We start from the raw sequence: 144,179 nt of genomic DNA on the forward strand, positions 1-144,179 counted from the left end.
ACTCGGACTCGGGACCTAATCCTGCATGTTTCGCAGGAGAACTTCTGTGAAGTTTGGAAGGTAGAGGACGAGGTATTGGCGGAAGTAAAGTGGTGAGGACGGGTTGTGCGTCGTGCTTGGATAGCTCAATGGTAGAGCACTTGCCCGCGAAAGGCAGAGGTCCCGAGATCGAGTCTCGGTCCGGCACACGGTTTAATCTGCCAGGAAGTTTCAAGTTACGAGCATTCCCTTTGGTACAGCCGTTGTATCAACTTTCAACATTTGTCCGTTTCCCTCTGAAATAATTTTGTAACAGCTAAACGCGCGAAACTTTTTCAAACGAACACCATGGGCTTTGATTAACGGTTAATGGATATCAGTGTTTTACAAGAGATTGCTGTTGACGAGGGAGACCAGCTTCCGTCCTTTATTGTTTGGTTTGAACTCTGCCGCTCTTACTAGAAGCGGTGCACGTCAGCATGCTTCTATACCCGCCACAGTCCACCTTATCAGGTCCCTGTTGCTTCTACTCTGAATATATCATGGAATCGTGATGGAATCGTGTTGGTATATGAATCAGACAGTGGAAGCTTTAACTTATAATCTACAAACTTTCGTGAAAAGAACATTTTCTTTCGTTCGACATATCTCATGTTAAGTTGTCTGAGCATATCAGAAACAGTTTCATGTTGACTAAATCAGCTGTGGCTGTTACAGCTCTGAATTTCTTCTATTTCCTCTTTTTCCTTCTATTTCCCCTTTACTTCTACTATTTTCCAAAAATCCTAACAGTGGAAAAATAGATTGCACGACACTTATTGCACGGGGTGTAAGTAAATTAACATGCGCTGCATCGCCATTTTTTTTTTTTTTTTTTTTTTTTACTAGCTATCGAATGCTCCTAAGAAATTAACGTGGTTAGTGTTGAAAATAATCATATTGTAGCCGAAAATGATTTAGTGACACCAGGCAAAATCTAAACTTGAATGTCTGGATTAGCTCTGTTCCTCCCTAATATGAGGCCAGTACCTTGATCACTGCAGTACCTCTCTTGGTTTTACTGTTTTGAATGCTCAACATCCCAAAAGCAGCTCCGGAGGCCACGTTATAATGCTCCTGCAATAACTGTATAGTGACGACTTTGAGCGTTGTTGTCTTTGAACTCTGTTAAAGTCGTCAGCATTCGGACCATGAATTCTAACGTTGAGCATTGAACGTGCCGAGTTTCTGACATCATAGCGTGGAAAAAGCACTTTGGGGAGTCTTCCCGAACGTGCAGACCAGTATCTAGCATATCAGATATTTCCAGCGTGCATCTGAACGTAGGCCCATGGGATGGAAGAGCGCCACCTATGTAACATGACGCCATCTTTCTTCAGTACAGGGTCGTAAGCCGCCACATTGGCTTTCAGTTAAAAATCCATATGTTTATATATATTCTTTCTAGGCACCTGTAAATAGAGGGTCTCTCGTAAACCCATCGTTAGTTGTACGACTTGTAATAAAGTTACGGAAACGTCATATTGGTGGTTAAAGATATATTGTAGCTTGCTTGTTTAAAAAAGTATGTTGTTTCACGGCAACGGCACATTGACTGTCTGTCAGAAGAAAAAAAAAGGGTCTGAGCACTATGGGACTTAACATCTGTGGTCATCAGTCCCCTAGAACTTAGGACTACCTAAACCTAACTAACCTAAGGACATCACACACATCCATTCCCGAGGCAGGATTCGAACCTGCGACCGTAGTGGTCGTGCGGTTCCAGACTGTAGAGCCTTTAACAGCTCGGCCACTCCGGCCGGCCGATTAACTTGAGATCCCCTTATTTTTCTTTATGACATATTTATGGATATTAAAGTTTTTATTTATGTATACTGCAGAGAGCACAGCATGGCTGGGATATAAATATGGGACATTCCACAAACTGTGATTTGCGAGCCAGACAGAGCCGACAACTGCCGCTGGAGCGCGCCACGATCGCGTATACCACGTTGGGGCGCATGGTTTCCGAGCGTTCAGCAGCACGTTGAACTCCGCACGCCCAACGTTGACGTTCGGAAGCACTGTCTGCGTGCCGATGTCGTATGGCGTGAGTCACCGGTGAGACCCGATGCATCGGCATTGGGCATCGGGTCACGGCGACCGCCGGCAGCCGAGTACGGCCTCAGTGGCGATGACTGGATAGGGAGGCGCGAGGGAGCAACGGCGGCGCGACGTGCGTGGCGGCGGCGGTGGCGCGTACAGTGCGTGACGCAGGCGCCGCGCTGCACCGGGGTCGACGCTCGCCGCGTAGCATCGGCAGGCGCGGCGCGTCCGCGGGCGTCCGCTACCTGCTGGCACCTCGCTGCCGAGACCGCTACCAGCTCTGCCCCTGTCTGCCGAACTGTAGGCGACTCCTAGTCGGTATTCGGCAAGCCGCTATAAGCTGTGACATTTGACGCCTGCCCTGTTCCGTCCCGAGGTGTTGTGCCGGAAGCGCCATTGCTAGGACTCCTCCGTATGCGCCCAAATCTGACCGAGCGACGTGGGTAACACGCTGGACTCACTTCAGGAGGACGACAGGTCAAATTTGCCTCCGGCCGTCCATCTTTAGGTTTTTCGTCATTTCCCTAAATCACTTAACCTTCGCAATATCATGCGGGTGGGGGTACTTCATGCCCACCGCTTGAAAGTACTGTAATCTAGTCAGTTTCTTTACATTGTAAAACTTTGAAAAAGTTATTTATTGTTTTTTATTAATTTATTATCTTTATTGCGCCATTTTCTGTATGCCGAGTGATCAGTGTTCGGAGTATACAATTCTTCACACTAAATAATAATCTCGTTGAATGCACTTCTACGAGTTCTTTCCTTCTTTTTAATCGTCTATAATCAGTACATGAGAAGGATGCCTGACGACGGCAGACACGTATATCGGTGTAATTATGATTTCATATTTAAAGATACTAAAAGTACAGTGAACATACAGAAGTAAAGGTGTCAGAAAACGTCGCAACGAAGAGACAGCCCCATAACCAAGAATAGGTAATCTTCTGTTTACAGGTTTATATAACTTCAAATATGTCAGTGCCTGAAGATAGCGAAACGGCCGTAATATAATTTTAAAAAAAGTTAATGCAAATTGTGACTTACTCCAGAACACTCATTTAAAATTTTTCATACCTAGTCACCATTATGAAATAGTACACAATACCGTGATAGATGAAAGTTCTTTTTCTGTTTTGAGATTAGATCTACTCAGGATGGACGCAGTTACACACACGCCTGGCAAATCTAGGTCGCTGCAGTGATAGTGAACGTTAATCTTGCACAAAACGTGGAATCATTCCGCTTTAATGCGTGGGCAATCTGCCGAATGTGAGAGGCAACGCTGGTGGCAAGCACTATGGGACTTAACATCTGAGGTCATCAGTCCCCTAGAACTTAGAACTACTTAAACCTAACTAATCTAAGGGCATCACACACATCCATGCCCGAGGCAGGATTCGATCCTGCGACCGTAGCGGTCGTGCGGTTCCGAACTGAAGCGCCTAGAACCGCTAGGCCACAGCGGCCGGCTTTTGCTTTTGTTGATCTTCATCTTATATCCTCCTTTCAAGACACTGACCATTCCGCTCAACTGCTCTTCCAGAACCTTTTCTGTCTCTGACAGAATTACAGTGTCATCGGCGAACCTCAAAGTTTTTATTTCATTCCTATGGTGCCGCGCGGGATTAGCCGAGCGGTCTGGGGCGCTGCAGTCATGGACTGTGCGGCTGATTCCGCCGGAGGTTAGAGTGTTCCCTCGGGCATGGGTGTGTGTGTTTGTTCTTAGGATAATTTAGGTTAAGTAGTGTGTAAGCTTAGGGACTGATGATCTTAGCTGTTAAGTCCCATAAGATTTCGCACACATCTGAACATTTTTTCTTCCCCATGGATTTAAATTCCTACTCCGAATGTTTCTTTTGTTTCCTTTACTGCTTGCTCAATATACAGATTGAGTAACATCGGGGATAGGCTACAACCCTGTCTCACTCCCTTCCCAACCACTGCTTCCCTTTCATGCCCCTCGACTCTTATATCTGCCATCTGGTTTCTGTACAAATCGTAAATAGCCTTTCGCTCCCTGTATTTTATCCCTGCCACCTTCATGATTTGAAAGGGAGTATTCCAGTCAACATTGTCAAAAGCTTTCTCTAAGTCTACAAATGCTAGGAACGTAGGTTTGCCTTTCCTTAGTCTATTTTCTAAGATAAGTCGTAGGGTCAGTATTGCCTCACGTGTTCCAACATTTCTACGGAATCCAAACTGATCGTCCCCGCTGTCGGCTTCTACCAGTTTTTCCAAGGACAGTAATTTAAACTACAAACATGAAAAAATATCATTTTTTTCCTTCCGAAACCCCGCATATGTTATGGATGTCGGTGGATTACAATGATCGTCTTTGCGTCAAATCCCAATAAACACAGTAGCTTACGTAACAGATAACTAGCGTCCTGCGAGACAAATAATGCAATATTTGTTAAGTCAGTGAGCGAAATACATGAATACTAAGAGTCTCCTCTTTGCGTGAACTCCCTGTGTTTCTCATCGCTGCTCCATCTCTCACCTTATCCAACCACAACACTAACTGGCGACAAAACTCGATATTTCTTCAGCTGTGACATAGGACGCGCTTAATAACGGTGGAAATAAGCTTCAGGTAGCCTTTGATCTTTTTAAAAGAAGTCACCGTCGTAGTACAGAAGGATGAGCCGTCCTGGCTGATTTAATGCCGTTGAGAGCTACTGAAGGCGAAGCCGTCCGTGCACAGACAGAAAGAATTCTTGATGAAGTATTTAGCTCTTCAACGATTGTGAGACCGCAAGATATTCGACCTTAAGAGGAGAGTATCACTGGTAGGTAACGTAAACAGAAGGATGAAATGTTTTCCGTCTTCGACGTGCTCGTATAGTTTAAATGCGTGTGTTCGCTAGCAAGTAACTTCCGCGGGTAACTTCCGCATGCGCGTGCTGAGGTGTCTACGTTAGAATGAAAACTTACAAGTTTGCTTCCACAAGTCGCTCGGGCAAGTTGCGAGTAATTTCAGTAACTTGCTGCAAGTACTAGCAGAAGTGTTTCTACTAGAGTCGCATCGTGAGGCAGGCAAGTGAACGTTCGCAGTGTCGTGCTTAAAATTCAGCAGCCGCCACCTTTATTGTATTATTATTATTGAAGAAAATCGTGACGAAGAACAAAAGGTTCAGAAAAAAGAAAAATGTTTGGGTGAAGGGATGGATAAAGAGGTGCACCTTCAATTTATCTAGAAACATAAATGAATGAACTAAAATCGGAGCACTTGGTTCACCTCAAAGACTTTCTGAGAATGTCGTATGCAAGTTTCGAATCTCTCTTGCCTGTCGTAGGCCTACAGTCAAATATTCGAAAACGGGATACAAAAATGCGGCAGACTATATCACCGAGAGACCGCCTTTTAATTACTGTTGTATTTTTGCAAACAGTATTTCTTACTTTGATTACAATCTACACTCCTGGAAATTGAAATAAGAACACCGTGAATTCATTGTCCCAGGAAGGGGAAACTTTATTGACACATTCCTGGGGTCAGATACATCACATGATCACACTGACAGAACCACAGGCACATAGACATAGGCAACAGAGCATGCACAATGTCGGCACTAGTACAGTGTATATCCACCTTTCGCAGCAATGCAGGCTGCTGTTCTCCCATGGAGACGATCGTAGAGATGCTGGATGTAGTCCTGTGGAACAGCTTGCCATGCCATTTCCACGGGGCGCCTCAGTTGGACCAGCGTTCGTGCTGGACGTGCAGACCGCGTGAGATGACGCTTCATCCAGTCCAAAACATGCTCAATGGGGGACAGATCCGGAGATCTTGCTGGCCAGGGTAGTTGACTTACACCTTCTAGAGCACTTTGGGTGGCACGGGATACATGCGGACGTGCATTGTCCTGTTGGAACAGCAAGTTCCCTTGCCGGTCTAGGAATGGTAGAACGATGGGTTCGATGACGGTTTGGATGTACCGTGTACTATTCAGTGTCCCCTCGACGATCACCAGTGGTGTACGGCCAGTGTAGGTGATCGCTCCCCACACCATGATGCCGGGTGTTGGCCCTGTGTGCCTCGGTCGTATGCAGTCCTGATTGTGGCGCTCACCTGCACGGCGCCAAACACGCATACGACCATCATTGGCACCAAGGCAGAAGCGACTCTCATCGCTGAAGACGACACGTCTCCATTCGTCCCTCCATTCACGCCTGTCGCGACACCACTGGAGGCGGGCTGCACGATGTTGGGGCGTGAGCGGAAGACGGCCTAACGGTGTGCGGGACCGTAGCCCAGCTTCATGGAGACGGTTGCGAATGGTCCTCGCCGATACCCCAGGAGCAACAGTGTCCCTAATTTGCTGGGAAGTGGCGGTGTGGTCCCCTACGGCACTGCGTAGGATCCTACGGTCTTGGCGTGCATCCGTGCGTCGCTGCGGTCCAGTCCCAGGTCGACGGGCACGTGCACCTTCCGCCGACCACTGGCGACAACATCGATGTACTGTGGAGACCTCACGCCCCACGTGTTGAGCAATTCGGCGGTACGTCCACCCGGCCTCCCGCATGCCCACTATACGCCCTTGCTCAAAGTCCGTCAACTGCACATACGGTTCACGTCCACGCTGTCGCGGCATGCTACCAGTGTTAAAGACTGCGATGGAGCTCCGTATGCCACGGCAAACTGGCTGACACTGACGGCGGCGGTGCACAAATGCTGCGCAGCTAGCGGCCAACACCGCGGATCCTGGTGTGTCCGCTGTGCCATGCGTGTGATCATTGCTTGTACAGCCCTCTCGCAGTGTCCGGAGCAAGTATGGTGGGTCTGACACACCGGTGTCAATGTGTTCTTTTTTCCATTTCCAGGAGTGTAGCTCAGTGCCCGCTGTTCGCTCGCGTAGAGCGTATAGTCTGCACAGGTTTTCTTTTGTTTTCCGTTAACCGAATTTTTATGTTGTTCCCAAACTGCGACATCTTCTAAACTTTTACGCAAATTAAGGCCATAGAAGAATGAACTTTTCCGAACGGACCTCTGACCAAAAAGCGATTCTGATAGATGGATTCGCAGGTTTTTGTTAATGGTACCTTTGGAGTTCTTGTGGTGATATTTCCATAGAAACTTGCATCCACTAACACATATTTCTTTAGAAGTAAATTCCAGGTTTCATAGATATAGCTTTAAAATGGTTTAATGAAACAAAATATTTTCAAAAAACACTGAAACACGAATTTCTTTTATTTCAAACCGAGAGACCGAATTAAAATTTTCTGAGATTCAGCTATAGTTTCATGATTTTCATACGTAGCTTCCGTAATGGCGTCTGTAACTGAGGTGCGTTCCACGCAGAGAGCTGTTACTGGATTCCTTTTGGCGGAAAACGAAGGCATTGCAGATATTCAAAAGCGCTTGCTGAATTTCTACGTACGCCTGGTAGTGAAAAAACGCACGGTTAGTTGCTGCGCGTGGTGTCTATCACCATCGCAACAAGGTCGCGCAAACCTGTCTCATCTCCCGTGTGCCGGCCGGAGGCACACAGCTGTTACTCCTGCAATGTTGGAACGTGTGGCCACTCTCATTCATGGTGATCGACGGATTACAATCAAACACCCCGCTGTTCAACAGTACGTCTGTGTTGATGGTGCTGACAAACTCTTCCAAGAGTTGGGCTACTCGAAGGTGTATGCCCGATGGGTTGCTCGCCGCCTAACAGAAGGCCATAAAGAGCAATGAAAGACCATCTCTTTGGCACAATGAAGGATGCACTCCGCGGATATCAGTACGTGGAGGATGAGGAGGTTATTGATGCAGTATGACGATGACTCTCACGTCGACCAGTAGACGGGTACCATGCGGTCAACAGGCCCTTTCAGTGTGCTGGCACAAGGGCGTCGCATTATGTTGAAAAATAGGGTTTTGTAGCCAAAAGAGTGGGGAATAATATGGTGTATTGGAATCCTGAACAAAATCAACCTGCTTTCAGAAAAAATTAATGAAGGCCCCTCGTATGTTTAGGCTTTCGAACGTTACTTTGGTTTCGGCCTATCTGTCTTTGCGCCCATCTCCTTTACGACGCTGACATTTTCGTGCCGGTATTGAAAGCACAAAAACTTCTACAATTTCGAGAAAAACTTCCAGCAACTGGCAGGTTTGGCAAGCAGATGCAGCCAGACGCAAGAAACTGTTTTCACTAACTTGTGGAAGCTAGTTCTGGAAGTTGTCGGAACTTGCGGAAGTCAACTTACTGAGGGTGTTTTTCTACGTCAGAGCACTTTCATAAGTAGCTTCTGCAAGCGACTTGTGGAAGTTAACTTGCTAAACAGCGGACACACGCCTTAATGCGCACACGCTAGGGTGTAAGACAGCTAGGTGAGCGAGGCCTAAATCGAATATGAGAGGTATTTTAACGACCACTGATCTGGTATATTGTCCGGCCTGACTGTGGTCTTCAGGTGGTTTTCCACTCTCGTTTAGGCAAATGCTGAGGTGGTCCCAAACCACCGCCACGGATAATACAATATCAGTCAGTTAAAATACGATGACACAATGAACGAACTTTACAGACAAATAGCGCTCACGAGCCCCCTCGTTTACGTTAACTGGCGACTGTGGTGGCAGGAAGGATATCCGGCCGCATAGTTAAAGTAAAATTAATCTGCGAAATAATGAAAACAGTGAACTCGAACGATAGACTAAACGCTATGAAAGACAGATATGTCTTTGCGCTAGTTGGCACGTGTTCCTCATGATGTGCGACTGCTGTTGTTTTGTGAGCATACCTGTTTATTTTAGGCGAAAGTGACAAGTGCGTGTAGAGTTTAATGTTTGTGTTGGTTCAAATGGCTCTGAGCACTATGGGACTTAACTTCTGAGGTCATCAGTCCCCTCGAACTTAGAACTACTTAAACCTAAGTAACCTAAGGACATCACACACAGCCACGCCCGAGGCAGGATTCGAACCTGCGACCGTAGCGGTCGCGCGTTTCTAGACTGTAGCGCCTAGAACGTCCCCTTCCAACGGAGTGATCATTGCGCCGCGCTCTCACTCCATGAGATATTGCGGAGAGCTACATGGTTTAAGCCACGACGTTAGCACATAAGAAACCGTATGCAGCATCTCCTCCCGCCCTTTCTCGCGAAATCTCAATGACGGTTGACCAAATATCAGGATACAATCAGACTCCAACACGAGTCCTACCTCATTGTGGTGTGATTTAAATTAATTGATATATGAAATTTAGGTCTGAAGTTGCGACGTTGTAACAAGTGGTGTCACCATAGCTGTGCACTGCGAAAGAAAATCTCGTAAAATATCCCAGACTCACTTTTAGTAGATGAGAGAAAATAGATAAACCTTATGATGGCGGTTTTAATGCTTCGGGTGTTATACGCAATCACCCCGTACTTGAATACAACACGCAGAACGTTCATACAACCGTGTCAAACTGTCAGAAAAGTCTTGCCTTGAAATTCTGTTCAACTCCCGCGCCACACTGACTTTCAACGTCAGTTATGTCGTCAAACCGTTGATCCTTCACGTGAATTTCTACGCTTTGTCGTTTGTAGTAGGTTCGTATGGATAACACCAAGTCTCGTCACCCGTGATGATTTTTTTCCAGGAAAGAATTATCCGTGTTTTGCATTTGAGTCAGGCACAGCATGCGTGCAGAACATCACTCTTCGTGTTAGGGAGCCAATACGTGCTTTTTCTCTTCTTCAAAAATGGTTCAAATGGCTCTGAGCACTATGGGACTTAACATCTTAGGTCATCTGTCTCCTAGAACTTAGAACTACTTAAACCTAATTAACCTAAGGACATCACACACATCCATGCCCGAGGCAGGATTCGAACCTGCGACCGTAGCGGTCGCGCGGTTCCAGACAGAAGCGCCTAGAACCGCTTGGCCACACCGGCCGGCTTTCTCTTCTTCAAAACATTTTGGAGAATGTCTTGTGCACTTGATTGGGAGGTGTTGCTCCTTTGCGATTTGCGACACAACAACATTGACACACTCCAGCCGCGCCGGATTAGCCGAGCGGTCTGAGGGTTGCAGTCATGGACTGTGCGGCTGGTCCCGGCGGTGGTTCGAGTCCTCCCTCGCGCATGGGTGTGTGTATTTGTCCTTCGGATAATTTAGGTTAAGTAGTTTGTAAGCTTAGGGACTGATGACCTCAGCAGCTAAGTCCCATAAGATTTCACACACATTTTTTTGAACACATTCCAGTCGCACGTCCACTACTTGACATTGCCTTGTCACAACTGGTTGGTCAAATGAACATCTGTTATTAGTTCAATCCGGCACCGTAGTTACTGCGCTGACGTCGCTTATACACCAGGAATAAAATGAATCTCGAAACTACTTGAATGGACGATGTCTCTGAGAATGTCCAAACCCGTTTTTCATTTTAGTGAGGGCCGGAGAAATGTTTTTCTTTCAAATAGATAAAATCGTAGTGCGCAGGAAAGGTTCGTACTTGACAACTGCAAACCACAGTGCTTTGGGGAACGGAGGTGGCTCGTCACGATACAAAGATGGTGGGCGGAGGGTAGGGGGGGGGGGGCGCAATACCAGGCTCTCATAGGTGAACTGCTGGTGGGAGCAACCGCCTCGCTGTCAAATACCCACTAATTTAAGTCAGACTACAGAGTGTGTTAGCGGCCTTGGCAGCTAAAGCGTGTGCACACAGCGTACAGAATGCTCGCTGTTGTCACAGTGGTTATGGATGTGTTGCCGCATCACTTGGCGTGGAAGGTGCGCTCGGAAGTGAAATCCGGGCCGCGAATAGGTGTCGAGGCTGGTGCGTGTCTGCCCTGCCAAAAACAGGCGCGGCGGTGGCCGGAGGTCGATGACCTCGGTCGCGTCACGCTGGCCCACTGCCTGGAGCGCCCTGGCGTCGGTGATAGAGGGGGAGGGGTGGGGGAGCCGAAGAAACAGCTGCGCGGCGCGGCAACGCGGGGTGGGTGTGGCTCTACGCTGACGCAGTCGTCGCCGCGGCTTTAACGCTTTACATGCGAGTCGCGCATTTTTATACGATAAACTTTTCAATATTCAGACACATTTTGAATGTGATAACATGCCAACTGCCCAGTACACTTCCTTTAATGTTCAACATTTTGACGTCATACTGGTTTTCACAAATGGAGTGATGTACATTTCTCATCTAAATTATTAAGTTTTGGAAAGAGACGTATAGTGTTGTTTAGGGTGGCGACTTACCAGAAACGCGGGAATATTGTGAAGTAGCGGATCAACTGAATTTGCTGGAAAAAATGGCTCAAGATCCAGGGAATTCTGAGAGGTTTTGGGGGAATTGAACTGTTGCTGAAAACAAAACAGGCTGAGATTCTGATTTGGAAATAATCGGCTGTGGAGTCGCATCAGGAAAGGTGATGTACGGAACTGAAGTATTGAAATGTTTGTTCTTCGATCACTGCTACCTCTGGGACATTCGTCGACCTCGAAAATCTTCGATATTGTGCGTTCTCGGGCTCCAGGTCCATTTCACGTAGCGTGAGTTTTAAGGGGCGCGGCGTGTGACGTAAGGTAAATTCGTCATTCAACATAAAAGTAAAAGTAGATTTTTTATAAAAGACATGGATAGTAATCCGGAGACCGCCCGGATAACCGCGCGCGCTAGTACACCGCTCCCGGGATTCGGGGAGGTGCGCGGACCCTGGAACAAATCCACTCGGCCGAGGAACGACGAGGGATGGTCCGCTGGCCAGCCTCTTTGTGGTTTTTACGCGGTTTCCCAACCCCAACAATATTATTAATCCTTTTTTAAAAATAAGAAATCACAAATAAGTATCATATTCTGTACATGTACGATTTCGTATTGTGAAAGGACGACCTATCTTAGTAATAAGGTGGCATGTCATTTGTAAATTGCAGCAAATAAATAAATAAATGAACAAACCACCAGGTAGGTGAATACCGGGCTGGTATCCAAGTGCCGAATCAGTGACACGATTCGCAAACATTTCGGAAAAACTCTCACTCTTTCACACGGGATAACCCCAGACGCAGACAGATTGGAGTGCATTGAGTCCGCCGGGGTGGAGTGGGGGGGGGGGGGGTGGCGACAGGAAGGACATCCGGCCACCTCTGATAAATCCAGATTAACATATCGGCCCCGTGAAGATACGGGATAAAACGAGGAAAGAAAGAATATAAGGAGGAGTCTGGAAGTGAACGAGCATGTTTTGTAGATAAGCAATGAATATGCAGGCTATGGTTCTTTTCAACTGGTTTCAGTGCGAAGCCGAATTTGAGGCACTTCAACAATGACTACAGCGTAGAGAGCGTCAGGTTTGAAACTTGATGTGTTGTTGTCAAATTGTAGTGATACTACATTCCAGTGACAGCAGCTTGTTCCTGTGAGGGTTTCCCATGTACTTGAGGTGACACGGAATGATGACAAAAATGGTTCAAATGGCTCTGAGCACTATGGGACTTAACAGCTGTGGTCATCAGTCCCCTAGAACTTAGAACTAGTTAAACCTAACTAACCTAAGGACATCACAAACATCCATGCCCGAGGCAGGATTCGAACCTGCGACCGTAGCAGTCGCACGGTTCCGGACTGCGCGCCTAGAACCGCGAGACCACCGCGGCCGGCGGAATGATGACAGGCAACGACAGTAACAGAGGAATCCCCCATATCTTACAAAATTGTTGTTGAAACCATAAATCCCGGATGAACTCGGAATATCCGCTAATCAGTGAAGCGGCAATTCAGAATAATGTAATTCTCATTTATGAAATGTAGTACAGTAAAGATTACTCCTACATACAATAAAAATCGTTTCACGGAAATTTGGAATTTCAACCTTGAAAAAACCTGGAGATCACACTTATTGTTCATGGTGTATATTCTCGTAAAAAACTAACAGGAAAAGTTGATAATATTGACACCCAAGGTTTTCGGGACAGTACAGTCTCACTTTGATCGCCATGTCCACATCTCTTGACTGGGATTGGGCAGCCTTGGTCTTGCCGTTTAGATCATAGTAAAGTGTTAGTGAAGTGACCAAGGTTCACATAAACTTCGTTAGAGGTACGAAAAAGGTTATATCTGTAGTTAATAACCGTTCACCCCGCAATATATTCATTGCATAGTCCTTTACCTATCAGGAACTACTAATGTGAATAACATTAAGTTGTATGTGAAAGTACACACGCAAAGTTTCATTCCGTGCACACTGTCATCTTGAATGTTTGACTATTAGTTATGCTACGAGACAATGAGGATATAATGGCATCACGTTGTAATAATATTAAAATACCACTCGTTTCGGGCCAATTCCCTTCATCTTCCAGAGTTTAGCATGCACAACTAGTGAAATATTGTTCTTCAATTTAAATTAAACTCAAATACAGCAAACTTATATACAGCTGTGCATTGCTTGGGAAGGGGTGTGATGTTTGAAGTTTCGCACTTCTTTACGTTAGTACGAGTTGTGCTGCTCCTTGCTTCCATAGTGCGATCTAGTCAACCTGTGTTGGTGGTCAGTAGCCTTCCGCTTTGGTGAATTTTATAAACTGAGTGACGGGAATGGTTTGTGATGGACGAATGCTACGTCTAGATGCGGCCTATGGAGGGAGTTCAGAGACGATATCTGAGCCCTCTGTTATACAGGCAGGTATATAGTGAACGTGGCGGCAAGTCGCGAGTTAACCAATTTTGAGCGTGGGGTGGTATTCGGTACAAGACACATTGGTCATGGGATATCGAAGATTATACAATAATTCGTCTTTCCAAGGTCAGCGGTGTCTAGGCCGGATCTTCGATGTCGCGGAGAGAACGTCTCCAGACGTGTGCGCCGCCGCACAGGACGGCGATAGATGTTCTCGGCGTCTTTCGCGGTCGCAAACTTGAATAAAATCTTCGCGGTTTACAAGCCGCATCACTTCGACTAAAATAGTCGAGGTTTGGACAGCTATCTCCGCCATCGTCATCGGTAACGATGGCGGAGGCTGCTATCGAAAGCTCTTGTGTTTTATTCGAAATGACACGTTTTGTAAACCGAGAAGATTTTATTGACGACCACAGGTGTTGGACGGGCGGACGTCGCTTCTGCAGAGCCATACCGGGCGCTAGACGCTCTGACAAGGGTCAGATAGCCGCCGCTTTGGAAGTGGACCGTCAGAGACCCATTTCTACCAGGAGTGTACGGTAGCAAATGCAACGCATAGGCTTCAGCATCCGACGAACGATATAACATCCAGTGGTTTCCCATGACTCAGTCATCCACAAGGGGAAGGCCTCAGACACGACCAAGCGTTTCGACTCCTGTTTGGCAGGTCGTTTTTGTACAACCTAAAAGTAAATAGTCTTAAGATATTTTCGCTCCATATTCCCTTGTTTACGAAAAAGCCATCATTAAGGTTCATAGCGCGCAGTCCACTTAGAATCGACGAGATCGATAGATAACTGAAAACTAACCATTTTTCGTCATCGGTTATGGGACCGGCAACACACACATTTGTCTAGGAATCGAAGGCAGAAATTGTTACCATTAGTGATTATGTAGCCACAAGGTAAGCTGTGTCGAACGAAAGCGCCACTGGCAGGGCTGGCGAACAGAGAACCTATGTTCGGTCCGCAAATGCATTCTAATTCTTTTTTCATTTGTATTTTCCTTCGTATCGAATTTGGTAGGAATAAGTGGGTTAGGCTGGCCGCGGTGGCCGTGCGGTTCTAGGCGCTGCAGTCTGGAACCGCGGGACTGCTACGGTCGCAGGTTCGAATCCTGCCTCGGGCATGGATGTGTGTGATGTCTTTAGGTTAGTTAGGTTTAAGTAGTTCTAAGTTCTAGGAGACAGATGACCTAAGATGTTAAGTCCCATAGTGCTCAGAGCCAATAAGTGGGTTAATAAGGGAAGCAAATCGATAATAAATAATAACAAAGTAGGTAAATAAATTTCGCGGGTAATTTGGATTATAAAGAATTAAAACGCTAAGTCTCGTTGTGTGAAGTTAGTTGTAATGTGATTCTCCAATGCTGCGTGTTGAATGATTTGTTCTCAGACCGGACTTGGTCATTATTGTGAAGCGAGTTGCGTAGATCGACACATCCACGTCTGATAATATGAAATTTTACGTGGATGATTATCTTGATGTTGGCTTCGTTGTGTTCTTTGGCGGCATGATAACATCCAGAGGTTTTCTTCTAGTACGGAGAAAATTAACTGATCAGACAATTGAGCAAATTAGGCAATCCTCGAAGTACTAAATGAAGTACAGTATCTGAATTTCTAAACGTTTGTATTATGCAACATTTCCCATATTACGATGGCATAGATTGAACAAACAAATCGAATAATACACTCCTGGAAATTGAAATAAGAACACCGTGAATTCATTGTCCCAGGAAGGGGAAACTTTATTGACACATTCCTGGGGTCAGATACATCACATGATCACACTGACAGAACCACAGGCACATAGACACAGGCAACAGAGCATGCACAATGTCGGCACTAGTACAGTGTATATCCACCTTTCGCAGCAATGCAGGCTGCTATTCTCCCATGGAGACGATCGTAGAGATGCTGGATGTAGTCCTGTGGAACGGCTTGCCATGCCATTTCCACCTGGCGCCTCAGTTGGACCAGCGTTCGTTCTGGACGTGCAGACCGCGTGAGACGACGCTTCATCCAGTCCCAAACATGCTCAATGGGGGACAGATCCGGAGATCTTGCTGGCCAGGGTAGTTGACTTACACCTTCTAGGGCACGTTGGGTGGCACGGGATACATGCGGACGTGCATTGTCCTGTTGGAACAGCAAGTTCCCTTGCCGGTCTAGGAATGGTAGAACGATGGGTTCGATGACGGTTTGGATGTACCGTGCACTATTCAGTGCCCCCTCGACGATCACCAGTGGTGTACGGCCAGTGTAGGAGATCGCTCCCCACACCATGATGCCAGGTGTTGGCCCTGTGTGCCTCGGTCGTATGCAGTCCTCATTGTGGCGCTCACCTGCACGGCGCCAAACACGCATACGACCATCATTGGCACCAAGGCAGAAGCGACTCTCATCGCTGAAGACGACACGTCTCCATTCGTCCCTCCATTCACGCCTGTCGCGACACCACTGGAGGCGGGCTGCACGATGTTGGGGGGTGAGCGGAAGACGGCCTAACGGTGTGCGGGACCGTAGCCCAGCTTCATGGAGACGGTTGCGAATGGTCCTCGCCGATACCCCAGGAGCAACAGTGTCCCTAATTTGCTGGGAAGTGGCGGTGCGGTCCCCTACGGCACTGCGTAGGATCCTACGGTCTTGGCGTGCATCCGTGCGTCGCTGCGGTCCGGTCCCAGGTCGACGGGCACGTGCACCTTCCGCCGACCACTGGCGACAACATCGATGTACTGTGGAGACCTCACGCCCCACGTGTTGAGCAATTCGGCGGTACGTCCACCCGGCCTCCCGCATGCCCACTATACGCCCTCGCTCAAAGTCCGTCAACTGCACATACGGTTCACGTCCACGCTGTCGCGGCATGCTACCAGTGTTAAAGACTGCTATGGAGCTCCGTATGCCACGCAAACTGGCTGACACTGACGGCGGCGGTGCACAAATGCTGCGCAGCTAGCGCCATTCGACGGCCAACACCGCGGTTCCTGGTGTGTCCGCTGTGCCGTGCGTGTGATCATTGCTTGTACAGCCCTCTCGCAGTGTCCGGAGCAAGTATGGTGGGTCTGACACACCGGTGTCAATGTGTTCTTTTTTCCATTTCCAGGAGTGTACATCTGCCTTATGCAATCTCGTAAAACGACTCGCCTTTCATCTACCCCATTTCTCGCCAAGTCTCTACACAATGAAATGAAATGAGCGTATGGCATCTTTGGCCGGGAGTCACCATCCGTGGAAGTTCGGCCGCCAGGTGCAAGTTTTATTTCAGTTGACGCCACATTGGGCGACTTGCGCGCCGGTGATGAGGATGAAATGATGATGGGGACAACACAACACCCAGTCCACGAGCAGATAAAACCTCCAACCCTGCCGGGAATCGAACCCGGGCCCGCTGCACCGGAGGCCATCACGTTACCACCCAGCTAAGCAGGCAGGCCTCTACACAATAAAGAGCAGAGATACTGTGCAAAGCAAAGTGTTTACATCTTTGTCAAAGACAATCACTGGTACATATTTAGCTGAATTAATAGAACAGAGTTTGCAAAATTTTATATAAAAATTTCAGAATTATTTTAAATACATGGAATATAAATAATTAGTCGCGAAATAATTTATTTTTCATGTACACAGTTTTCATATGAATTTTTCTTTAGGCAAGCAGACCTGTCGGTACCCTATGGTATCGTAGGATACCGATTGTATCATTGGCTTGATTATATTACTCAGTGAATGTAGACTCTTATGTTTGATAACTAAGTTAATACCACAAAAGCGTCTGATCTTCAGTGCGCTTTAAAATATTGGACTGGAGCGCTCCTGTTTTGATTCAGAGATACCTATTTGAGAAAAGTGTGTGTTCATTTTTATTGGGAGCCGCAGTCGGTGCCTGACCTCGATAGTTGTATTTGAAGTTTGCTTTTTCATGCCTCTAGAAAACTTGTTTATGTTTCTTACCTCAGTCTCTGCCAATCGTGTAGTCTGAATGCCTTGTGTGTGAAAACACGAGAGATTATAAGTTGTATAGGGCGTGCATCGGTCGTTGCCACACTGTAACACGAGCGTGCATCACGTGATGTAACTACTTAGCCAAGTAGCATGAGCCAACTGCAAGGACACTAGCTGCATGAGCACGTAAGTGGGCATGACGTATCCGCGTCATAATAGAACCGTCTTCTGGAACAATGCACGAAGCAGTCGCATGTGGAACGCGCCTAAGGCCGCATGACGGCAGGATGACTCGTGACCGCAATTGCCTTGCATGCGCAACTGTGTCATGTTTAGCTTTTGTTTTGCTGCGACCATTTAGCAAATTACAGCGAATTGAGTCACCGAGCGTGAGGAGCGCCGTTTCGCCGTTAAACAGGAATTTGTATGTCCACTACGCGTGTCTGCGATGATAAGTTTACTTGGCGTGCAACAACGCTGGTAATGAGACGAAATGCGTTTACAGATGCACCAAGTGGTTCCAAGTTGACAGAACGAGTCCACAATAGTTGTTTCAATGAAACTGACTATTACATGATATTTTCATGTATCCTGCACACATTTCATTTTCTTGACCTTAAAAATGCACTGCTGTGCATGACTTAAGGACGAAAGTAATTTTCTCATGATGTGTCACTGCCAAGTAACATTGCTCGATGGAACTTGCACCGCCGGTCGATGTGGACGAGCAGTTCTAGGCGCTTCAGTGCGGTACCGCGCTGCTGCTACGGTCGCAGGTTCGAATCCTGCCTCGGGCATGGTTCAAATGGCTCTGAGCACTATGGGACTTAACTTCTGAGGTCATCAGTCCCCTATAACTTAGAACTAGTTAAACCTAACTAACCTAAGGACATCACACACATCCATGCCCGAGGCAGGGTTCGAACCTGCGACCGTAGCGGTCTCGCGGTTCCAGACTGTAGCGCCTAGAACCGCTCGGCCACCACGGCCGGCGCCTCGGGCATGGATGTGTGTGATGGCCTTAGGTTAGTTAGGTTTAATTAGTTCTAAGTCTAGGGGACTGATGATCTCAGATGTTAAGTCCCATAGTGCTTAGAGCCATTTGTACCAGTTTTTAACTTCCACCTTACATAGAAAGAAAGGCTACAATGTAGTACAGATGGTAACTGTAAGAAATACAGAATGAGGCGAACAGAAATGGCACTTTTTTTCGAATACAGTAATTACGCAGAAATCAGCGCTCCCGTGGTGGCCACAAGGTTGATAGAACGTTCCATTGCTCCTCGAGCGCGGTTGACAACTGTTGGATGTGCTGCGTACGTTTCCCCAACGCATTCCACACCCGCTCGATGGGATTTAATACGGTGGGACGGGTAGCCAGTCCATTCACCGAATATCTTCTCGTTCCAGAGGGTCCTCCATCTCTGCGGTCGCGCATTGTCAACCGTAAAAGTGAAGTCAAGGTCGAATGAACTCCTGGAAAGAGCACAGAGGGATGTAGTATAGTGTCACAATAACGTTGACAGGAGAATGTACCCTGTTCAAAGATTTGGAAGTCAGTACGCCCACGCAACATTATACTTTCCCACTCCATAACACATGCATCACTAAAACGACCATGTTCGACAATGCTGGACATGTCCTCATACGGCGAGTGGCGGCAACACGTAACGCACCCAGGAACATTATCGTACATGATCGTTTTGGTAGCCCAGGAGTTACGGTGTGGTGAACCGCAATGCTGCATCGGCATACTGACCTCAAAACGTCTGAACTCAGTACACTTACCGGTCAATGCTATTACGACACTGAACTCCTTCCCCACTTCGTCTTTTCAGGAGTGCATTCGGTCTTGCTTCATTTTTATGCATGACAAATTGCGACCGCATCGAACGGTGCAGGTGGAGGAATTCTTGGAACGAGAGGATATTCGACGAATGAACTGTCCTGAAGGTTTACACACCGGTGTCTCTTGAGAGATAATGTGATGGAATAGCCAATTTTACGTTACGAAAATTTCAGATACGAGAAGATTTTGAAAAGGAAGGACCGATTATCCACAACTTATGATAGATATGCAGTGCAAGAGAACATTCCCTCACATTATTTTTGCTTTTTATCTATGTATCAGTATATGAGGACTTGTCTCGAAGAAACAATGACAGATCTTCGATGCACAAGCAATCAATGTTCCTCGCGCTGCTGTTGCATTTTCTCTGTATAATAGGTCGATGACTTGGCTGCGAAAATATACAAACCCGCCGCCAACGATATTAAAAAAAAGTCTGCTCTATCCCCCTCTCTCTCTCACTCATACACACACACGGCATAAACATCATAAATAGAAGTTAGTATCGGATATACTTCGTTAGGTTGGCAACAAATTGTAAAACATACCAAAGACGATGAAACACGTAATAGAGTCGCAATATTCACGCTGTGAAAAGCAGTGTACCACGAAATAGTTGTATCTAGTGACAAAAGAATAGTAGTCCACCACAAAAAAGGGTGAGAAACATGGTGAACAGTGTGTGAAAGACGAGAAAACAAAGATGTGATTATATGGCAGTGATAAAAGTGGTAGTGCGACATCCAGACCAGATGTGAAGAAACGCAGATCAGCAAATCGTAATTAATTACTTTTTTTACAAAAAATCGCGAAGTGAACTGTTTGATAATATATAACTAACAAAACTGTATCGTTATAGATCTCACTGATGATGCCTTAGAGCAGGAGAAGGCGAAACGCGTATGGGATAAATAATGTAACTAGCAGCAGGAAAAGAGGAAAAGGCAGTTTTATTTACAAAACAAGTATTTAGATGCTTGCTGCGGAGGATGGCCACCCAAACAAATTTGATATACGACGAGTTGCTAAATTTATCAATAGAAAAGGAATACTGTTTCTAAAATTCGCTGTGAACTGGGAGATATTTATGGACATTTAGCAATAAGCAAAGGAAAAGCAAAACAGTGGTGTCGTGCATTTAGAGGCAGTCGTACAAATGTAGACGATGGGGAGAAAAGTGCCAATCGTAGGGTTCAGATAGGACAGCCTATCTGTACCAGCCTGTCTCATGAGAGAAGCGTAGCTCGTCTCTTCTACGGGTGACTGAGTTACTGCTGTAGATGTTTTGCTATTCAGTCACCGTAATTTATGACATGGCGTGATTCATCTGTGCTGAGCGTAGCGCCGTTGCAGAAATTGAACACTGCTGTTCTGGCAAGAATTTCCTGTGACGCCATTGTATCATATGTTGCGCATCTAAGTGCGTAGTATGAGTCACATTGAAGAGTGCTTTTAATACACATTTTTATATGTGAATATGTAAATTAGTGGAAGGGGCAGAATAATTCCGGTGTCAGCAGATAACTTGTTGCTTCTAGCAGTTATCAGTACGGGCGCTTGTAGACTGGTGTCATTTCATGCGCGTAACTTACGAATAATGTGTTAGAAATACTACGTTTCTTAACAAGATTTTTGTCCTGCGGTTGTGACCTGTTATTCCTAGATAGTAACTGGAGAGGTCCTAAACTACGTTGTAGTTGCTAACAGCAGACGCATTTGCATCTATAATGTCTTAGGGAGTTAAACCATGAGGCACAGATTTCTGCCCTGCTGACATCTCATACGCATAATTAATTCGTTAGCAAATACGTCTGGTAACAAAAATGATTCTTTGGTTGCGAAATATCCGAAGTACATTACGGCGAGGTCTTAAAACACCTTATAGTTTCAAATACCAGAAACATCTTCTCCTGTAATGTCTTTTAAACCATACTACACTTTTAATGAGGATGCATTTGATGGCTTATGTTGTTTCCAATCCCATGTCGACAGTAAATCTCTCCATTTCCGATCAAGATCAACGGGACGTTTGTTTGGTCCCCCCTCCGCCTCAGTCCCAGCTTTCTGCGATGTTTGGCAAAAAATAACATGGTTTTTGAAGTGTTGGCAGAAGAGCCAACACCGTGTTGCTAGAGGAGGCCGAAATGCACGCGTTTAAACTCACGCAGGCTGGCGTGAGGTCTGAAACAGGATACGTAATGAATGCTATAAAGAAAAGTACGTAGCTGCTGGAATACTTAACTTTAATCCATAATTGGTGTACATCGCTCTTGTTGATACATTAATAACCATCTCAATATAACTTGGTGATGGCGCCTTGCTAGGTCGTAGCAAATGAGTTAGCTGAAGGCTATGCTAACTATCGTCTCGGCAAATGAGAGCTTATTTGTCAGTGGACTGTTGCTAGCTACGTCGGCTGTACAACTGGGGCGAGTGCTAGGAAGTCTCTCGAGACCTGCCGTGTGGCGGCGCTCGGTCTGCTATCACTGACAGTGGCGACACGCGGGTCCGACGTATACTACCGGACCGTGGCCGATTTAAAGGCTACCACCTAGCAAGTGTGGTGTCTGGCGGTGACACCACAGTTTTACAACTGAAAAGACGTGTTTTTACAACAACCATCCAATTCCTCATCAGTAGGGATTGAAAGATGTGGGAAAAAATCAATAGCCACGTCGTGGAAACCACAGGGATTGGACAAAAATATGGGAACACCTTGAATCAGTCTTGTGGCGCCCTATTAGGCATGACGTGTGATCATGTGGATGCAATATTGTGGAGATTTACGTACATAGTAATTTTAACTTTTGTCTGGAACCGCGCGACCGCTACGGTCGCAGGTTCGAATCCTGCCTCGGACATGGATATGTGTGATGTCCTTAGGTTAGATAGGTTTAAGTAGTTCTAAGTTCTAGGGGACTGATGACCTTAGAAGTTAAGTCCCATAGTGCTCAGAGCCATTTGAACCATTTTTTTTTAAACTTTTGAGGTGCCAACACATAATTCATGACATATGTTGTGCATCTGGAGATTTAAGGGATAGATTTCGTGTGCATCTGACACAATACGTTTATAATAACCTGTACGAAGATCTGATGACGGTAATAGTTTTACCGAAACCGGTCATCCACAATACTGTGTTTTACTGTGATCTTGGCTAAGAAGTTTTTCTTCTCCTAAGAAAGCATAAAAAAAACTCTTCGTCCGAACAGACATCGGAAGGTCCTACGGTACCGACCGACCGACCGACCTCCGTGTCCTCAGCCGATAGACGTCACTGGATGCGGATGTGGAGGGGCATGTGTTCATCACACCGCTCTCTCGACCGTTGTCAGTTTTCGTGACCGAAGGCGCTACTTTTCAATGAAGTAGCATCTCATTTGACCTCACAAGTGCTGAGTACACCCCATTTGCCAACAGCACTTGGCAGATTCGGATGGTCATCCATCCAAGTGCTAGCCAAGTTCTGCAGCAAGGCCTTTGTCGCGAGAAATGATTGCTTGAACATAAATACAGCTGTTAGCCGATCCTGCATGTTCTGCTGTTGTATTTAATTACGAACGGCGCCTGTGCAATGTCCTAAGTACGTTGAAAGTGTCAGTCATGGACAGAACGGTATTCTGTGTAGTTGTGAATGTATTATATGTAAAAGTTTTTTTAAATTACCGCTACCAGTCACAAACTTTGTCAACTATTGTATTACTTATTTATTTAGCGACATGTTTCGAGGGTTAAATCTCATCTTCAGGCTAAATGGAATTACAAAAACAACTTTACAATGAGGTCATACTGATGTTATATAGTCTTTCGTAAATGCTGTGTTCATCTTTGTTCTTCTGGCGTGACAGTCTCGTTGTGATGTGTTGCGGTGTTTCCATTTCCGTGGTTCTCTTGGTCACTGTAACTTGGAAACACGATCACAAGTTTGTGATCGTGTTTCCAAGTTACTGCTGTGTTAGTGACAATTTGTGAACAGTGATCAAGAGAGGCACGGAAATGGAAACACCGGAACACATCACAACGAGACTGCCACGCCAGAAGAACAAAGATGAACACAGCATTTACGAAAAGACTATATAACATCAATATGACCTTATTGTAAAGTTGTTTTTGAAATACCATTTAGCCTGAAGATGAGGTTTAACCCTCGAAACATGTCGCTAAACAAATAAGTAATATAATAGTTGACAAAGTTTGTGACTGGTAGCGGTAATTTTAAAAAAATCTTTACTTATTTCTCCAGACAGTCACGGTCGAAAAACAGTCAAAATAGCTTCAAATTCTTGACTGTATTATATCGGAGCTAAGTGAATTCGAACGTGGGCGAACTGCTTCCGTAACCAAGGTAGCCGAAATGTTTGTTGATTCAAGAGCTACCATACCGAAGGTATATACCACATACAAGGATAGCGGAGAAACATCATCCGATAAATCACAACGCGTACGAAAGGGTATGTTTAGTGACCGTGACGCACTGTCGTTGAAGAGGACTGTGACGAAAAATAAGAGAACGATAGCTGCAAAAAGTCACTGCGGAACTCAGTCTCGCTCTCGCGAACAGCGCCAGCACCAAAACACCGGGAAGGGAACTACAGAAGAAGAGAATTGCAATGCAAGCTGTAATTCCAAAAACACTAATGCTCGTAATAGGAAAACGTGGCGCCGACCCATAAAACGTGGACTATGAAGCAATCATTTGGTCGGATGAGTCTTGTTTCACAATGTTTCCAACTTCTGGCCGAGTTTGCGTCCCAGGAGTGAAACATGGCGGGATTTTGGTAATAACTTGGACAATCATATCGCGGTATTCCATAGGCCCCATGGGTACTTTCCAAGGTCGTAGTACTGTCAAGCATTATATGAGCATTTTGGCTGATCCGATCTCCTGGACACAGCAGTTATCAGATTTCAGTATTACACAGCCCCTGTGTTCTACTTTTAAGAGAACGCTGCTTGATCGCTATACTCCTCCATCATCGTTACGTGAAATTGCCACCATTTTGCAGGAAGAATGGTGTAGCGTTCTCTTGAAAACTACACAAGTATTTTGTTTATCCGTCCCGACACGACTGGAAGCTGTTTTGAATGCCAATGGTTTTCCTACACCGTATTAGGCATCGCAATCCTGTAAGACCAAGAAGATATTAATTTCAAACTGAGATCTGATTTGTTAGTTTTATTTAGTTACCCAAGGAGGAGGTACGTGTGCTTGTACATGGCTTGTGTGTTCATTCTCTCTCTCTCTCTCTCTCTCTCTCCTCTCTCTCTCTCTCTCTCTCTTTTTTTCTACTTCATCCACTGAATGTATACGGCTTGCAGTATGCAAAGAATCTTTAACAGCCGATTCTGCTTTGCAAATTATTTTATACATTTAGGAAAGCAAATAACGTTAAATTTTGTTGAACTGCAATGTAGGGAACTGTGTTTGAAGGGCTGGTTTAAATGCAGTTTTTCAGGAGAGATCAGAATAGAGTGTGTGTGTGTGTGTGTGTGTGTGTGTGTTTGTGTGTGTGTGTGTGTGTGACAGAGAGAGAGAGAGAGAGAGAGAGAGAGAGAGAGAGAGAGAGAGAGAGAGTGAGAGTGAAAGTGAAATACCAACAATGTGAAAGAAAGAAAGACAAGTAGATAACTTGTGAAAAAATACCAACCTCTGAACTGATGACATAAGAGTATGTATTGTATTTATTGCTGCTTGTTATTACTAGTCCGATCGAAACGTTCATCATCAGATGGCTGCAGTACATTAATGAGACGAATTACTGATAACTTGTCGCGTGTTCCCAAAAGAAAAGACTTGAATAAATTTGATTTTAAGGAACATGACATGGGCAACAGCCTTGCCGTAGTGGATACACCGGTTCCCGTCAGATCACCGAAGTTAAGCGCTGTCTGGTGTGGCCGGCACTTGGATGGGTGACGATCTGGGCCGCCATGTGCTGTTGCCATTTTTCGGGGTGCACGCAGCCTCGTGATACCAATTGAGGAGCTACTCGACCGAATAGTAGCGGCTCCGGTCACAGAAAACCATCATAACGACTGGGAGAGCGGTGTGCTGACCACGCGCCGCTCCTATCCGCATCCTCAGCTGAGGATGACATGGCCCCGATGGGCCACTTGTGGCCTGACGACGGAGGGGGGGGGGGGGGGGGGGGGGGGGCATGACATGACTAGACTAATGAAAACTTTGCTTTTCCGATTTACGCATTAGGTGTCTCTGAACGTTCCTCCAGACATGAATCAAGTATTCATTGTCATTACCTGAAGTGTTCCCAGCGGGTATGTGAGAGTCGGTGGAGACCTAGTCATTGGGGATGTGCTTAGATCAGTGGTTCCCAACCTGGCGGTAATTACCCCCGGGGGTAAAATGAGAATTTATAAGGGAAAGAAACCAAAAGGGTGTCGTTGTGTTTCAGTCATGAAACTAAATTACCTTTAAGACATCATTACTATTATCATAATTTTGTAAGACTTTAATACTGGTTATGTAAGTTATCAATAATTACTTTTTCTGCTATTACTAGCATTAACGCATGACATCACGCGGTGTAGGCCACAGGCGCCTCACACAGACCACCGATTCCACACATACTTTACACTTTGAACTGTACATCTGTGAAAGTAAAAGAAAGAAATACGTAAGAAATGAAAAAAAAAAAGAAATCTCATGAAAATGTCTTCTGCAAGTTGTAGATAGTTCCTGTAATAGACCAGAAAATGCTTCATTCCTTACTTTGAAATAGACATACGATTTAACTTACAGCACAACACGATATTGCTGTACACAGAACTATTATTACTATCGTTGTTATTCGAGTGGTCAGACACAAAGCGTTAACAACCCGAAGTCTTGCAATGTCCACCACCTCAGAAGTAACGAGTCCAACACTCAAGCGATTTACAAACAGTAACTATAATGCACACAATTTAGCTAGATGGACTTTAAATGGGAATGGATGGTGTGGCTGAAGCAAATGAGGTAGGGAGAGGAGTAGTACAGGAAAAGCACGTTTTGTAACAAGTGTCTACCTTCACTGTGAATAGTGACTCCGTTGTAGGTAGCACTCACTGTTCACCGGGAATTGCTCCATCATTCATTATAGCGCGCGCGCACACACACTAACTCACTAACACACACACACACACACACACACACACACACACACACACATCGCAATATCATTTATCTTTCATCAATTTAGAAACAAAGGTTTTCAAAGAATATTCTTTTTCATTATGTAGTTCAGGTTGGCATTAAATTTGATGATGGCGCGCGAAGCGATTGAGGGATAGAGGTGTAGGGGGAGACCGGGGGGGGGGGGGGAGGGTGCTAAGTAATATCTGATTGCACTCATGGGTAGTGGTCTAAGAAAAGTTGGGAACCACTGGCTTAGATGAACTGAAATAAAAGTGAATAGATGATGGGAATGAAACCGATGAAGATGCAGTGACATGAAATGGCACCAGCGAAAGCCAATCAGAGATGCCGGAACGGCGATGCTATGAATATGTCGTGACTGATGAAAATTTGTGCCAATTGGGACTCAACTGTTTGCGAAAAACAGGAAATCCGGATTCGAGTCCAGGTAGGGCAAACGATTTTCATTAATCGTGACATTTATCACAATGTCGGTACAGGATATGTGATCGTCTTTTGCGGATATAATTTCTTTTCAGTGCATCTTCATTGATTCCATTCATGTAAACCATTCCTCTCATTTCAGCGAATCTAATTCGATTGACTGTACTTGCGAAATATTTTCTATGTCTGACAATAAGGAGTAACATAACAGCAGAATAGAAATCAAGAAGAGAACAGGGTGGCACTCTTGACAGTTACGTTTAGGAAAGCTTGCTTAAAAGCTCCGGCTGTACTGGTTAGCCTGGTTTCTTTCGCGTAAAATGCATAGAGGATACCTGCAACAGATTCACAGATGTTTTCTTCCTCTACAATACAAAATAAGACAGTCGTCGCAACTCTAGTACAATCGTCCTCGCTGAGTCGAATGTGTTAATCGTAGAAAGACCTTTCAGTCCTAAGCAGAACGACACAAACAGGGACGAAAAAGATCGAAGGTTTTATTAGGGCGGAAAACACAGTTAGTGGATGCATCATTCAACTTTAATTGACAACTAACTGTTATGATTTCAGACTGAGAGCCAATATTTGATCTGGACAGAGTGCCCACAAAGCTTTCGTGGGAAGCGACTTACATCGAAGACATGAGTCCTCTTTCAGTACCTGTATGTCTGTTGCGTGTTCAGCTGTCGATTGCGCGCTGCGGACCACGATAAATGCACCAAACACTCAAAATGCCGCGAGGCCTGGCATTTGGTGTTCCCGTGGCCTTTTGCTGGCAGCACGACGCCACAAACCTCCCACAGAACCAGCTGGTGCGCTGCCCTCCGTGGTCTCGGCGGAGCCTCACTGCCTCATAAAGCAGAGGTCGAGAGTTAGTCCTGCCTCTGTGTGGCTGTGGGCTGTAAATATGTCCTTACTCTGTTTCCTGTACACACAAAGTGGAAATAATTCACTGTGCACGTTAACTGCGTGTTTGATGTGAGACGTAGTTGCTGCGTTGGTGGGTCCAAAGACTGTTTATACTGTGCAAGCCTCTTCATCTCTTCTTAAGTACTGCAACATGCATGCACTTGAACAGGCTTACGATAAGTCCCCCTCCACAGTTGTTTTCCCTCCTCCTGCCTCCCCCCCCCCCCCAGCCACAAATACACTCCCTCTCTTGCTAAAAATAAACGTTAAGATAGCCGGTTTCGACAGACTTTGCTGTCATCTTCAGGTCTTAAAAAATCTTTTTGTTATGAAATCTGTCCATTTTACGTTGAACCTCACACCAAGTTGTCATGGCGTGACGTTCAACGTAAAATGATCACGTTTGACGGCAAAAAGATTTTTAAGACCTGAAGATGTCAGTAAAGTGTACCGAAACCGGTTGTCTTCAATAAAGAAATATCTTATGCGTTAGGCTGTTGAATGTCTTGCAGCAAGTAAAACCGATTGCTCCTTCAGTACTCCGAAAATGAGAAAATTCTCTCTCTCTCCCTCCCTCTCTCTCTCTCTCTCTCTCTCTCTCTCTGTCTCGTCTCGCTTTCTCACACACACACACAGAGAGCAATACGGGTGAGCACATATTTCACATTAGTGACAAAGAACGACGTTTTGCATAATTAATACAGGTTTCGGCGTTTAGTGAACAGTGAAATCAGGGAATATCACCAAAACTCCAGTCAGACCTCGCCTGCACTTAAGTCAAAAGAATTGCGGATCATATCACTCCAATATAACGTTCAAATCTATGTGCAGCAATGTCTTAGAGTTTATTTATATCAGAATACTGTGATATTTATCAAGTAGAAGGACGGTTATCATTTTAACTATCTCTAGTTCAAAAAAAAAAAAAAAAAAAAAAAAAAAAAAAAAAAAAAAAATGCAACATCGATTACGTGGAAACCGAATTCCCAGTGTTTGCATAAAAAGAGAGGGAATCGAGGTCAACTTCCGTCATAAGCAAGATAATTAGACACGGAGCGTTAGTTTGGACTGACAAACATGAGGATTAAATTGTTCTGCTCTCCCCCTAAAGTAATTTAGAGAAACCCCACAAAACAGACAGAGTTGTGAATCCCGTTTCCTCACAGGATATTCTGAAATCAGTTGATGGCTATAGTCGTGCAGATTTATTTCACCTGAATTTTGATAAGCATAGAGTGAGAACGCCTTGGAATGAAAATAGTTCATATTGCACATTGATTCTGATGCGGGTCGCCGTTAAGAATTCCTTGAGAGAAAGAGCAGAATATTTCATACTTGGTAGAGAGTAGTAAACAGGAAGTGTGAATTGGCCACTATTCATCAAGACGCATTTTCACTGCTTTTTAGTGTCAGGCACGAGACTCAACAGTCAGACATCAGGTAACTCGATAACAGACCATAGGGTTGAGTTTATTTATTTATGAATAGGTAAATTCGTTGCAACTGATTGTTTAGATGCGGTATTCGTTCCTGTAATATCTGAAAACACTCGCACGCGTTGCTGATTTCGCTCATACATCCTTTGGCAATGGTGACCGACGCGCAGACAGTCTGTTCTAATCCTGAAGGTAAAAGAAATTTTCGTCTTCTGAATTGACCTCACAAGAAGAGGAGATGCGATGGTGTACAGCCATACGATGCTCTCAGTTAAATCCGAGTGTCTCATAGCGTGACAGTGGGAGACACTGTTGATGATGGTCCATCCTCTGGATGCCCTGTTGGTGCTGTTCGTTGGGCGTAACCTCCGTGCCACCAACAGAGTTGATGATTTCACTTCTGTCATCATTAGAAAAAATACAAAAAGAAACTACACCATCTAGCGAGGTGACGCAGTGATTTGCACACTGGACTCGCATTCGGGGGGGACTGCGGTGCAAATCCCCGTCCTACCATTGAGGTTTAGGGTTTCCGTATGTTCTCTAAACTCTTTAAAGCAGTTGCTTGGGTGATTCATTTGCATACGTCGTGGCCGATTTCCTTCCGCAACTCTAGCGTTTGCTCTGTCTCAACTGACGCAGTCGTGGACGGGACGTCAAACACTGATCTCCCTTGGAACTATACTGAATTGTTATACATAAGGCACAACATACACATTTCAAAAAGAACGGGTGCCAACGTGTGGCGGGAGCGGGGGTGGACAATCTGCACTTTGGTGTCACCGAAATAGGAGTGCAGTAGTACCTTACGACTGGACGATGCTTCCACACTGTTGTGAGTAGAGTGGCGCTCTACCAAAACTACGGTTCGGTAGTTTGGTGCAGTACATAAATGACATAGTAAATCGTAGGATTACCGGTAGTATTGGCAGAATTGGTAGGGAAAGAAACATAAATGAATGTGTAAGAGGGTAACTGGGAACCGACGACTTCTCTTTGATTTTTTGTTTGTTTCGTGTTTGTGTTGCATGTAATTAGAGCAGCACATCAATCGGTGTTAGTCAGTTATATATTTTATATCCTTACAGAATATACATTGCGTTTTATAAGTAATTAAAATTAATTTTTGCTTACCTGTAACCAAAGTAGTTACTTTTGACGCAAGTACAATTTACATGCACAAACATAAAAATATGTACAATTATTCTTTTTATTTTGTGCTAAAGAGACCGTTCTTCATCATGATCAAAGAAAACAGTTTCCTGCCGTTATTCATAATGCGAAAGTTGTTTGTGAATAACACAAACATTTTTCGACGAAGTATTGAAATGATGTGTGATACATTTTTGCTTTGCAGGTCTTTTATTTTACCTTTTTCTTGCGTCGCTTAGCACTATACGGTAAATCTCTATAGTTTTCTTTATTTTTACTACAACGTCCCACTGTTTCGAGTCAATAACCAAGAATTTTCGAATAAAAGCTGAAGTAAACATTGACAATTTCAGTTTTGCTATAAATATTGTTTAACTATGCAGAACAAAAATGCTCCATAGGTGACCCGGCCTTCATATAGCCTCACTCAGTTTCTAGATAGTTGAGCGTTTCTGGTTTCATAGGGAATGTAGTAGGACACTGATCGCAAACGTAAAGAAAGCGATCGTTACGAGGTAACGCCAGATAGCTGTGCAATACAGCCACCGTACAGATAATACGGGTAGAACCTTCACTGACCAAAGCTGGGGGAAAAGTACTGCAGTTTACGCTTACTTAATGATAGTCTACGGTAGCCTAGGGTAGGTTTACACGTCTAGTTGTGGGCTATGCACTGGTTCTTATTTGCTCATATAATCTAACTACTACTAAAATGGTATGTTCCCATAGTTCTTCTGACCTGGCCAAACATATAGTCTGCAGATGTAGACGAGCAAGAAGATCATACGATGACTCATTATGTAAGGAAGTTTGTTTGAGGCTTCATTGGATTTTGCCGAGTGGCGATGGACAAGACCGAACTATCATGTGCACTGCCAGTCCGGTAGCAGAATGTCACTGGGGCAAGTAGAAGAAAAAGGGTGTTACAGCCGACCAGCTAGCACCATAGCTTCGAAGAAAGAAAACGGGTGAAATACATGTGGTCCAAGTATCACCCTGCGCAGACTGCGACCCGTCACCGTAGTCCCCGAAGGATCTCTGGAAGAGGAAGGTGGTGGTATTTTTGTTTTCCGAACTAATACACAGTAAGTGGGGGAGTGAGCGGGCAGTCCCGATTTAAGCGTGACATCATGGCAAGGGCGGCGGGCAGTTTTAGACGTTCTGCCTGAACGGTCGGCAGTGACCGCGAGGGCGCTGTGCCAAATGCGTGAGTCGTGCGCCGAGGCGACGCGGCTCGGTCGGCGGCACGTGGACGCGCCAAAGGCTGCGGCAGGCGCCGCCGCACACACCGCTGGCCCGGGGACTCAGGTTAATCACGTTCCAGACACCTTTGTTGCCCGCGCGTTCCTACACAGTCTCCTCACAGATAGAGGGACCACTACGAATGAGGACAACCATACTATGATACTCCACACATCACAAAGCAGAAGAAAGTTGTATCTTATAACCACTATATCAGTGAGTCACAGCTGGAATTAGTCAACTGACGCAAATAAGTAGCCGTAACACACAAATACTTAGGTGTAACGGTTCTACGAACATGTGAGATATATAACTAACTTTCTCCCAAACAGGCCATGAAGGCGCAACGGTCGCCGTGTCATCCTCAGTCATAGGCGTCACTGGATGCGGATATGGAGGGGCATGTGGTCAGCACACCGCTCTCCCGGCTGTATGTCAGTTTCCGAGGCCGGAGTCGCTACTTCTCAATCAAGTGGCTCCTCAGTTTGCCTCACAAGGGCTGAATGCACCCCGCTTGCCAACAGCGCTCGGCAGACCGGATGGTCACCCATCCAAGTGCTAGCCCCACCCGACAGCGCTTTACTTCGGTGATCTGACGGGAACCGGTGTTACCACCGGGGCAAGGGCGTTGGCATATTTTATACGAGGGGCGTTCAATAAGTAACACAACACTTACTTCTCGGCCAGTTTGGGCTGCAAAAATGTGGAATTTGCTATGGTACATCGTGGAATACTCCTGAGCCCCCACAATTTCATGAAATTGCGATACGTGGTGGCGCTCTGGCGCTGTACGTAGCCTTCAAAATGACGTCTGTAATGGAGGTGTATTCCAAGCAGAGAGCTGTCATTATCTTTCTTTTGGAGAAAAACCAGAACATCGCAGATATTCATAGTAACTTGCCGCATGTCTACGAAGAACTGGAAGTCAACAAAAGCACGGTGAGCCGTTGGGCGAAGCGTCTGTCATCACCGCAACAAGGTCGCGCAAGCCTGCCCGATCTTCCGCGAGCCGGCCGGCCGCGCACTGCTGTGACGTCTTCTGCGTGTATTTTGCCACAAAATGCAAACGAACTTCGCCTTCTCCATGACAACGCAAGGCCTCACACAAATCTGCGCACCGGAGAGCAGCTCACAGAACTTCATAGGACTGTTCTTACTCATCTGCCCTACAGCCCGTCTCGCACCTTCCGACTTCCACCTGTTCGGCCCAGTGAAGGATGCACTGTGCAGGGAGCAGTACGTGGATGACGGGGAGCTTATTGGTGAAACAGAACGTTGGTCCCGACGTCGACCAGTAAAGTGGTACCATGCGGGCGTACAAGCCGTCCCAGTAAGGTGGCGTAAGGCCGTCGCATTGAACGGAGATTATGTTGAAAAATAGGGTTTTGTGGTCAGAAGAGTAGGGCCTAATAAGAACTATTGAAATCCTGGATAAAACCAACCTGCATTCAGAAAAAAAGTGTTGCATTACTTATTGAACGCCCATCGTAGTTTCAATAAAAGGCAAATTTGTAGATTTAGAGAAAGCTTTTGACACTATTGACTGGAATACACTCCTTGAACTACGAAGGTTACAGACATCAAGTGGATACAAGCTTTTGGTGGTGCTACAGAAGAATGTTGAAAATTAAGTGGCCAGATCGAATAACTAATTTGGAGCTACTGAATCGAACTGACAAAATAGAAAACTGTGGCACAAAATGGTTCAAATGGCTCTGAGCACTATGGGACTTAACTGCTGAGGTCATCAGTCCCCTAGAACTTAGAACTACTTAAACCTAACTAACCTAAGGACATCACACATATCCATGCCCGAGGCAAGATTCTAACCTGCGACCGTAGCGGTCGCGCGGATCCAGACTGTAGCGCCTAGAATCCCTCGGCCACTCCGGCCGGCACTGTGGCACAGTTTGACTAAAAGAAGAGATCGTTAAGTAGTACTGAGACATCAAGGAATCGCCAGTTTCGTAATGGAATAAAATGCAGAGGGTGCGGTTTAAATTGTAGAGGGAGACCAAGGCTTGACTAAACCATGCAGGTTCAGTTGGATTTAGATTCAATAGTTGTGCGGACATGAAGAGTCGTGTGCGGGATAGACTAGTGTCGAGAGGTGCATCAAACTGCTCGTCGGACTGAAGTCCACAATAAGAACAGAAAACGAAACGATCACGTGGCTCAGGATGTTGCCGCCGTCAGCAGGTGACTTTGGCCGCGGCGACAGACCCCCTCAATCGGCTGCGATGAAATGAGCGGATGCCGTGTGTTCCCTGCTCGACTGCCACACTGACGGCCTTTATAAGGTCGGACTTCGTCCCAGTCATGTGGTACTCCGAACTATCCCATTCGCCAAGTAGGGTGACCAGACGTCCGGATAAATCCGGACATGTTCTCCGTATTTTTTCTTTGTCCGGCGTCCGGGCGGATTTTTACATTGTTCTCCTTTTTCGGGAAGTTGACTGTAATAAAAATATATATGCAATTATTCCCATTCTATTGCTCTTGTCTTAAATACCTTATCTATAGATGGCAGCAGGATCGTCGATTTTATCGATTTTTCACTACTGACCATGGATCAACGCATAAGTGAGTGCAAATATCTATTATTTAAAAATTTTGTTCCGTATTTTTCAGTTCCGAATTCATTTTGTCTTGGCTTGGCGTTATAGGTTTCATGTCGTGTACTCAGTACTCTTGTGTGAATATGATTTGCTGTTTATTGTAACCGAGTGAGTTTTATAAAATATCTGGCATTGCGACAGTTCGTAATTACTTTTCTGTTTACACTGTTAGAAAGGAACCGCATGTGAAAACTAAGTGGTTCCCTCCTTTCCTAGCCATTGAAAGCGTACTGGAAATGTCTCCTGCTCTGAAATCTTACTTTCTGTCTGAAACCAAGCCACAAAGATTTTGTTTCAGTTTTTTGAGAATAGATTAAGTGAAGCCTACTTATGGCATATGCATTTTGTGATGTCTACGCTCAGTTCAAATATTCTGCAAATAGAAAAGGAGGAAAATTCTGTGTTTGATGTGATTGAAATTTTAGATTCTGTACGTAAGGTGCTTGAGAACCGATTAAATGAAAAATTCATTTGCTGAAAGGTTAAACAGAAGCTGGAAATTGCAATAGAAGAAGGCTTTGCTAAAGGAGGTAAACTTTTTATAGAAGAAGCATATGTTAGAGTATCAATCGTGCCATGAACATTTAAAACGATAGCTCTGTATGTTTGACAACTTTTCCTTTTCAAATGGATGTCTCTTAAAAAAGATGTTGAGGAAAGCCTTTGTATTTACAAGATGAACACAATGTTTTGACCAGTTCTGTAATTTTAGGCAGCTTCTGAAACAGAATAGTAATGATACCGAATTTAGTGGGTTATCTTGCAGCTAAAAAAGGGCCAAGTATTTTGTGAAAGTAAGTCTGTTGAATGCATTGTGCGATTTGTGCTTTTACCAGTGGGGGGGATGTCTTAGGGGGTTAGTATAATTACATATGTTACTAGCTTGGACCGTGGCGTTACCCATGGTTAAACAGTTATTTATAAATAGATGTCAATGCCGAAACTCACTATTCACGCGTATGCACTATCAGAAAAGCCATCCTTTGTTATATCTTTAAAAGTACATTATAGGTAAAGCTTATTTACAAAATCATCTACATACAGGTATACGACGGGAATTCAAAAAGTAAAGGCACATTTGTGAAAAGCTGTACTTATTCTGATAATAGAAAACTGAAACATGCGTTATTTTTCTACGTAAACTCCCTGGAGTTCAATGCAGTTTTCCCGACGTTTTACGAGGTTTTTTTTTTATTTCATCAGAAAATACGTTTTTCGGTTGCATCTGTAACTAGTTTTGCACCGCAGCAATGACATCTTCATCACTTTCAAATTTTCTTCCCTGTAGTGCTTCCGATAAGGATCCAAACAGGTGAAAATCACTTGGAGCCAGGTCTGTACTGTATGGTGGATGTTCCAGCACCTCGAATCTCAACTCCTTTATTGCGTCGGCTGTCCGTTTGGCAGAATGTGGGTGAGCGTTATCTTGCTGCAGGATGACACCTCTTCACAGTTTTCTACGACGTTTGGATCTGATTGCAGGTTTTAGTTTCGTACGCAACACATCACATCCACCATAAAATACAGAACTAACTCTAAAGCCTCGTTTTCGCTGGGGCGACGTCTTGCAACATTGTGGCATGCTACATAAATGTGGCGTGCGTCGTCTTGTAGCATGCTACAACAGGCAACATCTGGTGGCGTATGTTGCATTCGGCAGGTTAATTTATACCAAAGCAACAAAATTTGTGCCACACGTGTGTCGGTGTTGCAGTATAAAGGATGATAAAGTATCGCAGCGGCGGCCTACTTGGTACTTGCACATGCAGCTAACAACGGAAATGAAAACCAAAGGAAAAGGAAACGATGATGGAAGAGAAGAGTATTTAAAGAAGGTCCACGAAATAGTATCCTAGGAACTAGAAGCAGACGATGGTGCGTTATTTAGTAATGTGTGCTTTCGTCCCAGGCGCGTTAGTCCGCTCCATACCGTTGCCAAAAGGTGGCCTAACGGTAAATGTTCGCACAGGTACCGGGCCGGTCACCACCCTGTGGGTGGGACTTTCAGCCCCCAGCTCACCCAACTCTGCGGTACGACTGCAGCGGTATGACTGCCACACTACTTCCCTCGCAAGCTCGCAAGTACACGGATGACGCACCTTAGACGAAAGCAACAATGACAACATGAGAATGATGATTTAGTTCTAAATGTTTTGAAGCGCTTAACTACTTTATAACACTTTTTCAAAATTAATAAGCAAACATATTAATAGTATGAACGTATTAAAAACTTTCAGTGTTCGGCTCCACAAATTTAAATTATATGTAAAGTCTTACTCCAGTGCGTGGGAAATAAACATCCCAGGTTTGGATGCATAAACTAAATCCAGAGGAGGGGATGGTCTGATGCAGAGGGGGGGAAATCCCCCCCATCCCCCCTGCAAATCGCACCCTGGTTGAATGTCATTCAAAATTGTTAAAACTTGTCAGATACTTTTTCTGTATATCAGGGCACAATACAAGTGCAGAACGAGTATTTTCGCTCATTACAACACAGTGGACTGATGACAGGACTAGGTTGAATCCTGAGTCTGGTTAAAGGTATTTCGATGGTCCAGTATAATTTAAAAGAATTTTCCTATGTATCTTTTTACGATTATCTGCTAAGTAAGCCCACACTTCTACAGAAAATTTGATATTCAGAGAAGTACCAATAAAAGTTAAGGCATGTATGTTGTATCTATTAGTTAATTCATTTATTAAATTTGAACGCACATTTGCCTGCCGTCGTCTTTTTTCTAACTTTGTCCTCCTTTTTGAAGCTGTTTGTCCTCTTTCTTGGACGTCTGCATCTGGTCGCCTTAGACAAGCGCGATCTCTCTCCAACACAGAAACTTTGCTTTGTTCATTTGCTTATTAATGTGTATGAAATTTATAAATCTGTTCGATACCAGCGAGAAAGTAGTGCTGGTGGCTTACGGTCTCCGAAAAGTTGTTAATGAGCCACCAGAAAGATTAATGTGGCTAGCGCAGTGCAGAACGCCAGAGGAGCGTGTTACGTGTTCCGTGGACGCGCTAGCAGGAGGTCGGCCGTTCTGTGACCCAGTTGCTCGTCAAAGGCGGCGCGGCGGTGACAAATTACCAGGGGGACAGTGGCGCCGGCAGAGGCTCACCCCTCAGACAAATCGCCCGCTCTTGTAACTGCCTGCACTGATACACTCCCTGACGAGGTTTTCTGGTCGATGGAGCGTTTGGCTCTCACTTGCGCTGTTTAGCTTTTGTATCCTGTAAAGAGTTTGCACCGAGCGCCTGAAACACGCTACCTGCGATTACTTTTAGTAACACGTTAAAGTGCAATCATGTAGATTTAATGGCTATTTCTGTGAGTTATTCATTTGGGAACAACCTTACCTCGACTATTACTAACAAATTCTCCTAGCACTCCGTCTTCAGGCCACAAGTGGCCCATCGGGACCATCCGACCGCCGTGTCATCCTCAGATGAGGATGCGGATAGGAGGGGCGTGTGGTCAGTACACCGCTCTCCCGGTCGTTATGATGGTTTTCTGTGAGCAGTAGCTCCTCAATTAGCATTACGAGGCTGAGTGCACCCAGAAAAATGGCAACAGCACACTGCGGCCCGGACGGTCACCCATCCAAGTGCCGGCCACACCCAACAGCGCTTAACTTCGGTGATCTGACGGGAACCGGTGCATCCACTGCGGCAAGGCCGTCGCCAACAAATTCTCCTAGCTCCTAAATAAATCAGTTCCTTAGCAACAAGCAGCTAAGCATGCTTAATATATATGCTCGTAAATTGTAAATTATCAGTAAAATTTCAGTCTACATCATCTTCTTCTGCGTTTCACGAGGTACTCTTACAGCCTGTTATGTCTCCACTGAAGCCACGTGTTCCTCGGCCGTTCAGATCCATTTCCTATTGGTTTATAGTTAATTACTTCTGTAACTAATCTGTCTGCCACTACTCCGTTGGTATCTTGTTCCCATTTTATGCATACTTGCTCTATTTCTTTTTCATATATATTAATTTCTTATCTTATTACTCCGTTTTGTATTTGATCTGTGAAGGTACAGCCTTTAACTTCCTTTAAAATTTTCGTTTCAGCCGACTATATTTTTCTTTTGTCTTTCTTAGTTAAGAATTCAGTTTCTGCGTTAAAGTTTCCGGTGGATTTTGACCAGAGCTTAAAGATATTTACTTTAAATCAAAATTTTATGGGCTTTGTCATTATTAATCGTTGGAATAATTTCATTAAATGTTGTTAGTACACCTGTCCTAATACATACAAACCGTTATACCAAATTTCAGGTTTCATAATGAATTACATTTATGTAAATTTACAAATGTATCAGTAGTATTATTCCGTTTCATATGCAAGTGAGAGCCTTGGCATTATGAAAATGTGTTTGCTTCCGTGACAAACATGCACAGTGCTCCATGGAGTAAGGTCTTAGGAGACTGTTGCTGGTGATCATTTCAACGGATGAGAACATTAAGCCTGGCGACTCCTTTGCTGCTATTAGTGAGGAGTAGCCTATGTACCGGCAGCGGGTTTCACACTTTCCCTTGGCTCGTCGTTACCACCACCACCACCATAACCACGACCACCACCAACAACAACAACAACAATAACACCATCATTATCATTATCATTATCAACAACAACAACAACAACACCGTTCATTGTGCATCCACTCATTACATAGAACTAGCACGGCCTGATATAAGTCGTCAGCTACCCGAGCAACAACATACGAACTTCGAGGTCCATTTTGTAATAGCTTTTTAAATTATGCCAGTCCTTTATACAATATGATGTACTGCGCCTTTTGCAACCAGTCTTACAGTTTCTTATTTCGGCAATAAGAGTCTACCAACACCAACTGGTAATTCACGTACCGAAAGAGTAGGCGATTATTGTCACTGCTCTCAGAATACCCTACAGTTCCTAGGTTATCAACTTCGCTAATGACAAATGCAGTTTTATAGTTAAATGACATAATTAATGGTCAGATTGAGCAGAGAAAGTTATGCGTTCGCAGCAGACATGAAACGAAATAATGAATCTTGTTTATAAGTGTACGCATGCACGGAATAGTGCTGCAACGTACCAGCTGACCGGGATCAATACATAGTTAAGTGCCTAGCAGAGGGTTCATCGAACCACCTTCAAGCTATGTCTCTACCGCCACTCTCCCGTACAGCAAGCGGTAGAAATGAACACTTTAATCTTCCCGTGCGAGCTTTGACTTCTCTTATTTCATCATGATGTTCATTTCCCCCTATGTAGGTGGGCATTAACACAATATTTTCACGCCGTGCGGAGAAAGTTGGTGATAGAAATTTCAGGAGAAGCTTCTGCCGCAGTGAAAAATGCCTTTGTTTTTATGACTGACATTCATGTATCATTCCCGTGGCACTCTCTCCCTTATTTCGCGATAATACAAAACTGCTGCCCTTCTTTGAACTTTTGCGGTCTTTCTTCAATCCTATATGATGCGGATCCCACATCGTACAGCAATAATCCAGAAGAGGGCGGACAAGCGTAGTGTAGGCAGTCTCTTTAGTAGACCTGTTACATTTTCTAAGTGTTCTGCCAGTAAATCGTAGTCTTTGACTAGCTTCTCCATAACATTATTTATGTGACCTTTCCCATTTAAGTTATTCGTAATTGTAATCCCTAAGTATTTAGTAGAATTTACAGCCGTTAGATTTGTGTGATTTATCGCGTAACTGAAGTTAAGTGATTCCTTTCAGTACTGCTGTGGATAACTTCAAACTTGTCACTATTTAGAGTCAATTGTCATTTTTAACACCATACAAATGTCTTGTCTAAATTATTTTTCAATTCGTTTTGATCATCTGACGACCTTACAAGACGGTAAATGATAGCAACATCTGCAGACAACCTCAGAGGGCTGCACAGATTGTCTCCTAAATCGTTTGTGTAGATCAAAAGAACAAAGGGCCTATAACACTTCCTTGGGGAACGCTAAATATTACTTCTCCGCCAGTTATTACGAACTGTGACCATTCTGACAGGAAATTACGAATCCAGTCACACAACTGAAAAGGTACCCCACAGGCTGGTGCTTTAATTAGAAGTTGCTTGTGACGGAAGGTGTCGAAAGCTGTCTGGGAATCTTAAAATATGGAGTCATTTGACGTCCTCTGTCGATATTACTCATTACTTCGTGAGAATAAAGAGCTAGTTGTGTTTCATAAAGACATTTTTTTTAATCCGCGTTGGCTATTTGTCAAATAAATCGTTTTCTTCGAAGTGATACAAGCATGCAAGTAGTGTATGTTCCAAAATACTACTGCATGATCCGTTGTTCCTAAATTGTGCTCAGCTAAGAGAGAAACGTTTAATTAAGCAATTGCCTTCGGTAACATCGACAGTAGATACGATGTTTATGGGTGATGAGTACTTGACTTAAGTAGCCCACAAATCATTCCAATAAGATTCTTCTGCAACATTTTTTATTTTGTATTGACTAACCAAAACACTTTTTTAGCCTTGTTTACTACACGACCTCAATTAAGGGTTATAAGTTCTTTTTCTAGTATATAGCTGATCGCAAAGATAAAAAACAAAGCACAGATAAACATGCCAACTTTTTAAATATGTCGATTCTCGACTTAAACTGTAAAAGTTATATCTGTTGACAATTTTCACAAAATTATGAATGGATTTACAAAATTCTGTAGGAAAGCGCTTACAATATTCATTAGTACAACGTTTACAGTAACTATGACTAAACATACATTGGAGTGAGGGTATTATTTTTATCAAGCATTCTAGTGCTGATCTTAAGAAACCTCAATCAGCTAATTTTATAGGATACGAGTCTTATTTCTTTGTCTGCGGGACTTGGCGCGAATAGGTTGCATGTGGCAGGCAGGGGCTCGCGTGCTTAGCTGCAGGTATTTCGGGACAACGCCCCCTCAGCTGATTGGAATTAACAACCCCCTGCGGACGCAACGGGTGCGATTTTCACGCCAGGGAACCGCAGGCACGCACGGGAATGGAGACTGCTGACCCTATTCCTGCAGCTACTACAGCTTTCATCTGACAGGCCAATGACGACACGGAATACTATCGTAACTGGAGACTGCATAGGCTTTAGGATTCTCTTCCACCACCACTAACCGTCCACCCAAACAATCTCATACAATTACTTAAAATAATCCACAATTTTATCTCGTTAATGTGTAGGGTCGGTTGAGTTGCAATCAACATAGGGTATGAGTGAGTTGTCGCCTGCTCCACCACTTATAACTTTCCCTAGCCTATTCTTCTTCCCCTCGCCCTGTAGGAGAGATACACGCACAGTTCTGAAAGCCAGACGTATTGAATTATTTCCTACTTTAAGTCTTTCTATCGACAAGAAATCGAGCCTCTTCCAAGAAAGTACTAGACAATTATCTCTCTGTATTCTGGAAAATTTCTTCAACTGAATTTTTCGCTTGATACTACATTTTTTACTTTTACATCCCAATCACTCCCCTTCCACCATTGCCTACTTCTGTCTACAGTGCGTAATAGGAAGGATGTATCAAAGTGCACAAGACAGTCGTTGTCCCACCATTGTTATAAAGAGTGAATGCGATATCTACGTACAAAATTTCGGAGATTTTTCAGTGATATTTTCTGAGTATTTTGGTCCACTTTACTCCTCGCCCTCAAGCTTGCCAGACAATCCTCCTCGGTTCTATCACGGATTTGTTTTTCCAGGTTGTACGTTATCGGTGATACACAACAGTAAGGATAGTTTTACTGATGAAGATTTTGCCGATGTATACCTCGTGTATGGGATCACTGAAGACTGTGGAAGAGCAACACTGCGATGAGAACCGCATCATAGTTCTTTTGCATCTTTGTGTAGACGCCAACTTTGTGTTTTGTGTTGTACGTTTTGTTGATTGTATATTACAGCCTTTTTCACTTTTTAGAGATACTTTCACAGAAACAATGGTAACTAGAGAAACAGATAAACCGTAATTACTTTATTACTCTGTAACAATCCACGGATATTCTGTACGAAAATACTCAAAAAACACCCTGAAAAACGCCCGAAATTTTACCGATGAAATTTGGGTTCACCGTGTACATGCTGACAAGCGGGAAGCCTTTGTTATCAAAGCGATTTTACCCTCAGTATTCGGCGATAATAGGACTGTTTAAAATTTTATGTGGCGTCAAAGCTCCTTCACAACCAATTTGTTGGAGCTTTTCAATATATTTCATGGAGAGTGGCTCAGACGATTAGTTGAATAACGAAGTCTTCCATATGTGGCATATTACAATGGTGCAAAACTTAAGGATGAAAGTAACTTTTGCATGATGAGTCACTTCCAACTTTGACCTTACGTAGAGTACAGTATTGCACTAAAGGTAACTGAAAGAAGTGCGTAATGAGATGAACAGAAATGATACTTTTATTCAAAGATAATAACTGGAATGAAGTCACCGCGATTGATGATGCTCCTGGCATTACAAAAGGCGGGGCATGGTTCTTCGTAGGGTGTGTGTTCACCTCTGCCCCGTGCTTCAGTCTGGCACAAGGCTAACCGAAGGACTTCAAGTAGTAGGGTGTTCCATACGTTCACCAGTGCGGTTGACAACCAATGAATGGTCGTTGGTGCATGTCGACGTCTGCCCAACGCATCCCACATGTGCTCCAAGGGGTTTAAGTCAAGGAAATGGGCGGCCAGTACACTCTTTGACATAAAACTCGACCGGCGGCCGGCCGCTTCAGAGGCCAAGTCCGCGCCGATCGCGACATGGGACAATAAAACTGGCCAACTCGCTAATTCTCTAAGTCCGGTTATCTGCACAATCTGGCAACACTGCAGACTGCGGAACTTCCTGGAGGAAAACTTGTCCCATGATAGAGAAACACTAGGCTGATTACGCCTGTGGTCTAGCGGTTGCGTGCGTTGTTTCTGTTCGTAATGTCAGTGGATCGAGAGCAGCTGGCATAAAATATTTTTATAGCCTCTTCTGTCTGAATGCTGAAGACGTGAATGTAATGGTAGCGCAGATTCAATCTATTTCGCTTTATGACACACCGATTTCAAAATTTTATCCAGTAACGATTTTGCGGCAGATTTCCTGCAGACTGTCCTCTGGACGCCGTATGCGGCAAAGCTCCGGGATCCATTTGCTGGCTACCGGCAGCGGCCGTGGCGACAGCAGCGGCGCTGAACTCCCCCGTTCTTTATCGAAAGCGCCTGCTACCGCTCATCGCTTTCGATGATTTAAAACGCTTTATTATTAAATTTCTACGACTTCCGTTCACGCTCAAAAGCAACGGAGACAGACGCCCTGATTAGTAGGCGGGTATTATATTACATTAATCGGCAAGAGCTGAGTATGGCCCGAAATTAATTTTATAGACTGGGACGAAATTAAACCACATCGCTACATTCGATGAATTTATAAATGCTTCATACCTCGTTTCTTTTCCTTTCAAACTCAATTATTTGTGCAACTTTTGGTCAATGTTCGGATGTTTTCGTGAAGCCGGGGTGAGCGCCTGTGGTGTAAAGTGTATTACAGTTCTTGTTTCATTCCTTATGGTAACTCTATGCGATAAGCTGTGTGAATACCTTGCAATGCATGCTCTGTAGCAGTGCAGGAACACTGCACATTTGGAGCTCCATGTATGGGTTCATGAAGTATTTAATGTTGGTCAGAAGTGATAGTTAAGGTCATCAGATTTAGACCAGAAAAATTTTTCGTTTTGGACGTTTCAGAGAACGGAAAGGAATTGCTAACGCCGGTGTTAGAAAACGTCTATAGTTAAATGCTATTGCAAAAATTTAGAAGAGGGGAACTATATTAATCAACATGTGCGCTTCATAAACAACCTTCTGACATGTTAGACCTATATGACGAACAAAACTCAAATTTATATCATTGACAGTCGCTTTGAATCTTTTCAGGATCTATTTTACAGTGAAGCACCTTGGCATTTGCAAAGCAGACATCCATGATATTAATTTAATTTACTAAGTCGAATCGGACGAAGATTGAAGTTTAAAGGCATTCTTCAGATTTCGTATAAAGAATTTTTACTAGCCGTTTGCAACTCCATTAATTAAAATGGAAAATAAAAGGTTGTAGTCAGCGGCTTCCACCGAGATTGGAACTGCTATGTCATACAGTACGACCACCGCAACGCACAAGGAAACTTCTTTTTTTTTAATTTTGCTTTTTTTCTTTTACTTTTTTTGACGATTACCCCTTTTTTCTCTCTTATTTTAAAGCCTCTTAGGAAAATGGCAATAAAGAAAAAACTAAGTGCCACCGCCACTTTTCATCCTATAACAAAAAAAAAAATCTGGTCCACTTCAGGCGTTGGCTACTGACTAAACCTACCCCAAGAGCTGCCTATATACCAGGGGAAATATGGGAATTCAAGGTTAGGGCTATCATTACAAACAAAACAAAATCTTCCTTTTTCTGAATTTTATTTTGATTTTGATTTTTGTTATGTTTATTTTTGTTGTGTAATTGATCAGACGCCTTCTGCGCCCCCCCCCCCCCCCCCCCCCCCGGTAATATGTTGAGTCACGTCTTCTCGAAATTGGTGTGTTCTGTTCAGTAGTTCAGAAATGTTCATTGGTTCAAACTGGAAACCTTCTTCACTCTTGGCTTAACGCATTCCAGCTGCGAGGCGGGTCGTGGAAAGCACTCCCAAGGAAGTTCGAGAAAAATTGTCTGTATTTTGGGTGGCGGACAACGACATAATGACGGTCGTTGAGGTATGTCCAAAAATCGAGTACAGAGTCTACAGTTTGTCCAACTAGGAAGTGAATGGCATGTCCGCGAATCCAATTCACAGCATTGGTCTTCGTCCGAGGAAAATAGTCACGTCCCGGAACTAATAATGAAAGGGGAGTATTCCGATTCAGAATGTCCCGCGTTAGAAAAGCCACAATATGACGAATAACCTCCGAGCTAACGACACACTGGCGACCACAGACGGACTGTAGTCACTGCGATGTTGCCTGAGCCTCAAAACGCAACCTTAAAACACACAAACAGGTGTTATTAATGTGAAGAACGCCGTTCTTGGAGTCCATAAATTAATTATACTTTCTAAGTGTCTCATCTTACAGTGGATTCTATCGTACGAGTCTTCGATGTGGAAAACGAATGTCAAGTGAATTTAGCGAGGTAACGCCGGCCTACACCCGGAAGTAAATGCACTATCAGAGTGTTGACAAATACTTGCTACGACGCTGCCATTTCTCGGTTCTCTTACGAGGCAGCTCTTCAGCGAAATGCTTGCCGTGATTCTCCGATATGGTCCTTCAGAGTGGAGACGCGCGCGCACGTTTGGTTTTTATGCGGCGTTCTCCCCTGATGGTTTCTGACGTCGCCTTGTGGGCTATGTCTACATTTGAGACATTCAATTATCATTAATCCAGAATGATACAAGTTTCAGCTTCCGGCGTGGAAGAAGGCTGTTGACGCCGACATTACATCATTTCAACGTAGGGAAAGCAAAGCGGGTCATTCAATGTTTCTCATTCAACATAAAGCGTGTGAGATAATTTTTCGTAACGTTCATAATCATCTAAAAATACAAACGAAGTAAAAATACATCTGAAGCTTATTCGAATTGAATATAATGTAAGATACCAAACGCTTTGCACCTCGATGTCGAATTTGTCCACGTGCAATCTTTTGCAGCATACAAAAAGAATGTCATGATTACCACGAGAATGAAGAAATATGTTGGTACGGATGGAAGCAAGGAGAGACGCAGTCAACAAATATTCGATTCCTCATGGCATTCATTTCATTTGAGACGTAAGAAGAGTTAATGCGGGATATTACTTTCGTTAACACGAAAGATATGCCGCACGTATTGATAACGAGGAAGTCTGCGTCTTCATACGTTTCCTCCTTGAAATCTGTATGCTCTCTTATATACTAAGTAGCCTGATCATTGTTTCAGTAATGTTACCCTCTTGTTTGACCCCGTAACGATGAACAGATTCCAAATGCATGTCTCTGCATGAAAGTAGCTGTTCGAACCCTTCCTGGGTTGCTTTTTGTGTTTTATTGCTTGGAATTCCTGAAGCAGACCACTGTGCCTTCTCCCCTTGTGGGTTAGGTCTCAAAACTAAACCGCTTTTTATCCAATGGCATAATTTATTCAGACAGCATCAGCACAAGACTGTCAAACAAAGCCTTCCATTTACAGTTGCAACACTCTAACCAGCACTGACCAAAGTGTAATCCACGGTCATGGTCCGAAATTAGCAGCTGTCTGCTTCTGTGGCAAAGTCCGTACTACACTTTCGATTCCTTAGCACCATTTTATCTGGTAACACTGTGTAGTTGCAGAGTTGTGCCAGCATGTCTGTCCTCACACTGTCAACTTTATGTATCTCACTTCTCCTGTAGCGTTGATCAGAAGGAGCAGAAGTAAATGAGTGTATTCTGCATGACGTAACATTCAGTATTCCCTTCTTTCATAGCCACTCTTTATGTGGATCGATACCAAATAGGAATGTGAAAACTCTTGCGAGTGAGAGAATGACAATAACAATCGTAACAAGAACAATCAAATAATGAATAATGTTTATTCCAACGCAGAACGAGAATGGCTTTAAATATAAAAATCTATATCTATATCCATATCTATTGATCTTTGAGTTGGCACAATGCAAATATATTCTTAGCATTTAGTTACTGAATTTAGTTCGGGATGTTTGCAGAGAAAAGGAAAAGTCGGTACTTCTCGCTAGTGTAATATAATGTGAACCAGCAACTACCCTTTCTTTAGAACACGACTCAAGCAGGTCCCCAAGTAGGTACCAAGGCACTGCTGCATTCTGTTCCCTGACATTGCTCTGATGACGGTTAATGCAGATAGTTCCGATTATGAAATACAAAACGTATTGCAGGTTAGTTCCTTCGATAGTAACATTAAATTTGCGTTGTAGACGGCCCATGAACGTGACGACTATCCATATAACTCATCAATATAAAAAGCCAATATTATGGGAATTTAGCAGGATTACTCAACATGAATTCTGAAATTGGTTGACTGACCGCGCAGGTGCTAAACGTCGTCAAGAGTATACGATGTCCTAATCGCCATTAGGAATATGAAGATCGTCTTCGACAGCTCGCAACTTTCACATTGCTATCTCCACCCTACTCCAGACAGCCCTCGGTGGAGTTGCACTAAGTTGCCGATGCAATGTAAGGCCTTCAAACCGACAACAGACCACATATTGAAAAATACAAGCGAGTTCTCTTGCAGCGTAAGCTTATTGTAACTAATCTAAAACTTATTGGACAGGAACATTGTCCTATTCAGAAAAAGCTGTCCAGCAGGTCCTCTAATAGCTCCTTGGTACAGTCGTTTGACTATTGAAAATGGTTCCAACATGTCACCACTAGAAAACACTGCTCTGTATCGCAATAACTCAAGATGTAAAGTAATACCACGATACTGCAAATATCAGGGAACACCTTATCGCAGATAAGACTGTCCTTAAGGCTTGTAAGCTCACATTTATTACAATAAATGACATACCTGAAATGTTAACACTCTCATTATTACGTCAGATTGGTAATGCACGTAGTAAGTTCGTCGTATTCATGATTTCCTCTTCAAAGTAACATACCGTACTTATTATTTAACACAAAATGACATTAAAAATTTAAGCCATTCACGAGCAGCTAGTTGAGAATATGTATGAACTTCAAATGACACGACGAACCGTCTTGTTCCGCATGTGGATTCAAACCCAGCTCATGCAGGCTAAGCAAAGATTTCGTTACTGACGGAAACTAACAGTCATTCCTGATTAAGCATACAGAGAGTGATATACCTCGATTTTAGACAGTATCAGTTGGCAAATATCAACTTTAAATTGCATAACGCAAACATGTTTAATAGACGCGAATTCCTACCCATCATCTATTGTCCCTGTTAACGAACTACGAGAGATGTTAAATATTGCTTCTTCACAAGTAACTTACTTGAAATGCCGTGAGGTAAAGCTTTGTGTTGGACACGGATTCGAACCCAGAACCTAATCGGATTGCTATCGAAGCACAGTCAAATGTGACATATCGGATTTTCGCGACAGTAGCTAGATGTTTTAACTGAAATGACGAGACGAAACATTAATTTTTTCCTTCCCAGGACTCCTACCCGGCACCTATCGCTGTTATATTCTAGAGAAAACGAACGTTAAATATGGGTTTGTTGCGCCAGCAGTGATATGTGAGCATGTTTGAACTAGAAATAATATGACGAAGAGTTCAGCGCTCACTGGGAATAGAGCCCCACACATATCGTTGTTGACTACACACGAAGAGACGTCAGCTACCGAATTTTTCTCCACCAGCTGCTCAGAATAACATCTTGAACTTACAGTCATCTCGCAAATAGTTCTGTGTCTCACTGGGAGTTAAAAACGTCAGATATCGTTAGTGTTGACAACGAATGAAAATACATTAAAAATCAAAATTCTTATCCACCAGCAGATAGGTGTTCTCATGCTAGAGCTTGATAATACATAATTAAATCTTTAGTGCCGGGCCAGGATTCGATCCTATTCACGCGTAATATGTGGAGATGTTGAGGAATCTGCAGTTTTGAACAAACAACAAATTGTAGCCGAGCTGTATTGTCACGAAGGGATCAAATTCCGCGTTAAGGGCGGTCTGAGTTGCATTCCCAGTTCAGAACCAATCTTATCGACATACAGAAGCTCAGATAAAAGATGGAATAAGTGTCCTGTGACCATACATAGCGTTTGTTTCGTCACTTGAAATAAATAACTAGTATAAGAAAGGTTACCGGTAATAGAGTTTCTACATGTCGCCACTCCAGACTTTATTGTGGTTCAACCTACCGTCTACTTGGTAGAGAAGGAAAATCATCTTTAATGTGAATTTTCAGACCACACTGCCATTACACCTTCTTCACTTGGTGTAGCCAGGAGAGAATGGACTCTGTCTCTCCCTATCTAAAATCATTGACAGAAGTGGGAATCCAACCCAGACCATAGGTATAACAACCTACCTTCCGTCCAACAGACCACGAAATCCTCTTATCTCATTTTTCTATCGTAACGCCGTTGCGCCACACTGGATGAGAATTCTGACACACAGGCGTCCTGTAGTAATTTGCACCATGTTCAGTAAATTCATTTACTTGGTTGACCGAATCACCATGAACTAGCTGCCTCGGCTACCCAGTGCATACATTCCACTCTATATTTTGTAATCACCGAAATAAAATCACGTAACTGCCACCTACACAGAACTGCCAACAGTGTAGGATGCAGAAGTTTAAATAGGAAGTGTTCCTTTCCACTTGAGCTATTCTATTTCGCTATCTGTTTGTAGAAAACGTGGTTCAGTAAAAAAAAAAAAAAAAAAAAAAAAAAAAAAAAGGAAAGCTGTAACTGTTTGTCTCTCAGAAGTCAAGACCTGGCCATATGCATAATCTCACAGTGCTGTGGAATCAAAAAGTTCTGGAGGAATAGTTGTCGAGCTCTGGAGCTGTTGTAGCTACGTGTCAGCTAGTAGCGTAGATAAGATGTCGCGAGTTCGAATACGTTCAGTGCTACATTTTTTAAAACGCAATTCTGCTGTCTGCTGAAGTTGTCAATCTAATGGAACTTTGAACATACTTCCCTTCACTTCTCAACCCAAAGTAGTGGCATGTGGAAAAAGGCTAACTACTGTGACATTTTGTTCTGTCCAGGTTTAATAGACAGCAGGCAGCAGATGCATCTCGAAGATGTGTAGGGAGAGCGCATCGTGCCATAATATGTCAGAACAGTATTTTCTACATTAGCTGTCGTGTGGTAGTGAGATTTTATTCTTCTTCAAACTTTGTTTGACAGCTTTAACTCAGAACAAGTTTTCTACATGCATGTAATCAATAAACTGCACGTGCATTGTCATATTGTCATAGATAACATCAGAGAATTCGCATATATCGTTGATGATTAATTTCTCTCTCATGTTTACTATTGTTTTAACAACACTAAAGGAAACCTTACGAAAATTGTGCACTGTATTGTAAGAAATGAAATAAAACTAACCACGATAACCTTACGACGAAAGTATGTTTTAATAAAACCGAGTATCTGTACACAAATGTGCCTCTATCGACACGAATTAGTAAAATACTACTCACTTAGATTTTGATTGGGTCTGTGTTTCATTGGTATGCTGTGTCGTACTCAAGAGGTATGCAAATGTGGCATTCCATAAATATAGTTACGTATTCCTAGAAACCCAAAATTCGCTTGTCAGCAGCGGAAAGAGGCGTTGCCTGTTGTGCAGCATTGTAAGTTTTTCAACATTGCAGTATGAGCCGAAAGTATTTTCTTGCGATTTCCTTATTGATGTTTGATCCGACTCCTTGTAGCTCTTTCACAGAAGCGATAAAAACGTTGCAGTCAGTGAGACTGGAACTGCAAACCATAACAGACGCTTTTCCACAGGTCAGCACATTACCACAGAGCTGGCGAAGAGGTATGGGTCTGAGCGTCCTCTTACGACGGCAATAGTGCCTAGAACTCGTAAACCGCTATTTAAAGGTCGAGATTAGTTGCGATTTCCACCTGCAACGACTTTCCTGGCCTGAAAACCGTAAATTTACAATCTTTTGTTACCCTTCAAGCGATAATAACTCAGATTATTCAATGGAAATGACAGGTAAAATCAAGTGAACTTTGAGGCTTAATTCCGTGCACACCAGGAAGTAACTCGTCGATCACAGAGTTGCCAAACATACGTTGCCTTGTTGCCAAATCTCAGTTACAGTACCAGCAGGAAGAAGACAAACCGATGTGATCCTACAGCGGGCTGGGAAGTGACCATAGCTGGTGTCTCCAAGTCGCGGCTGCTACGGCATGGAATACGTAATGCGTCTGACTCGCTTACTGCAACTAAGTTTAGGGACTGGAGCGTAGTTACTAATAAATACTCAGAACTGACTGCAAACTAAGCATCATAAATCAGCAACTCTCATTGTTGTTTTTATATTTCTTTAGTAAGTGTACTCAAAACTAAGAAACTCATTCACAGGCGTTTTCGTGCCTCGCCGATAGTCGAGCACAACAAACAAATAAAAATAAAGAATGTTTATATGTGTGTGTGTGTGCGTGTGTGAGATATATATATATATATATATATATATATATATATATATATATATATATATATTTAAAAGAATGAGAGTGTAAAAAATTGTTGTAAAGAAATTGAATCATGGTATTTAAAGAAATCTTTCATTGTAATGACACGTTCCACATCATTACGAAATGTCGTATTCATGATCTATGGAACAAGAAGTAATCTAATATAACGTAATCTAATCTAAATACATCATACTGATGACTAGCCATAAAGAGTCATGAATTACCGAAATGTTTGCCAATACCAGTAACCAAATCTAAACTTGAAAATAAAAGACGACAAGTTTTCTAATAAACCGTGACTCCTATCAAGACCCTTTCGTCCCTGTTATCTAACCACGAAAGATGTCTGATATACCTCCATTCTTAAGTAACAAAGTGTGTATGCATTTAAAGATGAAGTGCATGATGTGAAGTTCTGTGACGGAGATACAAACCCAACACGTAATCGGATTGTTAACTAAGAAAAATCAAATGATACGCATCGGTTTTTCTTACGAGCCGCTAGGTGTCTGAATCTAAAATAAGGATACAAACTTTTGTGCCTAAGAGACAATCGAACTGCACACCTACCGTGTATCCAGGAATATAGCTTTATTATCAGTTGCTTACTCACCAATAGTAAGATGTGTGCGTGTTTGACCAGAAATAACGACACCTATTGCGATTGTTGGCAACACATGAACAGACATTAAAAATGCGCGTTAATTTTCACTAGCAGGTGGGTGTGCACTTCATAGAGCTGGAAATGAAATTATGAATATTTTTGTACTGGATGAGGATTCGGACCCACATATTTACCTTTGGAGGAGACCTAGAGAAGACTGCAGTCTTGGGAAAAGGAACGAAATGATTGAACTATACTGATCCGAGAGATTCAGATCCTCGAAAGAGGAGATACGAATGCGAATCACAGTCCAGCACCAAATTTTTCAACGTCTCTAGTTCAATCAAGTACAAGTAAACTAAGAGCCCTGTCCCTTTAAATGGCTATCGGTTCATCAAATAAAATAAAATTTGCTAATGTAAGTAAGCTTACTGGCGACTGTATTTCTGTTTACAATGACTTCCGCTATGTCATTTCCCAACGTAAACTGGCTCTGCCCAGTTGGTAATGAAGGAACGTGATGCTTAATGCTGATTCTGGATTATAACGTCTTTCTCTTGAGGTTACCAGAGGTAAAATAAATCTGTTTGTGCCTCTTAAAAGCAAATGCCTGAACCCACGCATTGCACCTGTGATAGTTCGTTCCACTAGACCATTGTGGCCGCATTTCCCAGCCCCTGGAGTGTGCTGTAACGGATGATGTGCTTAGCTTACAAAATTAATCACGGTGGAAAAAATGCGAGTCTATTAAATGGTTAAGTAGAAGCAAGCTTCTGACGCAGAGATTATGCTATTCTCATGTCAGCAGGATGTAAAGACTCTTCTAGGCATCATAGGCTGGATGTAAAGCCATTTTGATTTTTCACAAATTCAGCAAAAATTAATTTCGGGCCATACTCAGCTCTTGCCAATTAATGTAATATAATACCCGCCTACTAATCAGGGCGTCTGTCTCCGTTGCTTTTGAGCGTGAATGGAAATCGTAGAAATTTTCTGTGGAGCAACATTTAATAATAAAGAGTTTTAATTCATCGAAAGCGATGAGCGGGAGCAGGCGCTTTCGATAAAGAACGGGAGAGTGCAGCGCCGCTGCTGTCGCCACGGCCGCTGCCGGTAGCCAGCAAATGGATCCCGAAGCTTTGCCGCATACGGCGTCCAGAGGAGGACAGTCTGCAGGAAATCTGCCGCAAAATCGTTACTGGATAAAATTTTGATATCGGTGTGTCATAAAGCGAAATAGATTGAATCTGCGCTACCATTACATTCACGTCTTCAGCATTCAGACAGAAGAGGCTATACAAATATTTTATGCTAGCTGCTCTCGATCCACTGACATTACGAACAGAAACAACGCACGAACCGCTAGACCACAGGCGTAATCAGCCTAGTGTTTCTCTATCATGGGACAAGTTTTCCTCCAGGAAGTTCCGCAGTCTGCAGTGTTGCCAGATTGTGCAGATAACCGGACTTAGAGAATTAGCGAGTTGGCCAGTTTTATTGTCCCATGTCGCGATCGGCGCGGACTTGGCCTCTGAAGCGGCCGGCCGCCGGTCGAGTTTTATGTCAAAGAGTGTACATTCGCCGAATATCCTCTCGTTCCAGGAGATCATCGACCTGCACCGTTCGATGCAGTCACGCATTGTCATCTATAAAAATGAAGTCAGACCCTAATGCAGCCCTGAAAAGACGCGCGGTAGGAAGGGGAGCAGTGCTACAATAACGTTGACCAAAGATACCCTTATATAAATGAAAGAATTATAGTTTTAACTGCCAAAGAAGAGAGAAAAAACTTCACTGTCATTGCAGTTTATGCACCTGATGAATGAAAAACTGCAGTCGGTTTTGGACAAGGATAACAATAAGCATCAAATAATATTGACGGATTTAAATGCAAGAAAAGGATATAAACCTATTCCTAAGATTGTGGTAACTATGGGAGATAACGTCATAAATAACAATGGAAGACTGCTTAAAGAATTTATTTCCTTTCACAAACTAAAGATTGCCAATATATTTATCCGCAAAAAAGATAGCCCTAAATGCATGGTCAGCCAGAGGCTTTAAACAAATCTTTTACTGACTAGATTATCATCATTGAAAAATTAGGAGGCAAAGTAAGAGACACAAGAGTGTACAGGTTCTGACCATTTCATGGTGATACCTCTACTAGATATGTACACGAAATGGAGAAAGAACAAAAAGCTGCCGGAAGGAAGGATGAAGGAAGAAACCTATGAAGTATATCTACTATACCAGAAGAGACTTAATTAAGAACTAGAGAAGGAAGAAGAAGAGGAAGAAATAGAGAAGGAATGGAAAAAGATAGAACCCGCAGTTATGAAAGCTGCTGAAGCAACCGTAGGAAAAAAGAAAAAAAAGGAAGAAAGGGTTAAAAATCTGGACACCAGAATTGGATAAAGTTATAAGGAGAAAACAAGACGCTTATCTCAAGTATCTCAGTGAACCAACAGAGAAGAATCATCAAAAATACAAACAAGAGAGAAATGCAGCAAATCGGTGACAGTGAAACGAGCCCGTCAGGAATCTTAGAATAGATTTACAAGCATAATAGAAGACGATACTAACGGAAAGCAAATGATAGTTTATAAAATAATGAAAATTCTAAATCAAACAGAAAAAAGAAGTTGCTGAAATAAATAACATCCAAGAAGCAAAATGGATAGAACATTACAAGAACTTGTGGTGTGAAGAAAAATGCTAAGGCAACATTATGCGTCCGCCAAAACACCTGAACCACCAAAACGATCATATTCGACAATGTTCCTAGGTGCATTATGTATTCCCACTTCTTGCCATTTGAGGATACCTCTTGCTTTGCCGAACATAGTCATTTTGGTGGTCCAAGTGTTATAGTATGTTGTGTGTGTGATCTGGCGGGGGGGGGGGGGGGGGGGGGGCATGATGTTGCAAAGGCGTACTGCCCTCCAACCTCCAAATCTTTGAACACGATACATGCACCAAAGACGATCCATCAGTTGGTGGAGTAATGGAACGGCTTACCACAGGAGCTCCTTACCAAACTTATGGCCACCATGGCAGCACATTGCAGAGCATGCATTGCCGTTCATGGTGATCACACAACGAATTAAGAACTATGTCCCACCTTTTGTAATGCCAGGGGACCATCATGAATCGCGGTGACTGCAGTGTAATGATTTTCTTTGAACATAAGTGCCACTTCTGTTCGTCGTATTGCGTATAGTCTTTCAATTATTTTCTGTTCTGTACTGTAGCAGCTATTTCTAGGTCTGGTCCAAGTGATAGTAACTTGTGTCCTTAAGTTTTGCCCGTCAGTGTATTTTATCATAACTTCAAATGTTCGTGTTTATATTGAGAGCAAAACAGTTCGAGATTTTGGTGAGCGTGTATGCTACATTTAAATGTTTGCTTTATTTCGAGACACGAGCACCGATTTTCTCGCTTTTATACCGAAAATCAAATCCGTCCTCTTATCCACCGCTGTGTATATGCTTCGACTGCGAAGTCCATGCTGGTCATCATTAATTTCTATGGACTGCAAAATATCTCTCCAATCAAATTCTCATTCGGTCTTCTTCATTTCTTGAAAAATTTGAATTTCAGTTGTCGTCAGTAATTCTTTTATTCCCTTTCTCTCCTAAAATTTTCCGCGGCACACATTTCTTTAAAAAGCTACTAAATGTAAATTAATGGCCCAAAATCAGCCTCTAAGCGCGTATAGCCCGTGCCTTTCGCAGGATACCTCATGAACGTCCGAGAAAACTGTTTCTACCTTTCAGTGCTGAATGGTCTACTTAAAAAGTTCTCAAATTTTCTGGCAGTACCTGCAACCAAAACGAAAAAAATAGTATTCCAGCTTCCTTTGACTTTCTGACTACTGCAGTTTTGTTTCAAAGTTGTCGCAAGCTCATTTTTCTACATATGTTAAACGCTATTATGTACAGGGGCGATGTCATCTCTAAATGGCATATAGTATATAACTATTCCATTTTGCTAAATTTCAAATGTTTATCACTTTTATGATCACTTCTTTTTCATTGATAAACAAATATGACAAAGAGCAAACTTCTCTTACACTTCTCTTAACTTTTGCTTTGCGTTGTTGTTAATAAATTGGAATATCCACCCTGTACTACGCGCATCCGAAGAAATTTTCCCAAGAGGGGAAGAGATTCCAAAATTACAGTTTTTATGTAACAAATTCGGTGAGTTTGAGAACGTCTGGCACCCCAAAAACCAAATTCGACGTGAATTATAGAAACGATTGATAGAATCCGCTCAATATTATTTGGCTACATTATTTTATACTGAAATGACGAGCATATTTCATTAGTATAGGATAAGTAGGGTATGTTTATGTTTTTACTATGAACATGAGTATACCACCATCTTATTCAGCGACCTCAGATTACATCCTCCTTATAACTAATTCATGGTTTTCAACGCGTTATTCAGAAGAAGTAGTTTTCATAATACAGCAGTTGGTTTTTAACAGCGGGATTTTACAGAAAATTAAAAATCTGCAACAGAGAATAATAGAGGAAAATCATACTGGATAGAAAAAAATTGTGGGTAAATGTCAAATTAATATTCCACATATTGGAGAAACAGAAATAATCCTAACCTTACCCACAAAATGATCCATCGTACTCGGCAAAGCTAAATCTGCGTTTTAGTAGAACTATTGCAATAGTGTGTGGCAGTTTTGTAGTATATATACGCTTTCTTCCATGAGTGCTAGTCCAACGAAGTATGCAGGAGAAGCCCTGTGCCTTTGACTCGTGCTTGGATACCTCACTCGGAATAGCACTTGCCCACAAAAAGCAAAAGTCGCAGCTTCGAGTCACAGTTTTAATCTGCCAGAAATATAAAGTGTGTACCCCTGCCCCCCTCCCCTTGCGGATTCCTTTGCCCTCTACGAGTACACGAGTGGCGACTGCGGGCAGCTGCGCTTCCACGTGACAGGTACGCAACATCTGCGCAGTCCTCTCGCTCCGGCGGGACCTCCCACCATGATGTCCGCAGGGCCGGAGTGCGCGAATGCTCCGCCCCTTGGAGCCAAGTAATAAAAATACGCCGTACGTGAGCGGCGTTGAAGTATCGTTTTTCCTGCTTTTCAGCAGCCGCCCACCATTAATAACACATGATTCGCGATACGTGGCTGAGGTACTGCAATTTCCAGTAAAGTGAAGATCCTTAATCTCACGACATTTGAAACAACGTGCTGCGGTTATTTGCTCTATGCCATTACATACTTAATTTTAGCGTGTGTTTGTATAAACTCCTTAATCGGTAAGTTATCAGTGCAAGAAATCGCCGAATCGCAAATAACCTAAAATCGCTAAACAGAGGAAAAGCGACTGGACATGGTTGCATACATGTACGATTTTATATAATTCTTGTGAAAGAACTTGCTCCCTTCTAATAGCAGTTTTATACTAGGCCGCTGTAACAACGAATGGCTCCAAGCGATTAGAAAAAGGCACAGTTCATTCTAGTTTTTAAAAAACTTTCACAACCAGATCCACATTACTACAGATCTTAGAGTTTGTCGCTTATACCAGTTTTTTCTAGAATTATGGAACATTTTTTATTCTCACTTATTATAACCTTATTGGAGTACGGAAATCTCGTGTACAGGAATCTGTAAAGAGTACACAAACAGATAGATACTGTGCTCCTCGACTTCCTTTATGCATTCGATGCTGTTCCGCAATGTCGGTAGTAAACGAAATACAACCTTTTGAAATATCGAGCTAACTTTGTGGTGATTTGACTAAAGGCGTTCTTGCAAAAAGAAGTTATTACCTCTTTCTAGACAAGGAGGACTGTAGATTCGGAAGTATCTTCAGGGATACATCTGTAAACGTACCGATCAAATTTTGCATGGTAGATAGTTTGTAGCGTCGCAGTAGTACCTGGTATAAAGTTCGTTACTACACTACTGGCCATTAAAATTGCGACACCAAGAAGAAATGCAGATGATAAACGGGTATTCATTGCACAAATATATTATACTAGAACTGACATGTGATTACATTTTCACGCAATTTGGGTGCATAGGTCCTGAGAAACCATTACCCAGAACAACCACCTCTAGCCGTAATAACGGCCTTGATACGCCTGGGCATTGAGTCAAACAGAGCTTGGATGGCGTGTACAGGTACATCTACCCATGCAGCTTCAACACTATACCACAGTTCATCAAGAGTAGCGACTGGCGTATTGTGACGAGCCAGTTGCTCGGCCACCATGACCAGACATTTTCAATTGGTGAGAGATCTGGAGAATATGCTGGCCAGGGCAGCAGTCGAACATTTTCTGTATCCAGAAAGGCCCGTACAGGACCTGCAACATGCAGTCGTGCATTATCCTGCTAAAATGTAGGATTTCGAAGAGATCGAATGAAGGGTAGAGCCACGGGTCGTAACACATCTGACATGTAACGTCCACTGTTCAAAGTGCCGTAAATGCGAACAAGAGGTGACCGAGACGTGTAACCAATGGAACCCCATACCATCACGCCGGGTGATACGCCAGAATGGCGATGACGAATACACGCTTCCAGTGTGCGTTCTCCGCGATGTCGCCAAACACGGATGCGACCATCGTGATGCTGTAAACAGAACCTGGATTCATCCGAAAAAAAAAAAAAAATGACTTTTTGCCATTCGTGCACCCAGGTGCGTCGTTGAGTACACCATCGCAGGCGCTCCTGTCTGTCATGCAGCGTCAAGGGTAACCGCAGCCGTGGTCTCCGAGCTGATAGTCCATGCTGCTGCAAACGTCGTCGAATGTTCGTGCAGATGGTTGTTGTCTTGCAAACGTCCCCATCTGTTGACTCAGGGATCGAGACGTGGCTGCACGATCCGTTACAGCCACGCGGATAATATGCCTGTCATCTCGACTGCTAGTGATACGAGGCCGTTGGGATCCAGCACGGCGTTCCGTATTACCTATCTGAACCCACCGATTCCATATTCTGCTAACGGTCATTGGATCTCGACCAACGCGAGCAGCAATGTCACTATACCATAAACCGCAATCGCGATAGGCTACAATCCGACCTTTATCAAAGTCGGAAACGTGATGGTACGCATTCCTCCTCCTTACACTAGGCATCACAACAACCTTTCACCAGGCAACGCCGGTCAAGTGCTGTTTGTGTATGCGAAATAGGTTGGAAACTTTCCTCGTGTCAGCACGTTGTAGGTGTCGCCACCGGTGGCAACCTTGTGTGAATGCTCTGAAAAGCTAATCATTTGCGTATCACAGCATCTTGTTCCTGTCGGTTAAATTTCGCGCCTGTAGCTCGTCATCGTGGTGTAGCAATTTTAATGGCATAATTTCCATTCGATAACAGCTACAAGGTCGAAGTTGCTGTATTGTGTTTTACAAATAAATACAGTTTACCATCAGACTACCAGACGTACCCGTAAAGTATAAATGACAAATATTAGTATCTACTAGTCGCATTTCGGAAAACAAGTATATAGTTTATCGCCCCATATTTTCCCGAATTCAGAGTTCACCGCCTAGGCACTCGGAGTGCTTCCGTATTAAACATGGGTCTTGCACTTCTAAGATTTTGGTCTTCCATAAGTGATCAGGTCACGTAACGCGGAGCACACACAGAGCGCTGATGTGAGGGACAAGGGTGCCAGCCTCACCAGAATTAAATTCATGCTCAGATCGACGACCTTTAGCCCACTATTTCGACCAGACTGGATGAGAATTTTCAGTGGTTTCCTGCATCTGCATAGGGAAATGTGGAGCCATTTCTTATTTCCAGCCTCAGAAAACATGACTCGTTAACAGTTACGATATAAAAATTCGCAAAGCAGCAATACCATGGCTCGTAGAAAGATGGCGCACTTGAGGTACGTGAGATGTGGTTATGACATGAGCCACTAGAATGAGTGCCAGAAATCTACAATATGTACCAGGTGCTAACACTACAAAGAAAATAGGACAACAACATGAAGCAGATGCACGTCACAACTGAACTGGATCGAACTAGCATATGCATACATTGTCAGCTGCCATCCCTGGATTCATTGTTATTTCGACCTTGTTGGACTTTAATGCAAAAATGTGTAGTCTTTTATTTTTATGCTTACACTATCTGTAAAATGCACTCAGTCCCAAACCATGCATACCCGGTTCCATTGTTTACTGATTTCTAATGGGCGATGTATGTGTCTACAGGTCTGTCACGACCAAGCTTGGATGGAGATGACGGCTACCAGATGGATGATTATGCCAATGATGATGACCCGGACACCAATGTGTCAGACTATGAAGAGGAGAAGGAGTACACGGGTCCGCCACCTGAGTTCACCGTGCAATCTATGATGCTGGAGGCACACGAGGGTGACACTGTTACCTTCCCCTGCTCGTGGAAAGTCCCAGTGGACAATCTCAAGGAGCGTAAGTATTTACAGCTATTTAACATTTACAGCTATAGGCGTGCTACGTGGCAGCAGAATTCTGCCAGGACCACTGATTCGTTGCGACACTGAATACGAGGGCCAAATATTTAAAGGCATATAAATGAGTTCTTGCTTACTTTTTGATAATAAGACAATGATTCAGACAGGTAATAAAAGATTCTGATATAAAACTAGGTAAGGTAAGATGGTTTTACATTTTGTAGTAAATGCATGTAGTTTGTGTTAATTAATTTTAAATCAATGACCTGAGTCTGAAAATGTGAATTATGAATAAAATATTAGTAAATAAAAATATTTGTAAATCCAATGTAACACACACAAATGTGGGAAAAATGTGACCATATTTGACTGCAATACCTGGGTTCATCAAATTGAACAAAGGTCTAAGACAACATTCTGTTGTTCAACTTGAAGGAAGGCAACTTCTCAGCCGAGATCGCATTTGTAAAGCTTTTATTTACAGTGACTAGGTTCGGTAAACAGAACTACCCTCATGTGATCTGATCAAATGAAAGTGACTCTGTTTACCATGCTGGTCGTTGTAAATTAAGGTTTTACGAATGTGATCTTGGCTGAGACATTGTCTTCATTCTTAATATTGTGGAGTGACATGAACTTAAACTAATTTATATCGTCGGTGGTAGCATGGTGGAGTCACACAAAAATATAGCATGTCTTCGAGTAAGATTTGACTAGAGAATACAGAAACATGATGCTAGGGCAATAACTGGCCAGTTCAACTACGTAGTTTGAGAATGTTGCAGATTTGCTCAACCAGAAATACTGTGGTTGTACCAGAATAACTGATGGAGCTGTTACAACATATATCAAAGTTGAGCGAGAAACTCTGGTGAATTTTAAAATTCAGTCCTTTTCACATATATTCCATCTTCATCTAGTGACGAAAGTTATTGGACTGTGATATGCGCATATACAGATGGCAGTAGTATCGCTTACACAAGGTATAAGAGGGCAGTGAAGTGGCGGAGCTGTCATTTGTGCTCAGACGATTCACGTGGAAATGTTTCTGACATGATTATGGACAAACAATGGGAATTAACACACTTTGAATGCAGAAATGTAGTTGGAGCTAGGGACATTGGGCATTCCACTTCAGAAATCATTAGGGAATCCAATATTCAGAGATCCACAGTGCCAAGGGTGTGCCAGGAATACAAAATTTTAGGTAATACCTCTCACCATGGACAATGCAGTGACTGATGACCTTCGCTTAACAACTGATAGCAGCAACGTTTGCATAGAGTTGTCAGTGATAACAGACAAGTAACACTGCATGAAATAACCACAGAAATCAATGTGGCATCTACGACAATAGTATCCGTTAGGACAGTGGGGCGAAATTTGGTTTTGATGGGCTATGACAGTCGATAACCAACATGAGTGTCTTTGTTAATAGCAAACATCACCTTCAGTGCATCTCCTTGCTTCCTGACCATATCCTTTGGACCTCAGATGACTGGAAAACCATGGACTGGTCAGATGCCCCCCAATTTCAGGTGGTAAGAGCTGATGGTATGGTTCGAGTATAGTGCGGATCCATGAAACCATGGACCCAAGTTGTCAACAAGGCAGTGTGCAAGCTTTTGGTGGCTCCATACTGGTGTGGGCTGTGTTTACATGGAATAGACTGGGTCCCCTGGTGGAAATGGTTATGTTCAGCTACTTGGAGACCAATTGCAGCCATTTATGGACTTCATGTTCCCAAACAAGAATGGAATTTTTATGGTTAACCTTTTGCCTTAACATCAGGCCACAGTTGTCCACGATTGGTTTTAAGAACATTCTGGACAATTTGAGTGAATGATTTGGCCACCCAGGTCGCCCCACATGAATTGCATCAAAACATTTATGGGACATAATCGAGAGATCAGTTTGTGCACAAAATCCTGCACCGACAACAATTTTGAAATTACAGATGGCTGTAGAGGCAGCATGGCTCAATATTTCTGCAGGGGGCTTCCAACGACTTGTTGAATCCATTCCATGTCAAGTTACTGCATTGCGCCGAGCAAAAGAAGGTCTGCCTCTTGTCAGCTCAGTGTATGGTGGAATCTGAGGTACTTTTTGGTTCTTTTACCTGAAATTTCTTTTCCATGTAAATTGAATAACTAATTTGGAAACCTGGAAAGCAACAGGAATTTAGCAGTGTCATGTGGGCTGTGGCAACCCTATGAAGCTAGTCTCCACATACACGCTGAAGTGTACTATTGCTTATTTTTGCGCTTCAAACCAGGAGAGGATCTGTACCTTGAGCCTCGAATTTTGCTGCGGAATATTTGTCTGTTTCTTCACTACCTGAGTCTGGCTATGTGATGTAGTGCTAGAGTATGTTCTAAATAGCAGTGTTCTTGTTAAATTAACTTCATGAAACTATGAAAATGTTTAACAAATTTCATTTGTTTCCAAGATAAAAAAAATAAAAACAAATAAGTCTCTAGTGGGCCCCAACCTGTAGAAAATATTACTTGGTAAATTTTCTCATGTACTTTGTTTTCTCATTTTAGGCCCAAACTTTCCTGTCATGTGGAAAAATGGAACCTCGTCACTGATTATGGGTGCCATCATAGCAACAACAGATAAACGGGTACAGTCAAATGGCTCTAATCTGATTTTGACAGATGTGCGCCCTACAGATCGTGGTACCTATACATGTGAAATACTGTCTAGTGAAACACCAATGGATCTACACCATTCATTGGAGGTCTTTGGTAAGAAGAACCCTTATTTTGATACATTAAATTCAAATTCAAATAGAGTGCTCTGGGAGTTTTTACATCTAATCCATGTACAAATTATAATTGTTAGACTCCATACATTGTTCATCTACATCAGTAGCCACTTTTTAAAATGTGGAAACTATTGTAATTATACCTATTTTTAGCATAATTCATTTTCAAGTATGTCGGGAGACAAGGTTTTGTCAAAGCAAAGGTTATGAATGCTACTCTGTGACACATTAATAAATCCATCCTTGTCTTGATGTTCTTTCTTGACATTCAAATTTCACTACTATTAAGTGAGACACATAAGTTGTGTGCACTCCAGATGATGTGGAAATTACTTAAAGGTATCATCCCCTTCTGTTATCTGTATGACACACATATCATGTAGTTTTTAAAGTGCCTGGACTTTTGCGTATAAGCTGAACTAAAAAGGATAATTGTGAACAACAGTAAAGTAAATGAAACTTTAATATAGCCTTCACAAAACTTGCCAAACTCAGCAGGTTCTGGCAGGCTAGCATACCATGGCCATGCTGCCATGTGTGGGCCCTGATACATTGGTATTCTGGCCAGGGCGAAAGAAAAATGGGAGTGGTCAACTGAAAGAAATCAGGTGATGACTTCAGGCCATGGGGCACAGCTGGCAGCCTCTGGACCCACACCTTGCAACACATAGTTTGTCTAAACAGATAATAACATTTGCTTATAAACACCATTGGAAGTTGGACTGGGAATTATGAAAGGTAATGGAAGGGTTTAATGCAAAATCAGGAAAAAAACTGAAGAATGCTACTTCAATTTAAAACTTCTGATACAACAGAAATATGTCATTCATTAGCAGAGTCTGCTGAGGGGCAAAATATGTTTGTTGAGAACTCTTTCTTCTGGAAGAAAACATTGATAGTGAACTTGACAAAGACATGGAACAAAATGTGAAACTGACCAAATAATAAAGTGAACATACAGGAGATGACAGCCTACGCCAGGTTGATATTTCAGGTAATTGTTTACCCACAAGATGCACAGTAGAAAATAAATAAAGTGGGACACAAGGTACTAGAATATATTTAAGAATAGACAGGTGTACCTGATCAAATTTGGCAAAAAGTTTATCATCTTAGATAATAAAGATTTTACACACGTAGATGAAAGGAACAATTGTTTTACAAAGATATTTATGCAAATATTAAATGGTGCAGGTATGAAGAAAGCAAAAGAAAATGGGGTCACTATTAAAGAGAAAATGAGAGTTTTAAGAAATTGGTGATAGAAATGTGATAGAATGGTTGAATTCATCAAGGAGTGGAAAATCTGAGATGAAACAACAACAGTATGAAAAGGATAGATTGCTATTCACCACATAGTGTGGGCATTGAGTTACAGACAGATACAGTGAATCAAAACCATTCATAAATGTCTTAAGAAAATGTGAGAAGACAAAATGAAACTTTGGCTAGAGAAACAGTTGAAAGCAGTAGAGCATGAGAAAAGCAAAATGGAAATGTACTTATTGGTAGACAGCACATTTCATCAGTTAAAATGAAGTGATATAGAATGGAGATATAATTGTACTAGCATTCCAAGGTTCCTATAAAAAGTTGAGTAGTTCAAGAGAAGAATTAGGAACTCAGACAGTTAACGGTGAAAATAAATACATTCTGGAAGTAATGTTAGATGAAGTGTGTACAGCCATTTGATGTATGAAGGCAAAGCACTTGATGGTTATCATGCCCCATTAGAAATGGGTAAAGCTGGAGATAAAGTAATCAAAAAGGAACTTGCAGTGTTGGTTTTAGAGGAACCTGTTCCTCAAAATTGAAAAAAAAAGCTGTAATTATTCTACTTCATTATAAAGGAGACAGATGTAAAAGAACTATAAACTATCAGTCCTCTTTCCATAATTTACTTGATAGTAACTAAAATTATCACAATCGAATAAAAAACTTTAGATTGTATCTTGGTTCATTTCCACATAATAGCTTATTGTTGTGGATTGACAGCTGCAGTTCATTTTGTAGAGGAAGGAAGGCCATCAAGCACCTACAGATTTTATGAAATTTATTAGCAGACTGGTTTCAAAGCTCCATAGCTCCATTACGAATGCTCTGCAGGATTTTAAACAACCAAGGGACAAGTTGGCTATATAAGTGGATACAGCAATGCAGACCATTTACAATCTTTAATAAAGGTCAAGAAACAAAGTAATAAGTATGCATGACCACTTTGTCTGGGGTTCATGTATTTTGAGAAAGCTTTTGACTCAGTTTCAAAAAAATGTGTAATAGCAGTCCCTCAAAAACAAGTCTACTATACTGAAGAATATGTATGACGATGCCATAGTATCCATTAGATTTTATCAGAGCTGTGAGAAATCTAGAATTGATAAAGCTATTAGGCAAGGAGAATACATGTAATCAAAACCATTCTCACTAGTCTTAGAGGTAGTTTTCAGATCTTTAAACTGTGAAAATGAAGAAAGCATCTGAATGAAGTTCACACAACTGCACATTGATCAAAAGTAAGAGCTGCTTGTTCTTGTGAAGATGCAAGCTGACACAGTAACTGATATGCCTTGGTGGAATCACAATGAAGGCTTTGCACAAATTTGAATCTGTCACACCAAAAGCCAAAAAATGGTGTCTGAGTCTTTCTTCGTGAGCATTCCAATCCTCGGCTGTAGCATCATATGGAGGGAATGCTGGTGGGTGGACCGGTTGAACGGTACCCTGTCTGTTAATGGAAGCCAACAAAGTGGTCACAGCTGAAGTAACCTGTTCAGGGAGGGCCAGTAGCACGACGTCTGTAACGAATAAACCTGATGAAAGTACACTTAAAGATTGCACACACGGAACCCATCCCATCCTCATTGCCAGTCGTGTAGTAACCAAGTAATACATGAGACCAGGCCAAGTAACTCAAATATCAAATAATTCATACACCTCTGAACAATAATGGTAAACAGACTCTTGTGGATCCCCACATAACAAGACACAGTACACTGATATGAGTGGTACACTGGAAGGATATACTAGAGAATCAGTTAGCACTGCTGTGCGAGCATATATGTTTGAGTCGCCAGCAGATGGTGTGGTGGAGACCTTGCCACCTGCCTGCATCCAACAGGTGACCTCGAGCAGCTGGCCTGTGTTGACAGTTGGGGGCCAATTCAAACACGTGTGCGTGGTGACACCACGCTCAGTGCAATCGCACTCACATGCACTACCGGTAGTTGCAGGATGCAGCACTGACAAAATCAAAACTGTTGAATACATATCAATAATATTACTATTCTGATAAATTGTGGGAGGGGTTGCTGATGAGATATTTTTTGCATTGTGTTTGAATATCTGGTAATTTACGGAGCCCTGCCTCATGTCTACTAGTAACTGTGATAGACTTTTGAATCATAATAGAAAACTCTATTGTGTACCATAAATAGGGATGCGTAGTGGTAGTGTATATGGAAATTATTTTTACTTCTAGTATTGTGCTTGTGAGTTGTGCAGTCGATTCTAAATTTACCCTTTTTTTGAGCACAATTACCAGTAGGGAGTATATTTATTGGCATGTAAGTGCAATTATTTCTAGATTCCGGAAGAGGTTTCTGTGAGGTGTTCAGTTGCCAACTTCACACAATATTGATACAGCATGCTTCTGTAGAATAAATACTTTGTGGACTTAAGTTGCATTTCCCCAGAAGATTATACCATTGGACAGTACTGAGTGAAAGTACATTTGCAGTTTCTTCTGTAGATCACTATAATGAGAGACATAGTGTTAATCAGCTAGAACTGAGCTTCTTGGTCAACTTATTGCCATGCTGGTGCCACCCAAGTTCCATCTTGGATGGATTATCCATCTGGCCACCTACACATTTCACATGACTCTCATCTAGTGTTTGCTCATTGATCTCTGCTTTTGTTTCATTTTAATTTGTTCAAAATTGCAGAATATGAGTATGTGTTACTCTCCTGGTTGTGCTTGTTGCAGATGTATTTGGGCCTTTTATCGATGTAGTTGTGTCATAGGCAAACATTGTAGATTTTGAAGGCTTCTATATGTCCCAGGTAAATCATTTATGTACACAAAGAATAATAGTAAACAAAGCACTGAATGTGTGGTACATAATATTTAATGTCTCTCCATTCAGAATTTAGTCACATTCTTTATGGATTGGTTGTTGTTGTAGCTCTATTTTTAATTATATTTTTAAGATACAACTCCATCTCTGCAACAAGAATGTCTTTGACAACACACTATTTTAGTTTCCCTCCAGTGCAATTTTATGTTCACTAGTGACTTCATGTTGACCCAAGAAATAAGAAGATATTTCAGTGTGGGACACAAAACTTTTGCAAATGGGACTAAACAGTTCACTAACTTTGGTAGCACCTAAAAGTTTTCTCTTAGTTTGTTCCTCTAGTTTCTTCAGTTAGTGTGTTTAAAAAAACTTTCGTGATCCGTAAACTTAATTCCCATATTCATTCTCTTTCATTGTATGTTAACCTCGCAACATTCATGTGACTTGTTGAAGACTCATGAGTGTGAAGTCTCAAACCAAATACATATTCAGATATTACAAGAAAGATTGATCAACAAAATCCTCGTATGTGCAATGTGTATGAAAAGAACACATTTATACTGCAGTAATTAAAACAGTAGTTATTGTATTCCAGAGGCTCCAAAAGTTGCTAAAATCCGTCCTAATAAGTCATCTATTGTTGTTGAGGCTGGAGAAGCCCTTACACTCAGCTGTGATGCAAATGGATACCCAAAACCTACAATTTCCTGGATTAAGAAGGTATGAAACATGAAAAATAATAAATTATATTTAATGTAAATCTTACATGCTTTACTTTTGTGTGGCTATGTGTTAACATTATGACAATGCAGAATTAAATTAATTCACTTGAAAGAAACAATTAAGGATCTTCTCTGTTTCTCCAGAGGAAAGCCAAAGAAGAAACATTTAAGGGACCTACGCTTAATTTTGAGAAAGTAGCGCCAAGCCATTCAGGAGAATATGAGTGCACAGCTGAGAATACCTACGGCAAATCCAATCCAGCACATGTTAAGGTGGTCGTCCATTGTAAGTATTCACAAGACATTCGCATTCATAATTTATTTGTATTACTGCTAATATTCAGAGTGCAGGTGTACATTCTTAGACGTCCTAATTAATTTGTGCTATTGGTGTTCACAGCCAGTGTGTAATATGAAGAGCTTATTTCAATAGTGGTACAAGTCCATTTTTGTTCATTTTGAGATACAGAGTCCTCAAGTTAAAAGAGTGCTGAAAAATCTGCAGTTAAGATACCACAAATATTCAAGCATATGGCTTCTTGCTAGAGATGAACCTTTCTTTCTGTTTGTGTGGATCATTAATGTCAGAAGCATTATGAACAGAAACATGGAGGTAATGGACTTGTACCACTATTGGAATAAGCCCTTCTTATGTGCTACCTAGATACTGGTACTTGCTTGTCAAAGGATAAATTTTCCTTGTCATTAAGAGAATACACTGCTGGACATGTAATTGTGAACTGCAGAGTAATTGTGTAGATGTAGATGAAGTACAACTGATATTTACAAAGATAGTAATTTTTATTTTCTTTCACAGATAAACCAAAGGTGACTGCTATAAAAGAACGTGTAATAAGTGGTGTGGAATATGAGTCTGAACTGGAGTGCAGAGTTGATTCTGAACCTAAAGCCAAAGTGAAATGGCAGAGAGATGGCCATCTGATTGAACCGTCAAATGATTTTGAAGTGACACACATGAATCACATATATAAACTTAAGATACGTAAGACCAAGACATCAGATTTTGGAATATACACATGTGAAGCAGAAAACACTCTTGGTTCTGCAAAGAGCACCATCGACCTGACACGTAAGTTATTGCTTGAATACCTCTGATTATAAGTGTACAATACCACTGCAGCCAAATTTTCCACACCTCTCATATATTTCAGGTAGAAAGAAAGTCGTATTTTTTCCACAGCTAATGGGCCCTTCACTTCTTAAACTAATATCAATATCGCTACATGCTGGCCAGTAACAGGTTTTTTTTCTGTAATAAAACCAGACAAGAGTGAACAGGACTCATGATCTGAGGGTTCCATACAAACAGAATTATTTGTATATATACCAATAATTATTTCTTGTGGGTCAATGGCCTGGTGCAAGTCTTTCTATTACATGCCACTTTGGTGACTTGTGTGTTCCTACCCTATTCCTGTTATCCAATCAGCGAAAGGGGAATGACAGTTGAACATGGAAAGTGAATCACATTTTGTTTCTGGCGACTCCTCACACCTTTGAGGGGTGAAGAATAGGTTAAAACAAAGATTGAAAAATTCATGATCCAACCAACATTCAGTTCCAATGCCTCTCGGTTTCCAGGTATGCACGTCACTGCTAAACCACCAGGCCTGAAATGTTTGTGGGTGGTACACTACAGGTTTTGATGAGTGAATGTGCGAGTATCCAACTCTGACATTTGGCCATATCTTTTGATCACATTGACTTAGGAGCTTAAAGTATTTACACCGGCGAGGGATCATAGGCCTTAGTGCAGTATTTGATATAAATTTCAACTTGGTACCTCTACCCATTCCTGAGAAAAAGGTGCCTTTACAGGTGATCATATCTTTTGACTGCGTTGCTTAGAAGCTTCAATTTTTTTATGCTGCCAAGTGACTGTAGAGCTTAGTATTTGACATAAATTTCAACTTTATACCTTGACCCATTCCTGGGAAAAGGGGTCATAAAAACAAATATTTTTTATGTGATATAATTTCCAATTAAGAATTTTCAGATTTTTACCTTTACTTGTACTGTGAAATATAGCTTGTTGCCAAATTTTATAATTCTAGATTAACAGAGAGTACCATACAGGTTTTGATGAGTGAGTTTTTGAATATCGAAACATGATGTAAATGGCTGTATGTTTTGATTGCACTGACTTTAAAGTTTTACACTGCCAAGGGGTGGTAGACCATAGTTCATGACATAAATTTCAACTTGATATCTTTACCCATTCCTGACGAAAAGGGGTAATATGACGGATAGACAGGCAGACAGACAATGGCTGGGAACTTTTTTTCTTTTCTGGTATAATTACAAAGTAACGATTTTCAGATTTTTTCCTTTACTTGTGCTGTGAAACATGCTTTGTGTCAAATTTCTTGATTCTCAGTCAAAGGGAGGTGCCCTTTAGATTTTGAAGAATGAGTTTGTGAGCATTGAAATATGTGATCTAAATGGCCATATCTTTTGACTGCATTGACTTAGAAGCTTAAAGCTTTCACACCATCAGGGACTGTAAATCTGCATATGCAACATGAATTTCAAATTGCTATGCATACCTGTTAATGAGAAAAAAGAGGTCTCAAACAGATGGACGGACAGGCAGGCTGACAGACGGACAACAAAGTGATCCTATAATGGTTCTGTTTTTAAAAATTGAGCTATGGAACCCTGAAAATGTCCAATTATTTCTATTCAAGAGTTCCTCTGTGTTATAAAATGAGTTGTAAAGGAGAAACACTTCTGCTTTCTGTCAGACATTTAATTTCCACAATAAAAGTGTTTTATAGTTGTATATTTTCCTTTTCTGTACCAAAATTAGATTCATTAAAAGATATAAAGCAGATCATTTTTTTCCTTTTAGTGTTGTACACATAAGCATCTCTGTTACTATCAAACTCAGATGGATTGTTGATAACAAATTTTATAAATCATTACAGTATAATGAAAAGCATAGGTACTTCTCACCATATAGTGGAGATGCTGAGTCACAGAAAGGCAAAACAAAAAGACTGTTGGAAAGATAACTTTTGGCCAACAAGGCCTTTGTCAAAAATAGAAAACATACACACACATACACACTCACATAAATACAACTCACACACACATGGCCACATTCTCTGGCAGCAGAAGTCAGACAGAAGCATATAACAATTTTTTGTTTTTGTTTCATCTTCATCTACATATGCATACATGGTAAGGAAAGTTCTGGCAAGTAGTAAATAATTTAGAAGTTAAAGGGAGTAAAGGAGGCCACTCAATGAATAGTAGTGACATTGATTTGTCAACTGACACATGCACACAAACACAAAAAAGCTACCGGATGAATCCTTTAACAAGATAGATTACTTATAAATAGGTGTGCACACATGCACTTGCACGCACACTCACTCATACACACACACACACACACACACACACACACACACACACACACACACACACACACACACACCTGTGATTGCAGCTACTCACAGAGGTCCATTATGCATTATAATTGTTCTCATATGGCAGCGAAAGTTGGTAGAGTTGGTAGATATGCTAATGTGTTAATGTGAAACCAATTTATGCTGGAAAAAAAAATAGTTCCAGTTTTGCACACCTGGTGCACCTGGCACCATGAATGCAAGAACGATGTGTAGAAATGTGATTCTTGAGTTTCTCCCGGCGTATTTGATAGTCAAAATATCCACGGGTGTGCTGCCGGTCTATAGTGTCAATGTGGCAAGTCGTATATTGGTCAGACGATGCGTACCGTCGAGGATCGATGCCGTGAACACCAGAGGCACACTCGCCTGATGTATCCGAGCAAGTCGGCGGTCGCTGAACATTGTTTGTCGGAAAATCACGCCATGGAATATGACCGCACGAGGATTTTGGTACAGACGTCGAGATACTGGGACAGCGTTGTTAGAGAGGCCATCGAAATTCGCACCAATGACGACCTCATAAACCATGACTGTGGCTATAATCTTAGCAAGGCTTGGGAACCAGCGATCGGGTTAATCAAGAGTAAATCGAGCAAACGTATAGTTGTGACGACCACGGCGGACAGAGCCATCACTCCGACGTCATCTCAGATGCCGTCGCAATCTGTTCCACCGCGCGACCGTGGCGCGGGGCGCGGACGGCGGAGGGAGCGCGCCGCGGGCGGAGGGTATTTAAATCGGCCGCCGCCGCGACCGAACCCAGTTCCCTCTGAGCAGCCATAGCGTACGGATCTCCGTGCCGGCACGTTCACAGGAGCTCAGTCCGTCAGTTCACCTGATGATGGCGACATGTATGATCGCCGAAATATTGTGCCCGTTGGACACTATAGACCGGCAGCACACCCGTGGATATTTTGACGATGTGTAGAAATGTTTCCATATGTAATGGATTAGGAACTGGACATCGGCAGAAAAGGACAAACAAGTGCGAAAAGTGTGAGGTTCATTTTATTATTAACTGTTTCATACACAGTTTGTTCAATATGAGCAGTGGAGATGTCTAAGAGATGCTACTCCATTTGTAAAATGACATTATCAACAGTTTCTTGCACCAGTTCCAGTGGAATCTGAGCAACGTATTCCTGTATTCTGGCCTTCAGATCAGGTAGAGACCAAATGTGTCCTGGTAAATGGATTCATTTAGATATCCTCAGAATCAAAAGTCACATAGATGTGATTGTGTAGGCTATGCATCTGCAAAACCTCTGGTGCAACATGTTTGTGGAATGTTGTGTTAAGCAGGTCTTTCACTGGGTGAGCAACATGGGGTGCTGCACATCTTGCATGAAATCAACGATTCCCACACAGCTGTACTATTCCAAAGCAAACAATATCATGCTGTAGAAGGAGTTCTTGATAACATGCAGACATCACAGTGCATTTTCTTCAAAGAAGAATGGACAGAGAATAAAGGTGTATTCACTGACCCTGTGGTGTAAAATGGACCTCATTACTCCATAGAATATTGCCTGACCAAATGTTGTCAACTTCAATCCATGCCAGAAACTGAAAAGAAAATTCAGAAAACTGCTGTGAATTATAAGGTTTCATTTGCTGCACCATCTGGATCTTATATGGGTACCACTGTAATATAGGCAACAAAACTTTCCGTACTTTTAACTATGGGATGGTCAATTCTTATGATGCTGCACAAGCACTCGCACTACCCAGGACATGTGCTGTATGGTCAGTTACAGCAACAGCAACTTTGTCAATAATTTATACTGGGATAGAATGCTTTCTCTTCCAGGTGCTACACCAAGTTCGCCCATGTTTTCAAATTTCGTTATCATCATCTTTAAACCATTTAATGACATTGGCCCTCACCTCAGACCTTTCAGTCAGCAATACTCTAATGTCAGTGAAGCACTGTAATTGCTGCTGCTCACATAAAACAGATTCTCTAACAGCACATGGTCTCTCTTCTCGATGGCCATATTGTTCACTCATGTTACGGCCTCTCAGATGATCTTGTGACCACAGCTGGAACTGATAGTTTTTCTAGCGTAAATTGTTTCGGTGTTGATGCATTAGCATATCTACCAAGTTTCACCACCATACGACAATTATAGCCTACTCTGGACCTCCATGAGTAGCTGCACTTTAATTACAAGTGCCAAATGCATTGTGCTGGCTGAACATATAATACCCATGGACATTGTATGTTCTCTACTCATTGTATATACTCTTGCTCCTTAAAGGATCTGTCTGAAAGCTGGCGAGGTTTTCATTCTTTTTTGTACTCTTGTTGACAGCTCAGCATTTCTACTATTTGGTGAGAAGTTCCTTTATTCCTAAATTATCCACATGAACACTCTGAAGGCCAATGTGAAGTGCATGACAGACACCCGTTGTACCAGTTATTAAGGCTTTTACTTGTTTTATTCACTTTTGGAGTATGGGGAGAATGTTTGCTTAAATGCCTGCGTTTGAGCTGTAATTACTATAATCTTATGTTCATGATCACTATGGGAGCAATACATAGGGGATTGTAGTATACTCCTAGATTCATCACTTAAAATTGGTTCTTGAAAATTACTGAGTATGTTTTCACGAGATAGTTTACATCTACCTTCAAGTGTTTACCAGTTCAGTTCCTTCATCGTCTCCGTGCTACTCTCCTGTGGGTCAAACAAATTGGTGTTGCCCTCCTTTGCAAATGTTCAGTATCTGCTGTTAGTCCTATTTGGTAATTGTCACATGGCTGGGCAGTATTGTATGGAGAATCACATGAATTTTACATAAGCAATCGTCTTAGCCAAAGTCTGCCACTTGCTTTTTTACCTATGACTGAACTTATGTGATCGTTCCATTTCACATCCCCACAAATTGTTACACCTAGGGTGCAAAATACTATATGTGAGCATACCAGATCTGCATGAACCGGGCCTACTGAGAGTCAGATTGCTCCTTGAAATCCAAATGCTTCGTGAAGATACACAACAGAATTAATTTTAACACAGTTTAATAGTAAATGGGCTCCAGTCCAGAATTCCGGGTACCAGCATTTCCATCCTTTTAAGCTGGTTAACCTCTTGAGAGGGCTCTACTAATTACAAATTAAATACATGGCCCAGGTAAATCCCAATTACAAGTGCAATAATTAATAAAAAACATCACAACACTTAATTACAAACACTTCAAGAACGTTTGACTGATACATGAAATTGATTGCAGGAGAAAGGACACTAAGGGCCTGGGTAGGCTTTCTGATGAGGATATGCACGACAATGATAAACTGCTTCCTAACATATTTATTAAACATAATAGAGCTGCAAGAATACAGTGAGCGCACAATCAAAAGAAAGAACTGCATGCACATTAGCCTGTATGAAGTTGACTCTAGGAATGCTCCAACTTTCTTGTGAAACAATCTGCTGAAGCTGCTGTATGCTCTTATGATAATTGTGGGCAGGCATGATGACTACAGATGTGAAGGTGGGGGTCACTAGAATTCAGACTGTTACCAGTATAAATTGCAGATATTGCCGTTGCCTCTCTCCATCGCTACGTCAGAGACGATCCTACGATATCAGGAAGAGAATCAAGTTGACACTACCTAGCCTGTATCAGAAAGTGAAGTGAACACCGTGCTCCCAATGGCAAGAATTTTTCTAGCTTCCACCAATAATGTTTTTGTTAGTTTGCAGTTTTACTCCCACTGTATATTGTACAAAACATAACTTCCAGTCTGGTGTCTGTCAGCCTGGTGTGTTCTGAGAATTCTGGGTCTTGGACCTCCATCATGAACACACTTTTTTGGTCATCCAATGACTGGTCATTTTGCATCGAAAAATACAGCAAAATGGCACTTTATTTTTCAGTATGGCTTGGCCACTGGCCTCCGTCCTTTGTTGGCACATCCTCAAGACAATTGGCCACCCCAGTGTGTGCCCCCACATCAGGGGGGGGGGGGAGGGGGTTACTGGTCATCTATTCATGTTATGCTCTCACTGCTTCACCAAGATTGCATTTCACAAGTGAATACAACCTCTGTGTATGCCCATATTGTTAATTTGAGGAGAAAAAGGTCTTTTGACCGTACAATCACTTCTATTACTCTCTTATTAAAGCAGAGAAAGATCTGATCAATTTGAAGAGGATTTCTTAAATCATTAATTGGATTTGCTTATAAAAAATGAGAATAGGCAGGCCAGGGAATTCCTGATACTTCTAGAGGTATTTGAATGAGTTGTCTGACTTCAGCTGTGACTCATTACTGTTGCAGTCATTGAATACATACTGTTTGTTTTCATTTTGTGGAGTGCAAAATCTTCTTTTAAGCTTTTAATGCAAGTTGCAAGTAGTGGTCATCTGTGCATGGTGTGTGCTTGCTTCTGTGAATGTGTGTATGTTTTCTTTGCTGAAGGAAGCTTTGGTGGAAAGCTGTAATGTGTAACAGTCTTTTTGTTGTGTCTGTCTGCAACTCAATGGGTCATCTTTACGGTGAGTAGCAGTCTATCCTTTTCCTCATATTGTTGATATTCCAACCTCAAGTTCCTGTTGTTTGATTTTACCTGGAGAATTACTTCACAAAATCACTGAACTTCCTTAGTTTTCATAAAAAAATTATTGAGTGAAACTACAGAATGGTAGACATTGCAGACATAGATTTGCATAATGTTCATATAAGGACAAATTAATCTCTTGTTGGGTACAGACAATATTTTTGTCAAAATTCTCACTAGACACACAGTTTTTTGAAGGGCAGAGAAGCACCTGGGTATAGAACTGACTAGAGACTATAAGAATGGCACTTTACATTACTGAGCATATCAGTTACAGAATGTTCTGATCTACAGGGGACTGATGACCTCAGATGTTAAGTCCCATAGTGCTTAGAGCCATTTGAACCATTTTCTGATCTACGCACAGAGTCAGGGTATCAGGTAGATTGCAGTTTACCATAGTGAAGACCTTTCATGTTAAGACCCTTCATATTGCAGAAGATAGAAAATGTCACAGATAATCATTTCATATCACTTTAGATGTAAATTCTTTCAAATCCTTGAGAGAGTGAGAATTTTGACATAATTAGAAATAGATAGTTTGGATTTCAAAAACATATGTTCACAACTGAAACTGTTGTTTCATTTGACTATTGTACTGTTCTCGTTGAACAAAAATATATCACCATTGGCTATATTTTTTGGTCTTAAAGACTTGTGACTGTCTAGATCAGAAAATACTTCTTGACAAAACATGCTATTTTGACAACGGAGGAGCCTTGGGCACCTTACTAAAATCCTACCTCCAAGGTCAGTCAGAGCCATAAGATCGTCTTGAGTGAATGTAACTTTTATTTTGTGAGGGGAGTGGTGGTGGGGGAGGGGGGGGGGGGGGGGGGGAGGCTTGAGGGAACCGGCTACTTGGGAGACTATGTACACCATGGATTGTTCACTGCTGTTTCTCATATAAAACTTACCTTTGTCCTACATAAAATGCAAGTTAACTATGTTTTCACATTGTTCTAGCAACAAATCTTTTGCAGATCTAAAGGCTAATGCTAGAAAATTTCTTTCAGAACACCTGATATGGTTGAAACTAATTTCACTATCAGTGAACCTGAAGAGGAAAAACACTTCATTAGTAGGGATAAACAGTATACTGCTACAAATTTCTAAGCAGACTTGTAATAGCATGCTTACCTGGGAGCACCATATCCTCAACACCTCTAAGGATTATCTTCAGTTATGTTCACCATTACGACAATTACAGATATCAGAGTCACCAGTGTCACAATTTGTGTGTACTTTGAGCAATTAAAATCTGTAAGAGAATAAAATTTTGGGAAATTTCTGTTAAAAAAAAAAAGAAACGTGGAAACTCCAGGTTTGAATGCCAATAAAATTAGGGAAAGGACAGGTTGCTATTTACTGTAAAGATGAACTGTTGACTTGCAGACAAGGTCTATGAAGAGGCTGTAACTCATTAATACCTTTTGGGCAAAGACCTTTTCAGCAAACAAAACACACACATTCACATGAGCAAGCACACCTCATGCACACATGACCACTTCCGTGCAACTCTGACCAGAGCTCTAGTCAGAACTGCTGGTGGAAGCAGTAATGTGTGAGTGAGGTGTACATGCGTATGTCAATGTGTTTTCCTTGCTGAAGACGACTTTGGCCAAAAGGTATTAATGTGTGACCCTCTTTTTGTTGTGCCTGTCTGCAGCTCAGCAGGTTGTCTTTATGGTGAGTAGCAATCTGACCATTTCATAATATTGTTGCCTTAACAACAGTTGTTCAAATCATTTCCTGTGTGTCTCAAACAACCTCCTATGTAGACTTTTTAATTAAGTTCATGCCTGCCACAACTTCCCAACACAGTTATTGCATCATGAGCATCATGTTGACAATCCTGAGCAGTTTGAAAGTTAAGAGTTGTACCATTATCACATCAAAACATGGAGTGTTGACCTTTATGATGAGCTACGGAATTTAATTCTAGTAGGGAAAGATGTATAACATTGTATTAAAACATGAAACTCAAAGCCAAAAGAATGTTAATTGTTGAGGCAACAGCAATGGCTTACTTATCTGAAGAGAGAAAAGTGGTTTATTCATCCTCCTTTTCATGTGTTTATTTGCTATGTTTCTAATTATTTGGCAGCAGTTGGTAATCATTCTGCTGTGACTGTTTTTATGTTTTTACTTTACTTTTTTCAGTTTCATAATTTCATAGTAACTTCAGTTGTTTTTGCCAGTACAAAAGGACTACATGTTACAATTTATGTGTTGCTTCACTCCTAGCATCTCATATGATCAAAGAAATATGAGTATAAAATAAGAGCTTGATCTAAATATTTTACTGTGGGGCACTGCAATTGTAGGTATTCATAATGTCTTCAAGTTGTATAAAGATACGTGAACTGCTGGATGTTGTATAATAACACACAAGACTAAAATAGTTATTAGAATTTATGAAATATTACACAAGCAATATCCATCTTTCATAAATCAGTAAGGAAGTACAAATATACTGAAGCTTATGAAATGAAATGTAGGAATGGATCAGTTGTAAATAATGTGCCAAAGAAGAACTTTTACAATACTTGCACCGTTTAAGCTGTTGTATACTATTTAACAGTTAATTAATGACATAGCAGTGTATATTCCAACATTTTTTTACTATTTTCATCAATTAAAAAAAATGTAAATCTCCATAGTATACTTAAACATGCTACTGTGTTGAATTTTAAGGCAATGAAGAAAAATGAAACAAATTTAATGTTAGTTTGATATATTGCAGGGATGCCAAGCACACCTGCTCTAAAGAAAGTTAATCATGCAGATGATGGAAGTAGTGTTGAATTTGAATGGACTTTGGAAAGCTATGCGCCTATATCTCAGTATGAACTACGATACAGGAACAAAATGGTAATTTGTCATATAAATTTATTTCAATTACTAGTGCATATCTTAGAATGTGTTTTTTGTAAAAATAGTATTTATAGGCTGCTGTTTTCCTGAAGCACTGCAAGTAGTAAGTTTTGGCCACATTAGTAGGGTACATGTTTAGCATACTGTACAAGAAGTAATGACACTCTTGAGCACATGATGTCACTAATTTGATGTTAGATGGATGGCAGGATATGCCTTGGGTGTGTTAGTTATAATATCGATAGTCTCTGTATGGACAGCAGGATACATCATGCTTTCATAGATCCTGAATGTCAAAGAGGTACTATACAACTTAAGTTCAGTATTTGACTGGAGCATTTATTCATGCCGCAGCCTGCGTCCACAGATTTCTTAGAAAAGCCAGTTAATGGTTCCTGTTGTGAAAATTTTCTTACAATTACTCATTCAATTCATACACCTCCAAAATGGGATGTATGAAAATGTGAGAACATATGCTTTGAGTACAAGGAGTGTCTAATTTCAGTTTGATGAGCATTTTTAGGAAACTTGACATGGACAGCCAGGTGTGTACAGTGCTTTTCCTGTTTGCATCCAATTGAAGATTTGTGGGAGGGATTAGAGAGGTCTGTTCACATGTAATGTCCTCCATTTACAAATATCTGGAAGCTACTAGCAATTTTTATCTACAGATAGTTCAATATTTCTCCATACAGCTTTATGTTACTTTGTTGAGTCAAAACCCCATAAAGATGCTGCATTTCACTAATCTAGCTAAGTTCCTATATGACAGAAAGTTCATATCTAATTTCTTAATGTAATAATTTCCATTGGTAAAGTTTTGCTTTAATGATGCAACTTAGGAGATGCTTCTGAAATGAGAAATTTAGAGTGTTCTTTGTCTCTGAATGATAAGCATGAGTAAAAATATAAATTGATATAGTTGACACACTGTGATGATGCTGATTCTATTAATATTATGAAAAATATATTCTGTAACTGATCTATAGCTCAGAGTCAGTACTCAGTAAATAATTGTATAATATAAAAATGTTTTTTTGAAAATATAGTCACTATTCACTGACTCTTTGCTGTTGCAAGTTCTTTCAAAAGTAAGGCAGCCCAATCACAAAGGTTATTTTTGCACAATTAATGTACATTTATATTTGGAACAAATTAAATGTTGGCAAGTTCCTCTGTACCTGACAGTATTATCATTTACCTTATACAATGAGGAAATACTGTCAATACTAAAATGCCATAGAGTGATATGTAACAACAATACCCTTAAGCTTAGTCACACACAACACAGCCCTAGGGCCCACTCCTCTTAAACAACTATCTCTCTCTCTCTCTTTCTCTCTCTCTCTCTCTCTCTCTCTACCTCCTCCTCCTCCTCCTGCCCCCCCCCCCCCCCCCCACTACGTATTATTTGTGCACAACTGGATAGGTTATCAGAGAATTTTGTGAAAGGTTTTTCTGCTCCTACTGAGGCTAATTACTCTGTAAAGGTCATGTTTTTTTTATCAAGTGATAAAAATAGCACTGTTTTAAAACTAATTATGGATTTTATGTGGGAATAGAGGCACTGTAAATTTCAGTGGCTGTCTGAGCAGATTTCTATAAGAACTATACATTTTTATAGCTACTTTTTATTATACTAACATTTTGTGTGATAGAACATGAATGCATATAAACAAGCTAAATGGATCCATTTACTGATTTGCTGGTTGCTTGAACTGGTAATTCTACTTACCAAAAACATTATTGAAGTCATCCTTTTGGAAACTTTACAGTTAACTTTGTGCATTGTTACAAATATTTTGTACAAACTTTTTTTTTAACATGCTGTTGGAGGGACAGTCATTGCTTGAATACAGTTCTCTTATGTGTGCATATAACTTCTGTAAGGTGACAAAGTTTTCATAATTGTCTTATTTGAATCTATTTGCAATGATCTTCAATTAGTATTGGCAGCAGACTATATATGTGTACACCTCTTCTGCGTGATTATGCATATATTAAAATGAAGTATTATCATAAACTTATCTCCTGAAAGATTGACATTTTTCCTATAATGTGGAATTTATATGTTACTTCCTCAAAGAGAAAAGGAGGACTGGCTGCAGAAAGTTATAAAAGTGAAGGGGGTGGCGGGTGGGGAAGGACGGTCACTCAAATCTTAGTCTGCAGGGTCAGGCGATTTCAGTAATTAGAATTTTGCTTCCTGAAGATAAAGAATGAAGGTGTAATAGTTATAAAACAATAAGAGAAGTAAAGGTAACATCTCACCATGTTGTTGAGCAGTCGACTGATGCATGAACAAGATTGATATTCAAGCCTAGACAGGCTACAGTGGTAGTACAAGGTAGCTGTTCCACTGAATGTATCCAAGTATGTATGTTTGAATATTTTTATTTGTCAGTTGGCTCCACAGAACAGCTTGGTCTTAAAAGCTTAGGAATGATTTCAGTATTGTTTATGTGCCTATCAACCACTCAACATCCAAGTTGTATGATAAGTAGTTTCTTTCACTTGTTCCATTATTTGTAGTCCACTCAGAACATATCAGCATCTAATTAAGAAGTAGTATGTTGTATTATGGTTATATTTCATTTACTTCTTGAATTTATTCTAGAGTGAGGATTGGAAGTCAGAGAGTCCTGCAGTTACTGATGCTGAAGGCAATATTTACACTGTGAAACATAAACTCAGTCCTCAGCCACCAGGAGAGTATGAGGTTGTGCTAGTGTCAACCAATGAATTTGGTTCATCACGATCTGCTCCACACACCTTCCAACTCAGTAAGTTTAACCTCATGTCAGACTGTGACTACTATATTAATTTGATAGTTGACTTTGGCTTTTAAAATTTTTGATTCATTTTGTGTCACAGTAAAACTACAGCTTCTATTGTAACTATGTGGAGTGCATAGCTTCATTGATAAGGTGGTGGTAGAAAAGTACAGCTTTGGTACACAGCCTATTGCTTAATGTGAAAGCTTAATTTTTTAATGCTTCGTTGTATATCTGCTAAACAGCTATTTATTTTACATTCACTTGTATTATGAAGTACCTTACTAACAATTTATTTCTTACCTAGTAATGTAAGATTTAATTGTATAGTTTTATGCAACATGCTATCTCTGTTGAGCTGCATCACTATTAATGGTGCACCATTGTAGCATTCTGGCACTACTACACTAATAAATTAGTCAATACAGATGGAAACTAAGTCCATGAGAAGTTATTGCTTCCATTAGTAATGTCCTCCAGAGACAAAGTCCATATCTGCAAGACAGTACTAAGACTGTGGTGGTTCCATGTAGTCTCTCAGTAGTCCACCACACATTCTGGTAACTTCATAACTTTGATAGTGGACTGCGGAACACAACTGTTGATTGTAGAATATGACTGGGACTACCTTGTCAGCCCTTGGGCCGCAAGTTATAACACCGTGCGCATGACTACATTGGATCTGCACGATTGGCTGTCACTGTGATAGATAATGACTCGTTACCCAGTGGCTCTCCTGGCCAGATGGTGTTATCGTCATCACTGGTTGGAGGCTGTGGAAGGTCCAGCAAAATGTTCCTCTGTTGAACAGCTGCCGAGACTTAGGCTACTCACTGTGTTGCCTGTGAAGCAGGCAAGCTGGAACACAGATATGTTGGTAGAGATGAAGCCAACAGGGACAGCTGTAGGGTGTTCCTCCCCCCCCCCCCCCCCAAAAAAAAAAAAAAAAAAGAAAAGAAGGTTGAGGCAAAGTCTCTTTTTCATTGGCCACTACTGTGGGCATTGGATGACATCCATCTGTGTCCTCACCCCTGTGCTGATGCTGTGGCTCTGTACATCCAGGTGCCGCTGGTATAAATGGAAATGTCGTGTGGCTAGGGCCTCCCGTCGGGTAGACCGTTTGCCTAGTGCAGGTCTTTCGATTTGACGCCACTTCGGCGACCTGCACGTCGATGGGGATGAAATGATGACAACCAGGCATCAGCAACAGTATGGCACTGGCATGTTCAAACAGTCCCTTCCCCCAAGTGGAAAGATGTGTTATTGGTATCTGCAACTGAAAAGGGGATACAAAGTTTGTAAAGCAGGACCACCCCAAGGCTTGATTGGATTCTGGTGAAGTCAGGTTGGTGCATTTCTCCTTGCTGTCCCAACTGAGTCACTGACTGCCATTTCCCATGATGGAAGCCAGTAATACCTGCAGTGTCTTGGTGGTAGAGTGCACTGGACAGGATGTTCAACATCTGGCACCTGTACAACCTTTCTGATGGTGATGCATCCTTATGGGTGGTGCTTCTGTCAGCAGAGAGAAACAAGGAGGGGGTCCTCTGGAGGATGATCAGCTGCTAACTTTTACATTTGATCTTTGAACATTGGGATGAAGTGGCTGGTAGCCCAGTCGGTTGTGGTGTCCAGCCAAAGGAGAATTCTTGGGATATAATGGGGACACTATAATCCACTACCATGGCACGAAGAAGACCTCCAACATCAAAGATCCACTGTAACACCTGGGTCTTGTGGAACGTTCCTGTGTTGTAAATCCATACCATATAGGGGTGGTCTGAGTATGCATCGAACAGGGTGAGCCAATGTGTTTCCAAAAAAGGTCCAAAGGAACAGAAATGACTCTGGTGGCCCCAGTCTAGGCAGGAAAGAAGACCTGGATGTGTGCATCTGAATCATGAATCCTGAAATGCAGATGCTGATAGAGATCTAGTCTCAAGATATTCGCCACTGTGCACACTTTTGTCACAAAAAGTGGAGTTGTCTTTATGATTAACAACATCGTTTGATTTGTACTGTATGCTTACTATAACATTTCAAAGTTCCATGGAATGTGAGCAGTGTAGGAGATCCAATTAAAGTGTAAGTGTCACTATTGATAAGAGATGTAAGTAAACCAGTATCTACATGAAATTTAACCAATGTTAATGAACCTTGTCCTTATGGTGTTTTCATCAACATTATATTAGAGTCAAAACGATGATGTGAGAGAACATTATATACATTATTTTCAAATCTGTCACTAGGAGAAGTATTTTCAAAGTCCTCAGTATCAGTTTCAGATGTATCTATTGAAGCATCACTGGCACAAGAGGAGCATTTGACTATACAACATAATTTCTTGAAACAAAATCGAGCCTGTGACCCAGACATTCTTTTTCCCTTTAGGAACATCTGCACACTTAAAGCTTGTTCACAAAAGTTCAATTCCCTTGTAGTCAAGTGCTTGTTCTGTTTGCTTGGACTGTTTGAAAGCTTGAATAACTGATGGATTATTAAAATGCTAAGTTCCCTTCATAGCTCTGCATCTAGAGCATGGACAATTAACATATTCCTCACTGTAGTGTCCGCACAGTAAAGAGCGCAATCTTTGCTTTTACACAGGAAATGAGTCATGAGTATGACTCCAAAAAGTAGCAACCCATTCCTTAAATGATTAGTCAGGCTTCTTATAAGTACAATAAAATTTATGGTGTGCTGCAGTAACAAGTAGTTTACTCTGTATAGTCACCTGACATCTGAATAACTCAACTCACACAGGTCTTTATCGGGGAAAAGCTGCTGAGCCAGACCATACACATAAGCACCAGCATTAGACAAGAGAAATGCTTGCTTCATTGCATCATCTATGGTTTTGTGTGCCATAAAATGTTGTTCAAGTCTGTCCACATAACTGGCCCATTGTTCTTGTGCCAAATCAAATGGAAGGAATGCTGGTGGCATTTGCTGAACATCTACATGGTGATGTTCCTGGTCCTCCATCCAGCATAGCAACTGTTCCTGAGATGCACTAACTTTTCCAGGGTAGAATTCACTTTTCGCATGGAAGTCTGCAGCAACTGGAGGAGGTTAAGCACTAGAATCAGAAACTCAGTATTTTGCAACATCTAGAAGATGTCACACACAATTAGAATTCACAGCCTGCATGACCCAAGTCACAGTGTCCAACAAATAACTAAATTCTGATAATGTCACTTAGAGCAGACTAGAGTTCAGAGAAAATTCTGTGTTGGCCACTATGTCCACAATACACTGACAGTTCTGAAGTCAACACTAGAAAGTAGATAAACCTGAAAAAGTAAACTGTATCATATACTTTCTACATACAATAACTTGTGGTTGAGGTCCAAAATTGCCCTCTGAAATAACCGTATCGATGACTGTCCATAAACTTACCAAATACCAGGAGAAATGTGGTTGATGTCTTTTAAGTCTCTTGCCCCAGTATTGACTGTAGCTGAGATGTCAAGTCACAATACCGACTGCACCACTTTTGTGATGTGCTCTTTACTTCTGTTGAGCTGCATCCCTGTCAACAAATGCACCAGTGTAGCATTTTGAAAGTACTATACAAATAAATTAGTCCACACAGAAACTTGCTCTGTGGCAAGTTGTCACATCCATTGGTATTGTCCTCCTAATACTAAATTCATATTGGAAAGGCAGGACGATAGTTGAGTCAGCATAAGATGATCCCTGACAGCTGGCAACATCGTTTCCAGCTTTCACCTATGCAAATGGTTGCAGACGGAAACAGTAGCTGTCTATAGAGCTCTGGAAAAATGAGGCATTGCCATAGAGACATTTACAAAATCCCCTTACGTTGCAGTGGGCACAGTGGGCTCCTGCACTCAGTCCACTGCAGTTATCAGGGATAATATTACCGTGCTTTGATTATAGCACTGCAGTAGTTCCACTAACAAGTCTGTTTATGAATGTGGCATATGCCAGTAGGGTGCCTTTCAATAGTCTACCGTACTTGCTGGTAACTTCATAAGTGTGATAGTCAACGGTAGGCAACCCGGAAGACAGTGATGTGGGAAGAGATGTATCTGCCAAGGGTAGCTGGAGCATGTAACAAGTTTCAAAATTACTTATTTTTAATAAACAATAAAGGAAGGGACTTTCTTTCACATGTAGTTGAAACTACAGTCACAGTATGGCCATTGTGCTAGAGTAGACACACTCGTCATCCTGAATGTTGATCTGAATCCAATAGGACTTTATTAGGCATCGTTGTGTTAAAGATAAAATGCTCTTTCCTTCCTCAAACCTATAAAATAATTTACACAGCTCATTATTGTTTGAAAGGGAAGGGGGTGGAGACCTGCAGTTGAATGTGAAAAATGAATAATTATGCAGTTTTAAATTTTTCATGTGTTTGGTAGTATGTCAGATAACTCTTGATTATTCAAAAGATGTCTACTTTGATCCACTCCTTCACTCAGTTAACATGCTTCATCGATTTCATCATTATGGAGAAACAAACATAAATTACAAGTTTAATTAGCCTGATATAAATAAATTATCTGACAGACAGTAATGTTGGTAGATTGATTTGATTTATTTACGTTGAAGAAACAGATGTTGGTTTACTTCATGACCACTGTTGTTGCTGTTGTGTCTTCAGTCCGAAGGAAGGTTTGATGCAGCTGTCCAAGCTACAAATAACTAGTGCACATGATCCCCCCCCTCCCTCCCCCTGCCCCCACCCCCAAAAAAAAGAAAAAAAAATCTCTTGCTCTCCCTCTACAATTTTTACCCTCCCCCCCCCCCCCCCTCCCACACACACACACACACACACACACACTCTTCCCTCCAATATTAAATTGGTGATTCCTTGCTGTCTCAGAACATGCCCTATCAACCGATAGGAGGGGAGGGGGGGTGGGGTGGGGTGGCATGACCACTACACCATCATAAAATAATCACAATATTCCATCAAACACACAGTTAATAATTCTGTTAGCACTTAAATCACACAATACACGTAAGTGTAGAAATATGTTAATATTATTACAGTTGTTGTTGACATCAGCTGTTGCAACAAATTTTCACAGTATTTAACAGCTGTATCTTCTAAAATGAAAGAATGCTAATACTAAGAAACTTAAAAAGGTACTAAATTTAAACTATTATTCTAAAAAATTCTAAACAGTGGTGTCTAAATAATTAATGTCTTCAATTATATTAGCATCTGTCTGTCGTTATCTACTTTAATTATAATTATATTTTTGGTGTTATTTGCATGATGACATTCGAATACCTGGCCATCTCCGTAAGACTGTGCATTATCTTCAGGTATTAATGAGAGAGTCTTTGATTTCTCGATTGTGCACACAAAGTGCTCAGTTGTGTTACATATGTGTTTGGATCCAGGTGCCTCTTTTCTGGAGGTGCAGGGAAGGGACAAAAATATGGGAACGCCACAAACACAACAAACTACCATACATAATGCGTTGTAGGAAAACTGTTGGCACACAAAGAGCTTCCAGTCACCTTGGAATAGATAAATACAGATCCAGTATGGTTTTCAAGGTAATCTTATGCCGTTATCATCCTTCTCACCGAAGTAGACCACAAAGAGTCAATAATATTGAGATCTGCTAACTGTAGTGGCCAGGGGAGATTGACAAATCGTCCTTGTACTCACAAAACCAGTGCATATGATGCGAGCAGCTTGAGGAGCTCTGTCATCTTGGAGCTCTGTATCACCATTGGGGAAAAAAATATTGTACCGTGGGACCAAACGGATCAGCCAAAATGATCACATAATCCTCAGCAGTAATGTGAACTTGCAAAGTAACCATGGGGCCCATGGAATACCATCACATGGCTTACCAAATCATCAATGAACCCCTGCCACATTTCACTTCTTGGACTTAAACGTGGCACGAAGTTGGAAACAGTGTGAAACACAACACATCTGATCAATGATGGTCTTCCATTGCCTTTTTGTCCAAGTTTAATGGTGTTGGTACCATCTTTTCCTGTTTTGGGCATTTGCATCACCTGATGAGTGGTTTTGGAATTCCAGCTTTCCCTGCGATTCCCTGTTTATGGACCTCCCTTCATGTTGTTTTGATGCTGATAGTGTTCGTGAGTATGACATTCAGTTCTGCAGTGGCTTTTGCAGCTACTGTCCTCTTACTTTTTGTAACAATACTCTTCATTGAATGGCCACCACAGTCACTTTACACATACTCATTGTGACTTGACTGATGATGTTTTTCTGCTTTCCCTGTATGTGATGCCTCTTGGAACACCAAAAACTTTGGCTACCTTGGTTATGGAAGCATGCAATGTATAAACACCAACAATATGCCCACATTTGAATTCACTTACAGGGGGAGGTCTCCAGAGGTGGGATCACCTTTATGAAACAATCTACACAGTTATGTAGGTTAAGATCCCATGTATCACATATTGCAGCCATTCACTCTGGTGGGCCCTCGTTTGTGAGTAATTGACAAAATTTTTTTTTGGAATTTAGTGTGACACTCAGCAGCATTGAAAGAGTAACTTCAAATAGTCTGATTATGTGGTGTAATGGATAGGACAGTAACTTCACGTGCAGGAGGTTGTAGGTTTGAATCTCGTCAGGTGCATTAAATTTTTCATTTTCAAAACTGTATCGAAACTACTTTGATCATCATTTTTGCTCTGTTAACTGATTTAAATGTAATTTTCTATTTCCATTCCTTTGTCACATCATTTTAATCGTAACATCAACTTCTTCATTTGCTCTCATTTTTTCTTCCTATCATTCTATTTCCACTTGAAATCTATGTTCATGTGTTTTTAATTAATTTTATGTATTAATTTCAGTTTACTTTCTTTTGTTTCATCGCACTGGTTTTTATCTAAATTATTGTGTTCATTACATCAGTTTCTCATTTTATTTGAATTTCTTTTTACTTAAAACCCACCTTTCATTTAAATCATCACCTGCATTATTTTGTCCATAGTGTAATAGATATTTAGGTTATGTTTTAAATGTTTGTATGATTACCATGGAATAAGAAATAGGACGTCTGGCAACGAAAAATACATTTTTCACACCACTGCACAGTCAATATAAACAGATTATTTTGCCTTTTGTTTTTTAACTGATAATTGGAATTGTCAAATAATTGAATATTGTAATACATGAATATAATTAAATTCATAGTCACAAAAATTCTGATTGGAAAAAGAATGATATAAAAAATGAAACAGTGATTAAAATAACATGATAAAGGAATAGAAATAAAAATTCACGTTTCAACCAATTAACTGAATTAAAATAATGATCAAAGTTATTTCAATAAAGATATAAAAGTAAAAAAATTACTTTACCTGACAAGATTCAGACCAACAACCTCTCGCTTATGAAGCTGTTATCCTATCCATTACACCATACAACCAGACTATGTAATTTGACTTTCTTAACATTGTTGAGCAGGGCACAAATTAAAAAAAAAATTTGTCAGCTATCCGCAAACGAGAGCCCACCACGGTGAATGACTGCAGTATGTGGCACCTGGGATCTTAACCTACATCACTGAACATCTGGTTTCAAAAAATTGATCCCACCACTGGGATGTCTCCTTGTTAGCTCCAATATAATGCACTCTTGTCTACACAGAACACGGTTCTGACTCTTGCAATGTATGGAGAATGTGCTGCTCATGTTCAGTACAGCAGCATAGCCTACAGGCTTGGTTAATATCTTCACTTATTTTCAAGCAAGTATTTCATGCAGTGTTTACATATCATTGTCAGAGACTCATACATGAATGTGTTTGCCCCCGCCCTCCCCCCACACTCTCTCTCTCCCTTTCTCTCTCCCACACTCTCTCTCTCCCTTTCTCTCTCCAACACTCCCTCCCTCCCTCCCTCTCTCTCTCTCTCTCTCTCTCTCTCTCTCTCTCTCTCTCTCTCTCTCTCTCTCTCTCTCTCTCTCTCTCTCCCCCTCTCTCTCTCCCTCTCCCTCTCCCTCTCTCCACCCTTCAGAACCCACCCCACTCCCTCTTTGCCAACAACTCAGTGCATCTATTATTCAATGAGTTGTTCAGTCATGTTTACATGGTGCAGGTTCAACTATTACTACCTGCAGACTACTCTATATACTTTTAATTGTTTTGAATTTCCATGTTTGTCAAAATTTAACAGTTTTAACCCCAGTTAATTCACATACAACATTTTTGCAAAACAATGCAGTGTTGTCAAACCAATCCAGTTCTTAAATTTACATTATTCTGCAAATAATGAAAATAAATAAATAAGTAAAATGTATTTAGAAAACTCGTGCAGACAATGAGCAGCAGAGAGAGATGAAATATGACAGTGTCTACTGTAATTATATGTCAGTGTTTACTGATTTAGTAGCAGGAAACTGCCTATTGGGCATCCATAACTGGCTAATAAGTACACATACATGGATATATTGATTGGGATTACTCATGCAAAAGACTAAGTGGGAACAACAGCAACCACGAGAGAAATTATTAAGAACAGCAGAAACGATGTGGATCTCTTAAAGAATGACAGGAGTGTGAACACTGAAAGAGGGAGCAGAAATTACACAGCACAACATTACAGCTTTTATGCCTTTGAGTAAGAGTAACCTGCAGGGAGAGTAAATGTGTTAGTTTCTCACATAAAATGGTAAATGTTATTTTCCATATATCTGTGCATATTATCTGCTGTCAGTACTATGTACTGTAAAATTCATTGAATCTTCTTTCATCAAAAGTAATATCCTGGAATTCAAATAATTGGTTTAATATCACTGTTTCAGTCATTCATTTATCATCGTCTGTGGGTTCCATCACAAAGGGGAACCTCCAGGAAATTAAAATGAGTCAAATTATACATTAAAAAAGAGAAGACCCCGTTAGAAATTGCACTTTCTTTTCTTTTCTTTATAAGTGCCACAGTTTCCAGTTCATTTCTTGTTTGTTTCATTGATGAAGTGCATTTAACATCTGATTTGTTACGTACTGTTGTACCCCACTGTGAAGTTATGCAACATTTCAAAATAGTGAGTATCCTTAGCACTCTAGCAGAAATTCCATTGCCCTTACATTTGTAATTCCCACACAGACATCCTCCAAGATTTAGACCTTAATTTGTGATTATTAAAGTTTGAAGTAGTGTACCATCAAATTAAGGTTTTTCTTAACCAGTCATGCCATAAGTTAAGCATAATCCAGAAAGGTATCACATTGCCTGAACAGGATGAGAGCAGGGTTTCAGAACCAAGCTCAGATAAATCACAAAATATGCGGCTTACATCAGTATCCAGTACATGTATTTAAAAATGTGCTGAAACTGATTTTTGTGAGGATGGTCACTTGGATTCAGATCTGGAGAAGTTGATAGCTGATCCAAGTGATGATGTCTTCAGTTGTTAGAAATTCATCCAACAGTGCAGCTTGATGTGGACAACTCATATTATTCATGAAAAGGAGAGACTAGACTGAGTGCACCTTTGAAAATTTGTCCATTTTACAGTACATCTCTGTCACCTTGGACAGTGGGGGGAAACTGAAGGAGTACTTGCATGTCTTCTGCTTGGTGCAGGACAACTCTTGTATATGGGAATGAGTATCCGAGACCAAGAGGAATTCCTCGGTAACTATATTTCTTTGAGAGACAATGAAGATATGAAGCTTTTTACACCCATCCAACATATGCTCTGATCACTACAATAGTGCAAACACAAATGTGATATGATATGTCCAATACACTGCCTCTAATCATATTTGAATCAAGTACCTATTCCAAATAGGAAGTACCTTTTTCCTATACTGATATCGCAATTTCAGTTTGTGAGGAAACCTGGGCAGTCACTTAACAGTGAATTGTCTGCATTTCTCTTTCCATTTTCTTCTTTTCCTGATCATGTTGAATTTTTATTAGAGATGCAAATTTTATAACAGTATCTCACAATAACCATTTGTGATTAATATGAAAGAGACTCTTGGATGTTGTTTACAAAGTTCCAAGGAGGCAACATGGACATTCCAGCAGTGGAATAAATTTTCTGGAATGAGAGCTGTTGATAACGGGCTGTTAGTGCAATACAGTCATGAATAAAGTTTCTGTTTCTATATTTTGTTCCCTATCACCAGACCACTGTGCCCTCACCATTGTAATTCTTGAAAATATTCCCCCATTGCCATTGTAAATGTTCCTGATAGCATGATTATTCACTCATAATAATTTCTCATGTAATTACTCATTGTTAAGTTGTTGCTGTTGGAAGGAAAGAAAGTAAATTTAATCCTCAGTGTACAATAGGCTTCATCATAAGCAGCTCAAATAAAGAAAATGATAAGAATGATTGAACTTGATCTTCAAGAAATAGTTCTGTATCTTGATAGAAATGTTAATCATGTTGAGAAGTCTGCTGACCAGAACCTAAATGTAAAGATTGTGGTGCTTAATTCTGTCACTGACATAAACTTCTGAGAATACATTTGTCATTGAGTTAAAACAACTAATAGCACCTTTTATTGATTCTTTGGTGTACTACAAAACTAATGGCATCATATATTGATTCTTTAGTCTGAACATCTAAGCTACTAAGCTGAGCAGACATTTTAGGTAAAACTTTAAATTCTGTTTTTTTTTTATCCACTTTAAATGAAATAAACTCTTTATGTAGCCCCAAGCTGCGCTCAAGTTACCTGTGAAAACTGCATGAAAATTCGTATAGTAGTTTTGGAGATCAGTGAGTTAAAACAGGCAGACATGACAGTTTTATTATTAGAATGGATTTTCAAAGGGAAAATTGAATTTTCTTTTCAAAATTGCGATTGGAATACTTTAAAAGCTCAGATATGTATCTGTTTACTGTGCTACAGCATCATAATTGCAAACTGAATTAGATGAGTAGGGATAAAACATCTTGGGATTGATTAGGTTTTCAAATTCTCATTTAGGCTCTTTTAAATCACCAAATCAGGTTAGCATGCTTACATATATTCTGTACCTTCTTACACCTAAGATGACAGAACATAGCATATTGACTCCTTCTCAAAGCAAAAGAAAAATAAGGTAATTATCCTGGCCTTGTATTACTTTACCAAGTGAGAAATTGTCTTCAGTAACTTAGAAAGTAAGTAGAAAAATAAATTTTACAATTATTTGTATATTTATGTTACTAATATCTTTTGTTATGTGCACTGATTTTATGAGTAAATGTAATCAGCAATGTGACATCTTACATTTTATTTAGTGAAAGTGTAGTAATTTGTTGTGAAAGTAGTTTTGCCTGATGTTTATTTTTCCCTGCACTGTAAATAATGTTCTCTTCCTAAGATAGTATTACTGTGAAGAGTAGCTGAGAAAACAAATTACCTCATTGTTTTAAGTATAGTTCAATGCAGCTTTTGCAATGTCAAGAATATATGTGCCACATACTTACGTTTTATGGAGTGTGTGTACTGCAGAAATTTAATGACAAGCACTAAGTCAGGCATCTGATGTGAGGCTTATTGAATAATCAGGGAATAAAACCTCTTTTGATTTTACAAAAATAAAATTTAGTAACTAATCTATGACATTTCTGTAGATAAGCACAGACCAGCAGATATCGATTACAAGAAAATGGCCGTTACAAAAGCTGCACATCTTTTTTCTGAAGAATTTGCACAAGCTTTTTCTGTTTGATTTCAGTCTTTTATGCTTTTATATTTTGTTTTTTAGCTCATGAACTTGGTGTAGCAGAACCTCGAGGAGGTATGTGAAACTACCATCATCAATTTGGGACCTTTTATTACTTCTAAGTTGACACCTCATCATGTATGAAGTTACTGTCTGAATGCTTGTTGATTGCATTTTTTGCATTGTAATCATCATTAATCCAACCCCTTGCATACTTCCTTTTTGAAATATAGATATAATGAGTGTTTCTTCTATGAGTCATCAGGTGAGGTTTCTTTGTTGTTTCCGCTGATTTTTGCAATTTCGTTCTTGCAATGCATAGTTGCAATCTTTGATGTGAGACCCAGTTTTGATGGAAAGCTTCAGTTTGTTTTCAGTTGCAAATAAAATTATTTTTAAATTGGAATTTTGTGTGGCCATTCAACAGAGCTGTCGCAACTTGGTCTAGTGTGATATTTGTTAATCAGTACATGTTAACAGGAACAGTAGAGATCAAAGAATAACCAGTACTCCAGCAGCAACTGAGGTACTGCCTGAATACTGGTTTTCTTTTTGTTTTACTGTCTCCGTTAATACATATATCCCACTAGGCTAATTTTGGATCACTGTATTGAATGGGGACTTCAAATTTCAATTTAAAAATCATTTTCTTTGCAATGGGAACAAATGATGCTTTCCTTCAAAGCTGGGCATCGCATGAAAGATCTGGCAAGCAGTATTTGTTTGGGCTGACTCTAGCTAGCTAAACTTCACAAATATGAAACTGCAAATACCTGCCGGAATACCAGAGAAAATGCGCCTGCTGACTCTTACGAGAGACGTAAGTGTGTGTGTGTGTGTGTGTGTGTGTGTGTGTGTGTGTGTGTGTGTGTGTTTAGTTACATGTCTTAGCATGATCATCCTCTAACTATTTGCCTTCCTCTCTGGTTTGTCTGTTGCTTTACAGTTTTTATTCTTCTTATTGATATACTTGAGCAGATACTATTTGTTCTGTTTCCACCCAACTGCTTCTTACACTGGGAAGTAGAGTACTTACTCTCCTTAATATTAAGGTTGCTTCTGGGTATAATGCTGTCTTCATGTTGTATCACCACTTTGGACAATCTGTGTTGTGACTTGTTTCTTGCATTATCTGTGTCCATATGGATATGTAGTTAACTCTATGGTGTCTGCCCTTCCTATGTTTCAACAGTATCCCTAAAGTTGTAAGACTTTGGAAAATTAAAGAAACTGTTTAATTGGCTTTCCTTGGAGCCTTATAGAAAACACATGGCAGTTTCATAACAGTTGCCTCGTCCTTATGTAACAGAAAACTGTTTTTACATGTTATGAAATACAGACATTTATATAACAATCAGTACTCTTGTGTGTGACATATGACTTACAAAAACTCATGATGTGCTGATCCATATTCTTCATCCATGATGATAATAGTTTGTTACTAATGTAGTTCTTCAGATATTATTTACTACTCATTGCAATAATGTGGTTAGACAAGGAATGCTGACAAATGTTGGTGACCAGATGATGCAAAGCAATCAAAATTCTATGTTTAATGGCCCAAGTTGGTCAATAGAAGTAGAGTTTCAGTACACCAAGACAGTGTAAAGAATAGGTGTGCAGATGCTACTAAACATCTTCCATATGCATCATAACTTTTGGTTATTACTTCTGTATGCTTCAGATCAATTATGGAAAAGAAAAGGTTCACAGTTATGTGGCCATCAATATATTTGGCAAATTTCTTCACTCCAGATCACTGAACGTACATGAAAATTATATGTGTAGTTTAAAGTTCAGGAGATAATATAACTTCTACATAATAGTAGATTATGAACCGACCAAGTAGAGGAGGCACAGGGGGGGGGGGGGGGACAATGACACATGATTATATCTGTTTATGTGATAACAGCTCATTATATCACAGTTACTTTTGTGTATAGTTCCTCAGTTCATCTGACTTTTCAAGTACGGCAACACCATAAAAATGAAAACGTAGCTGATTAATCATCATATGGTGTTTGTGAATAACTAGCACATCTATAGGATCCACAAAACAACTTTAGTCTAAAGCAATCACTTTTCTGTGACAAACTAGTTAGGGCACATTCAGAACTGCCTATCGTTTAGCCTGTTTGAATTACATAGTCACATAATTTTGATAGCAAGCGGCATGTAGCACAGATATTCATACATGACGTAATCTTTATGCATGATCCAAATAAATCGTGAAGAAGTCAGCCTATCTGATTATTAGATAAATAAAACTCTGAGCCAGCAGTTTCATTTCCTATTGTATAATAACTATGATAGCATGTGCAGCCTTAGTGGGCCATTGCATACAAAATCAAACATCTAACATAGGTGACTGCATCTTTGGGAGCATTATATTTTTATTGCTAAAATCTCAATACTGTTTCCATTTCAAAGCTTTTGTTGTTGTTGTGGTCTTCAGTCCTGAGACTGGTTTGATACAGCTCTCCATGCTACTCTATCATGTTCAAGCTTCTTCATCTCCCTGTACCTACTGCAACCTACATCCTTCTGAATCTGCTCAGTGTATTCATCTCTTGGTCTACCTTTACGATTTTTACCCTCCACGCTGCCCTCCAATACTAAATTGGTGATCCCTTGATGCCTCAGAACATGTCCTGCCAACCGATCCCTTCTTCTAGTCAAGTTGTGCCACAAACTCCTCTTCTCCCCAATTCTATTCAAAACCTCCTCATTAGTTATGAGATCTACCCATCTAATCTTCAGCATTCTTCTGTAGCACCACATTTCAAAAACTTCTATTCTGTTCTTGTCCAAACTATTTATCGTCCACGTTTCACTTCCATCATGACTACACTCCATACAAATACTTTCAGAAATGACTTCCTGACACTTAAATCTATACTCGATGTTAACAAATTTCTCTTCTTCAGAAACGCTTTCCTTGCCATTGCCAGTCTACACTTGATATCCTCTCTACTTCGACCATCATCAGTTATTTTGCTCCCCAAATAGCAAAACTCCTTTACTACTTTAAGTGTCTCATTTCCCAATCTAATTCCCTCAGCATTACCCAGCTTAATTCGACAAGATTCCATTATCCTCGTTTTGCTTTTGTTGATGTTCATCTTATATCCTCCTTTCAAGACACTGTTCATTCCACTCAACTCTTCTTCCATGTCCTTTGCTGTCTCTGACAGAATTACAATGTCATCGGCGAAACTCAAAGTTTTTATTTCTTTTCCATGGATTTTAATACCTACTCCAAATGTTTCTTTTTTTTCCTTTACTGTTTGCTCAATATACAGATTGAATAACGTGGGAGAGAGGCTACAACCCTGTCTCGCTCTCTTCCCAACCACTGCTTCCCTTTCGTGCCCGTCGACTCTTATAACTGCCATCTGGTTTCTGTACAAATTGTAAATAGCCTTCCACTCCATGTATTTTACCCCTGCCACCTTCAGAATTTGAAAGAGAGTATTCCAGTCAACATTGTCAAAAGCTTTATCTAAGTCTACAAATGTTAGAAACGTAGGTTCGCCTTCCCTTAATCTATTTTCTAAACTAAGTCGTTGGGTCAGTGTTGCCTCGCGTGTTCCAGCATTTCTACGGAATCCAAACTGATCTTCCCCGAGGTCGGCTTCTGCCAGTTTTTCCATACGTCTGTAAAGAATTTATGTTAGTATTTTGGAACCGTGGTTTATTAGACTGATGGTTTGGTAATTTTCACATCTGTCAACATCTGCTTTCTTTGGGATTGGAATTATTATATTCTTCTTGAAGTCTAAGGGTATTTTGCCTGTCTCATACATCTTGCTCACCAGATTGTAGAGTTTTGTCAGGACTGGCTCTCCCAAGGTTGTCAGTAGTTCTAATGGAATGTTGTCTACTCCCGGGGCCTTGTTTCGACTCAAGTCTTTCAGTGCTCTGTCAAACTCTTCACGCAATATCATATCTCCCACTTCATCTTCATCTACATCCTCTTCCATGTCCACAATATTGTCCTCAAGTATATCACCCTTGTATTGACAGCCTATATACTCCTTCCACCTCTCTGCTTTCCCTTCTTTGGTTAGACCTGGGTTTCCATCTGAGCTCTTGATATTCATACAAGTGGTTCTCTTTTCTCCAAAGATCTCTTTAATTTTCCTGTAGGCAGTATCTATCTTACCTCTAGTGAGATGAGCCTCTACATCCTTACATTTGTCCTCTAGCCATGCCTGCTTAGCCATTTTGCATTTCCTGTCGATCTCATTTTTGAGACGTTTGTATTCCTTTTTGCCTGCTTCATTTACTGCATTTTTGTATTTTCTCCTTTCATCAATTAAATTCAATACTTCTTCTGTTACCCAAGGATTTCTACTAGCCCTCGTCTTTTTACCTACTTGATTCTCTGCTGCCTTCACTACTTCATCCCTCAAAGCTACCCATTGTTATTCTATTGCATTTCTTTCCCCCATTCTTGTTGTATGTTCCCTTATGCTCTCCCTGAAACTCTGTACAACCTCTGGTTTAGCCAGTTTAACCAGGTCCCATCTCCTTAAATTCCCACCTTTTTGCAGTTTCTTCGGTTGTAATCTACAGTTCATAACCAATAGATTGTGGTCAGAGTCCACATCTGCCCTTGGAAATGTCTTACAATTTAAAACCTGGTTCCAAAATCTCTGCCTTACCATCATATAATGTATCTGAAACCTGTCAGTATCTCCAGGCTTCTTCCATGTATACAACCTTCTTTTATGATTCTTGAACCAAGTGTTAGCTATGATTAAGTTATGCTGTGTGCAGAATTCTACCAGGTGGCTTCCTCTTTCATTTCTTACCCTCAATCCATATTCACCTACTATGTTTCCTTCTCTCCCTTTTCCTACTATCGAATTCCAGTTGCCCATGACTATTAAATTTTCGTCTCCCTTCACTATCTGAATAATTTCATTTATCTCATCATACGTTTCATCAATTTCTTCGTCGTCTGCAGAGCTAGTTGGCATGTAAACTTGTACTACTGTAGTAGGCGTGGGCTCCGTGTCTATCTTGGCCACAACAATGCGTTCGCTGTGCTGTTTGTAGTAGCTTACCCGCATTCCTATTGTTTTATTCATTATTAAACCTACTCCTGCATTACCCCTATTTGATTTTGTATTTATAACCCTGTATTCACCTGACCAGAAGTCTTGCTCCTCCTGCCACTGAGCTTCACTAATTCCCCCTATATCTAACTTTAACCTATCCATTTCCCTTTTTAAATTTTTTAACCTACCTGCCCTATTAAGGGATCTGACATTCCACGCTCCGATCTGTAGAACGCCAGTTTTCTTTCTCCTGATAACTACATCCTCTTGAGTAGTCCCCGCCCGGAAATCTGAATGGGAGACTAATTTATCTCCAGAATATTTTACCTAAGAGGACGCCATCATCATTTAACCATACAGTAAAGCTGCATACCCTCAGGAAAAATTATGGCCGTAGTTTCCCTTTTCTTTCAGCCATTTGCAGTACCAGCACAGCAAGGCCGTTTTGGTTAGTGTTGCAAGGCCAGATCAGTCAATCATCCAGACTGTTGCCCCTGCAACTACTGAAAAGGGTGCTTGCCCCTCTTCAGAAACCACATGTTTGTCTGGCCTCTCAACAGATACGCCTCCGTTGTGGCTGCACCTACAGTACGGCTATCTGTGTCGCTGAGGCACGCAAGCCTCGCCACCAATGGCAAGGTCCATGGTTCATGGGGGGGGGGGGGGGGGGGTCAGCTTTTAGCAAATGACAATATGCAGTGTCAGTGTTCTTGGCTGGCTATATTTTTCTTCAGTAATGGAGTACCATTTACTTTTGGCATAGACGGCAATTGAGACAGCAGTAAGAACTGCAGTTATTGTCTCCCCATTGTGCAATCCACATTCATTTTGTCATTATGTGAAGATTCTCATATTGCACTAACAACATATTCACTATAGCAAGGTAAAAAAAGTTGTGGAGTCCTGGTGCTGCTTTGTCTGGCTTGCGTTGAGCAAATTGTTTGCAACAGCGTAAATCTTTCATAAGAAAAAAAAAAAAAAAAAAAAAAAACAACTGAATTGTTCCCATTGAAAGATATAGGGTGCTGGAGATTAGCTTACAGCATCTTTCCAAGTCTTAAGCGTGATGTTACTACGCAGACAAGTGGTAGCATATCAATCTGGATAGATGATATCAAAATTGATGCCATCAGTTCTTCGATTTTAAAAGCCCAAAGAATTGTCATTCAACTCTTGCATTTACATCTAAAGAGTCAAGCTCTTGAATTGATGAAAAATGAAAGTGACATATCAGTAGAATTTTTACTGCTTCTCTACTACTTACTATTGATAGCACATAGACTCACTTCAAAATCGTACAAGCTCACTGTAAGAAAAAATAAAAACTAAAAACAAGTGAAGTTGTACAGTCTCTAAGTGGGTCTTTGCACCACACACTATTTATCTGCAGGTGTATAACACAGTGGTTTACTTAAACAAAACTCTATATGAATTACTTAAAAAAAAGAAAAGATGTTTAAAATTTCATGATACTGTACTTCCCATTGTTATGTATTGCCTGTAGTAATAGCCAATAAGTACATGTCAATGTAAAGAGTTGATATTTACCAAAAGTTGCAGAATAACATGAAAAGACTAATCGAATCAGAAATAACAGAAAGGAACTTTCTGCAGGCAGTTTTCAAGTAAATACAGGGGACTTAAGGATAGATTGATCTCATAAAACTGTCACTCAAACCAAGCGATAACGAGAAGTAGATTGCTTTTTGACATGTGTAAATAAAGGAGATGTAAAGCCCAGTGGCTTTAATAAATACTGGTATGAGATTGTTTTCCTCTAAGCAGCATTATTTCTAATTACTTTTCAGTATTTCCTCTCTTTGAAGGTTGTTTTTATTCTGTGTGTATGTGTGTGTGTGTGTGTGTGTGTGTGTGTGTGTGTGTGTGAGAGAGAGAGAGAGAGAGAGAGAGAGAGAGAGAGAGAGAGAGAAGTTCCTTGCGTTCAACTGTTAGTGTGAATTGCGTTCAACTGTTAGTGTGAAATAGAAACCTAATCGATACTTCACTTTCTGGAACTACAGGTGGGTAACAGAAATCTAAAAAATGCATGCAGTGAAAATTATTGTTTGCTTTAGGATGTGTGAGGAAGCAAGTGCATTGATATGAGGTGGAAAATTTAGTCCTGCATTTGGTTTTAATTTCATCTTTGATTTGGTCACTATTTCAAAGTTCATCAGACGATCCATTGAAGACTAGACAGCAATTTGGAACACCTTTTTAATTATTATGTCAAGATAGTGTGAACTATAAAACTGGGTTAAGAAAAGATACAAGCTGAATGTTTCTTTATTGCTTTCATGGAAACCAAAGAATATGCAATTTGATCAGTTACCCTTGTAACCTCTGCGTATTTCAGTCTCATTTACTTATCACCTACGAACAGTATTTGTGGCCACGTTATAAAATGCAATTCTTCTAGAGTTTTGCAAATTAACAGAAAAAAGTATTTTACTTGAAATGTTTGAAGAGAATAAATTGTTTCTAAAAACCTGTCTTGCATATTGTTTCATCCCATTACCGAATATAGAGTCCCATCTTTTTAAATAAACTGAAGCCTGGCCAGTTTCCTGTATTCAATTCAGTAACACTATGAAGCTTTTTCAGTAATAAGATACATGTTTTTCCTGGTGTCCTGTTGCTGTGTGCTTTATAGAATATTGATTCTAAAGTGTGTGTTTTGCATGTAAAATGGTTTGTATGCATTTAATAATCTAGAGTCTACCTTGAGAACTACGAAAACTGATTTGGTAGCAATAGCATGCGGTGCTGTACCTTTAGCACTTTCAGTTATTATATTAATATGTTTAGCTGATCATTTAATGCATGTTAACTGTAATGCCATTAATATGAATGTAGCAAGAAACTAACACTTAATACAATAGCAAAATAGGTAATGGAAAAATTAATTTTGTTATGATGTGATTTTTAGAGTCATACAAACTCTTTCAAAGCATGTTGTATAATACATTCAAGTTACTTAGTGCACTTTCCTTTATAATTCCTTAGCTGTTGTGATATTTCAAAGAAAGTTAAATTGAGTATGACCAGAAAACATTACAAGAGTCAATGCAATAAAAGAGATTCAATGTAAAATGAGCTCAAAAATGTGAAGGCAGTTAACATTAATAGTTATGTTGTTGTTTGCAAAATCTTCATATGTCTGCTATTTCGTGTAACAGTTGATAGCTCATATATTCAGGGTGATATCAGTTAGCTGTTTAAATTACTATAGTAAGTCACAGACCATGTTTAAGTAATGAGTAATAATAAGGAAGAGCAATAGGGATGACCCTGGAGCAGTATTGACAAACACAATAGATATATTTATATACATCAAAAGTTGCATCTTTAGTGTTTGGATTTTTCAAAAATTCCTTCACAAGGAAAAAGTGGTACTGTATGGAAGTAATACTTTGTATCTCATCTGAATTATCCCATTTTTCCTTTCCCCTGAAGAAAACAAACCTTCATACATGTTTTGCAATTTGTGTATCTGTCAGCGCTACTCTAATTGTTTCTGTTTTGGCAGCTAGTAAGTAGTCTGTTTTATCAGATTTTGATAGTATTAATTTCTGCTTTTCATTCTGATTTGAAATGTAATAACACTAATTAAATTAGGCACTTCATTTCCCCAATGTTGATGGTGTCTCATATTCTCAAGTGGAACAATATTTATGCGCCAGCATTCAATAGCTATCAGAAGCGTGGAAGATAAGAATGCACATACTCGGCAGCACCGCACACATGTTACTCCGTAGTACCTGATATGTGCTCAGTAACACTGAGATCAGTGGTCTTTGTTTCTATCAAGCATTTATCAAACAACTGTGATAAAATTTGAATGGAAAAATGGCTGGTGCCCTCGCTTTATGAACAAGCAGTGTGTACACAAACAGATGTGTCAATGTGACCTTCAGTATATTAAAATCACCTGTGAGGGATGGTGATTGAATTTCATACCAGACCAATATCAATACCATCCTTCAGGCAAGAGGTATTCATTTGCTTTTTGATGGCCTTGTACCACCTTGTGTACCAGATGTGTCAATGTGACATTCAGTATATTAACATCACCTGTGAGGGATGACAGTTGAATTTCATACCAGACCAGGATCAGTACTGTCCTTCAAGCAAGGAATTCATTTGCTTTTTGATGCTCTCGTACCACCATTTACCATAACTCAGCAAGCCAATGGACATTTACCCAAACTCTTAGCACATGCTGTGGAGTTAGCAGTAATACTTTTGGCTTCTGTAACCCCTACCAAGGAGGTGGTTCTGAGTAGTACGAAAAGTGGGCACTGCTTTGTCGCTTATTTGTTGACTCTTAGAATTGATTTTCATCCATTTTTGACCTTCGGTCATCCATACTTTGTTGACTATGAGGATTTATATTGTCAACTCTATTTCTGTTCAGATGGAGCCACTCCCAGTATATCCTCAATATACTGGGCTGCAAAAATTCAGCTGCCTACGCAGTATCAAAGATGTAGTACTTTATGCATCAGTTGTGTAGATGGAAAATTGTCGTGGTGGGTTAGGAATGGGGTGGAAGTGTATTAGAAAAGATCATGCCAGGGCAGAACATTTCGATGCATGCAGGTTATGGGACTATCAGGAGGAACATGAAGAGAAAAAACTGGACAAGTGCTGAGACCTCATGTCTTGCATTTCTTTGCAGTAAAACTCTGATAAATTCATTGTCACGTTCCACACTAAGTGATGCTATTCACTGAGGCAATGGTGTCAGTTCAGCAGGACAGTTCTCCATCTAATTTAATTGTCTATGAATATGAAGCATTAAAATCGTAAAATAGTTCTAGAGTTTATATAGTATATAACTTAAAAAGCCTGCCTTTAGGAACTATGGTCTGGCTTAACACACACACACACACACACACACACACACACACACACACACATATATATATATATATATATATATATATATATATATATATATATAGAGAGAGAGAGAGAGAGAGAGAGAGAGAGAGAGAGAGAGGAGGAGGAGGATATTAGTGTTTAACGTCCCGTCGACAACGAGGTCATTAGAGACGGAGCGCAAGCTCGGGTGAGTGAAGGATGGGGAAGGAAATCGGCCGTGCCCTTTCAAAGGAACCATCCCGGCATTTGCCTGAAGCGATTTAGGGAAATCACGGAAAACCTAAATCAGGATGGCCGGAGACGGGATTGAACCGTCGTCCTCCCGAATGCGAGTCCAGTGTGCTAACCACTGCGCCACCTCGCTCGGTATATATATATATATATATATATATATAGAGAGAGAGAGAGAGAGAGAAATTGTTGTCTCCTGACATAACTGCGAGCAGTAGTCTTGGCTAGGTTGTTAGTTGGGGAAAAAAGTAATTGTGGTGGTGGGGTAGGAAGGGAATGTAAGTGTGTTAGAAAAGATCATGCCAGGGCAGAACATTTGAGTAGGACTCGTGCTCTGAGGGTTTCATGCAAACTTATTATCTACATAGATAATAATAATTTGGAAGCCTTTCTATTGGACACCATTTCAGTGACTTGCATGTCCCTAACCTACCCCAGTTATCCAACTGGGGAAAGGGGACCTACAGTTGAATGTGGACTCCAAACCATGCAATGTTTCTGGCCACTCCTCACATTTTTGGGAGGTGAAGGCTGGTTTAAAATGAAGACTGAAAAATCAGTGGTCCGGCCGAGTTTCAATCCAGCAATCTCTCAGTTTTTAGGCAAGTGCTTTATCACTGGATCACCAGGCCCAATGTGGGTATACATAGTTCATGTGTAGGTTTTGATGAGTGAGTTTGTGAGTGTTAAAACATGTGATAACAGGGTGGTCCATTGATTGTGACCGGGCCAAATATCTCACGAAATAAGTGTCAAACGCTTACCAAGAACAAAACTTGTCTAGATTGAAGGGGGAAGCCAGATGGCGCTATGGTTGGCCCACTAGATGGTGCTGCCATGAGTCAAACGGAAATGAACTGGGTTTTTTTAAATAGGAACCCCCCTTTTTTATTACATATTCGTGTAGTACGTAAAGAAATATGAATGTTTTAGTTGGACCACTTTTTTCGCTTCGTGATAGATAGCACTGTAATAGTCACAAACACATGGCTCACAATTTTAGACGAACAGTTGATAATACATAGGTTTTTTAAATTAAAATACAGAACATAGGTACATTTGAACATTTTATTTCGGTTGTTCCAATGTGATACATGTACTTTTGTGAACTTATCATTTCTGAGAACGCATACTATTACAGCGTGATTACCTGTAAATATCACATTAATGCAATAAATGCTCAAAATGATGTCCGCCAACCTCAATGCATTTGGCAATACGTGTAACGACATTCCTCTCAACAGCGAGTAGTTCACCTTCCGTAATGTTTGCACATGCATTGACAATGCGCTTATGCATGTTGTCAGGCATTGTTGATGGGTCATGGTAGCAAATATCCTTCAACTTTCCCCACAGAAAGAAATCCAGGGTCATCAGATCCGGTGAACGTGCGAGGCATGCTATGGTGCTTCAACGACCAATCCATCTGTCATGAAATATGCTATTCAATACCGCTTCAACCGCACGCGAGCTATGTGCCGGAAGTATCATGTTGGAAGTACATTGCCATTCTGTTATGCAGTGAAACATCTTGTAGTAACATCGGTAGAACATTACGTAGAAAATCAGCATGCATTGCCCCATTTAGATTGCCATCGATAAAATGGGGGCCAATTATACTTCCTCCCATAATGCCGCACCATACATTAGCCCGCCAAGGTCGCTGATGTTCCACTTGTCACAGCCATCGTGGATTTTCCATTGCTCAATAGTGCATATTATGCCGGTTTACATTACCGCTGTTGGTAAATGACGCATTGTCACTAAATAGAATGTGTGCAAAAAATCTGTCATCGTCCCGTAATTTCTCTTGTGCCCAGTGGCAGAACTGTACTCGACATTCAAAGTCGTCGCCATGCAATTCCTGGTGCATAGAAATATGGTACGGGTGCAATCGATGTTAATGTAGCATTCTCAACACAGACGTTTTTGAGATTCCCGATTCTCACGCAATTTGTCTGCTACTGATGTGCGGATTAGCTGCAACAGTGGCTAAAACACCTACTTGGGCATCATCATTTGTTGCAGGTCGTGGCTGAACACTTCCTGTTTCCTTAAATAATATAACTATCTGGTGAACAGTCCGGACACTTGGACACTTTTGATCACAATAGCCATACATCAATACGATATCAACCTTTTCCGCAATTGGTAAATGGTACATTTTAATATGGGTAATGTATCACGAAGCAAATACCGTCCGCACTGGCGGAATGTTACGTGATACCACGTACTGATACGTTTGTGACTATCACAGCGCCATCTGTCACAAAGCGAATAAAGTGGTCCAACTAAAACATTCATATTTCTTTATGTACTACATGAATATGTAATAAAAATTGGGGCTTCCTATTTAAAAAAAAATGCAGTTGATATCCGTTTGACCTATGGCAGCGCCATCTAGTGGGCCAACCATAGTGCCATCTGGTTTCCCCCTTCAAGCTAGACGAGTTTCGTTGTTTGTAGTTTTTTCGTTTGATGCTTATTTTGTGAGATATTTGGCCTGGTCACTATCAATGGACCACCCTGTATATGTCCATATCTTCTGATTGCATTGAATTTGAAGCTTAAATAATTTACATCCTAGGGATCGTAGACCTCAGTACTTGAGGTAAAGCTCAATTTGTGACTTCCTGAGAAAAGAGGTCCTCACAGATGGTCAAATAGACAGACAACAAAGTGATCCTATAATGGTTTCATTTCCACTGACTGAGGTGTGGAACCATAAAAAGCTGGAGGAAACCAAGTAGGAGAATGAGGCAGAGTGATTAGAATTGGTGGGCTGAGTGCATTAACACTTAGTAATGTATTTGGGGGGGGGGGGGGGGGGGTTCAGCAAAACTTGAGACACTGCCGTTTGTGAAAAGTGCAACACCAAGAAGGAATACCTGAATAGTGCCACACTTGGTGGAAGTGGTGATGAGTGTGCAAGCAATACGTGATATGTTTTGCAGCAAGATGAGGTACATGTAGGCCAGGCAGAGCCATCTCGTGTTGGTCTGACAGGGTGAGTGTTGTGTCTAATGTAGTCAGTGCAGAGCTGTCACATAAGGTGGAAACAATACAGTGAGTGCTGGTGTGCCTTATTGATGTCAGAGGGAGCCTAACGGGGCAGAATTGTCAGTCTCCGGGAAATGGGGTTGTCATACCATGACATTTTGGCTCGCACAGGTCATGCTGCTATGACAGCGATGTGTGTGTGGAAGCAGTGAAGAGAGGAAGTTAGTACACAGTGACAAGTGGGAACTGGACCATGGAACATGACCACAGCACGGGATGACCATCATCTTGTGCGCATGGCCATTACGGACCGCACAGTGTCATCCACAATGTTGGTTCATCACTGGAGCATTGCAACAGGTGTGAACTAATCTGCATCAACAATTTGTCTCCATCTGCTGCAGGTTGGACTGGTTGCATGCGTGCCATTACATCAGCTTCCATTGTCCAAAAACCACAAGCTCCTCCAACTGCAATTGGCACATGAACACAATCACTGGGGTGCTAAGAGGCAACATGTAATCTTTTCGGATGAGTTCCACTTCAATGTGTCCTACAGTGATGGCCACATATGCATCCAGCGATAATGTGGTGAGCACAACCCGATGGCTGCATTGTGGCGCAGGATAGCGGACAAACACCAGGTGTGATGGTTTGGGCGCCATTGGTTACAACAACCGATCTCGCCTCGTACGTATTGTGGGCACTTTGAACAGCAACCGGTACCTAACTGAGGTTGTGGAGCCTGAGGTATTCACCCTGCTTCAGGCATCTCCAAATGCCACATTTCAACAGGACAATTCCTGGCCACATATTGTGGAGAATGTACAGGCCTTCTTCGAAGAGCGATGGGTGCTATTGTTTTCCTGGCCTGCATGTTCACCAGACATGTTGCCCAGCGAAAATGTCTGGGATATGGTTGGTCGGCATCTGGTGCATCACGGTCCTCCAGTAACTGGTGTCATGGATTTGTGGGCTTGGATACAAACGTATAGCAGCTCTAATTGCAACGCATGGTGGCCACACAGCATACTGAATAATTAAATTGAATTCATGTGTTTCCTTCTTGGTGTTGCAATTTCCATAAATGGTAGTGTATACAGGGTGTTACAAAAAGGTACGGCCAAACTTAAAGGAAACATTCCTCACACACAAATAAAGAAAAGATGTTATGTGGACATGTGTCCGGAAACGCTTAATTTCCATGTTAGAGTTCATTTTAGTTTCGTCAGTATGTACTGTACGTCCTCGATTCACCGCCAATTGGCCCAATTGAAGGAAGGTAATGTTGACTTCGGTGCTTGTGTTGACATGCGACTCATTGCTCTACAGTACTAGCTTCGAGCACATCAGTACGTAGCATCAACAGGTTAGTGTTCATCACAAACGTGGTTTTGCAGTCAGTGCAATGTTTACAAATGCGGAGTTGGCAGATGCCCATTTGATGTATGGATTAGCATGGGGCAATAGCCGTGGCACGGTACGTTTGTATTGAGACAGATTTCCAGAACGAAAGTGTCCCGACAGGAAGACGTTCGAAGCAATTGATCGGAGTCTTAGGGAGCACGGAACATTCCAGCCTATGACTCGCGACTGGGGAAGACCTAGAACGACGAGGACACCTGCAATGGACAAGGCAATTCTTCGTGCAGTTGACAATAACCCTAATGTCAGCGTCAGAGAAGTTGCTGCTGTACAAGGTAACATTGACCATGTCACTGTATGGAGAGTGCTACGGGAGAACCAGTTGTTTCCATACCATGTACAGCGTGTGCAGGCACTATCAGCAGCTGATTGGCCTCCACGGGTACACTCCTGCAAATGGTTCATGCAACAATGTGTCAATCCTCATTTCAGTGCAAATGTTCTCTTTACGGATGAGGCTTCATTCCAACGTGATCAAATTGTAAATTTTCACAATCAAGATGTGTGGGCTGACGAGAATCCGCACGCAATTGTGCAATCACGTCATCAACACAGATTTTCTGTGAATGTTTGGGCACGCATTGTTGGTGATGTCTTGATTGGGCCCCATGTTCTTCCACCTATGCTCAATGGAGCACATTATCATGATTTCATATGGGATCCTCTACCTGTGCTGCTAGAACATGTGCCTTTACAAGTACGACACAACATGTGGTTCATGCACGATGGAGCTCCTGCACATTTCAGTCAAAGTGTTCGTACGCTTCTCAACAACAGATTCAGTGACCGATGGATTGGTAGAGGTGGACCAATGCCATGGCCTCCACGCTCTCCTGACCTCAACCTTCTTGACTTTCATTTATGGGGGCATTAGAAAGCTCTTGTCTACGCAACCCCGGTACCAAATGTTGAGACTCTTCGTGCTCATATTGTGGACGGCTGTGATACAATACGCCATTCTCCAGGGCCGCATCAGCGCATCAGTGATTCCATGCGACAGAGGGTGGATGCATGTATCCTCACTAACGGAGGACATTTTGAACATTTCCTGTAACAAAGTGTTTGAAGTCACTCTGGTACATTCTGTTGCTGTGTGTTTCCATTCCATGATTAATGTGATTTGAAGAGAAGTAATAAAATGCACTCTAACATGGAAAGTAAGCATTTCCGGACACATGTCCACATAACATATTTTCTTTCTTTGTGTGTGAGGAATGTTTCCTGAAAGTTTGGCCGTACCTTTTTGTAACACGCTGTATAGACTGCCAACTTGCAAAGGATTAGGAGAAGTACAATTTATAATGGAAGTCTAAAAAATCTAGCAAAGAGTTCAGGATACAAAAATAAGTGGAATTGGAAGAAGCAAACATTGTGTTTTAGAAAGTTAAGTAGTGAAACGAGTACTTTGTTTCATTTTTTAGTTCTTATAGTATTAGGACAGTTGTGTGGTTCTAAATGTGTGAAAGATTATTGAGTAGTATCCATGAGGAAGGAAATGAGCATGGTGAACAGTCAAATAAACATCAAGCCATTCAGATGCACTTGTACCATATGCAACATATTTGAAGGAATCATGTGCAGATTTTTAATGTGTCATTGTGTTAAAAGTTAATCGCTGAATTCAGCTGTGCTAAAATTATTGGGGGCATATCAGAACCAAAGAAAATAGTTATGATCAAGTCAACCGTAATATGTAAGCAAGGAGAGAGATATTCATATACTGAAAGAGAAACAGAGGTAAAGAGAGATAAAATGAGAAAGTGAATTAGGGCTGTTACTATTTAGGATAAATTTTTTAACACTTAAGGTTGGTGAGTACATGGATAAAATCATTTTCAGTGCATGTAATGATTCTTTATGTAGACACACAGGTAATTCAGTGTATTATGAAAACTTTGAAGTGATTTAGAAGATATGTTACCAGTATTAGACTGGACAAAAATGTGTTGTTTATGAATGTGCGAGGGACTTAGTGCTATGGTAAGCTACTGCGTAACAGGATGGGAATACTTAATATGTAATTTTGGGCACAAGGAAGATTCATTTGTAGAACTATAGGAAAATGGCAAAGGAAGAGTCTTGTAAAAGAACTGTTTCATGTGTCCAGAAGGAAGAAGAGAACTTGAATACATACAAGGAAAGACAAATACACAATGAGAACCATGCCAAAGTAAGTAGCACAACTGAGATGCGAATAAATCAAAATGGTAATGACAAGTGCAAAAAAAGGTGTGGGTTTAGGCTTACTTGTGTGCATATGGTTTGTGGATTGCAAGAGCACACTCATGAGCTCTGCTGGAGAGGCAGCAACTCATATTAGTTTCTTGGGAATTGGAAGTATTGAGAAAATGAAATATAATTTACAACAAAAGAAAACTCAAAGCTATTGAAAACCTGTGTTCATTTGGCTAACATACTGAGGCTACTACTTTGTAACAAATACCATAATTGAGAGAGTATAATTTGTGTGAAAACTGCACTTATTATTTTGCTGTCAGGCAGGCTGATACAGAAGTAATGTGTCTGCATGTGTGGCAGGCCAGCATGCAGCTCAGTTTGCAAATTCCTTTTCTTTTTCCACCAATCAGGGCACCTGCTCTTACCTACACAGCTCCAGGTATGCTCTTGGTTTATTGTGAGAACTTTGAAACAAGGATGACTACAAATGTTGTCTACTAGAAGAGCAGGGCATTTTGCAAAATAGCACCTGTGTATAATGTGTAATGACTCAGTTGACCACTCCTATTATAAATCTTACCATAAAATATCATTTAATTCATACATAAGGTTGCTTGGTAGTAAAGTTGTTGGTATTCCACACTATAGACAATTATTTAATATCAGAAATTTATCTAGATTTTTTCCCCTCATAACTTGTTTGTAATGGTTACTTCTTTAACAGAAAAAATTTGTGAATATGTAAGTCCATCAACTGAAGAAATGTACATGACCTTCTACTGATGTGAAATGTTACTTCCTGTTTTTTTCACAGAACCTGAACCACAAAAGATACCAGAAAGTGGAAATAATGGAAGCGAAACTAGGCCAAGGTTAATGGCACTGTTGACTGTCCTGAGTCTAAGCACTTTTTTCTTGTAGTTAGCTTTGAAGTAAGTATTACTGTTCTTCACACTATATGAAATAAATATATGAAAGAATTTTTATTGCTCTGAAAATTTTTTGTGTAAAAATGGGTGCCTTATTTTAATCAATGTTATTAAACTTATTTTTGGGCGAGTGGACTACCTTTTTTTTCTTTCTTTTTAAATCATAATTTACAGGTCTGCTCATTAAATCTTTTCTCTTTTCTCCAAGTTGCTTCCAGTCATCCACTCTTAAACACTGCCTCAGATGTCACTTAGCACCTAGAACAAAAATGTGTGTATTTTGAGGAGCTGCTTGGCCACTGTACTGCATTCTTTTTACTTCCTTCGTATTAGCTCAACTACTGGTAGCTCTTTAGGCTCAAGAGTGATTCCTTCCTTTGATATCATAATTTTTTACAATCATCCTGTGCAGTGCTCAACAGTCCATGTCCTCAGTACATGAAGGCTGCCTGGTCTTGGTTTTGTTGTGGTTGTTCCTTCACATTTCCACTTTAAAGTCACTTCATCTACAGTTGACTTGGGCAGCTTTAGAAGGGTTGTTACTCAGAGCACATGCAGTGACTAGTCCACATTCGAAGTAACAGAGATCTCCTGATTGGCCCATTTCGCTGTTATCGATTTTCTACTGGTGATACAGTATTCCGCACCACATTTTATAATAGCAGGTCTGCTACACATGTCGTCTTGTGGTCAGCTCTGCAGTACATAGGAGTGTCTGGTTATTTTTGATCTGATAGTGTACACGATGCTACATGTATAGGCACATTATGTTTCTGATGTGCTAGATTTGAACCAATAGGTGATATATGGCCCAATTTAGTATGCATATCTATTCTGTCACCTTTTTCACATCACATTTTTTAACATTCCATACTCTACCTACACAGTGCGCTTTACCAGATGCTGGAGCAAGTCTTTATCATGTGTCTGTAGATATAAGAGAAGATACAGTATCATTAGTATAATCTGAAAACTTTTGTGACAATATTATATTATAATATTTCACAGTAAAGTGTTGTGTCTACTATTGCTGTTGTATAATATGCCAATTTATTAATAATAAATAATTAGGAGACTTAGTATACAGTAAATTCTGTTCCCTGTACAACTATTTTTGTGTAACATGTTGACAGCATCTTTGTGCTTAGAAATTTTGAATCTGTGTATTCAGATTACTTGGTAATTTGCTTTTCTTTATATTTAAGCACACCTCTTGATGGGAAGCTTCCAGGGTGAGTTAGTGTGTGTTTTGGTTTTAGTTGACCATTATGGGAGTTAGTTTGAAATGTTTGGTTATGACAGCATAATTTTTATAATCATTTTCTTATTAATAGCATGGTAGAGTTGCAAAGTTGTGTATTGTATCCACTAATTTTGACAAATACAAAACCTTTAGTATTAAAGTTCTTTCTTGACTGACAAGGCTATATTCTTAATTCCTCTCATAAAGATTGTAGTATAGTGATTTAGTATTTCCAAAGATCTTTAATTAACAATGAAAAACATTGGAATATGAAATGTTATTATTATTATGTCATATACTGCACCTGATTTTATTTGAACTGAAGGCAAAATGAGGTAGAATGAATGAATTGAAGAGCAAAGGTCATCTTCAAGCTCACTGATATGTACACCTTCTGCAATGCTCAACAGTCCCTGCCCTCAATACACCAGGTCTACCTGGTCTGGGTTTAGTTATGGATATTCCTTCACATTTCCACTTTCCAATCACATTACCAGCAGTCAACTTGGACAGTTTTAGAAGAAAACTAATGAAGAACCTTTTGTAAAAGCCTGAAGCATCATTGGTGAAGATATAATTCCCAAGAAGTGCAAGGAAGCAGAAACACAAATTTATGAGTAAAACAGATGTTGCATTCACCATGCTGAAATAATTATGTTAAGTTTTGCTTGCACGTAAAGCCAGTTACATATACAGCTGGAATGTTCATGAGAGATATTAAAAACAGAAGCACAGTTACTCATAATTTTCTAGAAGAGCAAGATGTATGACCTATTCCACAGTGATCTTATAAAAAAATAACAATAAAATATAATACTAAGAATATATAAAAAATATAAAAATAAAATACTGAGAATATATAAGAATGTATGAAATCCCATCAGAATTATTGCAAGTACAAGTATTTATTTTGTCTTTTAAGCTGATAGTAGAAAATGCTGCAAAAGGGAAAAATCAAGGTTTGAGTTCAGTTTGATTCACATTTTTCATTGGTCTAGGTACAAATCATAAATCAGCTGTAGATGAGTGGTTGCCTTGCCTCATTTTTGTTTGTTGTTTCCATGTTGGAATTTTTCAGTCATAATATTAGAACAGAAATAAGTATAGGTGGTAAAAAATTACTACATTTTTGCATTCTGGAGATTACTGCCCCATGGAAACATCAGGAGCAGAGTTATCTTTTTCTTCATCATTTCACATTGCATGTCACTTCTTGAAATAGCATGTCCAATCAGAGAATGGCTGGTTTTCTCCAGTATGTAATGCCATTTTAACATCACTGTCAGGTGATATTGTCCAGTACTGAAAGTGCATACTATGTTAGAATGAGCCACCTCTCATGAGACAAGTATGCATTTTGTCCCAGGATTAAGAAACTAGCAGTGGTAACAACTGCAGCTTAGGGACAAAATAAATTCATGATGGGTATATCCGAGAAAGTTTCCTTTAGTGAACTCCACAAACTGCAGGGAACTGGAAGAATAAGTGAAGTTTTGCACAAAAATTGGAAAAAATCAAATCATACTCTTTTAACTTGCCCCAGAAAGCTTTACAAATGAGGAGAAGAGCAGTAATTAACAAGACAGATCATACAGCCATATTTCCTTGTTCACAACACATACACTCCTCGAAATTGAAATAAGAACACCGTGAATTCATTGTCCCAGGAAGGGGAAACTTTATTGACACATTCCTGGGGTCAGATACATCACATGATCACACTGACAGAACCACAGGCACATAGACACAGGCAACAGAGCATGCACAATGTCGGCACTAGTACAGTGTATATCCACCTTTCGCAGCAATGCAGGCTGCTATTCTCCCATGGAGACGATCGTAGAGATGCTGGATGTAGTCCTGTGGAACGGCTTGCCATGCCATTTCCACCTGGCGCCTCAGTTGGACCAGCGTTCGTGCTGGACGTGCAGACCGCATGAGACGACGCTTCATCCAGTCCCAAACATGCTCAATGGGGGACAGATCCGGAGATCTTGCTGGCCAGGGTAGTTGACTTACACCTCCTAGAGCACGTTGGGTGGCACGGGATACATGCGGACGTGCATTGTCCTGTTGGAACAGCAAGTTCCCTTGCCGGTCTAGGAATGGTAGAACGATGGGTTCGATGACGGTTTGGATGTACCGTGCACTATTCAGTGTCCCCTCGACGATCACCAGTGGTGTACGGCCAGTGTAGGAGATCGCTCCCCACACCATGATGCTGGGTGTTGGCCCTGTGTGCCTCGGTCGTATGCAGTCCTGATTGTGGCGCTCACCTGCACGGCGCCAAACACGCATACGACCATCATTGGCACCAAGGCAGAAGCGACTCTCATCGCTGAAGACGACACGTCTCCATTCGTCCCTCCATTCACGCCTGTCGCGACACCACTGGACGCGGGCTGCACGATGTTGGGGCGTGAGCGGAAGACGGCCGAACGGTGTGCGGGACCATAGCCCAGGTTCATGGAGACGGTTGCGAATGGTCCTCGCCGATACCCCAGGAGCAACAGTGTCCCTAATTTGCTGGGAAGTGGCGGTGCGGTCCCCTACGGCACTGCGTAGGATCCTACGGTCTTGGCGTGCATCTGTGCGTTGCTGCGGTCCGGTCCCAGGTCGACGGGCACGTGCACCTTCCGCCGACCACTGGCGACAACATCGATGTACTGTGGAGACCTCATGCCCCACGTGTTGAGCAATTCGGCGGTACATCCACCTGGCCTCCCGCATGCCCACTATACGCCCTCGCTCAAAGTCCGTCAACTGCACATACGGTTCACGTCCACGCTGTCACGGCATGCTACCAGTGTTAAAGACTGCGATGGAGCTCCGTATGCCACGGCAAACTGGCTGACACTGACGGCGGCGGTGCACAAATGCTGCGCAGCTAGCGCCATTCGACGGCCAACACCGCGGTTCCTGGTGTGTCCGCTGTGCCGTGCGTTTGATCATTGCTTGTACAGCCCTCTCGCAGTGTCCGGAGCAAGTATGGTGGGTCTGATACACCGGTGTCAATGTGTTCTTTTTTCCATTTCCAGGAGTGTATGTGCTTTTCTTATTACAAAATAACCTAAAAAACTCCATCTCTTTCAGATTCATATATCCATCACAAATAGTGATTAGAAAAGAATCAGTTTAAAAGAAAATTTAATTATTTAGGACAATCTTTGTGTTAAGTAACATGAAGCTAGTGTGGTGGACACTCTAAACTGATCTTTATTCTTTCTGGGTATTCACTGTTATTGCAGGCCAACTGCCTTTAAATGTTTGACAGTTGCATGTGTTTTGTTGGTTTTGAAGCAGTGTTATTACTTTGTTTCCCTTTCATACTTTGAAACAATGTTACTTTCTTCATTCCATCTTTCAGCTTTTAGTAGCACAGTTTTCTACCCTCTGTCCTGCAGTCACACATTTTTATTTCTTCTTGGTTAAACTTTGCTTATTTTCATGTCTTTGCAATTGACTTACTTTAAGGCATACATTACTCATTTCATCATTTTGTTCCTCCTTCCATCCCTGCCTCCTCCTGAACCACTTAGCTGTTTTCTCTTTTTCCCCTTCTCTTTTATACAGCGTGTACATAAAGTCTGGGAACACTGTCAATTATTTATTGCACAAGAACTAAACATTGTACAGATGTCATTCATATTGGTTGCATTTTGAAGAAAAACTCTGAAAGTTTTTTGTACATTCGATGTGCAAGCCATGAGTGACCCAGCAGACATCAATATGGTAATCAAATTCTTGTTGTACCAGTCCCAGCATGGCATCCTCGACTGTGACAGTTGCTTCCCGTATTCTCTCCCGGATCTCTGCTACATCATGTGGTAGAGGCGGTATATACACCAGATCTTTAATGTGTCCCCATAGAAAAAAGTCACAGAGTGACATCTGGTGCTCTGGGAGGACATTTCATGAAACAACTGCCCCCTTCTGTAGCATGGTCGATCCATCGATGTGGCAGCTCCATGTTCAGGTACCCATGAACTTCACAATGAAAATGGAGTGGACACCCATCTTGCTGAAAGATGAACGGAGAGTCCGATTGCATTTCTGGCATCAGCTGTTGCTGCAACACGTCCAAGTAGGAATATCCAGTGACAGTGCTCTTGGCGACGAAGACTGGTTCGTACATTTTTCGACATGACGAGGCACAAAAAACATTTACCTTTGGGGAATCACACTCAAATTCAATGCATTTGTGTGGATGCTTTGTACCCCAGATTCAACAATTATTCCTGTTCACTTTCCCATTAGTGTGAAAAGTGGCTTCGTCACTAAAACTTAAGCAACCAGCAATGCCATTCCCATCGTCATTCAGTTGTTGCAGCTGCGAACAAAACTCAAAACATATCTTTGTCATCGTCATTGAGCTTTTGCACTAGCTCCAATCTGAAGGGTTTCATAGACAGTTTCTGTCACAGAACTTCCTACACTGTCATTGGAGGCATTTCGAGTTCACAGGATGCACGACACACCGATTTCTTTGGACTCCTTATGAACGTCTCTTGTATGTGTTCCACATTCACTTCACTGACACTGGGATGCCCACTTCTCTTTGCTGGGCACCAGCAGCCCGTCGTAATGAATTTGTTGTGCCAGTGGTAAATGACCTCCGTTGTTGGTGCTTCTTACTATACTTGGTTCTAAACATCCATTGAACAGCTGTAGCACACTTGTTTTCTCAAACTCCAACACACAGAAAGCTCGCTCCGCACCTGAACTAGCCATGTTTGTGACTAGCGCTGACTATCGGGAAATTACCAAACTAAGCTGTGGCAGTATATGTGAAAAAAAACTTTCAGGATTTCTTTTCAAAATGACATGTGTATGATATCTGTACAATGTTTGATTCTTGTGCAATAAATAATTGAAAGTGTTCCCTGTACATATTATTCAAGTAGTTGATGTCATTTTGTGGGATCACAGGGCCACTCATATCACAGAACATCACACATTAAAGTTGTGGGGCAATATATATAGTGTCCCTCTTAAGACTTGTCACAAACATTTTCTCTGGTGTTTTGGCAGATATTTTCAGTTTATCTTTTGCAGTGTGTAGTTAGGGTCAGTCCAAACAAATACTGCTCATCATGGCTGTCAAGTGACATCCAGTGTCAATGGGAAACATTGGTTTATTTCCCATTACAAACAAAACTTTTTTTAAAGTGGAATTTTACAAGCCCGTTTGATAGAGAGGTCCCAAATTAGTCTAGTATGATACATATTTGTTTTATTTAACTGTATTACCAGAGACAGTAAAACACAAATAATAAACAATACTCCAGCAGCGACTGAATGGTGGTGCTATATGACAGTATCAGTCGGCACAGGCCAGAGTGGTATGCGAGGTGCTGTGTAGCAATGGTCATTCTTTGTGTTTTGCTGTCCCTGTTAATATTTATCTCACTAGACTAATTTTGTAATTATAGCACTAGACTAATTTTGCACTGCTCTATCAAATGCGCATCTAAAATTCCATGTCAGAAGTAATTTTGTTTGTAACTGGAAACAAACCAACTCTTTCCATTGACACTGGGCAGTATTTGTATCAGCTGATTCTAGCTATATATTGTGAAAACTAAATTACAAATATCTGCTGAAACATCAAATAATACAGTTTATACAGACAGGTCCGATACAATTTGAAAAGCTTGTAAGGGATGTTGTAGGGTAGGTTTTGCTGAGAAATAATTGTTATGAAAAAACTCAATACATTTCACTGTTTCTGAGTTCATTAGCATTTAAAGTTAGCCAGACATGTGACTGTGCAGGCAAATTCAAGTGGCCTGCCAGAGACGGTGTCACCAAACATGTTTCCAAAAACTGAACAACAGAGCGATACAAAAATTAGACATGGGGCGGTAGTAAAGATTGAGCCCAAGCCAAACAGTCTTGTGCGCTATCATCTACGCTGTGATAACAACTAACACTAATTGTAACTGGTGGGCCACTTGAATTTGAGGAAGCAATGCCCTGATTGGGTAACTTAAACATTAATTACCCCAGAAACAGCTCAACATATTGAATTTTTTTCTTAAAAATTATTTCTCAGTACAACCTATCCTGCAGCAGACAGGCTTTTCAGACAGTCTGTAACCTCCTGTTATATATAAGTGAAGCCAATCTATAATAATAAAAAAAATATGCTCTTTAATTTTCTGGAAGCTGTGGTAATCCAATGATTATTGTTTCAGGTAACACGGAAGCTTCTCTTGTTACCTCGACCTGACATGTGTGATTGAGTGCGGTTGAGTAATAGCTGATGAGCTTCTTATCAATAACAACCAAGCAGTTCATCTTCGCTTTGAAGCAACCAGTGACAGCTTTACTGCTTTGCAGGACTGTGCCAGTCACTCAGGATTCTTTTGATCTGAAACTTAGGACTTTAGAACTAGCATATAAATTCCCTTTCGTGCTTGAAATGATCTTAAAATTTTCAGTCAGAAACATATATTTCCCAGTAAAGCTGCATGTGCATCATATGACACTTTTAAAATTGCATTTACAAGAAAGAATGCAGCTTTTATTTTATAAATATTGTTAGATTTGTCCTTGTTCGCAATTGCTCTCTGAATAAGGAATGCAGGTTAGCCTTATATGATGAATGTGTTATTGGTCTTTTGAGTCCTGCAGTTTAACATACTTAGAAACAGTTTCTGGGAAATCAGTGCCAGTATTCTTTCAGATTCAAATATTGGTCATCATTTTAGAAAGAAATTGCACTCTACAGATAGTATCTTGTTTTTAAAACATTGTTAATATAATGCATAAACCAAAGTATTTGATGCCTCTGGAGAAATGAATCGGCACACTCCTAGGGCACGTACATGTTTGTAGAGTTATGCTTGTATAAATATATATTATAGTCAATCATAAAATGTGATTTGGCCTACTTTATGAAGCCAGTTATATTTTACTTACAAATTGCTTTGTACATATCTATAAATATGTGTAAAACACTCTATATTTTAAGTCTTTTATATAGGTCAGTCATTTTGTCAAGAGGTTTTTCACTGAAAATAGTGATCAAATTTTTCCCCAGTTATTCAACTGACCGAAGGGTAACTGAACTCAGTTCCTTTTTCTGTTTGTACAGCTGAGCTGCATGATTGTAATAATCAAAGAAAGCAATGTTTCACCTAGTGGTACAATAAGTGTTATTATTATTGTTCCTTGGCATCTTAAAGACAGCAAAATAATGAGAAACAAGGAAAATATTTTCTAAGGCTTTAATTTATTTTACTACTGCTGTCTTTATTTTTCTCCTGTTATTTATTACATGCCTTCATAATGTGGTACCAGTGTGGCCTCTCTGGAAGAAAGTACTTGATGAATTTCTATTTCCCTCAGTGAACGATTTTTCACTTTTGCCTTTTTCATTAAGCTAACACAGTTTTGTGATAGGCTTATTATGTGTACCACTTATTTTCCATGATGAGTCCAGTAAAATATTGTTATTGCTTCCTTCACATGCAGCTCCTTATAACATCTAGTTAATGGACCATCCTAGTATTTATCTTAAAGATGAAGAATAAATGAAAGTTATATTTTGAGATGTATGTGCATTTAGTCAATGTGATTTGGTAATTTGACAGTATCCCCTATACCCTTTTTTTTATTTCACACGTTACTTTGTGATAGATATTGCCATGTACTTTTCCCATAAAACTGACACCATGCAGAAATTTTTGTGGCAGAAAAGACTGCATAACAGTTAAGTGCACAAAGGGCAGCTTTGAAATTTAAATTATTTTATGTTACCTCATAAAAATGTCATTGAAATTACCTGCAGCTTAAATAAAAATGACAATCTATGCACTGTGCCTTCTCATAGTAAACTTTATTTTGTAAGAGTTATTTGAGTGGAGCATAAAACAGTAATTATCATTATTAAAGTTCCATATGTTGAAATTATTTTCATAAAATAGAATAATATATGGTCAATACATCAAATGAAACACATAATGTACAGTGCTGAAAAAGGCTAAACACTGATACGTTTGCACAGAATGTTAGAATTGTAAATATTTTATTTGTCTATTCTGACAAGACAATTCGCAAAAGATTGTATTTTTAATGTTTGTAATGTTTGTATGTGTGTAATGTTGTAAATTGTCACTTATTTATGAGTTTTATGAGCTGCTTCCATATGTCACTGTTATATTTTAATGCAAAAGTTTTCTCATTGAGTTAGTTTTTAATATTGTACTCGTTTAAAATTCAAAAATGGAAATGTAATTAGCTTTCTTAATTTTTTGTCACCTTTCAGTTGAAAAATACATTTGTATCATAGTTAATTGATGCTAGTTGGTCTGTTCTGGGAAAGTTCTAGATGCTTTGATAGCCCTTCCTTTGTCATTTTTGAGTGAAGATGAATAATAGAAACTGGTTTTCTGTACTGTATTTTATAGAGTATGTATCAATGGACACTTTGAAAGCATCACATTAATTTTGTTATCAGTGAAGGATATTATAATCATAGGAGTGGACAGCTTATGTGCCTTGTGTACCTGTATTAGGTTCTCAGTAACTTCTATTATTATACAACTTCCTTCAGTTCTGTTTTTGCATTATATTTAGAAAGTGTTAAACCCAACTCTTCACAGATTTTTTCTAGTCAAATTAATAATATTGAGTACATTCTTTATGTCAAATCAAAAGCAAAGTTTTCGTTTTTCTCTTATTCGTTTAAATGATCTATACTCTAAGAGTTGTCATAAAGCAGAATTAATAGTCTTCATCAGTGACAAACCATTAATTTCGTCTATCAGTAGTACATACCATAGTAAATATATTTGCTGTGATACAAATGTATTCAGATATAGAATAATTCATTATTGCCAAGAGTGTGCACAGTAATAGCTATAGGATAAAACTCCTGTGTGAATGTGATTTTCTGAAAAATTTTATGAGATTGGACATAAATGTGTACAAGAGGAATAAATGTTATTGATTAAAGAAATAAAACTGTAATTAACATCACAGAAAACTCTCTGTCTGTGTATCGTTTATTTGCTCTTTTCATAGAACGATGCATTCAGTCTCTCACAAATGCAAATCTGGTGGGTCACAAATGAAACAGGGAATTTGTGTCTGGAAATATTACCTCTCAAAAAGTCAATCATTATTTGTTTGGCTGTTTCCTTAGTATGTCTGTGTCAAATTATTTTTTAAGTAATTCTAATTATCAAACTTCATTTTATTTCAGGCATTTAAAAAAATTAGCATTTCTGTAAGGTTTTGAAGTTCCAGTTTTGTATTGCTCCATATCCGCATCCAGTGACGCCTATAGGCTGAGGATGACACAGTGGTTGGTCAGTACTGTAAGGGTCTTCTGAGAGCTGTTCAGACGGAGTTTTAGCATTTTTTAGTTTTTAATTGAACAGATATTTCTTTTATTGAAGTATACTATTCAAGGAAGTCTTGAATGATGGCTGAAGAGCAGTAGCACATCAACATCGTCTCAGTTAAGTATATCACAATAACAAACCTCATGAATGGTACTCAAATTTGCCTTTCACTTCAGAAAGTGGATTTCTACATTCAGCGGTTTAGTTAAACATTAAATGAACTTTACTGTGAAACTAAAGAGCTGAGTATTTGCAAATATGTTTCTCTGATTGTGTGATATTTTCTAACTTATTATTTTTGGCTGTTGTTTTATTCACACACCGAGAACATGCGCTACTATATATTTTCTTGGATTGTTAGCTCAAGAAATACCATTTCATTATCAACTTATCATTAAAATTGTTTAAACATATTGTTAAAATGTCCCTGGGTATGGAAGTTTAATGACAATTAATGAGTATCCATCTCTGTGTAAATAATGACTGGTGCTACTCCCTAGAATGATTATTTTTTCTTTGGCTTTGTCCTCTGTCTATATTTGTATTGTATGTGTACCTTTGATTCATACATTGAATGCATTGCATAGACTTAATTAGGAAGGAAGATGATAATGGATGTAGAACTGGTCAAGTAATACGTTAAGAAAGTAAAGCAGTTGTTATAAACTGCATTGTAACAATGATGTCATCCAAGATCAGTCTCTCTGCCATCTTCAACATACTGACATTATGGAAACATTGAAAAACAAATCAGCCCAAGACCTAGTGAAAAAAATTGGTGATCTGTCTGTTAAGAGTTTCTGGGGGACTATGAACATCATCAAGAATTTGTGGGAGCTTCCCAAATCTCTTCAGCAAAAATGCAGATTTTTTATCACATTGTATACATCAGTAAACATTGCAACATTAGTGAATTGAGGCATGTAAATAATGGTGTATTCAAGCAGCTAACATCCCTACTAAACGAATTTGATATCCAAATTTTAGTAATTCAGAAATCAAGTACCCTGATCAAAATAAATTTGAAACCTACAAATCGTGGGAATTTCAGTCACATAAAAAATCCCACAGTGTGGCACTTCGTTTGCAGCAGTACACCATTTCACTGTTCTGTCTGCCTTCCTCTTCATTTCTGCATTCGTAGTACACCCTACATCACTCAATCTGCTGCACGTCCTTGGTCTTCCCTGGCAATTAATTCCCTCAGTATCACCTTCTGCTATCGATATAATTGTGACTTTAAGATGCGTTCTATGAGTTTCTATTTCCTTGTTTGGATGTACCTTCAAGGGGATATGGTTTCCTGTGTTCATCTCAGTGCCTCTTCATTGGTAAATTTATGTTTCCAGCTGATATTCAGTCTTCTGTAGCACAAAATCTCCATGTTTTCTACCTGTCTTTTCTCTTGTTTTCCTATTGTTTAGGTTTCACACCTGCATAGAACCACTTTGGATCACCTTCTGATAGCATTTCAGTGTTACCAGTCAAATCAGGAAATGAAGCTAATCACTAATCTGTGGACATACACCAATTAATAACTACAGTCAAGAAAATTCTCATACATAGTGAACTTCTGGGAATTATTTTGACAATCTACACTCCTGGAAATTGAAATAAGAACACCGTGAATTCATTGTCCCAGGAAGGGGAAACTTTATTGACACATTCCTGGGGTCAGATACATCACATGATCACACTGACAGAACCACAGGCACATAGACACAGGCAACAGAGCATGCACAATGTCGGCACTAGTACAGTGTATATCCACCTTTCGCAGCAATGCAGGCTGCTATTCTCCCATGGAGACGATCGTAGAGATGCTGGATGTAGTCCTGTGGAACGGCTTGCCATGCCATTTCCACCTGGCGCCTCAGTTGGACCAGCGTTCGTGCTGGACGTGCACACCGCGTGAGACGACGCTTCATCCAGTCCCAAACATGCTCAATGGGGGACAGATCCGGAGATCTTGCTGGCCAGGGTAGTTGACTTACACCTCCTAGAGCACGTTGGGTGGCACGGGATACATGCGGACGTGCATTGTCCTGTTGGAACAGCAAGTTCCCTTGCCGGTCTAGGAATGGTAGAACGATGGGTTCGATGACGGTTTGGATGTACCGTGCACTATTCAGTGTCCCCTCGACGATCACCAGTGGTGTACGGCCAGTGTAGGAGATCGCTCCCCACACCATGATGCCGGGTGTTGGCCCTGTGTGCCTCGGTCGTATGCAGTCCTGATTGTGGTGCTCACCTGCACGGCGCCAAACACGCATACGACCATCATTGGCACCAAGGCAGCAGCGACTCTCATCGCTGAAGACGACACGTCTCCATTCGTCCCTCCATTCACGCCTGTCGCGACACCACTGGAGGCGGGCTGCACGATGTTGGGGCGTGAGCGGAAGACGGCCTAACGGTGTGCGGGACCATAGCCCAGCTTCATGGAGATGGTTGCGAATGGTCCTCGCCGATACCCCAGGAGCAACAGTGTCCCTAATTTGCTGGGAAGTGGCGGTGCGGTCCCCTACGGCACTGCGTAGGATCCTATGATCTTGGCGTGCATCCGTGCGTCGCTGCGGTCCGGTCCCAGGTCGACGGGCATGTGCACCTTCCGCCGACCACTGGTGACAACATCGATGTACTGTGGAGACCTCAGGCCCCACGTGTTGAGCAATTCGGCTGTACGTCCACCCGGCCTCCCGCATGCCCACTATATGCCCTCGCTCAAAGTCCGTCAACTGCACATACGGTTCACGTCCACGCTGTCGCGGCATGCTACCAGTGTTAAAGACTGCGATGGAGCTCCGTATGCCACGGCAAACTGGCTGACACTGACGGCGGCGGTGCACAAATGCTGCGCAGCTAGCGCCATTTGACGGCCAACACCGTGGTTCCTGGTGTGTCCGCTGTGCCGTGCGTGTGATCATTGCTTGTACAGCCCTCTCGCAGTGTCCGGAGCAAGTTTGGTGGATCTGACACACCGGTGTCAATGTGTTCTTTTTTCCATTTCCAGGAGTGTATAACTAAAATTTGCCTGCTTACACTGAAAGGAAATATTGTGCACAAAATGGCAAAGAGAAGAAATTTGAGACTGCTGTTGGACTACAGCCTGCCTATAAGGAAACTAATTTACTTATTTGTTTCTTATTCCGTTGATCTGTCTGCAATAATCTCACAAGGATGTAGTGTGTGTAAATTCTTTTCTTTTCATTTTTTTCACATTTTATATGACAATTTGTGTGATCTTTCTAAATAAATCAATACATAGCTGGTAATGTTACAAAAAGACAAAATTAATACTAGATCACATTTGCATTATACAAAAATTTGACACAGCAAGTTAAAAATAAAAAATGAGTGTGTAAATAATTTTCAATTTTACATTATATTACGATTGTCAAATTTTTCCAGTCATTGTGTAAATCGTGCTTTCTCCTTGTATTGTATTCATGATATCCACTATTCTGTTTATACAATCCAATATTTTTACAACACGTTTTTGGGCCAAGAAAATTTTCTTTGGTAGCGATTTGTTTCCCCAAAACATAATTCCATATGTCATTAGAGAATGAAAGTATCCATAGTGAAATGCTTTCCTAGTATTTAAGTTCCCACTGTCACAGATAATACATGTCACAAAAATCTGTGACCTGAGTGTCTTGTGAAGGTTTATTATATGCTGACACTAGTTTATGGTGCAATCAATCATAACACCCAGGTATTTTTCGTTTCAATTTCCTTTATTATTCTGTGTGGCACACTTCAAAGTTAACTCTTCCTTGGCAGTTGCACCAAATTGAATACAGTTGGTTTTATTAAAGATTAATGAGAGTCTATTGACATGAAACATTCTACTAAAGCAATAATGTTAACAGATCCTTGAAGATTTTCACACTTATGACCATCAGTCATAAGGTTGGTGTCATCTGCAAAAGTGGTAAAACTGCACGTTGTGGTAAGCAGTGGCAAAGCTCTTCAGAGGCTTTTGAGGCTTACCCTACCCAAAAATTTGAAGAAAACTTTTAATTAGAGTTGAAAATGGCATAAGTCTGCTTTGTATGTTACTGCAGTTTCATTTGATCCATCCATGAGTGAGAATTTGGTGCATTGTTTATGCTATCCAGTTTTAACAGTTCACTGGAGGCTTCTAGAAATAGCCTCTTGTTTCCATGCAGCAGCCAGCAGGACAGCAGGCAGTCACATGAGTCATAGGAGCATGGCAGTGAGGCTTGTCTAAGCTGTGAAACTGTGTGTTTTCGCACACTGTTCAAACCTGATTTAACAGAACTTCTTCTAGTAGTATAATTCATGAGTGGATTTGATTAACTGGTATTACACATTGTGCAGAGGGAACATTTGTGTCTTTATTTTGTGAATTAAAAGACATACCATTTCCAAGCTGGACTTAACAAAAAAGTGTGCTTATAAAAATAAATGATCCACATCACACTTAGACATCACAATAGTTGATGAGAAACAAAACAGAAAATTTCATTGTTCATGGTATAGGAAGTATCCTTGGCTTGTAGGTCGCTCTGTAACAATTTCTGTTTTATTTGGTGGGTCTGGAATTGAAAAAGAATGGACATCAGCTTCTTTTTTGGAGTATGCTTGACAAAAGAACTTGACAGAGAAGCTGAGAAACACCAGAATTCAAGAAGTCGCCATCAGTTGTTGGGTCATGGAAGAATTGAACATTCAATTTCTGAAGGAGCCAAACTTCTAGCTATAAAACATACTCCAGTAGTGAAACAAAATACATTTGTAACCGAGAGACTTACTGATGATGTTTGTTTCTTGGGCAAGAAAGAGCTTTCATTCAGAGGACACTTTGAAGATGAAAGTTCTGACAACAGAGGGAATTGCCTTGAATTATTGGTGCTTTTGTCTAGACACAGACAGTTCATTCTTGATTACTTGCAGAGCACTCTTGCATTCAAAGAAACATCAAGCACAATTCAAAAAGAATTAACTGTGTCGGTTATCAGTGCAATTAATGATCGCATTAAAGAAGATTTACAGTCATATGAGTGTTAGAGTGGAAGCAGATTGAATCATAGCTATTTCTTGTAAGCTGCAAATGAGTATTACTCACAGGTTTTCACAAGACAATCCCACAGAAAGATTTATTGGTTTTTACACTGTTTGTAGTGCAAAACTCCTCAGTGTTTATAAGAAATTGTAGTCAATGCACTTGATGTTTGGAAAGTTACTGACAAAATAGTTAGCCAAACATATGATGGAGTCTCAATAGTGGCAGGTAAACATGAAGGGTTCCATACTATTAACAAACAAAAATGTAAACGAGCTAAATTTTTGTGCTGTTGTGCTTTTTATTTGCAATCTTGTGGCATTCCAGTCACTTTTTTGCATGTCCTCAAAGAGAGCACAACTCTTAGAAAATAAAGAATTTAGATCACCTCACATGTGTATTGGATGCACGAATTTCAGTTCACAAGCTATTCAGATTTCAAAATATCACCACAGATGATGAAAATTGGGATGCAGATTCGTTCAGTAGTGGTTCTAACTTGCCTAGCTAATAAAACTCAATTCCTTTTCTTGTCTTGCCCTTTAACACAAAATTGCATGTGAAATTAGTATGTTCAATGCTGAATTCAAGAAGATCATCAGTTTGTTACACGATATGAAATCGAAAAAACTGTGACCTCGTGTACTGAAAGCTATAACAGGAAACTTAACAGTGAAATAACTGATCATGAGCATGACTTTCAGTCCCTTAAGATGTTATCTTACGAGACTTTAGATAACATGACAGTGCAAATGGAAATGCCTTTTGGATGTCTTCAGAATATTCGGTTTACAGAATTGCTTGAAAAGAATCAGTTTGGAAATTGTAAATCAAATTTCCCAGCAATGAATCTGGATGTCCTCCTTACAACTTACCCATTCTTGAACAGAAAATGACTGGAAAATAAGTTAGGAAATGTTTACATTGACATCTGTTAGTACTTTATTCAAAACAAATGTGCTAGTACTTACGACGAACTGTCAACTGGGTACCCACTATTTCCTGTGTTTTGTGAGATTCATTTTAATCTTAGACCATTAGCTTGAATGTAAGCCAATCTGGCCGCCGGAATTCGTAGTGTACAAGTACAGTAAACGTGGGAAAACTTTGCCGATCATCGCACGTAGGTCCTATTCGGAAAACTTCGGGTCAGCCGTCTTCTGTTTAGGATTTCTCACAGCTTCATGATGTATTAATTGTTGACAGTAGTTGCTTTGTTTCCAACAAGGAAACTCCCCATCACCCCACCCCCCCCTTCCCCCGTCCTCCCTCCCCATAATGGTGATGTGGTTTTCCGCTGTTCGTGTTATTCAAATTTGTGCCTGTGTCGTGGTGTAACATCCGTTTGCAACAGCAAGGTGTAAGGTAGGGACCTATAATTCTGCACAACTATTCTGTTAGCAGGTGATAGGAAGTGGCTTTGCTGGCCGCTGTGGCCGAGCGGTTCTAGGCGCTTCAGTCCGGAACCGCGCTGCTGTTATGGTCGCAGGTTCGAACCCTGCCTCGGGCATGTATGTGTGTGATGTCCTTAGCTCTGTTAGGTTTAAGTAGTTCCTAAGTCTAGGGGACTGATAACCTCAGATGTTAAGTCCCATAGTGCTTGGATCCATGTGAACCAATTTTGAATTTTAAGTGGCTTTTGAAAGGGAAACGCTAACGTTTGATGGCAAGGCAATATGTCAATTGAATCCTTCGCCGGAAAACATGACGCCTGGTGTGTCATACATGGCATTGGTGACAGTCATATGATAGGAATTTCTTATCGATGCACCTAATTTGTACGACTGTTAAGTGAGTTAGATATACCTCCTTTCTCGATGTAGGTGTCCATATCAATGTGAATGTGAGCACTCCCAAGGAAACAATGAAAACATAGTAGTTTATCACATAGAATGCAACAGTTTCACAATCACACAGTTTCACTGTGCACTGTCAAAACATCTTTTTAACGTTTTTGAAATTGTGTTCCGTTTTGGAAGTCTTGACTCTTGTATTCCTTTTTTGTAACATAGTTCACATTCGTTCATTTGTTGTTTTCATTTCTGCGAGATGCCTATGTGGTGTTTCACCTGCTCTCACTATTCATCAGATTTACTTGTGACGGTAACATTTTCTTACCTCATGAGTCATATTCTATAACCAATGTATAGTATGACAACTGCCAAGACTACAGAAAGAGAACAAACATTTCAGTGACGAGACAGACAGTTCATAATGTTATGAAAAAATAAATAAATAAGTAAATGGCACGATGGAGTTTTGAACACAGCTCGCCCGTTTGGTAGCCCAACGCCATGGGCACACCCATGACTCTGTCGCTGTTTCAGGCTGCTCTTTATTGCACTTCTTCTTCTTGGACCATTCACGGTGTCCATTTTGGTTGTTTTTGACAGTTCACTACACCTTTTTCCTGTTTTCATGTTTCATCAATGTTCAGTTTTTGACGAGCTATCCACTGGGCCATCTTACCACTATATCTGAGGAGAGTGCAATGGGGAGTTTCCCTTGCAAGCAGTGTTGGTGCTGGAGTCTTGCTTAGTTGGTCTGAGTTGTTCAGTCAGTATCAATCAAACAAGCAGGTTAATTGTCTGATATTTGAAAGTGAACTTTTGACTTGTAAAGCTATTTTTTCTTTACTTAATGAGTTTGTCAAAGACACACAAATACAGTGATGATTACATGAAACACAGTTTTGTTGCTGTACAAAACAGTGGTGTCGACCATCCGCAATATGTTATTTGTTATGAAGTATTGAGTAATGATGCCAAGAGACCCTGTCTCGAACGGCATTTGTGTACTAAGCATACCATTTTAAAAAGTAAGACAATGGAGTTTTTTTGCTGGAAAATGTGCGAGTGTGAAACGTATGAAGTTGGATAGTACTGGACTCATTTGTTCAGTCGTACAGCTACGTCCATAGACTGCAAACCACTGCACAATTACATTCCACTCTAGATTCACAAATAATTTCTATTCTTCAACAAATTAATGAACTGAGTATTTCCGTAATTACTGTCACACTGTTCTCAACTATCTATCCACATAACCATACATTGCTAATAAAGTCTTAACTAACTATGACCATGGCAGATTACATATCTGTCCTCCAAGGCTTCCCAACAAGCTCTGATTTACACACTAGACATTACTAAGTCTTAACTAACACTGACCGCTGCAGACAACATGTTTGTTCTCCAACCAGCTCTGATCTTACAGCCGAACCACTTCACTCGCCATCCAAGTTAGGTGCGTTCCGAAGATCACCGAAGTCCTCTGTCTGCTTTTTCGATTCACAGTTGTTTATTATTCTGCTGGTTACTAATACTTGTGAAATAATGGAATGAATATACACTATTGATAGATGCTTTAAATATGACATGCAACTACTGAATGCAGCAGCCAATCGCAGAGACGGACCACAATTTAGGTGGTCTTTCTCATGATGCTCATACCTAACAAGCCATCTGTCATCGGTACCTCACACCACATTACGTCCTCTGGCAACTCCTGCCTTCTCAACTGATCTAAGAAGAGCTTCTTGTACCTAAATATGATGGCTGCAAAGCCAGAAATATTACACTGTGACCATTTGTGCTGCCATTTTCTGTCTGCGTTCAATATCCCCCGTTGTATTGTGTATATTAAACTTGGAACCTAGAAACGGCGGAGAGGCTTCATCCCACCATAGCCCCCAGTGGTTCACAATCCCACAACAGGCCGCAGCAGTCCACCCACCTCACCGCTGCTCCACACCAAACCCAGAGTTATCGTGCGGTTCAGTCCCAGTAGACACCCCTTTACTACACTTCTTGTCGATGTGTGTGACATGTGCCTTTTCCCAAGAAATGGGCATGGTTTTTTTGTACGAGGGATCTATGATAGATTATAGTGAGAAGAGGTATGTCTGCCGCAAATTCAGTATAGAATCTGAGACGGATTCCATCAGGCCCTGGAGCTTTGTTCAATTTTAACAATTTCAGCTGTTTCTCAACACCACTATCACTAATACTTATTTCATTACTCTTTCCAAGGGTACGAGGATTAAATTGGGGCAGTTTTCCTTTGTGGAGGACCATTTGAAAACTAAGTTAAGCATTTCAGCTTTTGTTTTGCTATCTCCAATTTCAGTTCCTGTCTCATTCGCTAGGAACTTGACACTAACTCTGGTGCCACTAACAGCCTTTACATGCGACCAGAATTTCTTTGGATTTTGTGAAATGTCATTTGACAATATTTCGCTTTGATAGTCATTGAAGGCATTGCTCTCTTGACAGCCAAACATGTTTCATTCAGCATCTCTATCTATAGTCCTGCGCTTTGTTTTACACCTATTATGCAGTTATCTCTGTTTCTTTAGAAGTTTCTGTAGAGTGACTGTATATCATGAAAATTCCCTCATATTATGAACTGTTCTATTGGGTACATGTCTGTCTAGTGAATGGTCAACTATTCTTTTTAACTTGAGGCCTCAATCTCCGCTAATTTCAATTTGCTGCCGCTCATACCTCACCTGTCTTTCAACAACATCATTGCCTCTGTACTTCCACCTCGACTGACATCTCTGCCCAAACTCTTTGCCTTTACAAATGTCTGCTTGTGTCTGTGTATGTGTGGATGGATATGTGTGTGTGTGCGAGTGTATACCTGTCCTTTTTTCCCCCCAAGGTAAGTCTTTCCGCTCCCGGGATTGGAATGACTCCTTACCCTCTCCCTTAAAACCCACATCCTTTCGTCTTTCCCTCTCCTTCCCTCTTTCCTGATAAAGCAACCGTTTGTTGCGAAAGCTTGAATTTTGTGTGTATGTTTGTGTGTCTATCGACCTGCCAGCACTTTTGTTTGGTAAGTCACATCGTCTTTGTTTTTAGATATATTTTTCCCACGTGGAATGTTTCCCTCTATTATATTTACTGAACATTTATATCTTTCTGCTTGTTCTTTGTACCATTAGGATTTTAATAATCTCACCTGTGGGATGCATTTCTTTCGATCTTACACTGATGCTCCTGGTTTCCTACAGCTATATTTATCTGGGATGGATGGAGAGTCACCTAATGTAAAAAGCCCTCGTGTGCACCCCACACACAGTGAGCTACCTGAGTAGCGGCCTCTGATGTGTAGTGCACATCTTGCCTATTTAGAGAGACCCTACAGTTGTCAATCCTATGGCGCAAGTCCAGGAAGTTGCAGCCTAGCTTGTCACGGAACCTTCAAAGTCTCTGGTTCACTCCTTCCACTCGACTCAGACCCGAGGGGCCACAATCAGTTCTAGGGACAATGCTGCAAATTGTGAGCTTCGTTGAAACTCCACGCGCAAGCTTGGTCTTCTCAACCTTCTCTGCCAGTCACTGGAATGACTCAAGAATGACTTCATAGCACAGACAACAGCATCATTTGTTTCAACGTGCGCCGCAGTCTCCAGTTGGTTTCACCCTGTTCCCTCAGTGGCTCCTGGAGTAGCTTCTTCAGCATGTTGAAAGACACTCCCACACACCTTGAGTGCACCTGGTGTCATTTCCTGTCTCTTGCTGCCATTTCCCAAAAAGATAGCATCATTCGTCATACATTTGAACTGCCAACTATTAATAGACCCCTATCCTTTAGTGTTTGCCACCTCCTGACATTGGACAAAATTGGTTTCCCCACAACTTAGCAGCTTTATTCATCTGTAGATCTCTTTTTACAAGGATATAGGACATGTCAAAGACCAATTTAAAATAAGCTAATTCATATACACATATATTTACAGACCTCTAGTTAGAGACAATCATTACATTTACTCCTGGCATACAATACTTTTTTTACAAATAGCTTATTAAATAATGTAATGCCACACTGTTCACTCATATCTCACTATCAGTCACTGCACACACTATACACACATCATTTCATAACACTTCACTCACTACACACACACACACACACACACACACACACACACTGGTGATCTCTGGGCCATTTTCTGTATCGCAACTTCCCATTTGCTATCCTGAAGAACTGAGGCAGTGTCCCTCCATAATGAGTGAGATGTTGAGCTCAGAAAGAGGAAGAGGTGTTAGTATTGTGCTAGGCATAGCTTGGGGGGGGGGGGGGGGGTAAGTATTTCTTGGGAAAAAAAGTGGAAGTGTTATGTGGAATGTTGGATGTTTTATAATCATTATTGTTATTATTTATTTGTATAACATTTTTTTTTATCAAACCCCCTACTCTCTCTAAGTAATCCTTCAATGTATAAAATGTATTGCATAACAGGTACTTTTTAGCTCCCTTTTTAAATAGGCCTAAGTGTATTTTTGCAATTTCTTTAATCTCTTTTGGTAATTTATTGTACAGTTTTATTCCTTGGTAGAAATTGTTGTTTTGAGTTTTATGTTTATTTTTTTTCTTGGTAAATGTAAGTTGAGCCTATTCTTGTTGCATGGTCATGGACAGAGTTGTTTGTGCAGTAATGTTATTTTTGATGTGTACAAAGTGAAGTCCCACTGGATCAGTTTCAGTGAAAGACAGCACCTCAAGCTTGTTGGTTAGGGGGATCAATACAACACCCTGAGTCCTCCCTGGTCTCTGTCCACCCTATACAGGATGCCTACTAGATCTACCATTGACAAGCATCTTGCAGTCAAGTGGATGGCTCTTGACAGATCCTGTACTTTCTGCAGAGGGGATAGGCTCCACGGTACAGGATAGTATTTGAGGTACCTCTGGTAAGGTATCACAGGTACACGACTCTCAGGAGCTCTTCCAACACACTGATTCTATCGTTTAACAGCAGTCAGTGCGATTTCTAGCTGCTTATGAACCATCAACCAACACATCCTGTGTTTGAGAACAGCATTCAAAGTCAGGCTGTATTTTGGTTGGTGCAATGTATTACAAGGCAGTGACCAAAGAACTTTAAACCAAACCACAAAGAACTTTAAACCAAACCTGCTGATAATCCTTTACTCTGTAGAGCTAAAAAGCTGCTAATTCCCTATAAGAACTGAAGAAGATACACAAAACGAGATTTCTTTTCAAGCAACGCAAAAATCTGTAGTAAAAATTACCAGTTTCCTAAAACTTTTTGATGTTAATTTATAGTCGTTAGCCAACTCGAAAACCGATTTCGTTTACGACAAATGAAGATAATATATAGGGCTTCCCCTCTTAAGGGAATACTAGATGTAACACAGAATGATAGTTAGAAAATCTGCTACAGTAACTACACCACAAATCCCGATTTTTTTACAAATTGCTCATAGTTTATACAAAGGACAATGGTAGCTTCCGAAAATTATAAAAAAAAGCATGTTTATTTGAGTTGGTATAGAATGAAATTCAGGGGTGATGAATACTTTGGTTGAACTGCGAACCACAAATGCTGACTTGCTACGAATTAAATTACGTATCGAAAACTAACTTGACGAAAATATCGTTTTGTAAGCGTCCGAAAATTCTGATACTAACCTATTTCTCGTGTAATTGTACAATGAAATTACAGAAAGATTGTTTTGAACGTGGATAGGTCTGACTCCTTAAAATTTTTAAAAGAGCACAATTTAGTTTAGGCCTATGGGAGCCTTTATATTTTATGAAGTAACAGCTTTTTCATGAGATGAGAAAACATTTTATTTTCCAAGCACAGATCAAAAACTAACAAGAATAAACAACTTGTAACCAAGCCGACTACGGCAAAGTTAAATATCTATCAGCTGGAGCTTTCACCCGCTGTTTTTGGCGCAGTGGATAAATGACGTCGCCACATCAGCCCCCCTCCTTTTGAAACCGGGTGCACCAGGTATGTGGGGAAACTTGCACTTGATTTTCCTACCAGCTCTCGTGAAAACATCTGGTGCAGGCAATGGCTGCTCCTGTTCTGCACTTGCTGCTTCGTTGTCCTCTTCTGAAACCGAGGGCTCGGCGAGACTATATGCTGTTTCTTTGGCCTCCACGTTTGAGGGTGATTTTGCAGACCGAGGAGGGAGTGTACCCTCTTCGGTGTAAGCAGGTTTAAGCCGCTCAATTGAGACTGTCTCTTCTTTACCATCCTTATCGATTTTGAAGCTGTTGCTTCCTCTTGTGATTACCCTGTATGGTCCAGAGTAAGGCGAAACAAGCGGCGGGCGCACCGTATCATCCCTAAGCCACACGTGGGACGTTGCTTGCAGGTCTTTATGTATAAACACTCTCCGGTCTCCATGTCTGACAGGGTTAGCGGGTTTGATGTTTCTCATTCTAACGCTGAGTTGTCTCGCGAATTGCGTGCATAGCTCACGGGCGAACGGCTGTGTAGATGCTGGAACGATAAATTCTCCAGGAACCCTCAACTGCTCGCCATAAACCAATTCTGCGGAAGAGCATTGTAAGTCCTCCTTCACGGCCGTTCTCAATCCGAGTAGGACCAGCGGTAGTGCTTCAGGCCATGAAGTGGAGCTACACATTAATGCAGCTTTGAGCGTGCGGTGTAGTCGTTCCACCATTCCATTACTAGATGGATGATAGCTTGTGGTGCGTAGGTGGTTGCACCCGCACAGTAGTAAAAGTTCATTGAAAAGTTGGCTTTCAAACTGCCTTCCGCGATCTGTTGTTATGTTTTGCGGAACGCCAAACCTGGAGAACCATGAATGCAACAGTGCTTTTGCAACCGACTCCGCAGAAATGTCTTGTATTACAACTACTTCTAGCCACCTGGTAAAACGATCAATGATTGTGAGCAAATAGCGTTGTTCTGAAGAGCATGATAGCGGGCCCACAATGTCCACATGTGTATGTGAAAATCTTGTTGCAGATGGCGTGGGGAAGTCAGCAATAGGTGCAAAGACATGTCTGCTGATTTTATTACGCTGGCATGTTAGGCATGCACGCGCCCATGCACGACAATCTTTTTGTATTCCAGGCCACACTACTTTGGAGGAAACTAACTTGGCTGTAGCTCGTACTCCTGGATGTGATAGGTTATGTAATGCACTATAAATCTCGCGACGATATTGTCCTGGTATGTAAGGTCGCTCCTTTCCTTTTGCTACATCACACTAAATTCCGTCTGGAACATTTGGGACAGACACACGTCTGAGCTGCAGCGCAGTTCTCTGTTCCTCTATTAGACGGCGCAGGAAAGGATTTTCTCGCTGTTTAGACGCTAACTCGGTCCAACGAATTGAATTTAAACTGGCACAATTCCTAGACAGGCAATCTGCGACCAGGTTGTCTTTTCCTGAAATGTGACGCACGTCAGTTGTGAACTGTGCAATGTACTCGACTTGCCTGCACTGACGTGGTGAATTGAGCTCTGTGTCTCGTTGAAATATAGCTACTAACGGCTTGTGATCGGTAAAAATTGCAAAGTGCCTCCCTTCGACAGACGTGCGAAAATGCTTTATGGCTAAGTAAATAGCAAGCAACTCACGGTCAATAGCACCCCATTTTTGCTGCTGTCGAGTCAGGTTTTTAGAGAAAAATGTGAGCGGCTGCCATCTGCCATCAACTTCTTGCTGTAGCGCTGCACCCACTGCCGTTTGGCTCGCATCAACCATGAGCGCTAAAGGAGCGCTCAATCTTGGATGTCCCAGTAGTGTTGCCCGAGAAAGACATAAAGAAATGCTGCTTCAGCATCTGGACTCCACGGAATTTTACGATTTCCTGTTGTATTTTTACCTGCAAGTAACGTTGTGAGTGGCTCTTGGGCGGCAGCTAATTTAGGTAAGTGACGTCTGTAATAGTTGAGCATGCCTAAAAATCTGCGAAGTCCTTTGTAAGTTGTGGGAAGGGGCATCTGTTGTACTGCTTCAACCCGCTCAGGCAAAGGTGACAGGCCTGCTGCTGAAACCAAATATCCCAGGAACTTAACCTCGCGTTTTCCAAACGTGCACTTTGTTTCGTTAATAATTGTGCCATACTCTGTCAGACGGCGGAAAAGCTGCCGCAGATGTTCGACATGCTGATATACAGAACCAGAGAATACTAAAATGTCGTCCATATAACAAAATACGAATGGTAATTCTCGAAGCACCTCATGCATGAATCTTTGCCATGTTTGGGCAGCGTTTCTGAGGCCAAATGGCATAAAATTGTACTCAAACAAACCGAATGGTGTGATAGGCCTAACTGCTGTTTTTTTAATATCAGATGGAGCCATGGGAATCTGGGAAAATGCTTTGGCGCAATCAATCACACTAAATATTTTGGCATTGCAAATCGTACTGTTAAAATCAGTCACATTGGGTACTGGGTAGCGGTCGGGAATTGTGCGGGCATTGAGCGCCCTGTAGTCTTCACATACTCTCAATGAATTGTCAACCACGTGAATTGGAGATGCCCATGAACTATCAGACCTACTTACAATACCTGTTTTTAGAAGTCTGTCGAACTCAGCTCGCGCCGCGAGCAGCTTCTCTGGAGGCAGACGCCGCGGGCGGAAGGCAACGGGTTGACCTTGTGTCGTGCTGATGTCGTGTTGAGTATTGTGTCTGCATTTCCTGGTTGCGTTGACGGGTTCGGTAAGTGCTGGAAAGTCTTGAAGTAGTTTACGAAAAAGTGATTCCTCCGACAGTGCTCTGATATTGCCTACAGTATACGAATCGTTACGACTGTCGGGTGTCTTCTTGCGTGACGCCCCGTTTAGTTGCGGGTAGGAAATCGTATCACAATATCCCGACGCGGATGACGCGGTAGAGGAGCCGGAAATCTTCGTGCGGAAAGACACGGGCACATCGCACTGCACTTGAACCGACGCGGAAGACGCAGTAGGCAATATCCCTTCTGTGGGAACTGTCACCAAACGACGGTTAACCAGGTCGGGCATAAGTCGGTAGTTCCGTAAAAAGTCCGCTCCAATTATAGGACTCGGCACATCAGCAACCATAAAAGTCCATTTTGGATGGAAGTTGGAATTCAGATGTAATGCCAACTGTTTCTCACCATAGGTAGATATTCTGGAATTGTTTGCCGCAGCCAGCACATGTTGCGTTGTTGTCGTGAGTATATCACCTCTCTTTCTTGGATAAACACTGACTTCTGAACCTGTGTCAATCAGAAACTTCTCACCTGAAGAGAGGTCCCACACGAACAATCGGTGTGATTGGTTGACTGCAGATACCGTGGCGTTTTCACCTCTTTGAATCACGCTTTGACTCGGGCGCCTATGTTGTTGTTGACGAACGTTAGCGCCCTTTAACGCCCGCCTTTTAAGTTTGGGTAGCTGCAGGGTTGAATACATTGACGGGCAGTGTTACCGAAGCGTCTGTGGTGCCAGCACCATTGATCTGTCAAATCCTGTTGGATAGCATTTCTTCGTCTTTTCCAACTGCGACTTCGTAGCTGGTAGTGGTGTGAAGTTGAAGTTGAGAAGTGAAGTTGAGTTTTGCCACTTGTGCTGCCAGTTGCTGTATGGTGGGTTCGGTCGATGAGCACTGCTGTTGGGAAGTATTATTGCATGTTCCTGGCTCACTGACGTCAGATTCCATCACACTACACTTTCTTGGGCCTCTATCCTGGCTGTAGTTGAATTCGGAACACGCAGAAACTTCGGTTAAGGTGTTTGCGATGGTGTCTGCCTTTTTTGCTAAGACTTGCAATGGTAAGTCTGTTGCTGCAATGACGGCACGGATGTTGGCAGGAAGTTTACGAAGCCATATTAGACGTAAAGACTCTTCAGGGAGGAGTTCCGGGCGGGCTAATGTACGTAAGGCTTTGAGTACTTGTGACGGAGTCTTGTCGCCCAAATCTTCGTATGCGAAAATTTTTTGTAGTCGCAAATCTGGTGACAACGTATAATGCTGTATGAAAGCTTCCTTTAGCACAAAGTAATTTTGTTGCGACAAGGTTTCTTTTACTTGCTCTATCACTTCTAAATTTAGATGTGAAACCACTATATTAAATTTGTCAATGTTGTTAGACACCCCACGCTGCCGAAATATGCATTCAGCCTGCGTAAACCAAAGCTGGGGGCGCGTCGGCCAGAACGCGGAAAGCTTAACATTTCCGTGTCACGCGTAGGTACTCACATCTTTTGCGTTAACATCTGTCGTTCCGTTTTGTGGCGAATCAAAGGGCGTGGACCGCGATCCTTGGTCGAACAGACTGTAGTCTTCAATCTTGATTCCACTGCCCCATGCTTTTGTCTCTGAATTCATTATTCTCGTCGGTATATATATTTTCTTTATGCTTCTGCTACGATTTTTCGGCGTCACCACTATGGGAGCCTTTATATTTTATGAAGTAACAGCTTTTTCATGAGATGAGAAAACATTTTATTTTCCAAGCACAGATCAAAAACTAACAAGAATAAACAACTCGTAACCAAGCCGACTACGGAAAAGATAAATATCTATCAGCTGCAGCTTTCACCCGCTGTTTTTGGCGCAGTGGATAAATGACGTCGCCACAGGCCTAAGTCTGCAACTGAAGATAACGATAGGCATACCAGTTAATCGCGGCGCTCGCGAATTATCGAAATTTCATACTACGTCAGGATACAAACAGGTATTGACACAATCAGTGAAAAATTACGCAGAAGAAGCGAGGCAATAGTAAAATATGTGAATCTAGAACTTTAAATCGACACACGATCTTATACAAACGGTCTCACACAAGGGAAAATTTATAAGTTGGCTTTAATACAAATACACGTGTGTCTTGCACGGATTTTTCACTTAGCTGATTCTGTGCACACTTCTACACGTCTGAAAAAGCGATCCTAGCTTCCTATGAGTTATGGCTAGTCATCGCGAAGGCTAAGAAAAGTCACATTGTCGGAGAAACATTTGTCAAACCCTATTTATTGAAAGCAGCCGATATTGTTCTTGCACCAGAAAGAAAACAGAAACTTTCACAAGCACTGCTTTCTGACAACACTGTGAAACGTCGGATTGATGGCATGGCCGAAGACATAACGTATCAGGTAGTGCAAGTTTAGAATTTTTCACATTACAGTTAGACAAGAATACAGATGTTGCAAATTGTTAGTTTCGTTCGATACATACACAACGAACAATTGTAAACGAGATGCTATTTTCTACAGAGCTAACAACTGCTTTAAACAGTTCATGTAATGGCAGTGATATCTGAATTCTTTTGCAAATATGAACTTGTTGGAGCTGTCTTCTGTTTCAGACTGCTCACAGCCTCACCGATCTATCAGCAGTCACCATGTTTATTCTATTTATTGCGATGTATTTCAAGAGACTTCATTGTTTTCACAATATTTGCTACATATAAGTGTCGCTTTTGAAACTGGCTGTCTCTGTAATGAATAGAGCCCGAAATGCAAATGCGTATATTCACCATTTTAGGGAATAAATGCATACATCGAAGAATTTTTTATTTAATGTCCTCGTATTTAGAAATTTGCTTGGGATACAAATAATTTTCCTGGCTTCAAAGGAGATGTTGCAATAGCTTGCATAGGCATAATAGGTACCGTACCCTCTTTTCTCGTGTGAATCCTAGAATTGTGTGTAAAATACAACACAATATGCCTAAACCATTTTCTTCCCATGTCTGTGTTACGGTATTAGTCGACAAAGCGAAAGACCAACAAAGGAAGGTGGCCGAGAGAAGTTCCTGCGGCACGTCAGACCAAGTCGGAACATTTCGAATCGATAAAGCTCCTTTTCCCCCACTGGCGCCACAGTCAAAATTTTACTCTTGTGGCACCATAGATGCGAGTAGTGTGTTGTTTGCTGTTGACAATTTAAATAATAACGAAATGAGAGGTTAAATGCTAGTGGTAATAATTGTATTTATATAAAATTATCTGACACTGTTTAAAATGCTCAATACGTTTTTGAAATGTCGTTTTCCTCATTGCTTAGTGCTACAACACCGTTAAGACGGTTTCATTTTCCTTGATATATGTGAGTAACGCGTTGGAAGATAAGCGTCTGTCTGTATAATGCGACATCTCGAATCTTTGTTTCTCCCGTGTCAAATTTATGTAACATTGTAGCTTTTGGAGCTCCCAACTGGTGACGAATAAACATTCCTCCTCTCACATCACCTCTCACTGCCCTTGAGATGAAACACTAACTTCAAATATTCGTACTGTAACAAATCCTCTACCGCTCATAATCCAGTGAACGCGTGTACACCAGTGTATTTGTGTAAAACTGTGAAGTGCACTCATTGCAATTACCAGTATTGCAAGAGGAGGCCTTTTCACAAAATGAACTGAGGAAACAGTGTTTAAGAACGAACATTATTTTTGTGGTTGTTGTACGCGCGATTTTAGTTAGCGTCTTACTTCAAAGACACGAGTGTTGCAGAGGGAGTGTTGTTTAACCGCTGTGTTCGTGAGAGGGGAAATGTTAACTTGACTGCACATCAGTGGTGCCAATTCACAGGTGCGTGCACATCCTACGAAACGGAACTGGTGCCCGTTGGCAAACGTTTTGGAAAAAGGATGTGCCAAAGAAAGTAAATATAAAACTGGAACTGAATTTTGATACTGCATATTTTTAATGTTGTTCGCTTAATTATGCAGTTTTGGTATTGTGACTGCTCATGAATGCATGCACTTTAATATATGATAGTGCATGGAAGTTGCGGCTCCGATAATGAGTCTTCACGAATCCATGTTACTTCCGTGTGGTATTTACCCCGCAATGGCAGAGCGATACATGGCGCACGCACAACATTTATGCTGGCAGTGCCGAGAGAAATTAATACATTGCATTTCCCCTTTCACGAATTCCTCCCCTCACCAAATCCTAACTACTTTCCCTTTTAACCCAGCCCTCCACCACCAATACAATGAGCTAATCGGTCGCATTTTCAGGTGCTTTTTGTAGGTAATACAGAATTATCATCGCGAAGAGGGGTGCAAAGTTTCCATTTTTGGCAATTGGGGGGGGGGGGGGGGGTTGCGACAAACAGCAGTTTCGTAACCTATGCTCTTGAACTTTATTTATGAAAGCATAGAGTGCTTGTTCATTTGACAGATCCCTTCAGAAACCAAGCTGTCTTTTGCTGAGAATATTAAAACTTATCTTAATATGTAACTTTTGTTTTTTCACCTTTCTTGAAGAGAGGTTTCACAACAGCATATTTGAATCTGTCAGGCAGAGTTCCTCACTGTAAGGATGCTTTGCAAATGTGACTAAGTGCGTCACTTACAGAACCACGGCAGGGTTTCAACAAATTGTTAGAGATAATGTCTGCTCCAATGGAATTTTTATTCTTCACAGATATGATTGCTCCAACAATTTCAGATACTGTGAGCGGACTAATATGAGTTTTCTGATACTTGTGGGAATAGTATTTTGCATAAGACTCAAGACTTCAAACAGAGCCCTTGTACCTTATTTGTTCTGACACTGATAAGACGTGTTAGCTGAAAATATGATTTCAGAATTGCATTCAAGATTTCCTTCACATTTGATTCTGAAGTCCTCTAAAGTTCTTTTGTTCTTCTGTGCATCTGTGATAACAATGCGAAATGAACAAGCACTCTATGCTTTCATAAATAAAGTTCAAGATCATGGGTTCCCAAACTTCTGTTTATTGCGCCCCCCTCCCCTACTGCCATTGCCAAATAGTCTTCGTCTTATTATTAGAGTTATCAATTCCTTGTTTATAATACAATGGCATAGCCCATGTCAATTCAGGCAGGCTAGGAAGAAATCTTAACTTCATAGTTTCGGATGTTATTGAATTTAGCATATGTTAAAATGAAGGATTAAGTTAGGAAAACGTATTTCTTTGTTTTCTCCAAAAACATTTCTGCTCCAAGATACAGCCCTCCAAAGATGACACTGACCACACTATTTTGAATATGCAAATTTTGGAAAATTTTTAAAGTGCTGTATCTCTGGAACAGTTCTAGGTATTTTGTTGTTTTTTTTTTTATTTGAAAGATAATTGCTTTTTGATTACAAAGAAACCCTACATTTGGACTTATCTGTCAAAGTTATTTTACTATAGCGTTCTGAACTTTTTTTGTAATTTCTGGGAAAACATTTTTTTCCCAAAAATACCAATCCATAAAATTTTGATTTTTTTTTTTTTTTGTTAATTAGTATCATATCGTTCTACAGTCCCTGAAAATGAGAGCTTCCACTTTTAGATTTAACAGGTTTTATAAACAATTGAAATTTTTGCCATACATAGAACCTGTTTTATTGCCACATTGTCAAATAACAGGCTCATAAAAATCAAAACCTAGCTGTATTTAACATAATTTTAGTTTTGAAAGATGAGTAAGAGACTTATTTTTTAAGCACTTTTAATGCTTCCAAAATGTATGTGAAAGGTCGAAAGACTTAAAGGTTTCAATTTCTACAACTTCTGTGCACTCTGTTTTGTACTGAAATTAGCCAGTCAATGAACTAAAAATGGGTTCAACTGCTTCAGTATCTTCCTTTGATATAGAGTGATGCCTTCCTGTTGAGCCAATAGGAACTTGAGCACTTACAATCTCCAAAACATAGTGAACAAGAAGTGAGCACTGATGGCGCTGTTGCTGTCCTTCAGCTGGAAACCTATATCCAGCAACTGGTCCATGTGGTAGCATAAAGTTCACTACAATTTTGCTTTTCTCATAACTGGTGCCTATAATCTCTGCAATTCACCAGTCACAGTCATACAAAAATGCCACTAAGATACCCCCTCTCAGATTGTCAATATGAATATTAGCCTGCTGTTTCTGAGGTGTTGGCCGAATGAACGAAATTTCTTCTTTCTTGTTCTTTAAAGTGTGTGCAATATGAATTTGCCAATAACTTTGAGTCCAAAAATATGTCTTCTGAATTCCTTTCACAGGAGTAGTTTTTTTGGACCATTCTTCTTTTTTCTGTTCATGAAATTCTTTTATTTCCTCTTTGGCTAAAAGAATGAGGGCTGTGGATGTGTAAGGTTCCACAACTCTCATACAATCCTCAGCATGCTGAATCGCAGCTATATTTCGTATTTAAAGATTATGTTTTGTAGCATGGTGCTGCAGCAGGCCTCCTACTCCATCACTCGGGCCCTTCCCGTGACTAATAGCACTGTATGCCCAGTCAGTTGGCACAAGCAACTTACTCAATTCAAACAGCTAGTAACGATTTTTAAAATGACTACAAGCACCATCAGAAATAACGATGATCTTCTCTGCCCCTGTTTGCAGTTGAAGAATTTTGTGTGTTTCGAGCAGAGCATGTGCTGAGTCATGTCCTGTGTCATCACTTATAACTGCAACACTTGTGGTCTTGTTTTAAAAATATGTCACTGCTGTAAAAATTGAAACCTGGTCATTACTCCAATGATACCCCTGTACTTCTTGTGGGAGAATTACAGATCAGTTCTCAGCAAAATCACAGTGAAGCACGAAACATAGTTCTTCATCCTGTGCAGACCCTTTCGCTTCTGCAATGTTTTGTTATTGCAATTTCTTCAGATGCTGGTGTGTTAT

At 41.0% G+C, this 144,179-nt stretch overlaps 1 protein-coding gene and 1 pseudogene across 1 annotated transcript; one reads left to right on the top strand and one right to left on the bottom strand.

Moving 5' to 3' along the window:
• Positions 1 to 2,063: 2,063 nt before the first annotated feature.
• LOC126456410 (neural cell adhesion molecule 1-like) lies at positions 2,064 to 121,424 on the top strand. Its single transcript, XM_050092161.1, has 14 exons — positions 2,064 to 2,068; positions 2,165 to 2,364; positions 10,739 to 10,981; positions 60,368 to 60,589; positions 63,138 to 63,341; positions 68,033 to 68,157; positions 68,304 to 68,445; positions 68,977 to 69,249; positions 78,911 to 79,038; positions 81,659 to 81,824; positions 93,516 to 93,548; positions 111,075 to 111,192; positions 112,395 to 112,421; positions 118,630 to 121,424. Exons 1-12 carry the CDS (start codon positions 2,064 to 2,066, stop codon positions 111,179 to 111,181), a joined length of 1,848 nt encoding a protein of 615 aa, XP_049948118.1. The 3' UTR covers positions 111,182 to 111,192; positions 112,395 to 112,421; positions 118,630 to 121,424.
• On the bottom strand, positions 37,952 to 38,069 carry LOC126458673 (5S ribosomal RNA; annotated as a pseudogene).
• Positions 121,425 to 144,179: the final 22,755 nt, after the last annotated feature.

The sequence above is a fragment of the Schistocerca serialis genome, chromosome 2 (assembly GCF_023864345.2).
Source record: "Schistocerca serialis cubense isolate TAMUIC-IGC-003099 chromosome 2, iqSchSeri2.2, whole genome shotgun sequence".
In the NCBI taxonomy this organism is placed as follows: Eukaryota; Metazoa; Arthropoda; class Insecta; order Orthoptera; family Acrididae; genus Schistocerca; species Schistocerca serialis.

Coding starts and splice junctions, on each gene's coding strand:
- LOC126456410 (XM_050092161.1), top strand. Junction 60,590..63,137: donor AGTGGACAATCTCAAGGAGC/GTAAGTATTTAC, acceptor TTCTCATTTTAG/GCCCAAACTTTCCTGTCATG. Junction 81,825..93,515: donor TCCACACACCTTCCAACTCA/GTAAGTTTAACC, acceptor TTTGTTTTTTAG/CTCATGAACTTGGTGTAGCA.